At 43.5% G+C, this 101,300-nt stretch overlaps 4 protein-coding genes and 1 pseudogene across 7 annotated transcripts; 4 read left to right on the forward strand and 1 right to left on the reverse strand.

The window, feature by feature from the left end:
* The first annotated feature begins 468 nt into the window (after positions 1-468).
* On the forward strand, positions 469-4,269 carry LOC129825129 (cyclic AMP-dependent transcription factor ATF-3-like). Of its 2 annotated transcripts, none has more exons than XM_055884950.1 (4): positions 469-591; positions 1,304-1,558; positions 1,838-1,945; positions 2,269-4,269. In XM_055884950.1, exons 2-4 carry the CDS (start codon positions 1,313-1,315, stop codon positions 2,539-2,541), a joined length of 627 nt encoding a protein of 208 aa, XP_055740925.1. In that variant the 5' UTR covers positions 469-591; positions 1,304-1,312; the 3' UTR covers positions 2,542-4,269. The 2 variants fall into 2 exon arrangements, with proteins under 2 accessions (XP_055740925.1, XP_055740926.1); XM_055884951.1 differs by having other exon boundaries at positions 474-591; positions 2,293-4,269.
* An 8,643-nt stretch (positions 4,270-12,912) lies between these two features.
* Positions 12,913-14,858, reverse strand: LOC129825130 (basic leucine zipper transcriptional factor ATF-like 3). The gene is made up of 3 exons (XM_055884952.1): positions 14,622-14,858; positions 14,216-14,326; positions 12,913-14,022 (listed from the first exon to the last, which is right to left on the reverse strand). Exons 1-3 carry the CDS (start codon positions 14,694-14,696, stop codon positions 13,837-13,839), a joined length of 372 nt encoding a protein of 123 aa, XP_055740927.1. The 5' UTR covers positions 14,697-14,858; the 3' UTR covers positions 12,913-13,836.
* A 10,021-nt stretch (positions 14,859-24,879) lies between these two features.
* LOC129825644 (putative deoxyribonuclease tatdn3) lies at positions 24,880-31,572 on the forward strand (annotated as a pseudogene).
* Positions 31,573-32,624: 1,052 nt separating this feature from the next.
* Positions 32,625-45,647, forward strand: LOC129825131 (feline leukemia virus subgroup C receptor-related protein 1-like). The gene is made up of 10 exons (XM_055884954.1): positions 32,625-33,548; positions 33,726-33,870; positions 34,261-34,401; positions 34,963-35,030; positions 36,975-37,078; positions 37,822-37,932; positions 41,329-41,434; positions 41,786-41,897; positions 42,123-42,190; positions 42,717-45,647. Exons 1-10 carry the CDS (start codon positions 32,886-32,888, stop codon positions 42,801-42,803), a joined length of 1,605 nt encoding a protein of 534 aa, XP_055740929.1. The 5' UTR covers positions 32,625-32,885; the 3' UTR covers positions 42,804-45,647.
* Positions 45,648-46,444: 797 nt separating this feature from the next.
* Positions 46,445-84,682, forward strand: LOC129825132 (tubulinyl-Tyr carboxypeptidase 2-like). Of its 3 annotated transcripts, XM_055884955.1 has the most exons (7): positions 46,447-47,390; positions 57,185-57,273; positions 57,899-57,955; positions 58,422-58,496; positions 62,618-62,999; positions 65,024-65,142; positions 84,521-84,682. In XM_055884955.1, exons 1-7 carry the CDS (start codon positions 47,073-47,075, stop codon positions 84,588-84,590), a joined length of 1,110 nt encoding a protein of 369 aa, XP_055740930.1. In that variant the 5' UTR covers positions 46,447-47,072; the 3' UTR covers positions 84,591-84,682. The 3 variants fall into 3 exon arrangements, with proteins under 3 accessions (XP_055740932.1, XP_055740931.1, XP_055740930.1); XM_055884956.1 differs by lacking the exon at positions 84,521-84,682 and having other exon boundaries at positions 46,446-47,390; positions 65,024-65,146; XM_055884957.1 differs by lacking the exons at positions 57,899-57,955; positions 58,422-58,496 and having other exon boundaries at positions 46,445-47,390.
* Positions 84,683-101,300: the final 16,618 nt, after the last annotated feature.

The raw sequence follows: 101,300 nt of genomic DNA on the forward strand, positions 1-101,300 counted from the left end.
ACTTTATTCAGAAGCTAAATTCAGAAGCAATATGCTACTTCATGGAAGCTCCCTTATGAACTAGGTTTTATTATTATTATTACTGTTATTATTATTTTTGCTAGTAGCCGAGACATACCCTTGCACTGAATGCTAGAGATGATATGACTGATATGTTAACAGGGAGATAGATGGGCAAGCCCACCTTTAACATCATTTTTTTTTTTTACTCTAGCCAATAAAGTGTATAGACTGGACAAAAAACACCTCGGATCATTCAACTATTATGTCTGTATTTGCTCATTAGTATGAAATGTTACGACTTAAATTCCTTGTGGGTAAAGGGGGTTGAGCCTGCCCTTTTATGGTGTGCTACAAAGGGTTGCTGGATTGCATCATCGCAACTAAGCTTCCACAGTGCTATAAATAGGATGACGTCACCACGACCGGCCCACCAACTAGTAAATGCCGAAGAGTCCACTATAAAAAGGGGTGATGCAACGCTCAGTCGACAACTGTAACTTTCTTAACAGAACAGAAGAGTCTCACACCCAGGAGCCGATAAATGCCTTTCAACGTCTAACACAATTTCTTCACTGAAAATAAAATCAGGTAGGTCTATTTTCTTAATAAGAAGTTTCTTCCGGAATGGGATCGAAATGTTTTCAGAAGATCCGCCACAACAGCCGAAATGTTGCATAGTTTAAGAGGGACCGATGTCCATTCATAAAGAAAACGGGTTTAAATGCACAATTCTTAGGCTACTCGTAACTTTTGTTTTTGCGAATTAAACTAGAGTTTATTTATATTTGTCTTATTAGTTATTTTGAAACTTGAATTATAAATGGACTGTGCTTATCCGACGACTGGGTAGCGTCAGATGTTACATTTACTGTCCCTAAAAGTGACACGCATTGTTACATTGTTTAACAGGGTGATTGATGTATTTGCCGGTATTGTTACATTGTTGGGTTACATTGTTGGCATGTTGGGCTACAATGTAGAAAACTTTAACTGCTGTGTCTGGTGGAATTGTAGCGACGTAGCCTCTAGGTATCACACCCATAACAGAGAACACGCTAGCCGTCTTTTGTAGGCCTATATTATAAAAATATTCCAATGGTATACATTTGCAAGAAACTATTTTGAGCCAAATTGACGTGAATACAGTTTTTCTATAAGCTTTTATTAATAGTCTTGCTCACTTGCCAAGATGTTGCTGCTTATCTGACGTTATATTCAGTCCAGTGTCCAAGGGTTATTGTCTTGCTTTTGTTTCGATTTTAGTACGCGTTATGTGACAGAGCACCACTTTTTGTTTCAGTTTTTCTTAATGATGCTACAGCATCAGGGATTCAGCCTGTCCGAGATCAGCGCGTCAGCCTTTGTACCCTGCCTGTCCCCACCTGGAACACTCACGCTCGAGGACTTCACCAACTTCACTCCCCTGGTAAAGGAGGAGTTGCGCTACGCTATCCAGCACAGGCGGCTGTCCAACGGACTGAGTGCGGATATCATGAGCGACTGTGCAAGCTCAAGTTCAGACAGACCGTCAGAAGCCACAAGTGTCAAGAGACAGGTAAGGATGTCGACATTAGCCGCGTACTGTAATATCTACTCCCTTTCAGTTATTTTTTGGCCCCCATAAAGCCAATAGTAATTCTTAGATAGTAATAAATCTTATAGGGGCCTTTTTTTTGTATAGGCCTACGTTTTCACTGAATCGTGTGAGATGGTGGTAAATTAATTCGTAGCTATACAGAAACCTGTAATTACAGGTTAACCGACACATTTTTAGCACATACTAGTTTGGTGCTGTTATTCGAGGTTGTTCATTTTCCCAATGTGTGTTTATCAGGCGACCCCGGAGGAAAGCGAGAGGAGGAAAAGAAGACGAGAAAGAAACAAAGTAGCTGCTGCCAAATGTAGGAATAATAAGAAGGAAAAAACGGATTGTCTGCTAAAGGTACGTTCAATGTGTATTTTAAAGGGCAGTACAACCTTATTATGATGGAGAGAGATTATACATTTTACCCGGAGGCTGCCAGACAGTAGACATACAGTGTTATATTATGCAATATCTTTATTTATTCAAAAGGTTTTTCAAATAAAGTTAGAATGTGCCTCAGTGATACTTTCTATTTAATCTCCCATTATTTTTTGTATGATTTAAGTGAAGGGTAGAGGTTCCCCTTTTTTATCTAAGAGCTCAATGTAATTATTTGCATACAAACTCAAATACACTAAACATAATTGAGTATTCAAAAGATGTACCAACATGGTTAACAGGATCTGACCAAACTACTATTCCAGGAGTCTGAGAAACTAGAGTTGGTGAACACTGAGTTGAAGGCCCAGATTGAGGAGCTGAAGAGCCAGAAGCAGCAGTTAGTCTACATGTTGAACCTCCACCGGCCCACCTGCATCGTACGGGCCCAGAACGGCCAGACCCCTGAGGACGAGAGAAACCTGTTCATCCAGCAGATCAAGGAGGGAACCCTGCAGATGGGTCAGCTTGATCACCGCCACACCTCAGTGTCGACCGCTTGTGGCCATCTCTGATCCACCAACTCTGGGTAGTAGGGTACTACTTATACACTCAAGCACTCACCTTCCCCTGGCTACTGCACTCTGTACCTGCATCAAGTGAAGGCTCTGTCAGGCCATCAAAGCAAAGGAGCTTTACACGTTCCACTCCTCAACATAGTGACTGCAGCTGGGTTGGTGATAAGAGGAAGGACTGGACAGCACAAGGATGGACACCCCGTGTTCCACCTAGGGTGGCTTGGGCTGTTCCGGCACATAGGGCGAATGTCAAAGCACTAAAACATAGAAATACATCTAATGTATTTATTGTTTCCTTAAATGTTTAACACTTTTATTTGAGGTAAATTACTCATTCTCTATTTTTGTACTAAAGCATGATGTCAAAGTGGTAAAGGCACAGGATTTCACTGGTCAGTTGAGATATATGCTTGTTGAGGAAAAATACTACTTGTATAAGCTATCTTTATGGCACACAATACATGTGGTGAGATAGTAATGGCTGTGTACTGTGTGCTACATTGATAGCTGTGTTATTACTGTCATTTTGAAAGTTTTTCGCATACATAGTATGAAGTGTTTGCTGTTATTGAATATATTCTGTATTAGCTTTGGCTATAGCTCACTTTCTTCCCCCTTGACTTGCCTAACAAAAACCTCTGAAGCTGCTACTACTACTAACTCAGACTATACAGGTATAGTTCATATCACAGGAACCCTCTAATAAGAGGACAATATAGGGAGTGCATGTAATGTTGATTCACTTAGATAGAATTTCATTTAACTTACTGACAGACAATGGCACTGTCAGCCCCGGAACTCCTTTCTTGAAAATCAGTCATTACATTTTTGTAAGCTGGTGTATTCTGATTAGACCCTGATTTCGTAGTGATCTGTAGTATTTTCTCTGAAATGTTGAAGTTATGCTTGTGTGTTTCCTATTACATTTCACATGTATAACAGTGTGTATTTACTGTATAACATATATGTAAACCAACTTACACCTCCCTATTGTCTTCAAAAAGTTGTTTGTTTGTGTTATTGAAGCTGGACTTATAAAATAGAACCACTAGGTATAAGTAGCTAGATATCTAAGTGGAATTATTTAGCACTCTGCTTGTCTGAGGTTTTCACTTTGAAGTCTTGGAAGATTACATGAATTGCCTCAGTGTTTGGCTGCAATTACCAAGTCACTGCCAAACAACCCCCTTCCCTCTCCCCTCAGTCCATTGGTTATGCTGTGACGTCCTCTGGGTAGGCTCATTGCTCAAACAACACATTTTTATGATCAATAGTAGCTTTTGTCTCTATATTCTGTAATGTCTCAAAATATAATGTGTGGTTTATGGTAAGGTACTGTTTATCTGTGTGTGTTTGCGAGTAAACGGTTGAGAGGAAGACGGTGAGAGATGCAGGCGTCCATGTGTTTTATTTGTTTTTGTGTAGTTCAGTGTTTCGTGTTCAAACAGGCATGCTAGTCATGGCTGGGGGCTTACTACTGAAATACTTAATTTGAAGGATGACACACCTCTTTTATGTTCTTCAATACCTGTCTTGTTTTTCTGTTTTACCTTCCAATTTTTCTCACTTAAACATTGTTCACTAAAAGTATTTGAGTGTAATGCGAAATATCACATTGTATCAAGTCCGGCAAAACCACAAGATGAAACCAATTAAGTACTCAATTCTATTCTGTCTTTTGATTTTTCTGTTTTTGATACTTTGTTAATAAATATATAAAATATATATATACTTCAAATGTTTTTGTTTTCTATTGTTTCTGGGGAAGGATTCAGAACATTTATAAAAATATTTTTGGCAAGGTATTCAATGACATTGGTATATTGACATTGCATAGTTGTGATGCAAAACAAATATTCATGAACATGTTTAGCATCTCAGCACATTATTTGTGTTGGTGTTCATCTGAGTACAAGCCAGGACATGTCTCCCTTTCCAGACTGAAAGAGTGTGTTCTCCTGTGCCAGGCCTGCTCAGTATAGTTCAGTGGGTGTTATCTGATGAGATAGGCTGTGAAATAATGTTTCACTCAGAACACAAGTATCCCTCACTCCACCCTACCGTTGTGGTCCATATTCCATAAAAAGTAATATCCCATTTTTCTGATGGTGGTTTTTGATAACTACACAAATGACTGACTCATAACAGCCACAATGCAGCCAGACTGCGGGATTTCTTTATTCTTGTCACAGACTGCTACGGTAGATCAAATTACTGACCGTCCAGCGGTTTTCCTGTAATGTTTCTACAGAATCTTCTTCAGTGCTTCTCTAGAACATGATTGTGAAATATGGATGTACTTAGATAACTGATTACTCTGACACATTTCCCTAAACACAGGAAGTTTAACACACTCTGAGATTAAAATGTCCATCATCTGAACAGTGGATCATGATCTAAACAAATGATTAACCATATTAAAGGCACTGGATCATTATTTGGCACCAGAGGTCGAATTTGGGGAAAGTTGGGAGGTGAAAAGGTCTGTGTGCTGTAATGTTCTCATATGTGTAGCACCACACGGGATGTTTTCATTCTCTCTTGCAGAGGCTGAGGTATGTTATTATCCTGTACAGTGCCTTCAGAAAATATTTTTTTGTGTTATGAAGTGGGATTTAATTGTCATTTTTGTCAACGATCTACACAAAATGCTCTGTAATGTTACATTGTAATTTGTTAAAAAAATAAATGAAAAATAAAACACTAATATATCTCTTACATAAGTATTCAAACCCCTGAGTCAATACATGTTAGAATCACCGGTGGCGGAGATGACAATTGTGAGTTTTTCTGGGTAAGTCTCTAATGTTTGTTGATCATTGAATATACCTAGTGGTTAAGGTCTTGCCATAGATTTTCAAGTAGATTTAAGTCAAAACTGTAACTAGGCCAAACATTCACTGTCGTCTTGGTAAGCAACTCCAGTGTAGATTTGGCCTTTAGGTTATTGTCCTGCTGAAAGGTGAATTAATCTCCCAGTGTCTGGTGGAAAGCAGACTGGATCAGGGTTTCCTCTAGGATTGTGCCTGTGCTTAGCTCCATTCCATTGATTTTTTATCCTGAAAAACTCCCCAGTCCTTAACGATTACAACCATACCCATAACATGAGGCAGCTACCACTATGCTTGAAAATTGTTGCAAACCGAATGCATGTTTTGGAATATTTTTATTCTGTGCAGGCTTCCTTCTTTTCACTCAGTCAATTAGGTTAGTATTGTGGAGTAACTACAATGTTGTTGATCCATCCTCAGTTTTCTTCCTATCCCAGCCATTAAACTCTGTAACTGTTTTAAAGTCGCAATCGGCCTTCTGCTAAAATCCCTGAGTGGTTTCCTCTTCCTCTTCCTCTCCGGCAACTGAGTTGGGAAGGACGCCTGTATCTTTGTAGTGACTGGGTGTATTGGTATACCATCCAAAGTGCAATTATTAACTTCATCATGCTTAAAAGGATATTCAATGTCTGCGTTTTTTTTTTTTTTTTTTACCCATCTACCAATATGCAGGTACCCTTCTTTGCGAGGCTTTGAAAAACCTCCCTGGTCTGTGGTTGAATCGGAGTTTGAAATTCACTGCTCGACTGAAGGACCTTACAGATAATTGTATGTGTGGGGTACAGAGATGAGGTGTTCATCTTTAATATTACACACAGAGTGAGTCCATGCAACTTACTATGTGTACTTCTGAACTTATTTAGGGCTTGCCATAACAAAAGGTTTGAATACTTATTGATTCAAGACATTTCAGCTTTTCCTATTTAATTCATTTGTAAATATTTCTACAAACAATAATTCCACTTTGACATTATGTGGTATTGCGTGTAGCCCAGTGACAAAAAAAAATCTAAAAATGATGCACAACTGTCACGTTCCTGACCTATTTATGTTAGTTGTTATGTGTGTTAGTTGGTCAGGACGTGAGGTTGGGTGGGCATTCTATGTTTTCTGTTTCTGTGTTGGTTTTGGGTTACCTGGTATGGCTCTTAATTAGAGGCAGGTGTTTGGCGTTCCTCTAATTAAGAGTCATATTTAGGTAGGCGTTGTCACAGTGTTAGTTGTGGGTGATTGTCTCCTGTGTCAGTATGTATGTTCGTGCCACACGGGACTGTAGCGTTTGTTTGTTTCGTTTCGTTTCGATGTCGTCGGTTTCCTGTACGTGAGTTTATGTTTAGTTATGTAAGTTTATGTTCAGGTTTCGTCAACGTCGTTTTCTTGTTTTATAGTTTTGAAAGTGTTTTGTTTCGTTTCGTGTTGCCATCGTATTCATAATAAAGATGGCTTATTTCCCAAATGCTGCGTTTTGGTCTGAAGATCCTTCTCTCCTCACCTCATCCGAGGATGAGGAGAGCACCAGCCGTTACAGAATCACCCACCACGCTAAGACCAAGCGGCAAGGGAAAAATAAACGGAGTAAGGGACAGGAGAAGAAGGAGCAATGGACATGGGACGATTTATTGGATGGAAAAGGTGTCTACACATGGGAGGAGATCCTGGCTGGTAGAGATCGCCTCCCATGGGAACAGCTGGAGGCACTGAGGAGAGCAGAGGCTACCGGAGAGAGGAACCGGAGCTATGAGGGAACGCGTCTGGCACGGAAGCCCAAAAAGCCCGTAAGTAATTCCCAAAAAATTCTTGGGGGGAGGCTAGGAGGTAGTGGGCCAAGGGCAGGTAGGAGACCTGCGCCCACTTCCCAGGCTTACCGTGGAGAGCGGGAGTACGGGCAGGCGCCGTGTTACGCAGTAGAGCGCACGGTGTCTCCTGTACGAGTGCATAGCCCAGTGCGGGTTATTCCACCTCCCCGCACTGGTAGGGCTAGATTGAGTATTGAGCCAGGTGTCATGAGGCCGGCTCAACGCGTCTGGTCTCCAGTGCGTCTCCTCGGGCCGGCATACATGGCACCGGCCTTACGCATGGTTTCCCCGGTTCGCCTACATAGGCCGGTGCGGGTTATTCCACCTCCCCGCACTGGTCGGGCGACCGGGAGCATTCAACCAGGTAAGGTTGGGCGGGTTCAATGCTCAAGAGTGCAAGTACGCCTCCATGGTCCGGTATTTCCGGCACCACCTCCCCGCCCCAGCCTAGTACCTACAGTGTCTACACTACGCACTAGGCTACCAGTGCGTATCCTGAGCCCTGTTCCTCCTCCACGCACTCTCCCTGTAGTGCGTGTATCTAGCCCGGTGCCTCCAGTTCCGGCCCCACGCACTAAGCTACCAGTGCGTCTCCAGAGCCCTGTACAAACTGTATCTTCTCCCCCTACTAATCCTGATGTGCTTGTCCTCAGCCCGGCGTCACCAGTGCCGGTACCACGCATCAGTTATAGAGTGGGCTTTGAGAATACAGTGTGCCCTGTTCCTGCTCCCCGCACTAGTAGGAAGGTGCTTATCATTAGCACGGTGCCTCCAGTTCCGGCCCCACGCACTAAGCTACCAGTGCGTCTCCAGAGCCCTGTACAAACTGTATCTTCTCCCCCTACTAATCCTGATGTGCTTGTCCTCAGCCCGGCGTCACCAGTGCCGGTACCACGCATCAGTTATAGAGTGGGCTTTGAGAATACAGTGTGCCCTGTCCCTGCTCCCCGCACTAGTAGGAAGGTGCTTATCTTTAGCCCGGTGCCTCCAGTTCCGGCACCACGCACCAGGTCTACAGTGCACCGTATCCGGCCAGAGCCATCCGTCTCCCCAGCGCCATCTGAGCCATCCGTCTCCCCAGCGCCATCTGATTCATCCGTCTCCCCAGCGCCATCTGAGCCATCCGTCTCCCCAGCGCCATCTGAGCCATCCGTCTCCCCAGCGCCGTCTGAGCCATCCGTCTGCCAGGAGCCTGCAAAGCCACCCGTCTGCCATGAGCCTGCAAAGCCGCCCGTCTGCCATGAGCCTACAGAGTCGTCAGCCAGACAGGAGCCGCTAGAGCCGTCAGCCAGACAGGAGCCGCTAGAGCCGTCAGCCAGACAGGATCTGCCAGAGCCGCCAACCAGACAGGATCTGCCAGAGCCGCCAACCAGACAGGATCTGCCAGAGCCGCCAACCAGACAGGATCTGCCAGAGCCGCCAACCAGACAGGATCTGCCAGAGCCGCCAGCGAGCCATGAGCAGCCAGAGCCGTCAGAGAGCCATGAGCAGCCAGAGCCGTCAGAGAGCCATGAGCAGCCAGAGCCGTCAGAGAGCCATGAGCAGCCAGAGCCGTCAGAGCGCCATGAGCGTCGAGAGCCGTCAGCCTGCCATGAGCGTCGAGAGCCGTCAGCCTGCCATGAGCGTCGAGAGCCGTCAGCCTGCCATGAGCGTCGAGAGCCGTCAGCCTGCCATGAGCGTCGAGAGCCGTCAGACAGCCATGAGCGTCGAGAGCCGTCAGCCAGCCATGAGCGTCGAGATTCGTCAGTCAGCCATGAGCTGCCCTTCAGCCTGAAACGGCTAGATACCCAGAACTGCCCATCAGTCCAGAGCTGTCTCTCTGTCCGGAGCTGCCTTTCAGTACGGAGTTGCCCCTCTATCCTGATCTCCCTCTCTATCTGGATCTACCTCTATATTCTTATCTATCCCTCTGTCTTGATTTATCTCTCTGTCCCGGTGCGTTCCTTATTAGTGATGTTATTAGGAGGATTTTGTGGGAGTAAAAAGAGGGTGGACATTCTTGGAGGGAGGAAGCTAGGATGGATTATGGTGGGGTGGGGACCTCGCCCGGAGCCTGAGCCACCACCGTGGTTAGATGCCCACCCAGACCCTCCCCTAGACTTTGTGCTGGTGCGTCCGGAGTTCGCACCTTGTGGGGGGGGTAATGTCACGTTCCTGACCTATTTATGTTAGTTGTTATGTGTGTTAGTTGGTCAGGACGTGAGGTTGGGTGGGCATTCTATGTTTTCTGTTTCTGTGTTGGTTTTGGGTTACCTGGTATGGCTCTTAATTAGAGGCAGGTGTTTGGCGTTCCTCTAATTAAGAGTCATATTTAGGTAGGCGTTGTCACAGTGTTAGTTGTGGGTGATTGTCTCCTGTGTCAGTATGTATGTTCGTGCCACACAGGACTGTAGCGTTTGTTTGTTTCGTTTCGTTTCGATGTCGTCGGTTTCCTGTACGTGAGTTTATGTTTAGTTATGTAAGTTTATGTTCAGGTTTCGTCAACGTCGTTTTCTTGTTTTATAGTTTTGAAAGTGTTTTGTTTCGTTTCGTGTTGCCATCGTATTCATAATAAAGATGGCTTATTTCCCAAATGCTGCGTTTTGGTCTGAAGATCCTTCTCTCCTCACCTCATCCGAGGATGAGGAGAGCACCAGCCGTTACAACAACAAAATGTGGAAAAGTCAAGGGGTGTGAATACTTTCTGAAGGCAGTGTATCCCATCATGATAACTGTTCCTTCAGCCTTGCAGCACTCAACTCATTCTCATGCCACAGATAATAAATCATGATCCAACATTTACATGAAGTACCATTTGCAATGCCTCTCAGAGAGTTGCTCGACAAAGTATAGAACAGGAATGATTCAACCCTTACAGAAATGTGAATTGTCTCAACATTGCAATTCATGCAATGATAGGGAGCCCTACTTGACATCCTGACCTGCTTCCAAGATTATGAAATGGGCATGGCATTTGAATTCATCTCCAAAGGTTTTTGGGATTTCTTGTGTAATACAGGACAACCACTTATTACAAGCATCCACACATGAACTGATGGATGCTGTAAATCAATATCTATATCATAAATCCCCCATCCAGATATCCATTCTCCTCTGAGCTGTGTCAGTTAGTTCATAAACTGACCTCTCTCTGTCAGGGTCAGATGAGAGTCATCACAGTCTGGTTGACACTGTGTCATGAAGCTCTGGGTGATGCAAGACAAGAAACCATGCTGTGTCCATACAGGAAATGTACTATGAGGCAAGCTTCTCAGACATACAGTATCATGATGTTCAGTTCATGTGGAGAATTGATGCAATAAATTCATATGAGAACAGCATGCACTCAACAGCAATTTTAGGTCCCTTGTGAAATGTTAGTTCCACTGCTGCAGAGTTGTGTCATTGTGTTTAAATTACAGCTTAATGCCAACCACCAGGGCTAGCTCCAGGCATAAGTGGTCGCTCTCATTTAGTTTTAAGAACTCAGTCAACGTCTCAGTTTACTGGTGAACGTTAGAATAGTAGAATACACAAGGTGCAATTTAAAAATGTGGTTGTGCCTCAGCAGTTATCTCATGTTATGTCAGTAACTAACTAAGGTTTCCATTCAACCTTTTTATGCCTGTAAATTGCATGTCGGATAAAAAATGTCTTGACTGGCCTGATGGAAACAGCACATTTTTAAGTAAACTTTCCAAACGTAGACGAAACAAAATACGCTGAAACAAGGTGGGACCTTTTTTTGTCAGTAAAAATAATTATGCGAGAAATGTTGGTGGAAAAGCTTTAATGCGCACATATTGATATAATAACCATCATATCGAACTAAACTTGGAGTCACGAGATGACATGTTGTATGGTACCCCCACTATGACTTGTCAGGAAAGTATGCAGTTTATTAGGCTGCAGATTAATAAATTGTGAACTTCACAAGATGGTGAAAGTTCAAGGTTGATGAGCTTGACACTCTTTTCCAATAAATATTGAAGGTCTTATTCTGGTGACATGATCTTCAATGCTTGGCTAGAGCACACGTGCCAATACCAAAGTGGGAAAACACGCTATATAACACAAACAACTCAGTAGAGTTGAAAATGCGATGGAAACTCATTTAACTTATTCGGTACATGGGAATTTGACCGCATTTAAAAAAAAATTGCACTTTGTCATCACGCACAGCCTTTTACCTGGAACAAGTCAATTTGATGGAAACAGATCTCTGGTGGGAAAATGTGTATAGTGTTTTTATACAGATGTTTGAATATTCGCATTCAAATCTGTCGCCAATTGAATGAAAACCTGACTACTGACAGTCACTCAATTAGCCCATGCCAGCTTCATATTGGTAAATTAGTTTAGTCAGCTATCTAAACTTGTAATCATGGCCGAATTATCGACCATGCATGAAGGGGGCCCCATTGATTTTGTTAGTCACTCTCACTCAGATAACATATTTGCATGGCATAAGTCATGGCAAAATGTGTAGACGCAAAAACAATTCTCTCCACCCTATGGCAAAATGTGTAGAATTGCATGAAATTATCTGTAAAAATGCTAATTTTTATCTCCACCCCATGGCAAAATGAATAAAATTGCAAAACCCACATGGCCAAACGTGTAGAATTGCAACAAACGTGCTATAAATGTGCAACATTTTCTCTGCGCCCCATGGCAAAATGTGTAGAATTAAACTCTAAAATGTAATTTTTTTCTCTCTCCATCATCAAGAGGGGGGCCACTCAAATGTTTTTCCCCTGAGGTGGATGGGCCCCCAAAAGGCTAGGGCCAGCCCTGCCAACCACTGTTTCATGCTTGGTTTTGTATGGATGTTCAGCTTCAGCAAAGTCTGGATATGTGCCTCTGTTCTTCAGAAGCAACAAGGTGTAGAAATTAATGGGTGAGGCACTGCATCGGAGTGCTTGAGGTGTCACTACAGACCCGGGTTCGATCCCACGCTGTGTCGCAGCCGGCCGGGACCGGGAGACCCATTTGCCCAGTGTCATCCGGGTTAGGGGATGGTTTGGCTGGCAAGGATGTCCTTGTCCCATCGTGCTCTAAAAACTGTGGCCTGCTGGGCGTATGCACGCTGACTTGGTCACCAGTTGTACAGTGTTTCCTCCGACACATTGGTGAGGCTAGCTTCCGGGTTAAGTGAGCAGTGTGTCAGTCAAGAAGCAATGCGGCTTGGCAGGGTCGTGTTTCGGAGGACGCATGGCTCTCGACCTTCGTCTCTCCCGAGTCTGTACTCTCCTAAGTTGCAGCGATGGGACAAGACTGGGACAAAGATTGAGGATATGTCTCTCATGGTTCAGTCACTAGAGTGCAGTAAAATGACTAGTTTATGTTTGTTGGCTACCAAATCTGACAGCCATTTTTTTTTAAAGGTATGCTGTTTTTGCGCCGTTAACATGAATATTTTTTCATTTGAATGTAGGGTATCTATTGTATAACTGCCAATGAAGGAGAAGGAAGTGAAGGATATGATTTTCCAGTAAGGCCATACACTGACTTATACTGAAAGTGAAGTCATGTTAACCTGAACGTGTAAACTAATATTCTTATAGAAGAGCATGGCATGTTCTTCAAAAGATGGCATGTGAAATACCACATGATGCCCCAATATCTCCTGGATGGAACTGAAAGTAGTAACCTGTGTTGTTTATGTCCAAGCAATCTGTGCTCATTTGAAAGTTAGAAGAGAAAATGACTAAGAAGTGCATGTTACTTAAATGTGGGAAATAAACAATTTTTGAAAGGAGTGATCCACACAAAAGGCTTTATGATAATCACCAGAATCTCCCTCAAATACAGTACACTGAAGTCAATAGATTCCTCTGGTATGAAAAGCACTGCCTGTGTGGCTGGAGAGTCTTTCACTTCTCTCATTGGTCAGCCTGCATTTCTTAGAAACAGCCTTGCCAAATACTAGACTACTGGGAATGTATACAACCATCCATAATAACGCTTGAGAGAAGCCTGCAGTCATGTCATCAAGATAGACCATAACGTACTGTAGATCATTGATGTTGACCAGAATGCAACATTATTCAACATCACACATTTTTTAGATGTATGAGAAGACATGAGGTTAGTGAGTGTTTACCCACATTATAGGGAAGAGAGAGTGGGTAACCTCAACAATGTAATAACATGAGTTAACCAAAAAATGTAATATTACTCTACATCTGATCTTTGGATTAAGTGATTTGATTATCTAATTTATCAATTAAGTGTTGAAATTCATAAATACATTAGTAATAGCCAGTGTATAACTTGTTTTAGAGTAGGGAATAAGGAAACCCCCCCAAAAAATTGTATGGTTTATTGTTTCTGCTAAAGGAGAAGTTCCCACATGGCTAAACCCAGATACCGGAAAACCAGTTCAAAAACACAAGTGATTAAAAGGTACGGTAACCACATTTATCAGACTCAAAGGGAGAGGGATATGCAATGTATTTGCAATTTCTTATACAAAACATTTTAAACAGGACAAGCAATTTGAACATCTGAAACAAAGCTCATTACTTCATCCTATAATTATTTGATTACAACTTGATTCAAGCTATACAAAACGAATTGACACAGAGAGTACAAAGGACAGAGGACATGCATAATCTGACCTGTTAACTGTTTACAAGTCTCCCATGTTGGTTTGTCTCTGTAGTCTTTGCATGGTATGGTGGCTATCTGGGCAGACTGGAGAGGACCCCTACATCCCAGGGCCCTGACCCCAGGGTGGGAACACAGTGCCTGATTGGACAGAGAGGCTCATGGGCCTTGAGTGCCTCAGTCAGACGCCTTTGCTCCTCAGACAGAAACTGTACCTCCTTCTTCAGCCGCCTGTTCTTCTGATCCAGACACTCATATGCCTGTATGGGACAAACTGGGCTCAGTTACTTTATAATCTTACTAGTAGAGTAGAATAAAAGTTGAATCCACTTGATTCAGAGAATAAGTGTGACATTGATAGCTGCGTTATTCCTGTCATATAATAGAAAAGGTTAGACTATGCCAAGATAGTTGTGTGACGATAAGGAGTCTGTTACGCACGTACAGACCCACCTTATGCAGCTCATCTGCTCTCTGTGTCTGTCTTTTTCGGCTCTTCTGTGCTGCCACCCTGTTATTGTCCCTTCTTTTTAGTCTCCAGTCATCATCTTCATCACCAGAGCTCTGCAGCAAAGGTACAGAATGCCACATGTCAGTCAGAATATCACACAACACTGCTACGCCCTCCCTGATTAAGCTTTGTGTGGTCATCCAACACAATGATGCTGATTACCATTCCATTTGTCAATAGTTTCTAGAAATGTCCGGTTAATCCCCATGACATGATAAATAGGCTAGTTAAAAAATCTAAAAAAGATTCCATTGTGATAAATTGTATAGACTGACAAAAAATAAACAAAGGAATAATTGTATAAACCATTCAACTTTAGCCTACTATTTTTGTGTATTTGACACTTACCTCGCATCTTTGAAGCATAAAACGGCTTTGATCATTGATTTGCAGAAAGCCGCTAGAAATATCGCAGTCAGACATCCCAGTTTAGCCTATATCGATTATTTAAAATATGAAATGTATAAAAAAAACAAGTCGCTTTTGAAGGTAGCAAGTTCCAAGATATATAGTCTACAAAAGTGATACGGATTTGTATGCAAGAGACAAACAGTTTCACTTGTTCAAAGTGCACTTGCCGCTTCATTGAAGACGCCAATATTTATTTTAAATCACGTGCTAAATAGTGTGTGACGACCTTGGGACAAGAGCAAAGCAGCACATACTTTATTTTAAAAGTGCTTGTTAAATTGTTTAAAATAGATTTAGGTTTGCTATTCAAAACAACATGTTTTATACATTTTCTTTACATTTTAGGACCAGATGCTCGTTCCCACAATGTTTCAGAAAGTTTAAGATTTTTTTTTTTTATGCTATGTTCAATCTGGCTGTTACAGCATGTATTCTTATATTCTCATAAGCCTACAACTGAGGATGACCTCAACGCTATGACAAATGTTGTATACAAAATAATAGCAAAAAAAGGGGACTGTTTTAAAGTGATTCTATAGAGGTGTATACATTATACATACAGTATGCAGTTCCCGTTATCCACCATGTGAGGGCGATATTGTATCACAGACTTCTGCGAACATAAACCCCCTCACTGTTGAAATACTACAGTATTGCATCCTTCCAATCACAATAGGAGCATAGTTGTTCCTGCACATATAGGAGCATAGTTGTTCCTGAGCTCTGCCTGCTCTATGGCTCTCTTGATGGGTGGTCTGGTCCTGCTAGATGTCTTGTCCTCTCTGTTGGGCCTGCTGCTGAACACCTCCCCAAACACCTCCAGGGACTTGGCTGTAGGACGCATGTTCAGCACCTGTCTCAGACCATTAGCCCTCTGATGCACCGCCTGGAGAGACTTTACAGCAGACACATCTCTCACCAGTCACTCTTAACCGTGGTCATATATGAAACATACACTTATGTTGGATAGAAGAGGGTGTAATGGGAGCATAGCTGCGGCCTCCGACCGCAAGGCACTACAGAGGGTAGTGCGAACGGCCCAGTACATCCCCGGGGCCAAGCTTCCTGCCATCCAAGACCTCTATACCAGGTGGTGTCAGAGGATGGCCATAAAATTGTTGAAGACTCCAGCCACCATAGTCACAGATTGTTCTCTCTGCTACCACACGGAAAGCGGTAACGGAGCGCCAAGTCTAGGTCCAAGAGGCTCCTAAATAGCTTCTACCCCCAAGCCATAAGACTCCAGAACAGCTAATCAAATGGGTACCCAGACTATTTGCATTGCCCCTCCCCCTGTTGCCAGTTTGTCAAGTCAACCAGCGTTTTTGTCTCAGCTTCTGCTTTTCCCAGTCTCTCTTTTTCTCACCCTTCTGGTTTTGACTCTTGCCTCTCCTGACTCTGAGACCGCCTGCCTGACCACTCTGCCTACCCTGACCCTGAGCCTGCCTGCCATCCGGTACCGTTGCCCCACCTCTGGTTTACTGCCCTGCCTGCCTTGACCTGTCTATTGCATGCCCCTGTTGGATTATTTAACCATTGTTAATTCGACGTTGTCTGCACCTGGGTCTTAACTTCATACCTGATAGTATGAACTGGCCATTACTGACCTAGCAGACCCAGGCCAGTTGCGCAACGTTATCTCCTCCCAAGGAGCCTCAATTGGTAGGCATGAGGAATTGCTTCGTGGTCTTATGGAGGTGGTCCAAACATCGGCTGAGCGCCATGGCCAGGCGTTGGACATGCTGCTGGAGCAGTTCTGCAGGTTGTCTAGGGGCCAGCCTGCCACGGTGGTAACCCCACCACCCCTCAGTAACTCAGGGGTTAGCAGCGCCACCAGACCGGCCATTCCTCCTTCCCGGTAGCCCCGTTTACCTCCCCCGGAACGCTTTAAAGGAGAGCCGAGCAACTGTTGGGCATTTTTAGCTCAGTGTGCCCTCATTTTCGAGTTTCAGACCTCCTCCTTCCCCTCAGATCACTCCAAGATAGCCTACCTCATCACGCTGTTTCCCGAGCCTATGCAACTAGGCAGAGCTGGGCTGCCGCCAGCGGAACGGCGCCACAGGATCAACACAAAGAGCTGTCTGTATTATGGGACTTTTGGTAATTTTGTGTCCTCTTGCCCAGCAAAAGACCAGGCTCACCAGTAGGAGTGAGTACTCTGGTGGGCCATATGGAGAACTTTTCTGCTTCCCTTACTCGCACCCCTTTTCATGTCATTCTGCTGTGGGGAGACCAGTCCAAGTCTCTCCGTGTCCTCATTGACTCTGGGACCGATGAGAGCTTTTTGGATGCCACACTGGCTTCTGAGCTGAACATCCTCACTCAGCCCCTTTCCATTCCCAAGGATGTTAGAGCGCTGGACGGGTGCTCTAGAGGTCGGGTCACCCATAACACCACTCCTGGCTCCAATCCCCTCATCAACTGGTGTACGGGTGCTATCATGGGCTGGAGTCTGTTCTGCCACGCCCATTGTCTGAAGTCGGCGCAACCTGCCCCGGGATGTCTTCCTGGGGGCTTGGAAGTTGCTCCTGACCTCTCCGACATTTCCGCGGAGTACCAGGACCTCTGGGAGGTGTTCAACAAGTCCTGGGTCACTTCCCTTCCACCACACCACCCCTATGACTGTGGAATTGACCTCCCTAGCACCATCACGCCCTGGGGATGTCTGCACTCTCTGTCGGGACCAGAGACCAAGACTATGGATATCTACATTGGGGAATCCCTAGCTACAGGATTTACCCATCCCGCTTCCTCTCCCGCAGGGTTCTTCTTCATGGGAAAAAAGGACAAGACCCTGAACCGGTATCCACTACCACTCATTTCCTCAGCCCTCAACCCGCTCCAGGGGGGTCACTGTTTTCTCCAAGCTGGATCTATAAAACACCTACCACCTGGGGCGGATACGAGAGGGGGACGAGTGGAAGACCACCTTCAACACTGCCAGCGGCCATTACGAATAGCTGGTCATGCCCTTTGGCCTCACCAACACCCCTGCCGTGTCCAGGCTCTGGTGAATGATGTTCTCCGTGACATGTGAACCGGTTCGTCTTCGTTTACATTGATGACATCCTCGTCTTCTCATGCTCTCCCCAAGAACACCTGCTCCACTGACCGGACTGACCGGGCGTTCCGAGCCCTTAACCACCGCTTCAACACTGCTCCTATCCTGGTTCATCCAGACCCTTCCCGTCAGTTCGTGGTGGAGGCCAATGCTTAAGATGTCGGAGTGGGGGCTGTCCAGTCCCAACATTCTGCCCTGGACCTTAAGCTGCATCCCTGCACCTTCTTCTGCCACCGCCTCAATGCCACAGAGAGGAACTACGATGTGGGGAATCGGGAGCTTCTCGCGGTGAAGATGGCATCGGAGGAATGGGGTCACTGGCTAGAAGGGTCAGAATATCCGTTCATTGTGTGGACCGACCACAAAAACCTGGAGTATCTCCGCACCGCCAAGCGCCTCAACTCCAGGCAAGCGAGATGGGCCATGCTTTTTACCCAGTTCAACTTTTCCCTCTCCTACCGGACAGGGTCCAAGAATGTCAAGCCGGATGCCTTGTCTTGCCGCCATAACCCCACGGCTACCACCCCAAAGCCCGAGACCATCCTTCCCACCTCGTGCCTGGCGACGGCACTCAGCTGGGGTATAGGGAAACAGGTCCGGGAGGCGCACCGGTCTCCTGGTGGACATAGTCTCTGACCAGGGTCCGAAATTCTCGTCCTGGTTCTGGAAGGCGTTCTGCACGATCATTGGGTCGTCGGCCAGCCTGTCCTCCGGATTCCACCCCCAGTCCATGGCCAGTCAGAACGAGCCAACCAGGACTTAGAGACAACACTTCGCTGCCTAGTCTCTGCCAACCCTACACCTGGAGTCAGCAACTGGTATGGGTTGAGTACGCCTGCAACACCCTTCCTTGCTCTGCCACTGGTCTCTCGCCCTTCGAGTGTTACTTGGGATATCAGCCTCGGCTCTTCCCCGAGCAAGAGGAGGAAGTCAGCAATCCCTCTGCCCAGATGTTCATCCCCCACTGTCGCCGTACCTGGAAGAGAGCCCGGGCCGATCTGTTGAAGACCACTTCCAGGTATAGACGACAAGCAGATTGCCATCGGACCCCTGCTCCATGCTATCGGCTCAGGCAGAGAGTATGGCTCTCCACCTGGGACCTGCCCCTCAAGGTGGAGTCCCATAAACTTTCCCCCCATTTCATCGGCCCGTTCCCCATCTTTAGAGTCATTAGCCTCACTGCTGTTCGTCTTTTGTTACCCCGTACCCTCCATATTCACCCTGCTATCCATGTGTCTAGGATTAAGCATGCGTCTCCCCCCCTTCTTCTGTTTCCAAGCCCAGTCCTCCTCCCTGTGTCATCGATGGCCATTCAGCATACACAGTGAGACGCCTCCTGAATGTTCGACCACGGGGCAAGGCTTTCCAGTACCTGGTTGACTGGGAGGGTTATGGCCCGGAGGAGAGGTGCTGGGTCCCCGCTAGAGACATCCTGGACCCAGCCCTCATTGCCGACTTCCACCGCCGGCACCCCGGGCAACCAGGTTGGCCCCCAGGTAGGATGCCAGGTGGCGCCCCTAGAGGGGGTGGTATTGTCACACCCTGATCTGTTTCACCTGTCTTTGTGATTATCTCCACCCCCTCCAGGTGTCACCCATTTTCCACATTATCCTCTGTTTATTTATACCTGTGTTCTCTGTTTGTCTGTTGCCAGTTCGTCTTGTTCGTCAAGTCAACCAGCGTTTTTGTCTCAGCTCCTGCTTTTCCCAGTCTCTCTGTTTCTCGCCCTCCTGGGTTTTGACCCTTGCCTGTCCTGACTCTGAGCCCACCTGCCTGACCACTCTGCCTGCACCTGACCCTGCCTGCCGACCTGTACCTTTGCCCCACCTCTGGATTGTTTGACCTCTGCCTACCCTGACCCTGAGCCTGCCTGCCGTCCAGTACAGTTGCCCCACCTCTGGTTTACTGACCGCTGCCTGCCTTGACCTGTCTATTGCCTGCCCTGTTGGAATATTAAACCATTGTTAATTCGACGTTGTCTGCATCTGGGTCTTACCTTGATACCTGATAAAAAATAAAGCATACTTTCAGTTTGTGAACATATGGTGTATGTTATATTTTCAAATGTATGAAAGTCCAAACAGCAACACTGAAGGGGCAATCAGCAGTGTCTCTGCCCATTTTTGGACTTATAAATTAATGATATGTGCCTATTTATTCTTGAAGAACATAACATATAAATGCCTCATGAGTTTAGTTCAACTGTAGTACCCCATCAGAACCCAAAATATAAGCTTGTTTTACTCCAACGTTTGTAAACAAAGAAGCGCAAACACTATATTGCCTCAAAACATGCTTAAAACTATCATTCTGATATAATGGATGGTCAGTCTTTACATCCATAGCTCGGTCTTTGAATTTGAGAGTGGTTACATTTCTCCAGCCCAAACTCGCAACTTTTTACCGAACCGGGGTGGGGAGTACTCTTTGTTATCGTTTCTACTGCTGATTGACGCTTTAAATATGAGAGTGACATATAATCACGCCTATGCAAAAGTAATGCTACCCTTTTCAATATGACCATTATAAAAACGTAATAAAAAATGAAACCAACCATGACTTTACGTTCACCCTTTAATGACTGTACGACATAGGGGAGGATCTCTATAGGATATTTACTTCGTTTCCGAGCAGTTCCCACAATATTCTCATCCAGCAGGTTGTAAAGAGCACTGCGTTCATCTTCTAAGAAGTGATATTTTACTGCTGCTATTTGGAAGTCTTTCTGAATCAACTTATTTGTTTTATAATGGGAACTAAACATCTGCATACCGTACCAAAAATTGTCAATAGACTGAGCAACAAAGTCTCCTATGTGCCTTGAGCTGCTAAGCCAGAATCAAACTATCTGTGCTCACAACTACAGTAGGTTACATTTCTAACACTTTAATATCACATGCAGCCAGCAAGAATGATTTCCCAGAAACAGCGAAGTTATGGGGTACACAGGTGCAGTGAACAGATATTCTAGGTTTAGTGTAAAGCATGTTCACCATCTTCAAAACAACTGATCAAAAGAGGAGAATATCAAACTCATTTCATTGTGGTTGATAGTACACATATATTTCATCTGTTCAATTGAAAGGCAATAGCCATATTTTTTAATAGGCGACACAGTTAGGAAATATGCCAGAGAGATATGCTCCCTCTTCCTTTCGAGCCTCCTCCCATGTCTGATCATTGATCAACACGTTCTTTAACAGCGCTCTCGAAGTTCTAGAAATCAAGAGACCAAGTTAAACTGAGTCTTGCGCTTCGATCACACCGACAGGATCATTGCATTTTGGTACACCAGAATTACATTAAATTCCAAAGTAACGCTGCTTTTGCCTTGCAGCATTGCGTTGCGGTGCGTTCGGTGTGGTGCCTACTGTATGTTGGATTTATCGAATGTATGTGTCAAACTGTATGCGTAGACAGAAATGGTAGCAGAAGGTAAATGTTCAACTTTTGTTGCATACAAATCCAGACTGCCATGTATACTCCCTCTCCGGCCTCGAGGTCATCAGGCTGCTTATTATCCTGCACACATGTCACCATCGTCAAGCGCACCAGCGCCTCATGACACTCCCCTGGACTCCACCACCTCCTTGATTATCTTCCCTATATCTGTCACTCCCCTTGGTTCTTTCCTCAGGTGTTATTGACTCTATTCATGTCGGTGCATTGTTTGTGGTTCGTGTTTATTGTTTTGTTTATTTATTAAAACACTCACTCCCTGTACTTGCTTCCTGAATCTCAGCGCACTCGTTACAGAATAACACCTCAACTAAAGGAAGCATCAGGGAGTGTTTTCAGTTTTTTTTGTGTCAGTGTATATGACGTCGGGTCCGGGAGTCGCTACAGGCTCTCAGGCCTCAGCCGGATCGCCAGGCTCCCATGCTTCCACTGCCTCAGCTGGTCTGTCAGGTTCCCGCGCCCCAGCCGGCACGACAGGTTCCCGCGCCTCATCCGGCATGACAGGTTCCCGCACTTCAGCAGGGCTGACCGGTCCGCTCCTGATCCCCGGGTTCGTCCCCTTTGTCGGAGTCCTGCGCACGTCGGGAAAGGGGTACGGTCACGTATACTCCCTCTCAGGCCTCAAGGGCATCAGGCTGCTTATTATCCTGCACACCTGTCACCATCGTCTTGCGCGCCAGCGCCTCATGACACTCACCTGGACTCCATCACCTCCTTGATTATCTTCCCTATATCTGTCACTCCCCTTGGATATTTCCTCAGGTGTTATTGACTCAGTTTCATGTCGGTGCGTTTGTGTTTCGTGTTTATTGTTTTGTTTATTAAAACACTCACTCCCTGTAATTGCTTCCTGACTCTCAGCGCACTCGTTACAAAGACGATGCTGCATACTATTTTGCGCAACGACGCTTCGAACACACACCTACAGCGTCATTTCGCAAAATGGTATACAGCATCATCTGGATATTTATGCCACAAAAGTTCAACCCTCACCTTCTGCTACCATTTCTGTCAAGCTGTCTATGCATACAGTTTGACCAAACACACGGCAACTGCCTCTGCAATGCTGCAAGGCAAACGCAGTGTTTCACTGGAAATTAATAATTCTGGTGTACCAAAATGCAATGAGCTGTCGATGCACTGCAGATATTTCAGATTAACGCAATGCATTCACACAGCCTGGAGACCCGATGTTGAATTGCATAAGTGAGCGTTTGGGTCAGGAAAGTTTCCTCTCACAACCTATACAAGCCAGAATGTTTAATAAGATTATATTTTAACTTACTTGACCGGTTGTCTGCTATTCGTCCTTTTGCAAGTAGGAATGTGAAACAATATCCATAGGAAAGTATAATTACCTCAACTTTTCAAAGCGCTGGTAGTGCGTCAAGATTTCTTTCACTTGAAGCATGTGCAGAACCATGTAAACACGTGCACAATAAGTATGTATTTGTCTTCTGCATGCATTGTCATTTTATGCACATGCTTCAGGTGATGTACAAGCAACCAAAATAATGCCTCTTTGGTACTTTCAATGTACTGAGCTTTTGTAGACTTCCGATCTGTGCGTGACAGTAATGACTGATTTGATTGGAGGTGCCGAATAGGCAGTTTCAGTCATTTTTTATAAACCTTTTTTGGAAGTACATACCGGCTGTAATGGGAGTAAATTAAGAGAGTTTCTCAGCTAAATTCTATATTTGTGAGTAACGAACATATTTTGACATCACGTTTGCAGAGCTGTCAATGAGAGTTTGAATCAGAGCTTCCTGGGCGTTAGCAAGGAGATCCGTCATACTCATCGCCGACATCTCTAAAACACCTTTATCTCAGCTAGTTAATTCAAGTAATATGTACATATCAAGCTGTATTATTATTTGTCTTTTGCAAGCTAGCTACAGTTGAAGTCGGAAGTTTACATACACCTTAGCCAAATACATTTAAACTCAGTTATTCACAATTCCTGTCATTTAATACAAGTAAAAATGTCCTGTTTTAGGTCAGTTAGGATCACCACTTTATTTTAAGAATGTGACATGTCAGAAAAATAGTAGAGAGAATTATTTATTTCAGCTTTTATTTATTTCATCACATTCCCAGTGGGTCAGAAGTTTACATACACTCAATTAGTATTTGGTAGCATTGCCTTTAAATTGTTTAACTTGGGTCAAACGTTTCGGGTAGCCTTCCACAAGCTTCCCACAATAAGTTGGGTGAATTTTGGCCCATTCCTCCTGACAGAGCTGGTGTAACTGAGTCAGGTTTGTAGGCCTCCTTGCTCTCACACGCTTTTTCAGTTCTGCCCACACATTTTTTCAGTTCTGCCCACACACTATAGGATTGAGGTCAGGGTTTTGTGATGGCCACTCCAATACCTTGACTTTGTTGTCCTTAAGCCATTTTGCCACATCTTTGGAAGTATGCTTGGGGTCATTGTCCATTGGAAGACCCATTTGCTACCAAGCTTTAACTTCCTGACTGATGTCTTGAGATGTTGCTTCAATATATCCACATCATTTTCCTCCCTCATGATGCCATCTATTTTGTGAAGTGCACCAGTCCCTCCTGCAGCAAAGCACCCCCACAACATGATGCTGCCACCCCCTTGCTTCACGGTTGGGGTGGTGTTCTTCGGCTTGCAAGCCTCCCCCTTTTTCCTCCAAACAAAACAATGGTCATTATGGCCAAACAGTTCTATTTTTGTTTCATCAGACCAGAGGACATTTCTCCAAAAAGTACAATCTTTGTCCCCATGTGCAATTGCAAACCGTAGTCTGACTTTTTTACGGCAGTTTTGGAGCAGTGGCTTCTTCCTTGTTGAGCGGCCTTTCAGGTTATGTCGATATAGGACTCGTTTTACTGTGGATATAGATACTTTGTACCTGTTTCCTCCAGCATCTTCACAAGGTGTTTTACTGTTGTTCTGGGATTGATTTGCACTTTTCACACCAAAGTACTAGTAAATCTCTAGGAGATAGAACACTTCTCCTTCCTGAGCAGTATGACGGTGCTGTGGTCCCATGGTGTTTATACTTGTGTACTATTGTTTGTACAGATGAGTGTGGTACCTTCAGGCATTTGGAAATTGCTACCAATAATGAACCAGACTTGTGGAGGTCTACAAAAAAGAATTATGAGGTCTTGGCTGATTTCTTTTGATTTTCCCATGATGTCAAGCAAAGAGGCACTGAGTTTGAAGGTAGGCCTTGAAATACATCCACAGGTACACCTCCAATTGACTCAAATGATGTCAATTAGCCTATCAGAAGCTTCTAAAGCCATGACATCATTTTCTGGAATTTTCCAAGCTTTGTAAAGGCAAAGTCAACTTAGTGTATGTACACTTCTGACCCACTGGAATTGTGACACTGTGAATTATAAGTGAAATAATCTGTCTGTAAACAATTGTTGGAAAAATTACTTTTTTCATGCACAAAGTAGATGTCCTACCGACTTGCCAAAACTATAGTTTGTTAACAAGAAATTTGTGGAGTGGTTGAAAATTAGTTTTAATGACTCCAACCTGAGTGTATGTAAACTTCCAACTTCAACTGTAGCTGTTGACTTCATCACAGACCTTCCTGAATCCTCTGGTAACACCACCATCCTTGCCATAGTAGTTTTTCAAAAATGTGTCTGGTTCCTCTTCCTCATTTGCAATGGAATTGGCGGAGTATGTTCCAGCAGATGTTCTGTCTGTACGGGTTTCCGGAGGACATCGTCTCTGACCGCAGGCCCCAGTTTGTCTCCCTGGTGTGGCGAGCCTTCTGTGACCGACTGGAGGTCTCCTTCAGCCTCTCCTCCGGGTACCACCCCTAGACCAACGGGCAGACGGAACGCCTGAACCAATAAATAGGGAAGTACCTCCGCCAACAATGTTCTGCCTCTCCACACGACTGGAGTTGGTATATGGCCTGGGCCGAATACGCTCAGAACTCACTCATGCACTCATCCCTCCGCCTTACTCCGTTTCAGTGTGTCCTTGGTTACCAACCCCCCATGTTTCCCTGGGAGGTGGAGCCTGGTACTGTCCAAGCTGTCGACGACTGGTTTCAGCGTAGTGAGTGTGTATGGGAGACCGCTCACCGGAATCTGCAGGAAGCCTCTAATACACAGAAATGCTTTGCCGACATACGCCGCCGACCTATGCCACTCTTTCACCCTGGGCGTGTATGGCTCTTTACCATAGACATCCGGCTCCGCCTCCCCTGCATAAAGTTATGTCCTCGCTTCATTGGTCCCTTCAAGATAACCCATCGCATCAACCTTGTCACGTACCGCCTCCAGTTACCCCGTCAGTATAAAATCTCCTTGTCCTTCCATGTGTCTCGTTTAAAACCGGTCACCTACGGTCCTCTTCATCCTCTAGTCTCTACCTGCACTGTACCCCCCCCCCCCCCCCCCCCCCGTTGGATGTCAGAGGGGAACCTGCCTACGCCATTCATGCCATCGTTGATTCCAAATGCCTGAGAGGTCCCCTCCACTACCTAGTGGACTGGGAAGGTTATGGGCCTGAAGGCCGGTCTTGGGTCCCCGACCAGGACATCCTCGACCCAGAGATGATTCAGGCATTTCACCATAACCGTCTGGATCATCCCGCTCCCCGACCTCGGGGTTGACCCCCGAACAGACCCACTGGACATTAGCCTCGACGCAAGTGATGTAGAGATGGTTGTTCTTCTGGAAGGTTCGCCCATTACCACAGAGGAACTCTGAAGCTCTGTCAGAGTGACCATCAGGTTCTTGGTCACCTCCCTGACCAAGGCCCTTCTCCCCCGATTGCTCAGTTTGGCCTGGCGGCCAGCTCTAGGAAGAGTCTTGGTGGTTCCAAACTTCTTCCATTTAAGAATGGAGGAGGTCACTTTGTTCTTGGGGACCTTCAATGCTGCAGAAATGTTTTGGTACCCTTCCCCAGATCTTTGCCTCAACTCGAATTCCTTCGACCTCATGGCTTGGTTTTTGCTCCGACATGCACTGTCAACTGTGAGACCTTACATAGACAGGTGTGTGGCTTTCCAAATAATTTCCAACCAATTGAATTTACCACAGGTGGACTCCAATCAAGTTGTAGAAACATCTCAAGGATGATCAATGGAAACAGGATGCACCTGAGCTCAATTTTGAGTCTGAATACTTATTTGCATAAGGTATTTCTGTTTTGATTTGTAATACATTTGCAAAAATGTCTAAACCTGTTTTCGCTTTGTCATTATGGGGTATTGTGTGTAGATTGATGAGGACATGTTTTTTATTTAATCCATTTTAGAATAAGGCTGTAATGTAACAAAATATGGGAAAAGTCAATGGGTCTGAATACTTTCCGAATGTACTGTACTGTAGGCCTACTCATAGAATTCCATGGAAAAGGCACTTATCAGATCACCAGTCCAATGCAGCAGGTCTGTCTGGCCCTGCACCATGCTGAAATGTACATGTCATATTCTGATGTAAAAACTGTAAGATGATGTGACTTCTGTAAAGCCAACGGATTACACTTATTAAGCCTGTGCTCCCGCTTGCTAAGCTGCATGTGAACTCTGACAGAACAACTTCTTAAGTCACTAACAATTCACCCTGCCTGCTGATACCCAATTATCTATCCTTTGCATGAGCTTTGGAAGGAATGCATGTCTGTCATAAACCATTCTTTCACAGTGTTAATTTGGTGGAGCCCAGAGAGGCAAGTATTTGGACAAAGTCAACAATGTCTCAATAACAACGCAGAGTAAGCTGGTGGGGACAGGGCGCTCTAGCTGGACATTCCCGGCATGTGTTTTTGTGTGGGACTGACTGACTGTTGGCACGGGCTGGGAAACCTTTGGCTAACCACCCACTGTTCAACTGGTTTACAATAAGCGGGGTCCTACTTTGCACTGCCCAGTGCCCATTTCAGATTTGTGCTGAGGTTATGTTTTTCCAATAGACTGAATCATTGACAGTTCGGATATTTTTCTGTCGACCCTCATCTGTTAAACTGTCTCTTTTTATTATTTTGATTACAGATTGGTCTTGACTTCACACCTTGGTATGCCCCCACTTTTCAGGACAGATAAGAACAGTTGACTGTTTTCAACAAGCAATTACAAATGTACAAGGAGCTGGATTTGCCAGTGTCAGTTCATCGTGGATAGTGCCTTGATCCATATTGCTATGTGTACTAGACACACCATTACATGAATGTTATCAGACTGTGGGCAAGTGCAATGAGCAGTGTCCTTGGCAGGGATAAGAACAGGCTTTGCATGGAATGTCTCACTGTAACTGGATATTACGGAGCGTTATTATTTGTCACCAGTATATTTCTACTGACCGTTTATTGTTGTGTAACCAAAGTTGAGGGCATTTCCTCTGTGACGCAGGAACATCCATTCCCAATCAGCTGCAAAGGTCACCATAGCTACTCTGAAAGAACAGTGTGGGTGTATTAAAATCAAGATTGCATAAGAGGACTGCCTCACTGCTGAAGTGATGAATGTGTTTTTAGAAGGACTTAACATGTGCTATTTTGGCTATCCTATTAGGTACCACTCTGGCTTTGATGCGCAACTTTGCAGGGAAACCATCAGTGGCCACGGAAGAAGTGCAGGCAGGGTACTTCTTCTCCTTCTCTCCAGCTGTCTCTGCAGGAATGAACAGGTGAGCGATAGTTGTTCATTAACCTGCAGTAATCCAGTGATCTCTCAGTACTGTATGTCCTCATTGTTATAGATATCCCTTACCTTTTCTAACCCCTTGATCTTTGAATATGCATGCAAAGCTCTTGTTTCAAGTTTTAAAGATTGGTTAAAGGCTGCTTTCACTTTGCCAAATGCTGTGTGCGTTTTCTGCAAAACATAAAACTCTGAAACGGCCGTATGGTGTGATACAACCAGACATGATTTTTGATAGTTCCTGTTGAGTCCCCTCATAATGACTGTGTTGTTACTGTGCTGTAACAGAGAGCCAAACTGATTCCATTGGAACACATCTGTCTGGAGACAGACTCTTTTGTCTTGGGAAAAACATGAAAACATAAAACACATAAAAACATGTGGGTTATCATCATTTGGAATGCAACAATATGGAAAGCAGCAACCTGGTTGTTTTGAATCGTTAAACGTATTATATATCTCCCCTCTCCAGTAAAGGAATGAACCTAAGAACACACTGCTTGTCTGTGAGTACATTGCTCAAGTCAAAGGAATCACACCTCAAATGGTTATTCATGCCACCACAGAGAATGCCCTCCGATTGGTAACAGACCCAATAACATTATATAGCATCCCCTCCTCATGAAGAAAATCACATGAGCTAATTATAATACACAAAGTAAGCAAAACAATTAAATCCTTCCAATATTGCCTAAATCTATCAATAAGACACAGTACTAATGGGATAGACCTATATAAGCAATAGGCCTATAACAATTGAGATGTACAAACTATGCCATGAGGGAACAATGAGCGGATTAGAGGCAAGCCGTAATTTCAAGGAGCAAGTTAAGACGGACGTAGTCAATATAACTATTTGTTCAGGACTTTTGAAATGTACCGCGACAGAATTCAGAACATGGCCCGCTCTTACAGTTTTATCCCTGTGCACCAAGTCAGAACAGAAGAATAAATAACGGGGGCAAATGAGCAGACAACGAAAGCTTTTACAATATTAGATGATGACATTTCTCTAAAATAGGCTATAGGCTACATGTGCACCACTAATTCAGAACAGTAGGCAAAGTTCTGAGGGGGAGAGGGACCAAATTATTAGGGTGAGACACATGGGCTACTAACAGCTTACTACACAACATACACTTAGTATTAATTTCTTAGCTACAGTATACATAGTTCCCTGGTGTATTAAATCATGTATGTAGCAGCATACAATACATTTTTGGATTGTGCTATGCTCACTTGAACAGGAAGGTGGCACGGCGGTCCTTCTTGTGGGCAAATGTTGTCATCAAAGTCTAGCATTCTCTGGATTCATAGTGACATCTGGGAAATATGGAAAAAAACAAAGTAAAATCTTGATGTCAGTGATCTTCAGGCTGGAGCTCTAGAAAGAGGCGTGATTTCCCGACTTGGAATTCTGAGTTGGATGACCATTCAAAACCCTATTTTCCCAGTCGGAGCTCGTTTTTTTCTAAGTTCCCAGTTGTTTTGAACTCACTGAAGTCTGAGATTTCCCAATTCCGAGTTTCCAGTTGTTTTGAAAGTGGCAGAAGTCATGCTGGATTGACAGAATAGCCAATGTATTCAGCCTTTTCTGGCCCATGGTGTTGTGTGTGAATGTTTATCCTCTTAAGCGATAGATGTTTTAAATCCTTAAATCCAGACTTGGACCACACACACTCTCCACCGAATAGCAGGCAGAGGACGCAAAATAGTGATTGCTTTGCAACGCTTGCAGTTAGCCACTGATTCCTTCCAAACCACTCATTGTTGAAGTTGCGATTTCTGACTTGCTGTGTAATGTTTATGTTCAATGGCCGATGAGCACCGATACGTTTTATCTATAATTTCTCTTCAAATATAAAGGTTTGAAAATTATTTTCCAGTAGATTGTTTTCATGATGATGACTGCTTGTCAAGCTTGCTAGCTAAGATTTTGAAAGTATGATGTTGGCATGATCAGTCCAATCAACGCTATGGTAGATATAACGTGATTTGACACCATTTTCTCTGTTGGCCAATGATCTTGAGCCTTCTTGGATGGGAACTTTGAATGTAAATCTATGGCAGCACCTAAGGGGGCTTGAATTGCCTAGCTCGCCCTGTAGATTCTGTGGTGACGTAGTGTCCCCATGAGTGATAGAACACTCAACCAATCACTGCGCAATTAGAGAAGATTACAAACGCACATGCGTTGTATTTTCTGATGGCTGCCCCTCAACCACAGAAAGCACTGAGCTAGGCTGAAACACCTGCATTTTGGACCTGCCTTATTCAAGAAAGCAAAAAAGAGACCACGTTTGTATGCAGCTTTATTAACTCAATATACAGTGCGTTCTGAAAGTATTCATACCCCTTGTCTTTTTCCAAATGTTGTTACATTACAGCCTTATTCTGAAATGGATTACATTTTTTTTGGTTAATCAATCTACACACAATACCCCATAATTACAAAGCAAAAACCGTAAAAAAAAATATGTATAAAAACAGAAATACCTTATTTACATAATTATTCAGACCCTTTGCTATGAGACTCGAAATTGAGCTCAGATGCATCCTGTTTCCATTGATCATCCTTGAGATGTTTTTACAACTTGATTGGCGTCTACCTTGGGTAAATTCAATTGATTGAACATGATTTGGAAAGGCACACACCTGTCTATGTAAGGTCCCACAGTTGACAGTGCATGTCAGAGCAAAAACCATGCCATGAGGTTGAAGGAATTGTCCGTAGAGCTCCGAGACAGGAGTGTCGAGGCAAAGATCTGGGGAATGGTACCAAATAATTTCTGCTGCATTGAAGGTTCCAAAGAACACAGAGGCCTCCATCCTTCTTAAATGGAAGAAGAGATGACCAAGAACCTGGTGTTCAGTCTGACAGAGCTTCAGAGTTCCTCTGTGGAAATGGGAGAACCTTCCAGAAGGACAACCATCTCTGCAGCACTCCACCAATCAAGCCTTTATGGTAGTGGCAGACGGAAGCCACTCCCCAGTAAAAGGCACATGGCAGCCCGCTTGGAGTTTGCCAAAAGGCACCTAAAGAACTCTCAGACAATGATAAACAAGATTCTCTGGTCTGACGAAACCAAGATTGAAAGCTTTGGCCTGAATGCCAAGCGTCGCGTCTGGAGGAAACCTGGCACCATCCCTATGGTGAAGCATGGTGGTGGCAGCATCATGTTGTGGGGATGTTTTTAACGGCAGGGACTGGGAGACTAGTCAGGATCGAAGGAAAGATGAATGTAGCAAAGTACAGAGAGATCCTTGATGAAACCTGCTCCAGAGCACCAGGACCTCAGACTGGGGCAAAGGTTCACCTTCCAGCATGACAACGACCCTAAGCACACAGCCAAGACAGCGCAGGAGTGGCTTCGGGACAAGCCTCTGAATGTCCTTGAGTGGCCCAGCCAGAGCCCGGACTTGAACCTGATCAAACATCTCTGGAGAGACTTGAAAATAGCTGTGCAGCGACGTTCCCCAATCAACCTGACAAAGCTTGAGAGGATCTGCAGAAAATAATGGTAGAAACTCCCCAAATACAGGTGTGCCAAACTTGTAAGGTCAAACCCAAGAAGATTTGAGGCTGTAATCACTGCTTCAACAAAGTACTGCGCAAAGGGTCAGAATAATTATGTGAATGTGATATTTCATTTTTTATTTTTAACACATTTCCACAAATTACTTTGTCATTAAGGGGTATTGTGTGCAGATTGATGAGAAAAAAAACGATTGAAACCCTTTTAGAATAAGGCTGCAAAGTAACAAAATGTGGAAAGAGTCAAGGGGTCTGAATACTTTCCCAATGCACTGTATTTTGTTTTTACATTGTTAGCAAACTGATATGTGACACAAATGAATGCCAAAATAACATGCAAAACAAGCCAAATATATATATATATATTTTTTTTTAGCTACACAGGTGGGGCTGAAACAGCTTGGGTTCTGTCCCACCTGACCTGAATGATGGGTCGCCACTGCGCTATAGCAAATAGCTGCCAAATGATGTGGTGTATAATGAGGTGTTGTAATGAGCGCTTTTTGGGTGCCTTCTAGCCCCGCTGCGGCTTCCATGGATTTGGAAACCTGAGAATTTCGCGCAACAAAGCTAACTGTGACATCATACAGATCCGATTAAATTACTAAATTATTAGAATTCATAATGATATGGTGGAAGTGAGTTACGTGTGCCAGTGGTTCTTGAAAAGTAACCTTTTGAAAATGGGTAAATCTGAGGATGAGTTGAAGACCCACGTTTTCAAATGCATCAATACACCCTGGCCTAATAAAAGTGTAACATCCCATCTATAAATCTATTGTAGCTATTAAGGCCTACAATTAACTGAGCAATTATATTTTTAGGCCTATGTCATTGAAGTGGATGATTTCATTACACATTGTCTAAACATTGGTTTTCTAGTGCGAGTGTCCAATAGGCTAGACAGGCCTACTGGATTTAACTAAGATTAGGATTAGGGAGAGATAATTGAGGAGACCATGTGTCACTAACGAACGATACCACCTTTGAACCTCAATACTATTTAGGAAATGATGCAGTTTATTTGAATAACAGCAAATTACTATCACAATATTTTTTCTTCATCTACTATGCATAGCGGCCGGTGCGCACTTGTTTCGTTCACATATTTGGGACTGGTTGGGGATCATAACCGTACTGTAGAGTTAGTGCTACTATAACACAGTCCCTTCGGAGAGCCCTCCAAATCCTGCATTTTGATTGGTCGGAGTCATCATCGGAAGGCCTCCATGTGTGAGTTGTGTGATGTAAATGCACCCTGCCCCCATCCCATGCGCATCCACTAAAGCGCCACCGACATAGGCTACCATGCGAAAGAAGGCGCTTTATATGAGAGCGAATAATACAGATAGCCAACAACATTTTAAAAGGTATTTTTCTAAACGGTATGAATAGTTGTTGTATTACCTACTAACTGAATGTTGGCTCTGCCCTATTTTGTGTAAACGTACTTCCTGACTATAAGGTATAGAGATAGGCAACGTCCGCCCAGCATCATGGTGGCTGGCGAGTTAGTACAGGAGCATTTGCGGCTTGACAACGCATCTGAAATAAACATCAAGACGCCGGTTCATAACAGAGCAGTCCCAACCGGGGATCAGTACTCCGACCTAACGAATGGAGCGGCACATCTGACAGAACTGGACTCGAAGGCGTTGGAACAGGAGATACCGCCAGATGAGAAACAGGCTATGCTTCCTGGAGATGAAAAATGTATCGAAACTAAGCTCTTTTGGAGAAGATTCGCCGTTTTAGCTGTGTTCAGCCTTTACTCCCTCGTCAACGCATTTCAATGGATCCAGTACAGCATCATCACCAACATTTTCGCCCACTTCTACAATGTATCCAGCGACAAGATCGATTGGCTGTCAATTGTATACATGGTTGCGTATGTGCCTTTGATCTTCCCCGCAACATGGTTACTGGATAAAAAAGGACTGAAATTGACAGCCCTTATGGGCGCGGGTTTCAACTGCGTCGGTGCGTGGGTGAAATGCGCCAGCGTCCGGCCCGATCTTTTCGGTGTAACAGTGATTGCACAGGTAATATGTTCCGTAGCCCAAGTCTTCATCCTCGGGCTGCCCTCTAGGATTGCATCAGTGTGGTTTGGCCCGAAGGAGGTGTCTACCGCATGTGCAACAGCCGTGCTAGGTAACCAGGTGTGTAGGCCTATTGAGTCATGTGATTGGGGGCTCCTAATGAATCCCTTAGCCTAATGACATTGTAAACGTTACAGGCTAATGCTGTGTTCATGTTTGACTGCTGTATAATAATGACATTTCTGTATTTTGATGGAGTATGTGTGACATTGATGAATTTGTCTGATCCCTCTTTAGCTGGGCACTGCTATTGGCTTCCTGCTTCCCCCTGTCCTGGTCCCCAACACTGTGGAAGACATAGAGCTGATGGGACACAACATCAGCATTATGTTTTATGGGACGGCTGTAGTCTCCACTGCTCTGTTTATCTTGACTGTAATTGGTAATTAAGTTGAGACAAGCCTTGTCGTGCCATCTGGAATGGTACTCTGCAGAAATGCACCCGGTGGATAGCACATCATAGTCACTGTAGCAACAAACTCCATAGGTCCAGACGACTGCACTTATATTTTCCACAGGTTACGGATACCATACAAACATACCAACCATTCGAACATACCACTGTAAACCAGGTTTGCATAGGAGCCGTTGCAGTCACATGCTACTGAGTGCTTTTGAAGCAAGAAACAGAGAAACACTTGTCCATTATGTTGTAAAGCTGTAAATACAGTGTTAGTGTTGACTATGACACTTCTCTCCTAGACATAAAATACAGACCCCCACTACTTTCCAGCCAAATGTGTTGATGTTGTCTGTGTCTCTTTTCTCATAGTCATGGAAGACAGACCCCCACTACCTCCCAGCCAAGCTCAGGCTGTCCTGCCTGACTGTGCTCCTGAAGACTACTCCTACAGACAGTCCATCATCAACCTGTTCAAGAACAAACCTTTCATCCTACTGCTCATCAGTTATGGTGAGACACCTGACTTATAATCTTCCCTTATCTTACACCTTATCTTGTAACTACACTATAACTATGGTATTACTGCTGAATTACGCAGTAACCTAAAGCTTCTTAAAAGTTATGGTGAGACACCTGACTACTTGCCAGTAGCCTGGACTCAGGTCTATGCTTTAGCTAACTCATCTGTTGTGTTTGTTGTCATTACAAAGTTTATTACATGACAATGAAAGTTTGAGGTGTTGACCAAAGCACACACAGATCTGGGGCCAGGCCAATTATCCTGTGTGCTGTCCTTCAAAGTCTCTTGTTATAGCATTCTGTTCATTCCACTGATTGTTTCCTGGGGATAGTTGTTCATTATGAGATCCTTCTGTCTTTAACCCCATACACCCCAAGGCAGACTGACTGCCCAGTCAGTGCTCAGTCCGGTTATTAGCTAATCCTTTCTTGAATTTGAGTTTCTTTTGTTGGTGTTCAGTTAAACTTCATGGTTTTGTGTGTACTATACAGATTATTGAAGTTTATCATTATGTCGGTATAAAACAGTAAAATAAATACATTTTCTTTTAGGTATCATGACTGGTTCTTTCTACTCTGTGTCAACACTTCTCAATCAGATGATTATGGCATTTTACGAGGTAAGTGGAGTACAAAATGTGTGTTCCAATTACTGAAAATCAAGATTATTTGATGGGTTGATTTACTACATGCATAGCTAGATCAAACACAAGCTCTGGAACGGCACAAAAGTAAAACACTTGAAGGAAAAGGGAGTGAAATGAGAGCTCAAACCATGACAGGGCACGAATCCATTGTCTCCTGTTTGTAGTTCATAACCACTTTTCACGCATGCCTGCTACCCTTGGAAGAGAGAGACAGTCAGGGTTGGTTGAAAGACTGAAAGACAAGCAACATTCCGTGAACTCTAGTAGCAGCCTCCTCTCACTGTAAAATGTCAAATGATGGAAACATCACTTTCCCACCAGACCTTCCATAAATCCCTGAACTGTACCCCCTAAACCGACAGACCATGTGACCAGCTTTAAGGTTATACATGCATCCAGCTTGGCTGTCGAAACGTTGGTTATTAAAGTATTGCATCTGAGCTCCTAGAGCGTGCGGCTCTCCTTTTCTTTCTAAAGTATACATGCATCCAGGCCATATTTTGTCTGGTGTCCTCTTGAGCCTCAAATTTTCGCTTATGGCCTAAACTCACCAAAGGCGAGCATGCGAGGGGTGTATGTGATTTATTTTTGAATGCATTGTTTTGAATTATAATGACCTAACTGAAGCCGGGCGGGTGGGTTGTCTGCTTTGACGCCTCGCTCAGTGAGAAAGTGTCTCTATTTTTGCGTTTTATCGCAGGCGCTGTAGTCACACAAAAAAACAATACAAATGTTGTCATTATTAAAGTTTTTTTAGAGCTCATTTGAACTGGAAGAGGTAGCTATGGGTTGAGGCTTTTCCGTACATGCTAAATTAGACCAATTCATCCATGTATGGAAACCAAAACTTCCCCATCAACAAAGATGATTGGAGTTATGGAGTTATGGACTATCCTGCTAGCGTATAGTCACTGTTCTGCCTGTCCTGTCCTTTCCATTCGCCTATCTCTGCTTGCTCTGCCTGCCCGCTTCTGGTGAGTTTTTCCGCTTTAGCCATGTTACTCCAAGAGCCACCCATCAAACATATAGATAATGTTATGAACAGGAACACTGTCTCATTCAGAACGTGTAAAACTGCAATCTTTAATCAAAGTTACTAGATTTAGCATCGAAATCACAGCACATCTTGGGTAATTTCCTTAGCAACGTTCTGACGTTGCCATTTTTCACCTTGGTTGCTTTTGTTGCACACTGGCACACAGAACAGAGAACTATTTGTCCGTTCAGTGTTCACCCTTGCATAAGGTCAAGCAACACGTTATCCGTCCTTCACTGATCCAGATGAACTCTGAAATAAGGAAATATATTTCAACCATGTGCATTGGTTTTCGCAGTTAATAGAAGTCGCTTTGGCAGATGGATTTAGCCTACAAGGCCATCATTGCTTTGTTTTTCCTGCTAGCCAAACTAAAGAAAGCACAACATTTTCTAGCTAATACAGCTCACAAAACATTCAAGGTGCCGACAGCTACATAAAGCGCTGGTTTGGCATCTGAGAAAAATGTATTTAGCACGTTTCAACAACTTCTAATCTTTTATTATTTTTGGATTCCTCTCGTCCGATAAATATGTTGCTTTCTGTAAGTATGAACAGCGTAACGTGTGACATGTCAACCTCATAATGTTGCTGGGAGGAATTACCCAAAATGCGCTATGATTTCGAAATTGTACCTTTGATTCATAATATTGAACGTGTTTAACTTTTACAAGTCTTGAACCACAGTGTTCATATTCAAAAAGCTATCTATGTAATGATGTTGAAACCTTGCAGTTTTGTTTCCTGGGTCACGGAATGGCTTTTCTGATGGGTGGTGGCCCTTTTTTGGTGGGTGGCCCTTCATGCGAATATGATAGTGTGACACATGTCCCTGGAAAAGCCTGCTGTACCTTCCACTAACATCAACCTCTTCACCCCAGAACCAGGAGCTGAATGCAGGCAGGATTGGCCTGACACTGGTGGTGGCTGGAATGGTGGGCTCCATCATCTGTGGACTGTGGCTGGACCACACCAAAACCTACAAGTAGGTACCATCCCCAAGCCCAACTGCCAGTGACATAAATCACTACATTCTTCGGTGACAAAGTTATTAAACTATGTTGCACATGATGCAATTGTGAGTCGCAGAAGGCAGTTACAGTATGTCTATCCAAAGCGTTACGGTTATTTCTGGAGACTTTGTGCGCTAAGGTGGCTTTTTTTCTGGACATACAGTACTCTGTGGTTACTAGAAAGGGAAGTGTTGTAAAGACAAACTGAAGTGTATGAGTTTTAACTCATCCTTTAGATAAGCAGCCTGCTGTACATTCCAAAAATGATGTCCTGCCAGTTCAGATCCAATTAACACAGGTTTGAAGTAACATGCTCTTAATGCAAGTCATTTTGACTAATCAGATTTAGGGAGATTTCTCACATGACTAAGCATTCTCATTTGCTCTGAAAGTCACCCTCTGCTTAACTTATTATCCTCTGGAGAACTGTGATGTGTTCTGATATGCTATTCATACAGGTGCTGGGTTGGGTATGAAACCAATGGTTAGAATCAGGGACATTTTCAGCAAGCTATGAAGTAATTCATAATAAAGTTAACTTATATAGGCTATGTACAGTAAGTCCCTGCGACATAGAGAGAATGATGAAGGTGGGAGTGACGTTGTACATTTTCCCTGCCCATGATACCGACCTATTCCCTCTTCAATAGTGAGCCTCTGTATAGAACATCCACTTTTATTCCCAACGATGTTCTGTCCTGTGCTTGTTCCTCAGAATGACCACTCTGATAGTGTACATCCTGTCTTTCATTGGTATGGTGCTGTTCAGCTTCACTCTGAACCTCAACACTATTTACCTGGTGTTCTTCACTGCTGGGGTGCTGGGGTAAGATAACCCTGCTTTGTATTTTTTATTATTTCACCTTTATTTATACAGGTAAGTCAATTAAGAACACATTCTTATTTACAATGACGACCGGGTGTCACGTTCCTGACCTGTTTTCCTTTGTTTTGTATTCATTTTAGTTGGTCAGGGCGTGAGTTGGGTGGGTTTGTCTATGTTTTGTATTTCTATGTGGGGTTTTGTGTTCGGCCTGGTATGATTCTCAATTAGAGACAGGTGTGTATTGTTTGTCTCTAATTGAGAGTCATACAAAGGCAGCCAGGGTTTCACTGTTGTTTTGTGGGTGTTTGTTCCTGTGTCCTCACAGGACAGTTGAAGGTTAGTCACGTTTGTTGTTTTGTAGTTTGTAGTGTCTTGTTTGCTGTGTGTTCATTAAAAGATGGCTTATTTCCCTCAATCCGCATCTTGGTCCTATCCATGCTCCTCCTCGTTAAAGGGGGAGAACAACATTGACAGCCTTTACAGAAACACCCACCACAACAGGACCAAGCGGATTGAGGAGAGAGAACAAGAACTAAAGCAATGGAGAGAAGAGGAATGGAGTTGGGAGCAAATTTTCAATGGAGAAGGACCCTGGGCTAAGGTTGGTGTGAATCGCCGCTCTCGGGAGGAGAGGAAGGCAGCCACAGCCCAGGAGCGCAGGTATGAGGGTACGCGGCTAGCACGGAAGCCCGAGAGGCTCACCCAAAAATTTCTTGGGGGGGGGCTAAAGGGGAGTGTGGCGAAGCCGGGTTGGATACCTGAGCCAACTCCCCGGGCTTGCCGTGGAGTAAGAGGGCGTCGTACTGGTCAGACACCGTGTTATGCGGTGAAGCGCACGGTGTCCCCAGTACGCGTGCTTAGCCCAGTGCGGGCTATTCCACCTTGCCGCACTGGGAGGGCTAGGTTGGGCATCGAGCCGGATGCCATGAAGCCGGCCCAACGTATCTGGCCTCCAGTACGTCTCCTCGGGCCGGCGTACATGGCACCAGCCTTACAGGTGGTGTCCCCGGTTCGCCTGCATAGCTCAGTGCGGGCTATTCCACCTCGCCGCACTGGCAGGGCTACGGGGTCCATTCAACCTGGTAAGGTTGGGGAGGCTCGGTGCTCAAGAGCACGTGTCCTCCTTCACGGTCCGGTATATCCGGCGCCACCTTCCCACCCCAGCTCAGTACCACCAGTGCCTACACCACGCACCAGGCTTCCAGTGCATCTCCAGAGCCCTGTTCCTCTTCCACGTACTCTCCCTATGGTGCGTGTCTCCAGCCCGGTGCCTCCAGTTCCGGCACCACGCACCAAGCCTCCTGTGCATCTCCAGAGCCCTGGACGCACTGTTCCTTCTCCCCGCACTCGCCCTGAGGTGCGTGCCCTCAGCCCGGTACCTCCAGTTCCGGTACCACGCACCAGGCCTAGAGTGCGCCACGAGAGTCCAGTGTGCCCTGTTCCTGTTCCCCGCACTCGCCCTGAGGTGCGTGCCCTCAGCCCGGTACCTCCAGTTCCGGTACCACGCACCAGGCCTATAGTGCGTCTCAGCCGGCCAGAGTCTGCCGTCTGCCCAGCGGTGCCTGAACGGCCCGTCTGCCCAGCTCCGTCTGAGCCATCTGTCTGCCCAGCGCCGTCTGAGCCATCTGTCTGCCCAGCGCCGTCTGAGCCATCTGTCTGCCCAGCGCCGTCTGAGCCATCTGTCTGCCCAGCGCCGTCTGAGCCATCTGTCTGCCCAGCGCCGTCTGAGCCATCTGTCTGCCCAGCGCCGTCTGAGCCATCTGTCTGCCCAGCGCCATCTGAGTCAGCCGTCTGCCACGAGCCATTAGAGCCGCCCGTCTGTCCCGAGCCAGTAGAGCCGTCCGTCAGTCAGGAGCCGCTAGAGCCGTCCGTCAGTCAGGAGCTGCCAGAGACGCCCGCCAGTCAGGAGCTGCCAGAGACGCCCGCCAGTCAGGAGCTGCCAGAGACGCCCGCCAGTCAGGAGCTGCCAGAGACGCCCGCCAGTCAGGAGCTGCCAGAGACGCCCGCCAGTCAGGAGCTGCCAGAGACGCCCGCCAGTCAGGAGCTGCCAGAGACGCCCGCCAGTCAGGAGCTGCCCGACAGTCCGGAGCTGCCGTACAGTCCGGAGCTGCCCTACAGTCCGGAGCTGCCACTCAGCCCGGACCTGCCGGAGTCCCTCAGCCAGGACCTGCTGGAGTCCCTCAGCCAGGACCTGCTGCCCCTTATCCCGGTGTTGCCCCTTATCCCGGTGTTGCCCCTTGTCCCGGTGCTGCCCCTTGTCCCGGTGCTGCCCCTTGTCCCGGTGCTGCCCCTTGTCCCGGTGCTGCCCCTTGTCCCGGTGCTGCCCCTTGTCCCGGTGCTGCCCCTTGTCCCGGTGCTGCCCCTTGTCCCGGTGCTGCCCCTTGTCCCGGTGCTGCCCCTTGTCCCGGTGCTGCCCCTTGTCCCGGTGCTGCCCCTTGTCCCGGTGCTGCCCCTTATCCCGGTGCTGCCCCTTATCCCGGTGCTGCCCCTTCATTTAGGTGGGGTTAGTGGGAGGGTGGTCATTGGGAGGGGGATAAAGAAGCGGGGATTGATTATGGTGGGGTGGGGACCTCGTCCACCGCCAGAGCCGCCACCGTGGACAGACGCCCACCCAGACCCTCCCCTAGACTTTGTGCTGGTGCGCCCGGAGTTCGCACCTTAAGGGGGGGGTTCTGTCACGTTCCTGACCTGTTTTCCTTTGTTTTGTATTCATTTTAGTTGGTCAGGGCGTGAGTTGGGTGGGTTTGTCTATGTTTTGTATTTCTATGTGGGGTTTTGTGTTCGGCCTGGTATGATTCTCAATTAGAGACAGGTGTGTATTGTTTGTCTCTAATTGAGAGTCATACAAAGGCAGCCAGGGTTTCACTGTTGTTTTGTGGGTGTTTGTTCCTGTGTCCTCACAGGACAGTTGAAGGTTAGTCACGTTTGTTGTTTTGTAGTTTGTAGTGTCTTGTTTGCTGTGTGTTCATTAAAAGATGGCTTATTTCCCTCAATCCGCATCTTGGTCCTATCCATGCTCCTCCTCGTTAAAGGGGGAGAACAACATTGACAGCCTTTACACCGGGTTTGTTCTAAAATTGTAAATAAGTTCTTGAAATGACAATTAAGAAGTGATATAGTTATAATTGCCAATGTTGCACATTGTGTCAACATGAAGATCTAGTGAACAGTATGGCGTTAAAAAACAGGGACCTTCTTTTCTTGTCGTTACTTATTTTGTCATCAGTTCTTCTTGCTCTTGTATGTTTTGAAGGTAAACACTCACACACACAATTCCACTTGATTAGCTATGTAGTGGCCAGAGGCTATGTTCAACCAAAACAACGGCATCGCCATAAAGCAGTCTGTTTTCCCTGAGGGCAGCCATGGTTCACTGATGATTATGTCATTCTGTAGGTTCTTCATGACAGGTTACCTTCCGCTTGGCTTTGAGTTTGGGGTTGAAATTACATATCCTGAATCGGAAGGGACATCCTCTGGTCTCCTTAATGCTTTTGCACAGGTGAGCCCCAAACACGTGCTAACAATCACAAGTCTTTTTCATTGTTTGTGGAACCATGTGTGACTGACTCCAGAGAATTTTTCAGGTAAATACTTTTGTGCATTCTCATACAACACAAAATGTGTCCTCCTCTTAACAGGATATTGTGTAACCTTACCCTAACCACAACCATTTTCAAACAAGTATATATCCACACAGTATATACTTTCTATTCTGATTCTTCATACAGGTTAAGCTTCTTTGCCAAGTGGGAAGGCAATCTGTTTTGTCAGTTAGTATAATGCTTGTATAACCTTGACACAATACAGGTGTCCAATGTTTTTTCACTCTCATATCACCTTCTTCCCTCAGATCTTTGGGATTATTTTTACTTTGATCCAGGGGAAACTGACAACGGACTATAACCCCCTGGTTGGGAACCTGTTCATCTGTGTCTGGATCTTCCTGGGTATCTTTCTCACAGGTTGGTTGGCTCACTGCTCTGATCTGTTCTGCACTCATCTGTTCTGCTCTGTTCTGTGGAGTATGGATGTCTTCCATATGATTCACCTTCTGCTATGAAAACTGAAACAGACTGAGAATACAATATAATACAATACATAACAATACTATGAAGGCTACGCCACAAATGTTTATGTTTATATATTGTTTGAGGCTCTCTTAATCACTTTCTTTTGTTTTGTTTCAGCCTTAATAAAATCAGAACTGAAAAGGAACAATGTCAACATGGGCATTGACAACAAAACTCTTCAAGCAGTAAGTCACGTTCTCTCCTTTTCCCTAAGAGAGATTTTCTCTTATTTTTTCTTTCTACTGAAAGGTCACCCCCTCAATCACTTGTGACCTTTTCCTTGAATGATGTATCACACGCAGAGGTCAGGTCACTAGTCTGCTTGTTCTTTTACATTGACAGCCATTTTGAAGCTGTCTCATATGTCATGAGATTGCCCACATCAAGACCCGGGTAAACATCAAAAGACAGAACAGTCTTTCTGCCGGGCTTGTCTAATGTCAATCTGTATCATGCAGAGAGCAGAGTGAAAGAAAATAAAACCTTTTAATTCATGTATTTTCAATGCATTATTTGAAATAGTCTTCAGGCAGTTGAGATGCCCTATGACGTTAGAATTTGGCTCTGTGATTATGCACCCCACTGTGTTGGTTTAATGAACAGTGATTGGCTTATGCCATTGTTACTAGCCACTTGAGTGATGAGAAGACTCTTCTCATGAAAGGACTATGTAAGACTTTAATTAAATATATCTTCCTCCTCTTGTCTTAGGTCACTACTAAGTGCCTATCAGACAAGCCAACCAATGGCGCCAAGATGGACACATCAGTCAGCTTTTCCCAGGAGACCTCACTGTAACCCAAATAGGTCGCTTAACAATCTACGGAACATTTTGGAGGCCTACAGCGCATTCAACAACGTTTCCTGAGGTTACTTGAAATCTCTCTTTTCTCTGGATTGTATCTTGTAATGTGTTATTATGAGAATGTTTTTACTGTAGTGGTTTTAGCTGAGCCATGATTTGTTTACAGACAGGTAAACTATAAGCACTCAAATACACCTTTCAGACTTCCCATAGTCCCCCTGCTTCTTCTGCTTGATGATCCACTACTGTCTCTACAATCACCATCATCTCTGGTTCATGAAGTGGTGCTTATTTAAACCTATTTAAGGCATAATACAGAACCACACGGGAGCATAGAATGTAGGATCTCTGACCTGCCTTGGCCTGTGAGGATGATCATTGTTACTTCTTGTCTTGAGATTTAAGCCATTCATACAAATATGGACCAAATATGACACACAAGGTGCACAAGGCATATGGCAAATGTGCAATATGCACAGTCTACTTTTCAGTATATTACTAACATGAATGCTTTTGAAAGTGTTAAAACATTGATACGTTTGTTGAATACATGGCACAGATAATTGTTCTGCCGAGATAGGTAGCTAATGGTATAGCAGCGCCACCTAGAGGGATTTCGTGGAAATACTAAGAATGCTGTGTGGATGATGAAGCACAAACAGGAGTCATAATGACTGCAGCATCACAATTCAAACATCGCCAAACCTTCATAGGAGCTTATATAGCTCAGTCTGTGTCTTTAAAGACTAGGGCACAGTAGCCATCTCCCAGAACATTTCTAAACCACTATATTGGCTCTTGTATTTTCTTTGTTTTAACAGGAACAATTCCTCTCATCCAATCAATAATCAGAAGATCCAATCCATAGGCCTTTATTTGTTATCCTGTTTCCTGCAGGATATGTGCTTATAATTATTCATATTTGAGTGTCAGAGCGAATGTTATTATTTAGCTACTTATGACTGTAGAAAACATATTTATTTGGTTGACAGATGTTTTCCTTTCTTTTCTAGCCTTTTACTTAGTTCTGAATAATGAAGAAGTACCATTTCTATATGGACATTCATAACATTTCATTGCTTTTTTCTAATTTTGATAATGAACTTATTACATGTTTTATAGCAATGTAGTTATGTCTAAATTATTTATTTATCTTACTTCAAATTTATTCCATTTACCAAGCTCTTGATATTTCAAAGACCACTGAAATTAATAATTGTATTAAATGTAATCCTTGCATAGACACTCATTCTTATTTGTCCCCAATTAAGAATGAGTACATCCAAACTGAACTAATTATATACAGTATTTACACTGCATCGCCAAAAGTATGTAGACACCTGCTCGTCGAACATCTCATTCCAAAATCATGGGCATTAATATTGAGTTGGTCCCCCCATTGCTGCTATAACATCCTCCACTTTTCTGGGAAGGCTTTTCACTAGATGTTGGAACATTGCTGCCGGGACTTGCTTCCATTCAGCCACAAGGGCATTAGTAAGTTCGCCCAATGATGTTGGGCCTGGCTCACAGTCGACATTCCAATTAATCCCAAAGGTGTCCGATGCGGTTGAGGTCAGGGCTCTGTGCAGGCCAGTAAAGTTCTTTGATACCAATCTCAACAAACCATTTCTGTATGGACCTCACTTTGTGCACGGGGGCATTGTCATCCTGAAACAGAAAAGGGCCTTCCCCAAACTGTTGCCCCAAAGTTGGAAGTACAGAATCGTCTAGAATGTCATTGTATGCTGTAGCGTTAAGATTTCCGTTCACTGGAACTAAGGGGCCTAGTCCCAACCATAAAATGCAGCCCCAGACCATTATTTCTCCTCCACCAAGTGGAAACCCATTTCATGAAGCTCCCGACAGACAGTTCTTGTGCTGACGTTGCTTCCAGAGGTAGTTTGGAACGCTGTAGTAAGTGTTGAGACCGAGGACAGATGATTTTTACGCGCAACGCACTTCAGCACTCGGCGGTCCCATTCTGTGAGCTTCTGTGGCCTACCAATTATGCGGCTAAGCTGTTGTTGCTCCTAGACGTTTCCACTTCACAATAACAGCACTTACAGTTGCCCGGGGAAGCTCTAGCAGGGCAGAAATGTGGACGAACTGACTTGTTGGAAAGGTGGAATCCTATGATAGTGCCACGTTGAAAGTCACTGAGCTCTTCAGTAAGGCCATTCTACTGCCAATGTTTGTCTATGGAGATTGCATGGCTGTGTACTCGATTTTATACACCTTTTCAGCAACGGGTGTCGCTGAAATAGCCAAATCCACTACTTTGAAGCTGGGTCAACATACTTTTGGTTATGTAGTGTATGTGCAATACACCATATGGTAGACTGGCGGTTAGAGCGTTGGGTCAGTAACCGAAAGGTTGCTGGTTCGAATACCCAAGCCGACAAGGTAGAACATACATCAATGTGCCCTTGAGCAATGCACGTAACCCGACTCCAGGGGTGCTGTGCTACTATGGCTATAAAACCACACATTTTACTGCACCTATCTGGTGTATGTGACAATTAACCATCTATTATTATATGGCTTTGACACGCCACTATCTAAAGTCTCTGACAGCCTGATTTATAATTTAGCAATGTAATCCACAGTATAGTCAGTGCCAACACTGTTACACTGCAGCTGCTATATAATGTGTATGATGTTGCACAATCCCTTCAAAGTGCCCCAGAGTGTACTGTAAAACTAAGGTGTTTGTATTGTTTGTGTTTTTTGTCCTTTGAATTTTGTCCGTGGAAAGGGGCCACATGGATACTTGCTTATCTGTAGATAATGTTAATTGAAAGTGAAAACAATACAATAAAAGGATTTTCCGCTCAGTATTGTCAGTGGTTGTTATTATTTTGCATATTTTTTATAACTTGGAGTCAATGAGGTGGTTACAGAAGAGTTGTAGTAATGACTTAGACATTGTAACAACGGTTTCTTCATGTAGTGATCAATATGCAAATCCATTTTAAAAGCATACTGTGTTCTAATAACTTGATGGTTCAACAAATTATGTTTTTTTTGTGACAGTATCATAAGTGATTGAAATGCAAGCTCTAGGTTTTCCCAATACTGGAAAACGTGTAGAGAAAGTTAGAAAACCCAATTAGAATTGGCTGACATTGTCCAGAATATGTGCATATTTGACCAACTAGCCTGTTACTGGAGTGCATATTTTCACATTTCTAAACAAGTAGGCCTAACCTTGATATCCCGCTGGGGTATTCTGATACATAAATAAAATGTCCTCCTATCACTTCACAATACTTATTGGTTATATGCATTAACAATCAAGCCTTTGATCATCTTGGACAATATGTAAGTATGTCCATAAGTTTACTTTCTGAATAGCCACTGACCATTTCACGTCCGACACCAACGGGTTACCTTGAATCAGTGTGAAGTTGTTACATTGTAACAACCTTTATGACAGTACGACTTTAAAAGTGTTGACCAGTGGTGGGAGAAAAAAAATCCCATTTGTTGCAAATTTCACTTGTTGACGCCCTCATCCGCTATCGCCACCAATCACAGCAAGGGACTAGTTCCTTATTTGGTATGAAGTCTACGTAAGTCCGCCTCTCTTTGTTGCTACACCCAATGAAATAATTTAGAACGCGGCTGGCTGCCGGGGTTACTATAGACAGAACCACATAGTGACATCATTTAAGCAAAAAATTAACCATGTGATGGATGACTAAATTATCAAAGAGGAGTTTTCATCATGAGGACAAAGCTTTCGAATAGCCTACTCGATATTGGGGAAATATGTAGACTACGAACGGATCGGAATGCATTGCAGGGGTTGTCTCAAGCTGTGGGGGTCATACGTACCAGCAGTGTTCTGAGCAAAGGATGAAGTTAAAGAGGAGCGAGCCTAACCGTGAATATTCTACTACGGCTAACCAGCAAACTACATTGTTATGAATGGTCCACACATTATGCGGTATTTAAGTGGGTTATGCTTTGCGGTTAGATTACTTGGTGGCATCTTTCAGCCTTTTTAATGAGTAAAGATTATGCTTAGCTGAATATGAAATGTATATTTTTTTCTGGTGCATTTCTACCTAAAAGCTTGACATATGCGATTTCTTTCTTAATTTCGTTTATTTGAGTGATTGCAGTATCCGTTATTTGGATGTACGGTAGTGGATATTGGTACAGCAACATGTTATAGGAAGCCTGGGTTATTGACAAAAGCAAGTGGAATCATCACGGGCTGCCAACTGCAGGGACCTCCACTTTTGAATTGAACGATGACTGGACCCAACGCCACTAGCACTTGTTCATCTGCAGCTAAGATGGGGAGGCACCGATCCAAAAGTACCAGTGGCAGTACGTATTGCAACTCGAGCCCGGGTGCTGAATCTGCCACCCTTAGCACCCCCAACAACGCTGGACGTTCATCGGGAGAAGAAGATGAGAAAGATGGGGGTGTGCTCTTTTACGTGAACAGAACTGGTTTTCCCATTGAGGGTGTCACTTGGGAGAGGATGTGGACTCATGTAGCCAAAGTACACCCCGATGGACAAGACATGGTCAGCAAGATAAGGAATTCTGCATACCTTCCCAAAGTAAGTATAGCCTCAAAGCTAGACAGATAAGCAGTGATATTGTCCTAAAAATCCTGTGCAATTACCATGAAATAACCAACACTGACATATGCTTCAAATTGCAATTCAACAAATATCATTTGCAATTCCATCCATGCAAAGAATCCATCAAATCACATGCACCGAATACAACAGGTGTAGTAGACCGTACAGTGAATACTTACTCACAAGCCCTTAACCAACAATGCAGTTTTAAGAAAATACCTACAAAAAGTTAGAAATAAAAGTAACAAATAATTCAAGAGCAGCAGTAAAATGACAGTAGCGAGGCTATATACAGTGGGTACCAGTACAGAGTCAATGTGCTGGGGCACCGGTTAGTCGAGGTAATTGAAGTAATATGTACATGTAGGTAGAGTTATTAAAGTGACTATGCATAGATAATAACAGAGAGTAGTCTTCACAGGAACATAACATGATGAGTTGAAGATTTCCTCCTGAAAGTCTTTCCTGATTATCCTGTTGAGGAATGAAGCATTAAGGCATGCAGACTATTTCAGCCTGCCCTGGCATCCAATAGGACACTAATAATTTCATCAGACATAACTGGGACTGAGTGTCACCAAGCAGGGATCAGTGTTGAGAGCCTCTTTCTCTGTCACTGGTGGGAGTGGAACTGTGCTGAGAAAGGAGACTCTGGAGCATTACTAATTTGTACGCCGGCAATTAGTGCATGTGATGGCAAATCCCAAGCTCATAGTACACTGTCAGCTATATAAAGCATATGACAACAATGCACACAGGAATCTTTGTAATTGACACGGTCTGTGTCCATTCTTGGTGCTGCTTCTGCACTAGTTGTTGGAGCTATGACCAGGGGCTGCTTTGGTGCTGCATCATCAAGGGACAGTGTGAAACTTGCTTTTATGTTCAGTGTCTTATGAACTACCCTTTGGCAGTCCACAATAACAGTAACCTGTAGGCCTGGTCAGTCCTGTGGGATTTCACTCATGTCATTATATACCATTGTCCATCATCTAACCCTCTCCACTCAATAATAAACCAACACAAACACTATCTATAGTCTATGCCTTTGTGAATAGGTGAATGGTAGTTGTGTTCTGCATTCTTACGCAATACTAGGCGGTAACTTAACACTGCTTTGAAAAACACAAATGGCCCAATAAGTGTGAAAGGAGAGTGGAGTCCTGAATATCCCAGAGGTAACAGTGACCTATATTGAGGCCTGCTTGACCAGCCTGTGATTTCCAGGTGCAGCCGTTGGGCTAGCTAACTCATTAAAGAGACTGGGCAGTGTTACAGGCAGCTCAGGGATAACCTCAGGGCCAGTGTCTGGGTAACTGTGTGGAGGAACGAATGAGCATTGCACTGCTGTCTGTGGAACTCACATGTATTCATACAGAGCTATAGGCTACAGAGAGAAACCTGTGAAGTGTCAGACAGCATCAACCTGCAGCACACTCTGAGGACTGGAGGTGTGATTAAAGCGTGCCTCATGATCCATTCATTCCTTGCAATTTTTGCAAGGGTTTTCTGTATTTACCTGTAGTCATTCATTGTTTTGGAAACTTGATACATGGTTCCACTGTCCCACCCATATGGCATGTTGGTAAGACCTTAGCAGATTTGACTCTCGGTCTCCTGAAATACTGTATTTCTCTATGTTCTGCTCTATTGATATTATGGTAACATTACTATGCCATGTCAGGAATGGTAACACCACTGCGTGAGCTCTGTGCCCTTACTTTGCCCTGATTATTTGAAGGGGTTGGTTGTGAGCGAACTAATCCACCATCTCGGATTTGTATCTAGGATAATCTGTTATGGCATAATTCTTTTCAAAAAGCTTTTTACAGGAAACAAAACAGGCTTTCAGACCAAAGCCTCCCATTCTGTTTCAAACTTACCTCATGTGCACCTCATTGCATCACAATAGGATTTGGTTAGTCTGAACTGCATACCTGCATACCACTGCTGGCTTTCTTCTGAAGCTAAGCAGGGTTGGTCCTGGTCAGTCTCTGGATGGGAGACCAGATGCTGCTGGAAGTGGTGTTGGAGGGCCAGTAGGAGGCACTCTTTCCTCTGGTTTAAAAAATATCCCAATGCCCCAGGGCAGTGATTGGGGACATTGCCCTATGTAGGGTGCTGTCTTTCGGATGGGACGTTAAACAGGTGTCCTGACTCTCTGAGGTCATTAAAGATCCCATGGCACTTATTGTAAGAGTAGGGGTGTTAACCCTGGTGTTCTGGCTAAATTCCCAATCTGGCCCTCAAACCATCATGGCTACCTAATCATCCTCAGCTTACAATTGGCTCATTCATCTCTCCTGTAACTATTCCCCAGGTTGTTGCTGTAAATAAGAATGTGTTCTCAGTCAACTTACCTGGTAAAATAACGGATAAAAAAATAAATAAACTGATCTCCAAATGTGGTGCTACTGAATGAAGAATCATTTATGTATTTGTTTTTATTTCACATGCAGTCCAATGGGAGAAGGTTCAATCTAATGTTTTATGGTACCTTTATGGTAATCACATGAAAACCGTAAGCAATCATGCTCTGAACAGGCCTAGTCTCTGACCAATGCCCAACTATCTTCTTGAGAGAGACAGATGCCCAGGGTCTTTGGTGCTGCAGTCACATCTTGGCTGTCGCTATCAGGTTTTAGTGATGTCCCCTGGGGAAGTAAAGTGAGATTAGAGTCACCACACAGGGGACGGCCTGTTCGACCCCCACACGACCTCTCTAAAGCTGGGGAACAGACAGACAGGGGACGGCTGGACGGAAAGGGAGAAAGTCCCTCTTTGAACTACCTTTTAATTCCCGCTTGTCCACCTGTGAGGAACGTATGGTACGTCTACAGACAGACAGACCATGCATTGCCAGCCTCAGCCTTGCTCAGTAAGGTCACCAGGTGTTAATACTATCCCACTTACTGCAGTGCTGAAATATACATTTCAAAGCTTGTCTCCATTTCCCTGTGCGTAATTGTCCTCTTTTTTTTAATAAGAAGTCTTTCACACCTTTATAATAAGGAATTAAGTTGAGTCACACACTCTTACGTTCAGCTCCGGTAGTTCTCTGAGCTCCGCAGGGCACCCTCCTCTTCTCCAGATTGGAGAAAAGGAAAGGAAGAAAGAGGAGCAGGCAGACAGCTAATTACACAGGGTGAATTGGGAACATTGTGTGTTGCGCTTCTGTAAACTCTCTCAACACTAACACTGCATCTAAATGAGAATAGAAGTAAAATAAGACACACTTTATAACTCCATGCTTTTATCTTATACAGTACCAGTCAAAGGTTTGGACACACCTACTCATTCCAGGGCTTGTCTTTATTTTTACTATTTTCAACATTGTAGAATAATAGTGAAGACATCAACACTATGAAATAACACATATGGAATCATGTAGTAACCAAAAAAGTCTTAAACAAATAAAAATATATTTTATATTTAAGATTCTGCAAAGTAGCCACCCTTTGCCTTGATGACAGCTTTGCACACTCTTGGCATTCTCTCAACCAGCTTCATGAGGTAGTCACCTGGAAAGCATTTCAATTAACAGGTGTGCCTTGTTAAAAGTTAATTTGTGGAATTTCTTTCCTTAATGCTTTCGAGCCAATCAGTTGTGTTGTGACAAGGTAAGGGTGGTATACAGAAGATAGCCATATTTGGTAAAATACCAAGTCCATATTATGGCAAGAACAGCTCAAATAAGCAAAGAGAAACGACAGTCCATCATTACTTTAAGACATGAAGGTCAGTCATTACAGAAAATGTCAAGAACTTTGAAAGTTTCTTCAAGTGCAGTCGCAAAAACCATCAAGAGCTATGATGAAACTGGCTCTCATGAGGACCACCACAGGAAAGGAAGACCCAGAGTTACCTCTGCTGCAGAGGATAAGTTCATTAGAGTTACTAGCCTCAGAAATTGCAGTCTAAATACATGCATCACAGAGTTCAAATAACAAACACATCTCAACATCTACTGTTCAGAGGAGACTGCTTGAATCAGGCCTTCATGGTCAAATTGCTGCAAATAAATCACTACTAATGTCACACCCTGGCCATAGAGAGGTTTTTATTCTCTATTTTGGCTAGGCCAGGGTGTGACTAGTGTGGTTCCCAATCAGAGGCAGCTGTCTATCGTTGTCTATCGTTGAATCATACTTAGGCAGTCCTTTTTCCCTCTTTCATTTGTGGGTTCTTAATTGTGCATTGGTTGTTATTTTGCCCTGCAGAACGTCACGTTCGTATTTGTTTTGTTGTTGTCGGTGTTCATTAAAGAAATAAATAGAATGAACCCGTACCACGCTGCGCTTTGGTCCACTTCTTCCCATGACGATCGTGACAACTAAAGGACACCAATAAGAAGAAGAGACTTGCTTGTCCTTTAGTCTGACGAGTTCAAATTTGAGAGACGCAGAGTACTGTAGGTGAACAGATTATCTCCGTATGTGTGGTTCCCACCGTGAAGCATGGAGGAGGAGGAGTGATGGTGTGGGGGTGCTTTGCTGGTGACACTGTCGTGGCTACCACAGTATTCTGCAGCGATTCGCCCTCCCATCTGGTTTGCGCTTAGTGGGACTATAATTTTGTTTTTCAACAGGACAATGACCCTACACACCTCCAGGCTGTGTAAGGGCTATTTGACCAAGAAGGAGAGTGATGGAGTGCTGCATCAGATGATCTGGCCTTGATAGAATGCCAAGAGCGTGCAAAGCTGTCATCAAGGCAAAGGGTGGCTAATTTGAAGAATCTAAAATCTCAAATACATTTTGATTTGTTTAACACTTTTTTGGTTACTACATGATTCCATATATGTTATTTCATAGTTTTGATGTCTTCACTATTATTCTACATTGTAGATTTTTTTTTGTTTACAAATAAAGAAAAACCCTTAAATGAGTAGGTGTGTCCAAACTTAGCCTTCGAAAGTATTCAGACCCCTTGACATTTTGTTACGTTACATACTTAAATTACTCATGGGGTATTGTGTTTAGATTGATGAGGGGGGGAAAACTATTTACTACATTTTAGAATAAGGCTGTAACAACAAAATGTGGGAAAAGTCAATGGGTCTGAATACCTTCGAATCTACACACAATACCCCATAATGACAAAGCAAAACCCTTTTTCCCCAAAAATTTATAAAAAATACAAAACTGAAATATCACATTTACATAAATAATCAGACCCCTTAGTACTTTGTTGAAGCACCTTTGGCAGCGATTACAGCCTCGGGTCTTCTTGGGTATGACGCTACAAGCTTGGCACACCTCAAGCTCTGTCAGGTTGGATGGGGAATGTCGCTACACAGCTATTTTCAGGGCTCCTCAGAGATGTTCGATCTGGTTCAAGTTCGGGCTCTGGCTGGGCCACTCAAGGACATCCAGAGACTTATCCCGAAGCCACTCCTGCTCTGTCTTGGCTGTGTGTTTAGGGTTGTTGTCCTGTTGGAAGGTGAACCTTTGCCCCAGTCTGAGGTCCTGGGCGCTCTGGAGCAGGTTTTCAACAAGGATCTCTCTGTACTTTGCTCCGTTTATCTTTCCCTCGATCCTGACTATTCTCCCAGTCCCTGTCGCTGAAAAACATCCCCACAGCATGATGTTCCCACCACCATGCTTTACCTTAGGGATGGTGCCAGGTTTCCTCCAGATGTGATGTTTGGCATTTAGGCCAAAGATTTCAATCTTGGTTTCATCAGACCTTTTGACAAACTCTAAGCGGGCTGTCTAAGCGAGGGTACAGCTGCCGCTACTCAAGTTTACATTGTACTATTTAAGATGGAATCCGCAGAAGAGGAAACAGCGCCACTGTCCACCCCACGGCCGTTCACTGATTGTTGAGTGTCATGCGCCGTGGTCATTTTTTTTGCAGTACATGTTCATATTCTGCTGTTCTATCACACGTGCAATGATGTCCCCCCCAAAATACTGTGTTCATTCTTTGCAGTAACTTCTTTGTTGTTGTAATATTGCAAATGGACTTGGCAGTTTCACCATTAAGGATTCCAGCTTTGAGTGTCAATTAAGTTCTTCTTAGACAGTTGTGTTATTACATTTCTATATGTGATGTGGTTGGCTACACTTTGAGAAGATGTCTGATACCAAGCACTTGGAAATCCTTTCCTCAGTCAGCACTTATCCTCATCCTCCCATCCCTCCGTTTGCTGTGGAGAGAGACGTAAAGAGAGGGAGAGAAGAAAGAACTACCCCTGTACTCCTTCCCTGACCCAGCAGAATTATGTTCCATTCCAGGCTCTCCACAGTGGAGATAGGGCTGGCAGGGGGATTGTGTGAGGGATTATTCAGAAATAAGACCCAGCGCAACTTAACTGCTGAATATTACACATTTTGTTTGCTTGTTCATTTGCACAGCTTTGATATAAAGCTTTTGAAATGAGCCAGTGTGATGAGTGAGAGCTTAGAACACCATCTGTAGGGGGTAGAGGGCTGATGAGACCTATCTGTAGGGGGTAGAGGGCTGATGAGACCTATCTGTAGGGGGTAGAGGGCTGATGAGACCTATCTGTAGGGGGTAGAGGGCTGATGAGACCTATCTGTAGGGGGTAGAGGGCTGATGAGACCTATCTGTAGGGGGTGGAGGGCTGATGAGACCTATCTGTAGGGGGTGGAGGGCTAATGAGACCTATCTGTAGGGGGTAAAGGGCTGATGAGACCTATCTGTAGGGGGTAGAGGGCTGATGATACCTATATGTAGGAGGTAAAGGGCTGATGAGACCTATCTGTAGGAGGTAAAGGGCTGATGAGACCTATCTGTAGGGGGTAGAGGGCTGATGACACCTATCTGTAGGGGGTAGAGGGCTGATGAGACCTATCTGTAGGGGGTAGAGGGCTGATGAGACCTATCTGTAGGGGGTGGAGGGCTGATGAGACCTATCTGTAGGGGGTGGAGGGCTGATGAGACCTATCTGTAGGGGGTAGAGGGCTGATGAGACCTATCTGTAGGGGGTAGAGGAATGATGAGACCTATCTGTAGGGGGTGGAGGGCTGATGAGACCTATCTGTAGGGGTAGAGGGCTGATGAGACCTATCTGTAGGGGTAGAGGGCTGATGAGACCTATCTGTAGGGGGTAGAGGGATGATGAGACCTATCTGTAGGGGGTAGAGGGCTGATGAGACCTATCTGTAGGGGTAGAGGGCTGATGAGACCTATCTGTAGGGGGTAGAGGGCTGATGAGACCTATCTGTAGGGGGTGGAGGGCTGATGAGACCTATCTGTAGGGGGTAGAGGGCTGATGAGACCTATCTGTAGGGGGTGGAGGGCTGATGAGACCTATCTGTAGGGGGTAAAGGGCTGATGAAACCTATCTGTAGGGGGTAGAGGGCTGATGAGACCTATCTGTAGGGGGTGGAGGGCTGATGAGACCTATCTGTAGGAGGTAGAGGGCTGATGATCCCTATCTGTAGGGGCTAGAGGGCTGATGATCCCCATCTCACCTTGATTGGTTTGGGTTTCCCTTCTCCTCTCCACACAAAATATACACATTTGCTGTCTCTCTCACACCCTCTTTCTCTGTACCTGTCAGGCCTTTGATCCAGTGGCTGTACTGGTCTCTGTTGAATCAGATACTACACAACCCCGGTTGAAAGGATCAGTGTGCGTGTGTGTGTGTGTGTGTGTGTGTGTGTGTGTGTGTGTGTGTGTGTGTGTGTGTGTGTGTGTGTGTGTGTGTGTGTGTGTGTGTGTGCGTGCGTGCGTGCGTGCGTGCGTGCGTGCGTGCGTGCGTGCGTGCGTGCGTGTGTGTGTGTGCACCATTGATTGATCAGAGAAACAGACCTAACAATGACTAACTAGAATTACTAATATCCTGGAAAGGAAATGTCTTCCCTCTGGATTTAGGGCATGGTACTCTGTCATTAGTTTGATCCATCACCTCAGGCTTTTCAAATAGAGCATAGTAGGGTTTGTGTGACTGAGACAGAGGGCTAAACTGTTTGTCTTCAGCATGACACCAGACTCCTCAGATAAGCTCTGTTTTACAGCTCTGTTGAGAAGAGAAACAACCCTGAGGAAATTACATGGCGTTTAGTCTACTGGGTCACCTTCACACACACACACACACACACACACACACACACACACACACACACACACACACACACACACACACACACACACACACACACACACACACACACACACACACACACACACACACACACACACACACACAAAAACATATATTTGTTTTTCTGGTTCTGGCTGACTCAATGACTGTACAGTAGAAGAGCTTCAATATCAAATCAAATCAAATGTATTTATATAGCCCTTCTTACATCAGCTGATATCTCAAAGTGCTGTACAGAAACCCAGCCTAAAACACCAAACAGCAAGCAATGCAGGTGTAGAAGCACGGTGGCTAGGAAAAACTCCCTAGAAAGGCCAAAACCTAGGAAGAAACCTAGAGAGGAACCAGGCTATGAGGGGTGGCCAGTCCTCTTCTGGCTGTGCCGGGTGGAGATTATAACAGAACATGGCCAAGATGTTCAAATGTTCATAAATGACCAGCATGGTCAAATAATAATAATCACAGTAGTTGTCGAGGATGCAACAAGTCAGCACCTCAGGAGTAAATGTCCTCATTAATCTCTATCTCTACCGCTCCTGCTGTCTCTAGAGAGTTGACAACAGCAGGTCTGGGACAGGTAGCACGTCCGGTGAACAGGTCAGGGTTCCATAGGCAGAACAGTTGAAACTGGAGCAGCAGCATGGCCAGGTGGACTGGGGACAGCAAGGAGTCATCATGCCAGGTAGTCCTGAGGCATTGTCCTAGGGCTCAGGTCCTCCGAGAGAGAGAAAGAAAGAAAGAGAGAAAGAGAGAATTAGAGAGAGCATACTTAAATTCACACAGGACACCGGATAAGACAAGAGAAGTACTCCAGATATAACAGACTGACCCTAGTCCCCCGACACATAAACTACTGCAGCATAAATAATCGAGGCTGAGACAGGAGGGGTCAGGAGACACTGTGGCCCCATCCGATGATACCCCCGGACAGGGCCAAACAGGCAGGATATAACCCCACCCACTTTGCCAAAGCACAGCCCCAACACCACTAGAGGGATAACTTCAACCACCAACTTACCATCCTGAGACAAGGCCGAGTATAGCTCACAAAGATCTCCCCCACAGCACAACCCAAGGGGGGGCGCCAACCCAGACAGGAATATCACGTCAGTGACTCAGCCCACTCAAGTGACGCACCCCTCCTACGGACGGCATGGAAGAGCACCAGTAAGCCAGTGACTCAGCTCCTGTAATAGGGTTAGAGGCAGAGAATCCCAGTGGAGAGAGGGGAACCGGCCAGGCAGAGACAGCAGGGGCGGTTTGTTGCTCCAGAGCCTTTCCGTTCACCTTCACACTCCTGGACCAGACTACACTCAATCATATGACCTACTGAAGAGATGAGTCTTCAGTAAAGACTTAAAGGTTGAGACCAAGTCTGCGTCTCTCACATGGGTAGGCAGACCATTCCATAAAAATGGAGCTCTATAGGAGAAAGCCCTGCCTCCAGCTGTTTGCTTAGAAATTCTAGGGACAATTAGGAGGCCTGCGTCTTGTGACCGTAGCGTACGTGTAGGTATGTACGGCAGGACCAAATCGGAAAGATAGGTAGGAGCAAGCCCATTTAATGCTTTGTAGGTTTGCAGGTTAAGACCTTGAAATCAGCCCTTGCCTTAACAGGAAGCCAATATTGCCACATGTTTATGTTTCCACCACCACCAAGATCAATCTAACATAGTCTTTCTTTGTCATTCCACAGCACCCTGTGCCATCGGTCCCCAACTTCAAGCCCTCCATGTCTGTCCCTGCCTGGCTGCTGGCCATCCAGAACTACATGAAGACACTGCAGTATCCTTTCCCTGCCGAGCCCGCAACCTGCCACCTCCCTTCCCTTATCTTCCTCTCATCCCCCGTTCACAGAACACGCTGAGAAGAGAGAAACCACAGCTCCTTTTAGGGCACAGTGTCCTCCTATAGCTCATTGCAGATCCGTGACACATTTCACACTGTTTAATTCACTCTGGAGCCCTGGGGGTTGAACAGTATGTATGCAGTGTGTTAGCTAACTAACACTGTGTCAACGTTTTCAGGTGGGTTTAATTTGTTGTGATTGTAGCCAGGGGAGTGCAGGTGCACCAACTGTCATACTGTAGCTACAGGTGCTCCGTGGGTCTGTAAATAATGTCACAGTACTTTAAAGTCTTCACTCTGTTAACTGCAGGAGACACATTCAGATGAAGAATAGCCATAGTTTTCAAATTAGTTTCAGTTAGACTTCACACATGACAGTGAGGGGGACAAAATGTAATAAATGAGGTCTTTGAGGTACAGTTGAATTTCTCTCAGGTATTCATAAACCTCTAGCCTACAATACATTACATCAACCTGATATCAGAAACATCACCATTCCCCGCTCGCCCAACCGTTGTAAATAATTACAGACTCCTTTGAATGCCCCTTAACTGTCTGTCAGATACAATCACACAGGAACTCAGTTCTTTGAGATAAGGAAAACCAGACCATTGTGTGGGTAAGTGTGGCTGTGAGGCCGTTTCTGTGGTATCTCAATTGGTTTTTGTTTGTGTCTTTACTGTGTCTGCCACTGTACCGAGCCAGAAGAGAGGTCCCACTACTCTGTGAGACAACATCATTTGTCTGTAGAAGAATATAGGCCAGTTCATATGTGGAAAATAGCTGTCCTCTGCCTCTTGCTGTGTCCTTAACCCAGAGTACATATGCAATGTGCATGTACTCTGCAAAGACAGCCAGGACATTTAACGTGTTATCGAAAATATGTAAAAGGGGTCATCGTATTTAGAAGATGGTGCTTTCATTAGTGTACTTGGCTTGTACTTGACACATTTGAAGTCAATCAAACAGGGTTTGTTGTAAATCCTGTTTGAATAACACCATTGTGTCATTGCTTGTATAAGGCACAAAAGGGGACTTTGTATGAAACAAGAATATTCACTACAATCATCTTTGTTCTCTTTCAGGTTGATGGAGACTGCGAGAGAAATGATCAGGGAATCTCTTCCAATCAAATGCCTTGAAGCTGTCATCCTTGGAATGTATCATTTCTTTGTCTGTAGGCACAGTCAGAGATACACATTAACCGATGGGAGTTAGAGCTGATCTGTTTCAGGTCCTGAGGTGCCCGATGAAACCCCTGAAATCAATTAGATGCATTCAGTTGTGCGACTGACTAGGTATACCCTTTCCCTTTAATATTCCCCCTTAGGCCAATAAAACTCACAGATGCCCCTGTTGCTAGGAAACAAGAGTCTGAAAGTTCAAAATGTAACTTCCCTCCTAGCATATAGGCAGGCAGAGCAAAGTTTCTGCAGCGTCTCGCACATTGCCATTTAGAGCTGCTTGGCTGCTGGGCCTTTTCACAAACGATTACTGTCACGTCCAAGCCTGATCTTTCTCATGGGCACAGGTTTATCCTCAGTCAAAACCGCAGGCTGGTATCATGAAGAAAAAGGCCGTGTCTGTTGTGTCTGTTGACTTGACAGGCTTTTCTCTCGGTTTATCTCACTGGGCACAGACGTCAGTTCAACATCTAGTTTTCATTTACATTTGGTTAAGTTGTCAACTAACTTGAATTCAATATGAAAGAATTAATTAAATGTCATCATGTCATTGGATTTAGGTTAAAAATAAATAACAAATTCTCTTACGTTAATTACTTTTTTTCAAATCCAATCAGTTTTACACGTTGATTCAACGTCATCACATTGAATTCTTTGGTTGAAATGACGTGGAAACAACGTTGATTCGGCCAGTTTTTGCCCAGTGAGATGTCATAGGCTCAAGTCCAAGTCTGTCAGGTGAGACCGAACCTGTTAACCCTCATTGACAAAGATGATAAGCTCAATGATGCTTGGAATTGCAACAGACGTTCTCTGGTCTCCTAGATGAAAGAGCCAGCCAAGCTGTATGCTAAGATACAAAACCAGTTGATATGTTCAGATACTCACCGACAACACTCAGTTCATGCATTATTAACACTGAGAAAAATGAGAGACTCAGTTGTTACAGCATGGCTCTTAGTTTTGTTCTGTGAATGGTTTAGTCGATGGAGTGTTGTATACTCGTGTTTTCTTATGGTACAACCTATGTTTCCCTCCAGATCAACTACTTCAGCCTTGTCTTTGTGTTGAGCTGAGGCCACCAGTAACGTGGTGCATTAGTAGGTCCACCCAAGGCAGATTCCTCTACTACAGATAAGAGGTTCTGAGTACAGTAGCCTAAGATGCTTTTCGCAGAGAGGAGAAACAGAGTTTATGAGTAATTATGAGTAACTCTGTTTCATCAGGTCTTGGACATATTTGTAATGGAACTATGTATGCTCTTATTATTGTCACACATTTAAACCGATTTTTTTGTCGTTGCCTGTTACGAGGATTGATAGAACATCAAAGAATTAGGGTAAGTGAGGGCATATCATTTTAGTACTTTAGAAAACAGTGAATGTGCTGGATCAGGGGTCAATGGCAGTCTTGTCCTAACAGAATTTTTAGATGTTTATTGTGAGTTGGTTTTGCCTTTCACTTAATGATTGATATTTGGTTTTAAAAAACATTTTTAAGAGGGGCAGCAGATGGTTTTACTAAAGTGCTGACCCTCCTCTTGACCACACAGTGGTGCATCGTGGATCATATTTACTCTGGGCCATCTTCCACACACAGCATCATGGCGACCGAGCAAGCATGTATCTTAATCTACCAAACACTGACAGAGTGTTTGCCATATACCTAGAGATATGCTGTTCTGTTGGAGAAGGGCTTAGGGGGCAGTTAACAGGCGTGTCATTAATATTTGCAACGCTTCCCTGGAGTTTGCCCAGCTCAGGTGTCAAAGCAGCATGAGCTAGTACTGCTGGAGCTAGTAAACACGTCGCTTTGCTTGGTTTCTATGGCAACAATAATCCTCCCCAGGTGATGGAAAGAGCTCTTGCCTGGTGGCAGATAAGAGGAAATATGCTACTATTGGGGTTGGGGTGGATCACATGCCTTGCATCATTGGTAATATGTGATATTTTTGTAGTTAGTTAATGGGGCATTCATTAAGGAGAAGCAATGGGGGGGACTGTGTGTGTGTACAGTATGTGTGTGTGTGAGTGAGTCAGTGTAGACAGACCCAGCCACCACAGGGGAGGACAGAGGGGCTTTCGTTTTTTTCTGTTGCTCTAACTGCCGCCTCAATGAATAATCACACCAACTATCTGCACCCGACGCCACACTGCGCTCCCTACTCTGTGAAAAAACAAGGTGTCAGAAAAAAGTATTCTTTCTGAGGGTGATTATTTCTGCTGTATGTCTGTATTCTACCCACGTTGGGTTTGTTTATCATAGGAAAACAGAGTGTAACTGACCAAAGTGTTGATGTCAACTACCATCACCTCCTTTCATGATGCTTCCTGTCCTGTGGTGATCTTAAATAATACCTGTCACTCTTCTCTCAAACCTCAAGAGCTCTCTTCTTCAAATGGGATAAGCCCACTTTATTTAGTTGAGGCTTCCTCTGTGAATATCGCTCTACAGGCCTCTTGCTTGTGAAACATGACTCGTGACCGTACACGGACGCTACAAAGATGCCTTTTAACTATGTATGTTGTGGAAGGGAATCCCTATTGCAGCTGTTAAACTGGTCGGCTGGCCCCTATGATTATTTAATGAAAGTACAGTGCTGTGATGTTAGGGGTGGGCGGGCGGGCGGGATGTGAAGATGACGGACAGGTACTCTGGCCATTGAGAGGGCTTGACGTGGAGAGATAAAAAAATTAAAAAAAGATGGTTGCTGGTAGCTGGTAGCTGAGAGGAAACAGAGCCAAGCCACAAACCAGTCAGTTGATGCTGAAATGTGCTCCCTCTCTCAGATCCAATGTATTATCTCAACCACAGTAGCAGCCAGCTTGTGTTATTGTTACTGCACAACACTGCAGTGTGAGGGCGCAGCGAAAACAGCCTGCTTATTGAAAACATGAGACGACAACATTGCTGATGATGATACGGATGAGTGGATCATTGATCATAGATGCATAATATATGTCTGGATGATGATGAGGTCATTATCACAGAGTACTGCTGAGGCTAATGGTTGGTAGTGGGTCAAACTCTGATCTGATTGACCCTTTCTCAGGCCAGTCAGTTGCTTTTTACTGGTCATTAGGTCACTGACACACACAGTGGAGTTTCATATTCTTGTGTGTGTCACTATAGTGCCTCTACTGCCTCGGGACCTGGACAGTCCCAGATAACCCATCTCCAAGCTTGCCGTGTCCCCCTCCGCCCCCCTCTCTCCTGGGCAGGCCAGATTTGTCAAATCTGCCGCATCGTGTGCCGCGCAGACACGCTGCAGTGGATCCGCAGGCCAGTTACATAAGAGTTCTGGGGAGCCACATACAGAGTATAAGCCCCAGGGACAGGCTAGCCTGGTGTGCCTTGTGTGAGACACTAGATGCCACGTTGGGACACCACAGCTATTTATTCCTGGGACTTTTAGGAATAACAGTCTTTGAGTGTCTGGCTACCTTCGAATGAAATATGCATATACTGTATCCTCAAATTTCGTTTGAAAGAAATGTATCTGTTTTGTGATAGTATCCCATCCTATGATGTGCAGAGATGTACTACAGTCTGTCTGCTGTAATGAAACTGAAGCAATGCCTGTTACACCTCTCAGCTCCAAGCCCTCTCATTCACTCCCTCCATTAGCTGATTTGATTTAGAGATATCGTGAGTGTGGCTGTGTTTGGGTTCAAAGACAAGCCATTCTTACTAAATCTGCTACTCCATTAATCAAACAGCCAATGCCAGTTAGCTAATGAGTTAATGGAAAATAATATAATGAATTTGTGAGTGGGCTTAACACTGGCTTGGATACGCCCTTCTCTCTCTCTCTCTCCCTCTCTCGTAAACATCAAGTGATCACCATTCAGGAGACTATTAGGGAGTATTAAATCTCTGAAAAGTTGTTGTTGGTTATGCTACTGATGCTAGCCCCTTCAACCATGATGCTTTTTGCTTTGACCTTCTTATAAATGTCTTTCTTTCTTTTTTCTCTCTCGCTCGCTCTCTCTTTCTGTGTATATAATTACAACCATTTAGTAGACAGCATTAAATTCCCTGAAACTGTTGTTGTTGCTAATGATGCCAGTTAACGTCCTTGACCATGGTCACCCCAGATACCTGACCAACGGGCTGACGTCGGTGGAGCGGTTCCCCATCAGCTTCAAGACCCAGTTCTCAGGGAACCACTTCCACCACGTGGTGCTGGGCGTCTACTGCAACGGACGCTATGGTACGCTGGGCATGAGCCGCCGCCAAGACCTCATGGACAAGGCCCTGACCTTCCGCACCCTCAGCGAGCTGGTGATGGAGTTCGAGGACTCGTACCGCCGCTACCAGCACACGCTGAAGAAGGTGAAGATCGGCCTGTACGTGCCCCACGACCCGCACGTCTTCCAGCCCATCGAGTGGAAGTACCTGGTGCTCAACGCCGCCCGCCTAGGGAGAGAGGACATGAGGAAGGAGCTGGAGAAACATGGCCGAGACATGAGGATGAAGGTGACATGTTGTTGTCCTACTTTCTCACATTTTTCTCCTCTAGGCAGACATGAGAGGTCATATGTGTCAAACTTGATTACTTGACGCCTCACTGCCCTCCTTTCATACATTTCCCCCGTTTAGTATCTACAACACTGTATGTAACCCTGTGGATGCCCAAATACTATATTTCACCTTTGAAAAATACTCTGACTTTTAGGGTACAGTATACTGTACACTTGAACTCTGTTAGGTTGAAAATGTTCAACACAATAGATAAGCTCTCTAGTCGACTGACCCGAGGTCATCCCTGAAGGAGCGTTCAACTCGTTTGTGTTGCTTTGGCTTGGCCTCCGTCTGGAACGGCATCATGTCATGGAATTCCCCCTTTGTTCCCCGTCTGAAACCAGGGCGGCTACCACGGAGGGGCGATGGGTGTAATATGAACCGTCAGGGATAATTAAGGCCAGAGTTTCCCTTAGTGGAAGAGAGAGAGAGAGAGAGAGAGAGAGAGAGAGAGAGAGAGAGAGAGAGAGAGAGAGAGAGAGAGAGAGAGAGAGAGAGAGAGAGAGAGAGAGAGAGAGAGAGAGAGAGAGAGAGAGAGAGAGAGAGAGAGAGAGAGAGAGAGAGAGAGAGAGAGAGAGAGAGGACAGAGAAGACAGAGAAGACAGAGAAGACAGAGAAGCTGGCTGGTTGGACCACATCTCCCAGATTTATCTGACTCAGCTGTAGCGTGGTGGTTGGTGGGGGATGGTAGTAAGACGGTGCGTCTGACTATCACAGCAACAGTAAATGTAGGTCATGTGTTCCCAGCTGCCCAGCGCTGGAGAAACAGCCTTAACCTCTGTATTTGACCTCTCGTCAGCTGTGCATAGTTCACGTACATACCGAAAATGTGTCAGTGTATATATAGATATTTCTGGATGCTGAAGAACTCACCTACGACCCTTTTCTTTTTTAGAACTAGTAATAGGGACATTAGTGTAAAAACACTTTTCTCATTTGAAGGAATCAATCTAGGAATAATTTTACAGTGAAAATCCTCAAAGGCTATTCGGGAAATTCATCTAGTGTGTCTTCTATGCACAACACAGACAGAAAGCTTGCATTTTATACAGTATAGCAGAGCACTGTCTGTCCTTTAACCCTCCCCCACTACAACACACATCCTTATGTCTATCACCAATCGTATGACTAACATCCTGCCTATGCTCTCAGCTGCATGTGGTTTCTAGAGCACGGAATATGAGCTGCTTCCTGTTTGTTCATTCCAGGAAATCCTTTTCATAATTCTTCTCCAGTCTCCTCCGGACTGTCCGTCAGCAGTGAGCTCTCATTAGGTTTCTAACAGGACAGGGTGACCCTGAAACTCGAATTCTGCTAACCAAACAGTGGATGTTAGTAATATGTTAGTCTCTCTTTCAGTGCCTGTAGTGTGTGTGTGTGTGTGTGTGTGTGCTTGCATGCATGTGTGCATGTGTGCCTGTGTGTTTTTGCCTGTGTGTGTGCCTAAAAACTGCCTATATGTGCCGGTGTGAGCCCCGTGGGTAATTGAGTTTGCAGAGGGAGTTGACTAGTGGGCTGATTGGGTTAATGGGGTATCATCACGTTAATGAGGGCACTGCCTGGGAGGCTGTCTTCATTACTGTCTGTTAGTGTTTTTACTAATGAAGAGAGACACTCTCGGCTCTCCTCTCCAAAGTCTCTCCACTCCCCACAGTGTCGTCATCCCCTCTCCTCTTCTCCCTACATTGATTCATAGATGGCGCCTTTACTCACTATGTCCCTGAGATCCCACTGTGTCATTAAAAGTTAACTTCTTCAACTGCTCTCTTTATTGAAGTGGAACTTTTCATTTCCCCAGCCCCATGGCACTGAATGGTGAACATGTCTGCTAATTGATGTTTTTTAAAGCAACTCCTCCTGTAGCTTGCAGCTTTAAACAAAACCAACAACACTTACATATTAGTGCAGTAAAGAAACTGCAGCTCAAACCGGATCTTATACATTAGATTCCTAAGTCTTATTCTGTTGTTTTATCTCAGATCCTGAAGTCATCGAGTGCCCAGTCTCCCATCAAAGAACGGACCAGAGGCAAGTCTCTCTCCCCCCACCGCCGACAGAGCAGCCCCCAAAGACGCCACATCCACCGGAGAGACAAGTCGTAAGTATCCTTGGGATCAATCTTAGGTTATTAGCATCACTGAGACAAAAGGTGGAAGGGGGAATGGCGTTTCTTAGATTGTTTTACATGAACATCTCAACACTCCCTAACAACTAGGAAGAGTTCACATCAGGTTACTTTTGAAGAAAGTTTCCTGGATATCATTAGTTTCATGTTTTATGGTCAAGCATCCTGAGATTAGAGTTCATTTAAATCTTTTCTTAGAGATTTAATTGAAAGTTGGGCAGGTTTTAATTAAAAGTAAATGAATCTAAAGCAAATCAGATTGGATATGTATGAGTGAGATTAATAATTCATATCAACTGTTGATCATCACAACTATAAAACGTCTCAATATCCCATCTTGATTTCTTGGCTAGACGCTATGATGTTAGAGACAGATGAATTGGCTGTGTGTCTATGCCATGTTTTTCATCCTCTTTTTATATCAATGAGGGCACCCAGCTAGCACATTTGGTTCCTTGGAAGTTGTGGGAACGTATGTTTTTGCTTTTCCATTGGTTCTGGGAATGAAGCCATATGTTTCCTGACCAGTAAATCAGAATGCTTTTGAGAATGGTCTGAGAATGGAAGTGAAATGTAGCCTTTTCTGGGAATGTTCATTTTAAGGTTGCAGGGAGGTTCTGAAAACTTTGTACTATGGTTCCCTGAACATTTTCCTGGGAGGTTTTTATTAACGTTGTGAGAACGGAAATAATAGGTTATTTTGAGGTTTTTGAATAACTTCCTTAAAACATTCACTGAATGTTTCAATTGAGACTTTTAATAACTGCCAGCTTAATTTGGGTTAACTGTTTTGAACTCCAAGCGCATATAGGACTAATGAAAATGAATTTGCTTAGGCATTATAATAATAATGCAAACACATTTCTTCTTTATTGTGGCACGGCGTCAGTGAGATTCCAACCTGTGATCTACTGTTCTCTCTCCATGGAATTAGTCCACTGCGCCACCAGGATGGAGCTAGCATGCCATTTTTTTTACACATACAAAGCTGTTAATTTTAGTCTATTCAACAGACCCCATTTCAAAGGAAGCAAGCACTCATTAAGATCAGGTGTGGCCAATTAGTGGGAGCAGCCAACGTTCCTGAACACACTTAATTAACAAGATAGAGGACAGAGAGAGTTTTGTTTATGCTGAGAATAGAAAGTATATATATTTTTTAAACATACTTTGAACGTTACTGATGTTTTCTTGTGGTTTTTATGGAAAGTTTTGTTAATGTTCTGAGAGCATGACTTTAAGTATAACCATGCTGAAACCTGCAGAAAACATTATGCTGAAGTACTGAAATTCCCGCAGAATAATGTTGTTTCTTAATATTCTCTCAACGTTCTGAGATCATTACTTTAATGAATTAATTAGAATCATGAGGAAACCTGTGGAAAACATTATGCTGAAGAACTGAAATTCCCACAGAAGAACATTGTTTCTTTACCTTCTCTGAATTATTTGAGAACATTCCCAATGTCAAACCAGTTGGAGAACGTCCCTAGAACATTACCAAAAATGTAATTAAATTTAACCATGTTTCACATTTTATGAAACGTTCTGTTAAAGTAATGAAATACCAAGAAAATTGTTATTTTGTCAAGTTCCTTAAATGTGCTGAATGTTCCAAAGCCAAGCAACTATCTTGCACCATTCCCAGAACTTTGTAGGAAGTTTGTATGCAAATAATCATTGGACAACTAGGCTTTCACCAAGCTATAAGAAAAATATGGTTCTCAAAACGTTATTTGCTAGCTGGGCATGGAACCCTGACACACTTACTGAAGTTGCTGACTGTAGCCCTTTACACTCGTACCCATATACGGGTTGAAAATGGCAGATTTTGTCAGGAGTAAGAATACTTACTGCACATTTTCCAGGAATAGTCTAATCATGTTGCTGGATGTATCTAGAGTATTATCAACAAATGCGGCGAAAAGTACAGTAAATTTAAAATGCACATCAAATCAACCGTGTAATGTTTGGATTCAGTGTTGTGTCAGGTGAACTGATGTGCACTCACCTTTGGTCTAATAATTTTCACATTATCTTCAAACTGTTCACGTTCAATTGCTACCATTGTTATGCATATGAATTTAATATTTAGTCTTTAAGAAACATTTCAATCTACCCCCATCCATATAGGCCAATTCCCACAATTGTAAGGGCTTAAGGAGTTACGAAAGTTAGATGTTTACTGTAGCCGATTGCTCTTCTCTTATCCTTAAACCCCCTTTTCCTGCCTTGCTTCCTGGCTAAAGGTCCCAGTTCAGGAAGAGTTCAGTCTGTCATATTCTTATCAGCTGCAGCAGCCAGTTAGAGGAAACAGGGGGCTGAGCAGCAGCACTAGAGTAGATACGGACATTGGCTGATCTGGGTGAACAGCTCATGGTTAAGTTGGAGTTAACGTGGAAGCACACTAGCTTCAGTATGTGTGTGGGGGGGAGGGAGTGAATGTGTGCAATGTGCATTCCAGTGGTATGTAGCCTACGCGTGAGTGTACACCACAGTATGTGTCATGATGGAGGACCTAACTCAGCGGCTTGGCTGGGCTGACGGTCCATTCTGACAGCACAGCAGTATTATGACAGCCTGCCGAGCAGAGGGAGGGAGGAAGGAAGAAGTTCTGCTGACAACATCTGAAAGCCCCAGTCAGCCCAGAGGAGTGTGTCTTATAGAAGGGAAGTGTCCTCTCCTATTATCAATCACCAGAACTGTTGGAGGATTCAGGATGGAGGATCCTGCCCTGACAGAGAGGCTGCTGGGATACTTGCACTGTGGAGTGTAGAAGATGTTGCCCATCCCCCCCAAATCAGATCTTGTCTCATCCTCGATTGGTTAAGGTTAGGAAGGGGGCTAGTGTAATCTGATCGTAGATCTTTGGTGAAGGACAACTTCTACCTCAAGCCTGTGCAGAAGGCATCCTGGGATTTATGCATGGACTCTCATAATTCCTCTTGGCTATATTTAAGTTTGCTTTTGACTGAGTGTGTCACACAGAGACACAGACAGAGGAACAGGACTGGAAGTGTTGTCAAGCTAGTGGTTCTGACGAGACAGAGGCTGGAAGAGAGACTCATCCACTCTCACTGATACTTTATTTAAAACCAAACTAGATGTTGAAGTTGTTGATACAAAGAAACACACATAGGTGCGTGGTTCAGCTGTTTGTTCACCCGCACCCTTCCGCAATTGCTAATAACCCATCACACAAATAACGACTATATGTGCACCCGACCCTAACACGCAAATATTGAACATGTGCTGTAGGCAACAGTCAGAGAGAGCGGAATGATTTTGTTTATAAGGGGTGCAGGATTTTTTGCCTAATTTATATATGTTCCTGCTTATAATTTCCGACATTTTGGTAGGCTGTTTGTTAGTTAACTTGTCTATAATTAGATACATGTAGCTTCTCTTCTGTCAGTATATGTTGCCATAGAAGACTAAATAAACACTTGCTCAGCAGAATAATGTCGGTAAAGTTCTTTCTTTCATCTTTGCATCATTCACGTAGCAAAGACATTAGGGACCGGGGAGAAAATGCAAAAAAAATAAATATGGGAAATGTTTTCTGTGCAAAGTTTCCTAATTATATCCGTTTGACCAGTTGTAAGGAAATAGAATGCTGTGAAAATGACCCAATACGTTTCTGATAAGATTTAAGTTCAGCTTGGATGCATATTTTATGTGGTTGAAATACTATCAGCTTTTATGATGCAGATTTTTTTTTACATGTATCCTTTATTTAACCAGGCAAGTTAGTTAAGAACAAATTCTTATTTACAATGATGGACTATACCGGCCAAACTGTTATAGGCCTACTCAGGCTGGTTATAGGCAAACTATCACATTTGACCTATACCGCAGCCTATAGGCCATCTATCCTATTTAAAAAGGACTGAAGACAGAAACAGATCATTTGGTTCCATTTCAACATATGTATTAGTGAAACCAAAGTGCTGTAACATATATACATTACATCAAATAGCCTAGTAAACACACCAAAACTTTTCAAATGTTCAAATTAAAAGGCTATTGCACATGAAAACGTGGACAGTCGGGCATCACAAATTCAGAACCGCTTGACAGCAACATAATAAACTAAAGCACTGATCATTGGGAACGAGATCAGAATAACTGCTAAGGCTTGATCATTAAATGAAATAATGAAATATGTAGCCTAGCCAACAAAACTAAAACAATCCATATGTTCAAATCAAAAGGCCTGATTAACATGACATCAATAACGAGCCACATCCCGAGTCCCCAGTGCAGACACATTCAGATGTAAAAATATGGTTTAATATTTAGTTTAAAAGCTATGACGAAGGCCAAGAGAACAAGAAACACTTTTCAATGAGAAAGCAGAAATACACTTTGGGTAAAAAATAATAAAAAATCTGTTTTCTAAGATGTAACCTACGATGCAATACTCGTGATCATTTTAAGGAGAACAAAAACTACTTAGCCTACATTTGAACACCACCGCAGAAGCTTCGCTATTCGGCATCTTCACAATTAAGTAACCTAGTTTTGTTGTTTTTCTACTTGAAGAGAACTAGGGCCTATCACTCGCAGCCACCTCTTCCAATGCATTGTGGAAAAGTGTGCATCGAATTCTAAGTATAAAATCCTGGCATTTAAACCATATTAGAGTTTCGAAAATTCACATACTATAAAACATAATATTTTTGCATAATGATAATGTGTCATGCATGATTGCGTTGTTTCCTACTATTCATTGATTTCAGTAGCACATCCCCATATTAAATTGAGCAGCTGTTGTCAAAGCCGCAATTAGTATGGCATCTGGGCATTGAAATGTCACATGCTATTAAACTTTTATTTTTTTCATACTCAAACAGCCTGTATGGGACGTGGCCACTGTTCCTAAATGCGCATTAGCATTCTCTCCACTCCTGTTCCTGAGTCAAAATGTACATTTGGTGTATAATTTTACTGCAAGAATTGCTTAATTCTGCAGGAGTTAATATTTAGACCGTGTGAGAGGTTATAGACCTACAGTCAGTGTTCAGATTTCAGTTTCCATTTAACCCCTCTATACTATGAAACAAAGTTAAATGATATAAAGACTGATAGTAATAAGCTTTGAAGCACCTTCAATTCAATTTTGGGCAAAAAGGCAAACTCGTTCATTGAATCAGATGGGTCATTTATCACCAACCCACTGATATTGCCAACTACTTCAATGATTTTTTCATTGACAAGATTAGCAAATTTAGGCATGACATGCCAGCAACAAATGCCGACTATACACAAAAGTATAACTTACCAAATTATGAACAACAGGCATTGTAATTTTGAAAAGTGAGTGTGGAAGAGGTGAAAAAATGATTGTTATCTATAAACAATGACGAGACTCCTGGGTCTGACAGCTTGGATGGATATTTATTGAGGATAATAGCGGATGATATTGCCTCTCCTATTTGCCACATCTTCAATCTAAGCCAACAAGAATGTTTGTCCCCTCAGGCATGGAGTGAAGCAAAAGTCATTCCACTACCCAAGAATAGTAAAGCCCGCTTTACTGGCTCAACTAGCCGACCAATCATTATTGAAATTGATTGTTCGGTGCAAACAGTCAATACTTTTTCTAAAATCAAATACTTTCAGCACGCTTATGGGGAAGGGCATTCAACATGCATGGCACTTCAAATTACTGATGATTGGCCGAGAGAAATTGATGATTAAAAGATTGTCGGAGCAATTTTGTTTGACTTCAATGGGGATTTTGATATTATCAATCATAGTCTGCTGCTGGAAAAACATATGTGTTATGGCTTTACACCCCCTGCTATATTATGGATAAGTTACCTGTCTAACAGAACACAGAGGGTGTTCTATAATGGAAGCCTCTCCAACATAATCCAGGTAGAATCAGGCATTCCCCAGGGCAGCTGTCTAGGCCCCTTCATTTTTTCAACCTTTACTAATGGCCTGCCACTGGCTTTGAGTAAAGCCAGTGTGTATATGTATGCAGATGACTCAACACTATACACGTCAGCTACTACAGCGAGTGAAATCACTGCAACACAAACAAAGAGCTATAGTCAGTTTCAGAATGGGTGGCAAGAAATAAGTTAGTACTAAATATTTCAAAAAGTAAAAGCATTGTTTTTGGGACAAATCATTCACTAAACCCTAAACCTCATCTAAATCTTGCAATGAATTGAGCAAATGGAAATTGAGCAAGTTGAGTTGACTAAACTGCTTGGAGTAAGCCTGGATTGTAAACGACTATGTTCAAAACATGTTGATGCAACAGTAGCTAAGATCAGGAGAAGTCTGTCCATAATAAAGTGCTGCTCTGCCTTCTTAACAACACTATCAACAAGGCAGGTCCTACAGGCCCAAGTTTTGTCGCACCTGGACTACTGTCTGGCCGTGTGGTCAGGTGCCACAAAGAGGGACTTAGGAAAATTACAATTGGCTCAGAACATGTACACGGAGAGCTAACATTAATAATATGAAAGTAGAGGAGAGATTGACTTCATCACTACTTGATTTTGTAAAAGTATTGACTGTTTAATGCACCGAGCAATCAATTTCAACTACTAGCACACAGCTCGGACACCCATGCATACTCCACAAGACATGCCACCAGAGGTCTCTTCACAATCCCCAAGTCCAGAACAGACTATGGGAAGCGCACAGTACTACATAGAGCCATGGCTACATGGAACTATATTCCACATCAGGTAACTGATGCAAGCAGTAGAATCAGATTTAGAAAACAGATACAAATGCTCCTTATGGAACAGCGGGGACTGTGAAGAGACACACACCCATACACATGCTAACACACACACTCTATACACACATACACATAGATTTTGTATTGTAGATTTTGTATTGTAGATACTGTATGTGGTAGAAGAGTAGTGGCCTGAGGGCACATACAGTTGGAAGTTTACATACATCTTATTCAACTACATTTAAATTCAATTTTTCACAATTCTTGACATTTAATCCTAGTAAGAATTCCCTGCCTTAAGTCAGTTAGGATCACCACTTTATTTTAAGAATGCGAAATGTCAGAATAATAGCGGAGAGAATGATTTATTTCAGCTTTTATTTATTTCATCACATTCCCAGTGGGTCAGAAGTTTATATACACTCAATTAGTATTTGGTGGCATTGCCTTTAAATTGTTTAACTTGGGTCAAACGTTTCAGGTATCCTTCCACAAGCTTCCCACAATAAGTTGGGTGAATTTTGGCCCATTCCTCCTGACAGAGCTGGTGTAACTGAGTCGGGTTTGTAGGCCTCCTTGCTCGCACACGCTTTTTCAGTTCTGCCCACACATTTTCTATGGGATTGAGGTCATGACTTTGTGATGGCTACTCCAATACCTTGACTTTGTTGTCCTTAAGCCATTTTGCCACAACTTTGGAAGTATGCTTGGGTTCATTGTCCATTTGGAAGACCCATTTGAGACCAAGCTTTAACTTCCTGACTGATGTCTTGAGATGTTGCTTCAATATATCCACATCATTTTCCTCCCTCATGATGCCATCTATTTTGTGAAGTGCACCAGTCCCTCCTGCAGCAAAGCACCCCCACAACATGATGCTGCCACCCCCGTGCTTCACATTTTCGGCTTGCAAGCCTCCCCCTTTTTCCTCCAAACAAAACGATGGTCATTATGGTCAAACAGTTCTATTTTTGTTTCATCAGACCAGAGGATATTTCTCAAAAAAGTACAATCTTTGTCCCCATGTGCAGTTGCAAACCACAGTCTGGCTTTTTTATGGCGGTTTTGGAGCAGTGGCTTCTTCCTTGCTGAGCGGCCTTTCAGGTTATGTCGATATAGAACTCGTTTTACTGTGGATATAGATACCTGTCTGTACCTGTTTCCTCCAGCATCTTCAGGAGGTCCTTTTCTGTTGTTCTGGGATTAATTTGCACTTTTCACACCAAAGTACGTTCATTTCTAGGAGACAGAACGCGCCTCCTTCCTGAGCGGTATGACGGCTGTGTGGTCCTATGGTGTTTATACTTGCGTACTATTGTTTGTACAGATGAACGTGGTACCTTCAGACATTTGGAAATTGCTCCCAAGGATGAACCCGACTTGTGGAGGTCTTGGCTGATTTCTTTTGATTTTACCATGATGTCAAGCAAATAGGCACTGAGTTTGAAGGTAGGCCTTGAAATATATCCTCAGGTACACCTCCAATTGACCCAAATGATGTCAATTAGCCTACCAGAAGCTTCTAAAACCATGACATAATTTTGGGGGATTTTCCAAGCTGTTTAAAGGCACAGTCAACTTAGTGTATGTAAACTTCTGACCCACTGGAATTGTGATACAGTGAATTATAAGTGAAATAATCTGTCTGTAAACAATTGTTGGAAAAATTACTTGTTTCATGCACAAAGTAGATGTCCTAACCGACTTGCCAAAACGACAGTTTGTTAACAAGAAATTTGTGGAGTGGTTGAAAAATGAGTTTTAATGACTCCAACCTAAGTTTATGTAAACTTCCGATTTCAACTGTACTTAATGTGTTGTGAAAAGTGTTATGAAATGTAATGTCATGTAATACTTTGAATTCTATATTACTGCCTTAATGTTGATGGACCCCAAGAAGAGTAACTGGCAGCAGCTAATGGGGATCCTTAATAAATACAAATACAAACAGTAGACTACAGTTCCATTGACGTGCCATAGACCTATTTGCCATTGGCCGATCACAAGGACTGGGATATGTTCTGGATTGCCTCTGAGAATAGTATTGACGTATACACTGACTCGGTGACTGAGCTCATCAGCAAGTGCATTGAGGATGTGGTTCCCACTGTGACTATTAGAACTTATCCAAACTGTGGATAGATGGTAGCATTTGTGCAAACCTGAAAGAGCGAACCACAGCAAGGTGACTGGGAACATGGACGTATACAGACAGACCACCTATGCCCTCCATAATGCAATCAAAAAAAGCAAAACGACAGTACAGAGGCAACGTGGAATCGCAAGTCAACGGCTCAGACAAGAGACGTATGTGGCAGGGACTCCAAACAGTCACAGATTATAAAGGGAAAACCAGCCACGTTGCGGACACAGACGCCTTGCTCCCAGACAAGCTAAACACCTTCTATTTCTTAATTCCTTTCTTTTAATTTTGGGCGATTTGCGTGTATTGTTTTATATTGTTATTACTGCACTGTTGGAGCTAGGAACATAGGCATTTCACTACATCCGCGATAACAGCTGCACAATATGTGTACGCGACCAATACAATTTTAGATTATTTATTTTAAGTCCCTGTCTTGTGACAGTCAAATTTGTAAAGCGCCTCACAATCATCATGCATAACATAGGCACTGCTATCATCCTCCACCACTTCAACAAATCTTTCCCAAACATTACTTTTCTAGCCATCCCTTCTCTTTATTTTCAACTCTCCATTTCGCAGCTTTTCTCTTATTGAATTAAACTCCAACATTGCCCTTTTTGCCTCAGTGGATCGACGTGAACTTTTTCTTCCCATTCCCAAAAGCATTTGGCGAGTAGGCTATTTGGCAATGAGGCTATTTGGCTCGCGTAAAGTTAGGCCCTAAAGCTGCTTACACACTAATGACAGAAAAATCTCATTGTTGCCTATAGATATAAATTGCACAAGAATGATACACTTACGGATTTTGTATGTATTATTTTCTCTTTATTCAACCCACCCTTCATCCATACAATGTTTCATGATCCTAAACCCGCCCGCCCCCTGGATATAGCCACAGGGCCTGCGGGTTATGAGTCAACCCACGCATCTCTAACGCACACACACACACACACACACACACACACACACACACACACACACACACACACACACACACACACACACACACACACACACACACACACACACACACACACACACACACACACACACACACACACACACACACACACACACACACGCAGTGCCCTGTTGCGATCTGGTAAGATGAGAGCCTTCTTACCCATCCTCCTGGCCTGGTTTGGTGTCCTCTCAGCTGGCAGAGGGCAGGCTGAGGCTGTAATAGGATCTGGGGCTGGCTCAGGGTGCATCAGCTACAACATTATTCAGGGAACACAGACATAGAGAGGAGTATCTACATACATGAGAGATGCCTTCTAGTAATCACCCTTGTACAGCCCGGCTCAGACTGACTAGATATGTTTTTTTAAGTCATAGTTCAGCTCAGCAATCCAAAGTCTATTGTGGGATTTTTGTCATGCATGGGTTACAGTATGTTTGTGTGTGTTGTAATTTGACATTGAGGGTGAAACCTCTTTGACATCTGGTATGTGTGTGTCTGTGTGCGTGTGGGTACGCGCGTGTGTGTGCATTTATACACTACGTATTTATTTCAATTTTAAAAAATTATGTAATTTTTATTATTTACCCCTTTTTCTACCCAATGTTGTGGTATTCAATTGGTAGTTACAGTCTTGTCTCATCGCTGCAACTCCTTATCTGTATTGAACACGAGGGGAGACAGAGGGGAGACAGAGAGCTGGTTTCAAGGACAGGGCACAGCAGGTGTTTATTGCAAGGGACCACAGGAGGAGGCAGAAGGTCATACACAGGGGATCCAAAAAGGGAACAGTACAGGCAGTACAGGCAGGGAAAAGGCTAGTAGCGTAGTCCGGGAGATCAGGAGATCAGGCAATAGGTAGATAACAGGAAATTCGATAGGCTAAAGTACAGGCAGGGAATAGGCAAAAGGAGTCGTTAGTGAGGCAAAGAAAAACTATCATACACAGGAGGGTTAAATTACGGGAAACCCAGCGCTCCGAATAGAAGTGTCACAAAACAAACCTCACAGTGATGGAGTGCAAAGAACTGAACTAATGTGCGATAATGACATACAGGTGATTGGGATCTGGAGAGAGCTGTGTTCAGGGTATCTATGTGTTTGAGAGTGTGAGCTGCATTGAGGGGATTTACGTGTTTGAGGATGTGCGTTGGAAGCAGACGTTACACGTACAGACTCAAGAGAGGCAAAGGTCGAGAGCCATGCATCCCCCGAAACACAACCCAACCAAGCCACACTGCCCACTTAACCCAGAAGCACCGATGTGTCAGATGAAACACTGTACACCTGGCGACCATGTCAGCATGCACTGTGCCCAGTCCACCAAACCCTCCCCTAACCCGGACGACACTGGGCCAATTGTGCGCCGCCCCATGGGTCTCCTGGTCGCGGCTAGCTGCGACAGAGCCTGGACTCAAACCCAGAATCTCTAGTGGCACAGCTATTACTGCGATGCAGTGCCTTAGACCACTGCGCCATTCGGGTAGCCACACTACGTATTTATTTGGACAGTGATGGTAAAACTTTTCAATTGGCTCTAATCTCCAGCATTTTGGATTTGAGATTAAATGTTTCATATGAGGCAACAGTACAGAATGTCACCTTTTGCTTGAGGGTATTTTAATTATCTGTTTTGTCCTTTAGAAATGAAAGAACTTAATGTGTCTAGTCCCCACATTTGAAGGTATCATAAGTATTTGGACAAATTCACTTGTGTATTAAAGTAGTCAAATGTTTAGTATTTGGTCCCATGTTCTTAGTACGCAATGATTACATGAAGTTTGTGACTCTACAAACTCGTTGTATGCATTTGCAGTTTATTTCGGTTGTGTTTTGGATTATGTTGTGCCGAATTAAAAAAAATTAAATGGTAAATAATGCATTGTGTCATTTTGGAATAAATTTGATTGTAAATAAGAATAGAATATGTTTCTGAACTCTTCTACATTAATGTGGATGCTAACATGATTACGGATAATCATTAACGAATTGTGTCTAATGATGAATGAGAAAGTTACATAGCCATAACTATCATACCCCCCCAAAATGCTAACCTCTTCTGTTATTCATAATGGTGAGAGGGTAGCATGTTTTAGGGGTATGATCTTTGTGCATCTGTAAGTTTCTCACTCATAATCATTATTCACGATTCGTTCATGATTATCTGTAATCATGGTAGCATCCACATTCATATAGAAGTGTTCAGAAACATATTCTATTCTTATTTATATTTACAGTAAAGTACATTCTGTACTGTCGTCTCATATGAACATTTGATCTCAAATCCAAAATGCTGGAGTATAGAGCCAAATTAATAGTTTTAGCTTCGCTTTCCAAATATATACGCAGGGGAGTGTGTGGGTATGCAATTCTGAATGTGAGTTTCTTCATGTGCGTAATCCCCACTTGAAGTGGCTTGACAATAGCCTCTTACACCATAGTAATTGAGACTAATGATGCACATTATCTTTCCTGACAGACCAAAGGAGTGGGAAGAGGCTCTTCTAAGTGAACAACAGTGACATTTAAAAAGAGGGCCTGCAGGCTGAGATCTACAGTGTTGTGAAAAAGTATTTTCCCCCTTTCTGATTTTCTCGATTTGTGCATATTTTTTATACTGAATGTTATCAGATCTTCAACCAAAACCTAATATTAGATAAAGAATACCTGAGTTTACAAAAAAAAGTGATACTACTTTAATTTAATTAAACCCAACACTCAGTAACTAGATGTGCCACCTTTAGCTGCAATGACTGCAACCAAATGCTTCCTGTAGTTGTTAGTCAGTCTCTCACATCGCTGTGAAGGAATTTTGTCCCACTCTTGCCTTAATAGAAGGAACCATGAATTATTCTCTGTATCAGAGAATTCTACAGGAGAATGTCAGGCCATGCGTCTATGAGCTGAAGCTGAAGAGCAGCTGGGTCATGCAGCAAGGCAAGGATGCAAAACACACAATCAAGTCTACATGAAAATGGCTAAAAAGCAACAAATTTGAAGTTTTGGAATGGCCTAGCTAAAGCCCAGACCTAATCCCAATTGAGATGTTGTGGCAGGACTTGAAACGAGCAGTTCATGCTTGAAAACCCACAAATGTCACTTAGTTAAAGCAGTTCTGCTTGCAAGAGTGGGCCAAAATTCTCCCACAGCGACGTGAGAAACTGATCAACAACTGCAGGAAGCGTTTGGTTGGAGTCATTGCAGCCAAAGGCGGCACAACCACACATCGACTGTAAGGGGGTAATTACTTTTTCACACAGGGGCATTGGGTGTTGTCACTTTGTTTATGAAATAAATTAAATTGTTGTTTTATTTGTTCACTCAGGTTCCCTTGATTAAATATTAGGTTTTGTTTGAAGATGTGATAAGTCAGTATAAAATTCGAAAGGGGGCAAATACTTTTTCACAGCACTGTATGTGTTCAGTACCTCCTTTCAATCTGATGGGATTTATTGTGAGCCTGTTCTTAGACACCCACCTCTCTGCCTGTCACCTCCTGTAAGATATTAATTATTGAGGAAGAGAGTCTTGTCCAACCCCTGATACGTCCTCAATGTACGTGTCACATTTTTTTACTGAAAAAAAAACACGACTTCACATGTTGAAATTCACACGATTTCACCTGAAATTTCATGTGAAATCATGTGTTTTTGGAACACTTCACGTGTTCACGTGTGAAATTCATGTGTTTTTTCCCGTAATGGCCTACAGGGAGACGTCATTGTCCTCTGTCACCAACACCTTCAATTATTCACCACAAACCCAGAGCCAACCAACATAGTCTATCCGAGTCCCTGGCTATGGTATACACATTTTTTGTGTATACCATAGCCAGGTATACACAGAAAATGTCATCAGCAGTCAGAGTTTGTGTACAAAGATTGGAGAGTAACATGCTGACCACACCGCTCGCGTGCATGTTGATTTTGTCCATCTACACCAGACGTGATCAGGACACGCAGGTTGAAAAATCTGAACCAACTATATTAATTTGGGGACAGGTTGAAAAGCATTAAACATTTATAGCAATTTAGCTAGCTAGCTTGCTGTTGCTAGCTAATTTGTCCTGGGATATAAACATTGGTTTGTTATTTTACCTGAAATGCACAAGGTCCTCTACTCCGACAATTAATCCACAGATAAACCAAGTTTGTTTCTAGTAATCTCTCCTCCTTCAGACTTCTTCTTCTTTGGACTTGGACCAACTTTAAGGTGTATTACCACCACCAACTGGACTGGAGTGTGGACCTCTGTTCATCTTTCAATCACCCACGTGGGTATATGCTCCTAAAAACCAATGAGGAGATGGGAGAGGCGGGTTCTATTTTAGCGCCTGGCCTCGCAGATGCTCGTTGACATGCGCAAGCATTGTGAGTGCAATGAGTGCAATGATTGAATAACATGTATGTTTAAACGTATTTTTCAAAGCTAGCGAGCGAGACGCGGGCAATGTGGTCAGCATGTTATTCTAGCCGATCTGTGGAAGCCTGCTAATGCTCTTTTCTCTCCATCCATTGCCTGCTCATCGAGCAAAGCCGCCTCAGAGATTTGTAGATGTTGGGTTTGTTTAATGGCACGAATGCTGCCAAATAACATTGATTGGCGAAGACAGGAGTTTTATCCCCACAGTGATTTATGAACGTATTAAATCTAATTGGTTAAATGCAGAATGATAGCTAGACTTGAGAGCTTAATGTATCCCCGAATAGCTTGAAAAATCTCCTCTGTTGTGGATGAATGGTTCAGTAGATGTACCCATAGACATGTTAGCAGTGCCATTAAAAACACTGAATATAGAGGTAATGCACTTAAGGGAGTTATCTAGAGCTCTGCTCAGCAGTTGGCTTCAGCACAGCATTATCGTTCTCATTAACACTCACATGTGAAGCTGAGATAAAGTCTGACATTAACTTCACTTTGTAGACAAAGTCTTTGCAGCAGATGGACTTTAGAGACAGAGATGAAATAGTCATAACCCACTGGGCACATACTGGTTGAATCAACGTTGTTTCCACTTCATTTCAATGAAATTACGTTGAACCAACGTGGATAAGATGTTGAATTGACGTCTGTGCCCAGTGGGAAGTGTCACACTGGAGACAAAGGTGTATGAATATTATAAATATTGATTTCCTCCCTAGGATCTTCCTCTCAGACAGGCTGACAGACCCCAAGGCAAACGCTCTGCTTTACCACTCTTCTGGCTGTGTCACTTTCATCTGGCTTCATCGTAGGAGACAGTCATATCGCTACTAAACAATTATAGATTTGCTCTCCAAGAAACATTCTAGACCCGCCCAGTTTCCCGATATCAAATGCAAGGTTATATTTAAGCAAAAATGCCTGAGGAGGTGTGGTTTTATGGGAAATATACCATAGCTAAGGTCTGTTGCTAGGCATGACACAACCCGTCAAATACCACAAACCCCCCCCAAGATGCCTTACTGCTATTATAAACTGGTTACCAACGTACTGCAATTAGAGCAGTAAATATGCATGTTTTGTCATAGCCGTGGTATATGGTCTGATATGCCATGGCTGTTAGCCAATCAGCATTCAGGGCTCGAACCACCAGGTTTATAATACTGGAATATGTTAATGCTTGGAAGGAAACCACCTGTTTTACGGAAAAATGAAATATTCAATGATGTTGTTTAGACAAGGAAAGTCAGAGAGGGTCAGACCCGTTGCTTTAGACAAAATTGTCATTGTCATTCCTGTTCGTATCTTCACTGTCTTTCCTTTTTAGCTGTACATTGTAGAGGCAGACTGTACTGCAGCTGGGCTGGCTGTTGTCTATTCTGTAATGGGCTGGGAATGGCTGGCTGCTGAATGTTAACTGCTGTGTTTGTCCTTTTCCTGCTCTGAGCTTCTGGCCTGTCAGAATACATTCTCTTCCTCAGAGCTTGGAGTCTAGGTCTGCAGCCTCTCCTCTCCTCTGCCTGCCAGCCTAGGGCCCATACATGGAGCCTCAGACACCACAGAGCTCTCTGGCTCACTGACCCCCCACGTCCTGTGAGTCCCCTAACCACCACAGACCACCTCCTCTGCCCTCTGTACCTTCAGTTCTGGGCAGTCATCCACGTTCAGACATGTGGCATAGTCTGCTAACAGTCCTCTGCCTACTAGGACCTCTGTCCTTGTGTTTCCCCTCCACACCCCCTGCCTACTCTCCTCAATACTGGTCAGCCCATACAAGTAACCTCAACCAGAGTGTCCCATAGCCAGTGTGGCCCCATGTGGCCACTGACTCAACTAACCAGAAAAGGTCACTGCCATCACCTCTGCTGCTTTCTGTTTTGGCATCAGTGAGCATAGACTTGCCTCTCCTCACTTTGCCCCAAACCAGTTATCATTGTTCAACAGAGCTCTTTCTTCTATGTTGTGTAATCAGCTTTGAAACCCATGCAGTGGCATGTTGGACTGTGATCCCTACAGGGGATCATCACAGTTGTAATTGTTTTGATCAGGCCTAAAACAGAAAGCAAACCCTCAAGTAATTTGTCCTCTCTCTAAGGGCTTTATTCTGATGACTGGTCAGCAGTGGTGTTTCTTTGTGTTGAGGAATGATGATAATTCCGAGGCTTGTGGTGAAAGTTGGGCTTTTAACAAGGGCTGCTGGGAAGCCTTAATACGAGAATGGTGTGGCTCAGAGAGAGTTGACGCCTGTCTTACTAACTGATCGACTGACTAGGTGCTTTGAGTGTTGAAGCCTGGCCTCTAAGTGTACCCCCTCTCCCTGGAAGACAGATTGCTATTGATCGGAGCAGCAGGAGAGGGAGTTGGAGCGCTGTCCAGGGTACTGAAGAAGTATTATCCGATACTCTCACACATACACGCACACACGCTGGATTGATGGAGTGGTTTGATGTTGAGATGAGTGCTTATTCTCACTATTTCTGGCGGAGGGAGCTGGGGAGATGGGGATCGATGGATGGGAGAGACTGAGCAGCAGGGTTATGGTCAATTCCAATTTAATTTGAAATTCCAATTAAATTATTGAATTCACTCAAGTGGAGAATTTATGTTGAATTCAATTTCGAATTTCAACAATCATTCAAGTTATGTAATTGTAATTGAATTGAAATAAGACTGTTTGGACTTTTTGAATTGGAATTTAATTGGAATTTCATATGTGGAATGTAATATAATTGAATTGAATTAGAATTCAGTATTTTACATTTCCTAGTTAATGGAATTAATGCACATAGTATCAAATGTTGAATGCAGAATTTGTTTTAAAATATTTCTATATTTGCAGTATAGCTAGGCTGTTTAAACAGTGACATGATCAGCCTGAAAGCCTGAGGGAATTGAAATCTAATTGGAAGTTGTGGAATTGTTGGAGATAAAATTGAATTGGGAATTGAATTATTGGAATTGACCTAACATTGGAATTTAGAAGAATTTAATTATCTCTGAATTCAAAGACTGATCTGGAATTTGCATTGAAATAAATGGAATTTACAGCAAGAGAGAATTGAAGTATAATTGAATTTGTGGAATTAACCCCAACCCTGCTGAGCAGGAAATATACTCTGAGGGAGGGAATGGAGCATGAGAAACACTGACAGCAGGAGTGCCTTCAGGTCTTCGAGCCAAACAGAATATTGAAAACAGACAACATTAGAGGAGACATATGAAACCTTGGTTACTAAGCCTCTTTTTAGAAATACTTACTCTCTTTGAAATGTATTTTTGTCATTGTCAGAGAGAAGGTGCTGTGTGTGTGTGTGTGTGTGTGTGTGTGTGTGTGTGTGTGTGTGTGTGTGTGTGTGTGTGTGTGTGTGTGTGTGTGTGTGTGTGTGTGTGTGTGTGTGTGTGTGTGTGTGTGTGTGTGTGTGTGTGTGTGTGTGTGTGTGTGAGTGTGTGTGTGTGTGCTAGAACTCTGCAGGGTTGAGCTGACAGGACAGCACCACCACAGCGCAGGATTATAAAGTGATGTCTGACTGACTGTCCTGCTGCTACTTCATACTTCACTCTCTATCTCTCTCTTTCTCTCACTCACTACTCCCTTTCTGTCTGCCCCGTACCTCTCTCTCTTTCTCTAACTCTTCCTCTATTTCCCTCTGAGTTCCCTGACAAACTAAATGTGTGTGTTTGTTTTACAGCTGTCGTGGTAATTTCCTGTATTACTAAATGATGAGAGTTTACAAACCACACACAAGTCAGAGTTATATTTTGAAGTCCATCTTTAATTATATGAGCTTCACCATAGCCCTTTGACTCTCAGATCAATTCAGTGTCTATAAATGAATTCTCTGAGAGTCCTTACAAAACAATTCCTTGTATCTTTTATAGCCAAGATACACCCCTCTCAACTCACATGACGAACCACGGATCTTAGGAACTTCACAAAGAAAGACTTTTACTTGAGAGAGCAGTATCCCATAGCCAGATAGCATTAGCTATAAATTATTGTTCAGTTTGGTCTCTTAGACGAGGTACTACTTCTCGTTCTTGGTTCTTCATATTACCAAAACAAATTACCTCATCCAATGGCATATATCAATTGTTAATTCTAGATACTCCCATCTCAAATACACCCCCTCTTCTCCCCACTCCTGGAGAAGCTCACTAAGGGGAGTGAACCTCTAGGTCATTTACTATGAAAGATAAGTTCAACATCAGAGGGGTGGTATAATGGTTCCAGACACTGCCATACTCCTCCCCGCAATGGGAAAAGGAGGGGATGACTGGCATACAGGCATAGTGGAGCCCTTCACATGGTTTCACAGATATATTCACATATGCAAGACAATGTTCAAACCTGACTTCTCCCTTTCTGATATTCTGCATATTACCAGACATGTAAAAGACAAGCCTGACCTCTCCCCTCTCTGGGCCCCAAGTGACATTTTCCCTAGAGAAGATAGGAAAATGCAACTGCCAACAGTATAGTCTAAAAGAAGACATTCTAATGACAAGTATAAAATAAATAAAACAACTTATTTATCTATGTTACCTAACTAATTCTGATTCAGCTACGACACAGCACAAACCCAATACCTATTCTGGTATCACTCACTCTTACTCTCTGAGCTCAACAATAGGTATCAGATGCTTCTGACGGTGATACTGTGTTTGTGTGTGTGTGTGTGTGTGTGTGTGTGCGTGCGTGCGTGTGTGTGTGTGTTTGTCAGAAAATGCTGCGCCTCTGCTCTCCTCAGCCCAAGGACAACTGCACTATGCTGATGAGAACCTATGGGGAGCCAGTCTACGTGACCACACTTCATAAAACAGTATTATACCCAGGCCGTGACACTAAAGGATGTCCCAGGCTTTACTGACACTGGGGAACTGACTTACTGGCTCTCTACATGAGCAAATGGTTTAGTCAATTATTCCCCATCTTACCTTTGCTCTGTGTGCGAGAGAGGATCATCACTTCAATAGGAAGTTATTGAGTGTGTCTGAGGTGTTCAACACAGTTCATCAGCTAACGTGATAGGGCCTTAGTTTGATTGGCTATTTGTCTTTTACTGCTCTAAACTATATGATGCTAACGCTAATTGGTCCGATCTCTCTCCTTTTGCAGACCTGCAGCTCTGGATCGAAAGCCTGCAGAACTCAGCACCTTGAATGACGGCTACCAGATCCGCATCTGAGACTCATTCTCCTGGTGCCCGCGACTCCCTACCCCCATCCCACCCTCTCCTGTCCATGGTGCTTCTTTCATGCACTCTGACCCCCCCCCCCCCCCCCCAGTCCGCCTCACAAACCCTCAAATGGGATATCTATTTAACAGACATTGTGTATATCATATTCATAAAGTATTTATAGGGTTTTACCAGCCTCTTTTAAAAGGGTGAATATGATGACATTATGCTCAGTGCTAAACTGGAGGTTGAAATCCAGTACGAACACATACATCATAAGTATTTCAACATTGCTCTACTCCTGAAGGACAGTATGCCTTCTGTATACACATCTATTATGTTTTGAATAAAGGACTTATGTCTAAATAGCGGACATCATATCAAGATCTCTCATGCCTTTAGGGAAGTACATACTGTATGTGTGGGTGCTCTACATTGTTTTATGTAAAAAGGAGATCAACAGTTACACTTCAGTCACATTTACAATGTGAAGCGAGCTTTAAAAGCTGTGAATTTGATGCTGACATCATGTAAAAAAGATCAAATAGTGTGACATATCTATTTTTTCAAGCCCTTCATAAAATGTAAAGATTCTTTAGATTGAATAGTTGTTGTTTTGCCTAAGCCTGTAAAGAATGTTGAGTAGTTATCCGCTGGGCTGAGCTGCAGCTCAGTGTGATGATTAGAAGTGAATGAGAGAGAGAGAGGTACTGTAGGCCTGAGGTGAGGGGAACCCAGAGGGGCCAAAGACCAAAGCAGTCAAGCAGAGAGCCTGCTGAGTACTGCGGCAAACCCCAGCCTTGACTGACTCCCTGTTAGCTCTGGGTTAGATTACCCCCTCTGTCTCTGTCGGCCCGCCCTCCTCTCTCACAGATACAGCATAAACCAGGGCTCTCCAACCCTGTTCCTGGAAAGCTACCCTCCTGTAGGTTTTCGCTCCAACGCCAGTTGTAACTAACCTGATTCAACTTATCAACCAGCTAATTATTAGAATCAGGTGTGCTAGATTAGGGTTGGAGAGAAAACCTACAGGACGGTAGCTCTCCCGGAACAGGGTTGGGGATCCCTGGTATAGATCAATTCATGTTTTAAGCAATTTTTCTCGTAAAGAAATCAAAGCTGGTGACAATGATGCTTTGGAGCTTAGCCAGAACATGACCTTTTATTCCAAAAATGATTTGACAGTTGGTTTGAATCTAGCCTCTGCGGAGTCACCCTAAAACGCTAACATCCAGTTAACGCTAACGCCTGTTACGTTAAGTTAGGTCAACTCTTTTATGCCTCACTATACAGTTGTATGCAAAAACACATGTTTGATAATGTTATGTAGTTCCTAACTAGAGGCCTTTCTTGAAGTTAAGAATGCAATCACTGAACTGAACACCGCAAGATGGATATATCAATCAAATCAAAGCTCCTCATTTGCCTTCTTAACTGCCTGGATGCATTGTCAAAATTGTTTAGAACGTTTTTTTATTGTATTCAAAAATCATCATCATCAGATATGCAGGAGGGTGCCAACTGAACAATATCAGATTTTGTAGCATTTGGTTAAAGAAGCTATGCACATCAAACAGATAATGATAGATTACCATATGTCTTCCTCAATCCAAATGAGTTCTAGATTGCAGCAGAATTGAAATGCAGTCTTGTTATATTGAATTTTGAACAATATCAGTGCAGTTATGTTTCATATGATCCTTTTTGATTAGTGTGAATTGGTGCTGCTAGTCTGACAGTATACCATTAAGGCCAACATCATTGGTACCAGCCGTCTGAAAGACAACTCTAAGCACAAAACAGCCAGCTTAATATTTTACTTTGGTTTTACAATCATACAGAAGCACAATGCGCTTCTTTTTTACACAATACAATCCTTTGTCTAATCTATATAGGCTAGGTTTAACACTCTTATTGTTAAAAACTGCCGTAATAAAGACTTACCGGGAGAAAAGACTGCTTTCACTGCTGCAAATCTGAGAACTGAAAGATTGTACTTGAAAGGGATGTGGCTTAAATAGATTTTTTACTCATAACTGTTTAGTTCTGAGCTAAATCATGTTATGGATGAGTTCCATTGGTGATTCTTTGCTGTTTCTTGAACAAATATATTACTCAGTACAGTGTTTAATCATGCAGTTTGTTGTTTTTATGATGTGGTGGAAACACATCATAAAACACATTGTTTTGATGATGATGATGATGATGATGATGTAGTATTCTTTGGACGATGCAGGATTTTAAAGAAGGACACTCCACATTGTAGCAGTATCAATTTTCAAAGGCCTTGCTTTGTTAACAGGTTGGACACTAAATAGGCTTGAAACGTTACGTACCATCCAACGGGATACGGTTGAAGAAAAACGGTACCACTCCTCATGATGACTGTAGATGGGTTTTTTAGCGATTTTGTATTTACCAAATGGTGGTTTAAAAATATCTATATAAGAATCAAGTTATCCGAATAACTGCCTAATATGAGTAACCTGAAAATAGCTGCCGCCACTATAATGCACCACCACCAACTGCATTCATTGGTTGATAACTTGAAAGGCAATGTTGTTGGGGCTAAGCGCTACTGAATATTTAGCTGTTTTCTAAGCATGATGTGGAACTTTACTTAACCTGTGTTTACAACTGTAACTCAGCTTTTAGATGAGACTACTTTGCCTGTATTAAAGTGCATTTCATGAGGGGTGTTCTCTTGGACTCTTCTCATAAATGGCAATGTAAGTGACTAGAACTCTGGGTGTTAGTGTTCTCTCTATACTAATGCCGCTAGAGCTACCAGTTGGCTAGTAATGTTGTCATATCTTCCTTGAAAGGGCTGATTTTTGTTCCATTGGCTGAAGTGGAAGAGGATAAGTATTGATGGTAGATCAACAGCAGAACTAATGGAAGCATTTCTTAAGCCCCGTTTATACCTGGTTCTAGCATGCGTCCTTTGACCTGATTGTGTCCATTTGCTTTTAGCCAAATCCTTTTAGAGCAATAATTTCATGTTTTAAAAGTTATCCTAGATCAGGATTCATTGTTTGAATGGTAAGATGCCAATCATTTGAGTATGTTGTTTTTTGTAGACCGGTGTATACAATCAAAAGACACATTATGATCTGATTGTGTGGGCACAATTAGAATGTGGGCAAGATCAGGACCAAGGATGCATGTTTAGCGCCAGGTATGAACGAGGCTTCAAAAGCCCTGATGTGGCTAACAGAACTCACTATTCTCTTGAAATGAGCCTTCAGAATCTGTCCCTGTTGTTTTTACATGTATGATGATGACAAAGCGTTATTTTTGCATTATTACCACTGGTGGAAGATGATGTCCTCCCAACTCCTACTGTCACAATGATCAGTTGACAATGTTTTTTATCAACTGTAGCATGTTATAATAAAAAATGATTTATCTTTTTGTAATTCTGTCTTTGTTGTTATTACTTTACACAAAAGGAAGGACTAGACCGGGCCGATTTGACCCCATCGGAGTAAATATAAATGCTGAACTTCCAGAATATTCCCCAGTAGGCTATGGTTTCATACTGCACTGATATCTCTCTGTATATAGTCAGGCACAGGATGCCAGGTCTCTATTAATATGTTTACACCAGCTGTGTGTGACATCCAACGACACAGAGAGACGATTTATAAAATTAATCCCTAATTTCTCATCTCTGAAGCAGCTCATGGAATGCCGGGGAACGTTATACCTCTTTCGCTCTTTTTCTCTGTAGTGTATACTCAGTGGTGTAAAGTACTTAAGTAAAAATACTTTAAAGTACTACTTAAGTAGTTTTTTGGGGTATCTGTACTTTACTATTTATGTTTTGGATAACTTTAACTTTTATTTCACTACATTCCTAAAGAAAATAATGTACTTTCTACTCCATACATTTTCCCTGACACCCAAATGTACTCGTTACATTTTGAATGCTTAACAGGACAGGGAAATTGTCTAATTCCCACACTTATCAAGAGAACATCTCTGGTCATCCCTACTGCCTCTGATCTGGCAGACTCACTAAACACATGCTTCGTTTGTAAATTAAGTGTTGGAGTGTGCCGCTGGCTATCTGTAAAAAATATATATATGCAAATGGTGCCATCTGGTTTGCTTAAGGATTTTGGACTGATTTATACTTTTCCTTTTGATACTTAACTATATTTTAGCAATAACATTGACTTTGATACTTCTGTATATTTGGAACCAAATACTTGGACTTTTACTCAAATAGTATTTTACTGGGTGACTTTTCCATTTACTTGAGTCATTTTCTATTAAGGTATCTTTACTATTAATCAATTGCGACAGTTGGGTACATTCCCACCATTGTGTATAGTTAGAAAATAAATGTGATAAACCCCAATACTTTCTGACCTTTTTTTCTATCCCTCGTTCCCACTCTAAATTACACATTAGGAAATCGTCAATGAGGGTAAAGGACAAGAGCTAAGGAAAGGAATCATCTTCAAAGTATTAGGATTCATCCCATGTCTAAGCAAGAAGATGAGTCATCATCAATGAGGCTGGATCTCACCAACCGTCAAACGATCAGCCTGTGAATGCTTTCATCCCAGAAATCCCACAAAGCAGAAGCAGCAGCTTTGCAATATCAGCAGAACATCACTGAACTCTAAAACCAGAGACGTGAGTCCTAATGGCCTTAATTCACAGTTCACACCACCATGTATTGGTTAGGTGGGGAGGAATTCAGATGGAGAAAAATACAGAAAGACAAAGAACAGCACATTACAAGAACATTTGAGTGATGTGGACTTGAGATAAAACAAGTCAAAGATGATCAACCAAAGCAAGTCGAGTTTATTTGAATGGGACATGGGTGTGAAGTGCCTACTTTTGTTTAACAACCTTGGCATGTCCCTGGCAAGGAAACACACACTAATTCAATTTGGCCACAGACTTGATCATATTTTGACTAGAATGTCAGCAGTGTCAAAACAGAATTAAGGCCACATAGTGATACACGTTTACAAGCAGCGGTTTGTGTGCTAGAGCAGGGCGGTTGAAAGCACTAATGTGGCCATTATATAAGGCAACCAAATACAATAGATTTTGGAGAGTTGCTTCTTTCACGACAAGAAATTCCAAATTCAATGTCCTCAAACTCTGACTTAGTTTCGGTCTAAAGAAAAAGAGTGATGTGCAATATTAGGAACAAATGTAAGGATTCTGCAGTGTGTAGAATATTGAAAACACTCCTAACGTTTTGAGAGAAATTGCCTGTCAGGAGGCTGACTCCAGTGATTCTTCATCTAAAGGCAGAGATGACTGTTCTGTTCCTATAAATTAGCTTTTCACCTAACGCACAAGCAGGTTCGTCTCTCAAGGTTATGTACCCTGGGTTGATTTCCATTCCTCTCCGGGTGAGAAAACTCTCACTTTTCTCTGATCAGCTCGTGGGAGCTTCTCTGTCCACCTGTGTGCCTTTGGTTATCAAACAATCCCTGGAACTCATTCAATGTAATGTGACATAATTACAGAGCGGAACTATATGCATGTACAGGGTGTCTTTAATTGCAGGTATTTTATTGTGCTAAATAAGGTACAATAGCTGTAACATAATAGCCTTCATTTTCAATACCAATATTATCAAACCAAATAGTATGTGCTCATGTGCATAATGACATAATGAATAAAACATGTAGATTTCTCAGTGCTATTCCTTATCAGCAGCACATTTTCAAATGAATTCATGTCAACATTTATTAAAACCATTCAAATATAAAAATGTCTCTTTTCATAATATCTTCAACCAATGTAAAATAAGATAAAAAGTATTTGGAAAAGTGTAAACATCTCAACGCAGTAGCCTATATCTATCCACTAGAGATAGGCCACTGCCAAGTTGCAAGATCATCAATAAATGTCATTCAAATGACAGCCTTTCTCTGTGGTGATATGAAAATATGAGAGACAGAAGCTATTGGTTGCTGGTTAAAGGTATGGGTGAATTCCCTGGTCTCTCCAGTTCTTTGACCTCCAGGTCTGTTTGAGGCTCTGACCCTTAACCCTTGACATCCAGTCTCAGGGGCAGAGGCGGAAGCGGGCCAGTATGAGCAGATGGTCAGAGGAGTTGTGCTCGAGGTCTGTCCCACCAGGACCAGTCTGGCCAGCAGCTGCAGCCTTCGCCTGGGCAATGGGCCCTCTGGGAGTAACATACAACAGGCATGGTTAAAGCCCTGACGTTTCCCTAATGATGTGATCTTAGTGAAGAAAAACGCAGGGTCCTAGTCATGGTTACATAATTGCAGCCTGGGAGACTAATCACCTCCACAGCTCACTGCACTGCAGCAAAGCAGACTGCAGCATCTGTAGAGTTCACATTACAAGAACCACCTTATCATAAATAATATTTTGGATTGTCAGATCCCACTCTGCTTTAAAGTATAAAAATCTACCAACAAATCCTGTGTTGTATGTAGTGTACAGTACCAGTCAAGTTTGGACACACCTACTCATTCAATGGCCTTTCTTTATTTTGACTATTTTCTACATTGTAGAAGAGTAGTGAAGACATCAACACAATTAAATAACACAAATGGAATCATGTAGTAAAAAGTGTTTGAGATTCTTCAAAGTAGCCACCCTTTGCATTGATGACAGCTTTGCACACTCTTGGCATTCTCTCAACCAGTTTCACCTGCAAAGCTTTTCCAACAGTCTTGAAGGAGTTCCCACATATGCTGAGCACTTGTTGGCTGCTTTTCCTTCATTCTGTGGTCCAACTCATCCCAAACCATCTCAATTGGGTTGAGGCCGGGTGATTGTGGAGGCCAGGTAATCTGATGCAGCACTCCATCACTCTCCTTCTTGGTCAAACAGCCCTTACACAGCCTGGAGGTGTATTGGGTCATTGTCCTGTTGAAAAAGCAAATATAGTCCCACTAAGCGCAAACCAGATGTGATGGCGTATTGCTGCAGAATACTGTGGTAGCCATGCTGGTTAAGTGTGCCTTGAATTCTAAATAAATCACAGTGTCACCAGCAGAGCACCCCCACATCATTACACCTTCTCCTCCATGCTTCACAGTGGGAACTACACATGCAGAGATCATCCATTCAAATAAAATAAAATTTTATTGGTCACATACACATGGTTAGCAGATGTTAATGCGAGAGTAGCAAAATGCTTGTGCTTCTAGTTCCGGCAGTGCAGTAATATCTAACAAGTAATCAAACAATTTCACAACAACTACCTTATACACACAAGTGTAAAGGAATGAATAAGAATATGTACATATAAATATATGGATGAACGATGGCCGAACGGCATAGGCAAGATGCAGTAGATGGTATAGAGTACAGTATATACATATGAGATGAGTAATGTAGGGTATGTAAACATTATTCAATTTTTCTGTCTCACAAAGACACGGCGGTTGGAACCAAAAATCTCAAATTTGGACTCATCAGACCAAAGGACAGATTTCCACCGGTCTAATGTCCATTGCTCGTGTTTCTTGGCCCAAGCAAGTCTCTTCTTCTTATTGGTTTCCTTTAGTAGTGGTTTCTTTGCAGCAATTCGACAATGAAGGCCTGATTCATGCAGTCTCCAGGTGGTGATCTCAGGCCTGCCGTCCTCTGTCAGGTAGTGGGAGTAGGTTGACGTCAGCCTCAGACTGTGCTCTATACTGGGTCTGGACTCACTGGTGGGACATGGGGAGGGGGAGAGACACACTGTCACACAGGGCACAGGCTTAACTTCAACTGTTAATTAACGCAGACAGATGCTCCTTGAAGTTGGAGCACTGCAATGACTGCACTGGACAAACAATGATGATTATCCAGGGACTTGTCACTTCTCCCTATGAGCAGTTCCACTCGCTTCACGTTAATATTGTATGGGAGGGATTTGTCAACTCTTGTCTCCTCTTCTCTCTAATGCATACAAACAGAGACGGCGAGAGAGTGATGAGTGGATGCATCCGATGTGCAGACGCTGATCAAAACAAATTAGAGCTGCGTCGGGCGGCACAGACACTCAACTGAGAATTCGTAGACGATCGGGGGGAAAAATCACTTCCCTACATTCTGCAAGCAAACGTGCTATCCTTGGAGAATAAAATCAACGAGTTACGTGGAAGATTAAACTACTAACGGGACATTAAAAACTGTAACATCTTATGCTTCACAGAGTCAAGGCTGAACAACGACAATATCAACATTCAGATGGCTGGTTATACGATGTACCGACAGGATAGATCAGTGGTGTCTGGTAAGACAAGGGGCGGCGGACTATGTATTTTTGTAAATAACAGTTGGTGCACGATATCTAAGGAAGTCTCGAGCTATTGCTCGTCTGAGGTACAATATCTCATGATAAGCTGTAGACCACACTACCTACCGAGAGAGTATTCATCTGTATTCTTTGTAGCTGTTTACATACCACCACAGTCAGAGGCAGGCACTAAGACAGCATTGAATGAGCTGTATTCCACCATAAGCAAACAAGGAATCGCTCACCCAGAGGCGGCGCTCCTAGTAGCCGGGGACTTTAATGCAGGGAAACTTAAATTAGTTTTAACAAATTTCTATCAGCATGTTAAATATGCAATAATTATATCCTCCTGATTCCTGCTTACAAGCAAAAATTCAAGCAGGAAGCACCAGTGACTAGATCAATAAAAAAGTGGTCAGGTGAAGCAGATGCTAAGCTACAGGACTGTTTTGCTAGCACAGACTGGAATACGTTCCGTGATTCCTCCGATGGCATTGACGAGTACACCACATCAGTCATTGGCTTCATCAATAAGTGCATCGAGGACGTCGTCCCCACAGTGACCGTACGTACATACCCCAACTAGAAGCCATGGATTACAGGCAACATCCATACTGAGCTAAAGGCTAGAGCTGCCACTTTCAAGGAGCGGGATTCTAACCCGGAAGCTTATAAGAAATCCCGCTATGCCCGCCGACAAACCTTCAAACAGGCAAAGCGTCAACATAGAACTAAGATCGAATCATACTACACCGGCTCTGACGCTCGCGGATGTGGCAGGGCTTGCAAAACATTACAGACTACAAAGGGAAGCACAGGCGAGAGCTGCCCAGTGAAACGAGCCTATCAGACAAGCTAAAGTACTTCTATGCTCGCTTCGAGGCAAATAACACTGAAACATGCATGAGAGCACCAGCTGTTCCGGAAGACTGTGTGTTCACGCTCCCCGCAGAAGATGTGAGTAAGACCTTTAAACAGGTCAACATTCACAAGGCTGCAGGGCCAGACAGATTACCAGGACGTGCACTGTGAGCATGCGCTGACCAACTGGCAAGTGTCTTCACTGACATTTTCAACCTCACCCTGTTCGAGTCTGTAATACCAACATGTTTTAAGCAGACCACCATAGTGCCTGTGTCCAAAAACACTAAGGTAACCTGCCTAAATGACTACCGACCCGTAGCACTCACGTCTGTAGCCATGAAGTGCTTTGAAAGGCTGGTCAACACCATCATCCCAGAAACCCTAAACCCACTCCAATTTGCATACCGCCCCAACAGATCCACACATGATGCAATCTCTATTGCACACCACACTGCCCTTTCACACCTGAACAAAAGGAACACCTATGTGAGAATGCTATTCATTGACTACAGCTCAGTGTTCATCACCATAGAGCCCTCAAAGCTCATCAATAAGCTAAGGACCCCGGTACTAAACAACTCCTTCTGCAACTGGATCCTGGACTTCCTGACGGGCTGCCCCCCAGGTGGTAAGGATAGGTAACAACACATCCACAATGCTGATCCTCAACACAGGGGCCCCTCAGGGGTGTGTGCTCAGTCCCCTCCTATACTCCCTGTTCACTCATGACTGCACGGCCAGGCATGACTCCAACACCATCATTAAATTTGCCGATGACACAACAGTGGTAGCCCTGATCACCGACAACAATGAGACAGCCTATAGGGAGGAGGTCAGAGACCTGGCCGTGTGATGCCAGGACAACAACCTCTCCCTCAACGTGATCAAGATAAAGGAGATGATTGTGGACTACAGGAAAAAGAGGACCAAGCATGGCCCCATTTTTATTGACGGGGCTGCAGTGGAGCAGGTTGAGAGCTTCAAGTTCCTTGGTGTCCAAAAAAAACTAACATGGTCCAAGCACACCAAGACAGTCGTGAAAAGGCACGACAAACCCTATTCCCCCTCAGGAGACTGAAAAGATTTGGCATGGGTCCTCAGATCCTCAAACGGTTCTACAGCTGCACCTTCGAAAGTATCCTGACTGGTTGCGTCACTGCCTGGTATGGCAACTGCTCGGCCTCCGACAGCAATGCACTACAGAGGGTAGTGCGAACGGCCCAGTACATCCCTGGGGCCAAGCTTCCTGCCATCCAGGACCTCTATACCAGGCGGTGACAGAGGAAGGCCCTAAAAATTGTCAAAGACTCCAGCCACCCTAGTCATAGACTGTTCTCTCTGCTACCGCACGGCAAGCGTTACCGGAGCGCCAAGTCTAGGTCCAAGAGGCTTCTTTACAGCTTCTACCCCCAAGCCATAAGACTCCTGAACATATTGTTGAATGGCTACCCAGACTATTTGCATTGTCCCCCCCCCCCCCCCCTCTTTACACCACTGCTACTCTCTGTTGTCATCTATGCATAGTCACTTTAATAACTCTACCTACGTGTACATACTACCTCAACTAACCGGTGCCCCCGCACATTGACTCTGTATCGGTACCCCCCTGTATATAGTCTCGTTATTGTTATTTTACTGCTGCTCTTTAATTACCTGTTACTTTTATCACTTATTATTATCTTATTTTTTTGCATTGTTGGTTAGGGGCTTGTAATTAAGCATTTCACTGTAAGGTCTACACCTGTTGTATTTGGCGCATGTGACTAATACAATTTGATTTGAAAAGCATTAATATTGAAGGTCTGCTGTGAGTCAGAGGAGCTACAGCTGGTGCAGTACCTGACAGGACCAGATCTCCTACAGTTACCTGACAGAACTAACTGACTGTAGGGATCACAGGCACTGTCTGTCTCAACTAAATGATTATTTAACCCTGAAATGCAACCGGGGCTAACTGACCTGTTCATAGTTGCCATAGCTTGTGCTTCAAAGTCCTGTACAGACAGGTTGGAGATACACCCATCAACATCTGGGAGGAGAGAAGAGTATTAACATCACATACAGATCAGAGGAAAAACGGGTGTATTTCCTCAGTGTTGGTAATAGCCTAAAGCTGTTCACTGAGAGAGTGTGGGATAAAAGAGAGAGGGTTGGATGATGGGTTACCTGTAGGCGGTAACAGTGCGGGAAACATTCTGTTGCTTCACACAGTTTTGTCTAGCATTGTAAAGCAGCTTGCTGTACACTGTTAATTTCACTATCTATTCTTTACTACCTATTGCATCTTAGCCGCTCTGTCACTGTTCATCCATATATTTGATACTTATATATTCTAATCCCATTCCTTTATTAGATTGTGTGTATTAGGTTTTGTTGTGGAATTTGTTAGATATTAGGTTTAGTTGTGGAATTTGTTAGATATTAGGTTTAGTTGTGGAATTTGTTAGATATTAGGTTTTGTTGTGGAATTTGTTAGATATTAGGTTTAGTTGTGGAATTGTTAGATATTACCTGTTAGATACTGCTGCACTGTCGGATCTAGATGCATAAGCATTTCACTACACTCGCAATAACATCTGCTAACCATGTGTATGTGACCAATAAAAGTTTATTTGATGGAAAAGACAGGGCATTCAACCCAGATTGAAAATGAACTACAAATACTGCAGAAAGATGACGATTGACAGAGAGGAGCTCAACGAACATTCTATAACAGCCCAATTTTTATATCAGGACTCCCGAAATATAATGTTCCTTCTGTAGTAATCAGCTTCAGCCACATAGCTTATTATCCCACTGCAGATTAAGGCTGGGCATGTCGATGATGAAGCCCTCACCTTGCGTATGGGAATGCTGTCGTACTCCAGGCTGCTCTCCCTAACAAAGTTGTACAGAGGGGACCAGGGCACAGAGTTAAAGTCCCCATAGAGGACGATGGGACAAGAGCTGCCGTCATAGAGGCGGGACACTGTTCTGATTTCTGCAAGCAGCATAGCCAGCTGGGCCAGCTTAATGTCCCCATGCCCGGGGTTTTAAAGGAGGTGTGTGTTGGCCACACACACACAGGCCTCTGGGCTGAAGGGTCCCGTGGGACGCAGTAACAGCACCAAGCCCAGGTTGTCCCGGTCTAGCAGGGGGATGCCCAGGCGGAAGTACTTCACTGGATGACTGGACAGCAGGGAGAAGCAGTCCTTCTTATAGACCCCCGCACAGCCACCAGGCTTGCCTGTCCTCTACTTGTACTCTCACTGGTAACCTGGGGAAGGGAATGGGGGGGGGGGGGGGGGGGGGGGGGACGACAACACAACATCAAAGGAAATGTGACATTTCTCATAAACTGTGGGGGAAAATGTACAAAATTTCAATATTTTTGAAAGTGAAGAAAGTGAAACAGGAAAACCAAGTGGTTTAAGAAATACATTCTATGCCTGTGGCTCCCTCTAGTGGTAATGTTACACGTGCGCGCCAATGGCAATATCTCTTGCTTCTTTACGCAGGCGGATACAAGATTTTCAGTTTAAAACAGGCTGAGTTTACAGCTCAAATTAATAGGCCTGGTCTTAATGAATCTCCCATGGGCAGACTCTGCGTGTAGACCAATAACGAGGAGCATTATTTCCATGTAAGGTGCTTCGTCACTGGTTATTTGGATGTATCAGGATCGGGCTAAAACAGTGCTTTCACTGCTTCACCTCGAGTGCCCACACAGATCGGGGAGGAGGGATTAAGTCTTAACCCTTTACACGCATACCTGTATACACTATAATTGACGTCAGAGCTCAGGCTACGTGCATCACAGTGCTATATTGGTTTTGACTGACAGCAGTTCTGAACTTGATCACCACACGCGACAAGTAGTTGCCCCCATACCTCCCGCTAATTGGGCAACTTTAGCAAATGTGTTGTTGTGCGGGAGATGCTGTAAATTAAGATGACTCAATGTATTTTGAAAGACGAGATTTTTAAAACGATAATAAATATTGCTTTGATGTCATACAAGCAAGTCAAATACCCTTGAGTCCAAATGTGCACTTAACATTTCCATATCATAAAACTCATGGCGTGGCAGGTAGCTTACGGGTTAAGAGAGTTGGGCCAGTGACCGAAAGGTCCCTGGTTCAAATCCCCGAACCGACTAGGTGAAAAACATCTGTCGATTGATCCTGTAAGTTGCTCTGGATAAGAACTTCTGCTAAACAACTAAAAGGTTACGTAAACAACAACTGTAATTGTGTGCCTGCAGGGTTGTGTTCCAAACAACTTGCTCTAGCTCCTCAACGGCACAGCTAAGAGCGCTCAAAGAAGTACCTTATTGCTGAAGACTCTTCTTTGAGTCATAAAAGTGCATTGAAATGACTTAGGAACTGTGTGGAGACACCTGGTCTTTTCACTCAAACCCGTGTCATTGTTTTGTCTTATGTTGCACCTACTCCACATTTTACTGAATGTGTCCAGAGTATTTTCAGATTTCGTTATCAACAAAATGCTGTGAAAAGTACAGTAAACGTGATCAAGACAAAGGAGATGATTGTGGATTACAGGAAAAGTAGGACAGAGCACGCCCCCATTCTCATCGACAGGGCTGCAGGTTGAGAGCTTCAAGTTCCTTGGTGTCCACATAACTAACAAACTATCATGGTCCAAACACACCAAGACAAAGCCTATTCCCCTTCAAGAGACTGAACAGATTTGGCATGGGTCCTCAGATCCTCAAAAAGTTCTACGGCTGCACCAGAGAGTATCCTGACTGGTTGGATTACCGTCTGGTATGGCAACTGCTTGGCCTCCGACCGCAAGGCACTACAGAGAGTAGTGCGAACAGCCCAGCACATCACTGGGGCCAAGCTTCTTGCCATCCAGAACCTCTACACCAGGCGGTATCAGAGAAATGCCAAAAAAATTACCAAAGACTCCAGCCTCCCTTGTCATAGGCTGTTCTCTCTGCTACAGCACAGCAAACGGTACCAGAGCACAAAGTCTAGGTCCAAGAGGCTTCTAAACAGCTTCTACCCCCAAGCCATAAGACTCCTGAACAGCTAATTAAATGCCTACCCTGACTATTTGCATTGCCCACCCCCATTTTTACGCTGCTGCTGCTCTCTGTTAATTATCCATGCATAGTCACTTTATCTACCAAAATGTACATATTACCTCAATTACCTCGACTAACCTGTGCCCCCGCACACTGACTCTGTACCGGTACCCCATGTATATACTGTAGCCTCGCTAGTGTTATTTTATTTTTGCTCCTTAATTATTTTTTTTCTTTCTATTTTTCTCATTTATTTATTTATTTATTACTTTAGTTTATTTTAGTAAATACTTTCTTCACACGTATTTTCTTAAAATGTCATTGTAAGGTCTACACCTGTTGTATTCAGCGCATGTGACAAATAACATTTGATTTGATGGTTACTCCATAGATATGTATCTGAAAGAAGTCGCTATGAAAAAGACGCAACAGTCTCTACAAGGCAGAATGTTGAATAAAATCAGATTTACATTTACTTTACCGGTTGTACATGCTGTTGGTCTTTTTGGCAGTAGGCGATGGAGATAGGGTAGGTTTTTTACCCAACTTTTGCAGCACTCAAAACTCAAAAGAACAGACAATGACTCTTCTGTTTCACCACTCATGCCTGTGTTGCATCAAATGACGAGCATCACAAACACCGTGAATCTTGCCCTTCAGTTGATCAACTTTTACATTTACTGCTACCCCAGTAATCCCTCCTTTAAAACCCCTTATGTATTGGACACTTTTTTTTCAATTTTCGCCTAAAATGACATACCCAAATCTAACTGCCTGTAGCTCAGGCCCTGAAGCAAGGATATGCATTGGTACCATTTGAAAGGAAACACTTTGAAGTTTGTGGAAATGTGAAAGGAATGTAGGAGAATATAACACATTAGATCTGATAAAAGGTAAAACATAGAAAAAAATAACTGTTCCATTTTTTGTACCATCATCTTTGAAATGCAAGAGAAAGACCATAATGTATTATTCCAGGCCAGCTGCAATTTAGATATTGGCCACTAGATGGCAGCAGTGTATGTGCAACGTTTTAGATTGATCCAATGAACCATTGCATTTATGTTCCAAATTTTGTATCAAGACTGCCTAAATATGCCTAATTTGTTTATTAATAGCTTTCATGTTCAAAACTGCGCACTCTCCTCAAACAATAGCATTATATTATTTCTCTGTAATAGCTACTGTAAATTGGACAGTGCAGTTAGATTAACAAGAATTTAAGAAAATACATTGTGACAAATAACATTTGATTTGATTTTCTTTTCGTTTTATCTTGTTTTTTCTACCTGTCCAGTTGGTGGCTGCAATTCACCTTTTGGGGTTGTAGTCCGCCATAAAACCACAAAAGAAGAAGAATAGAGGCGCCTACTCTTTGTTACATATAAACAAGTTCAATCTTAAATTTTAACATAGCTAATTACATTTTAAATGAACCTTTTGATATTGTGTGGATTGTGACCGTATAACTCTGCCTATAAATTAAAGTGTTCTAACCATAACAGTTGTTAGGCTTTCAGCCCAGGAGACGATAGTGGGAAGATGGTGGAAACTGAAGTTTTGTTTGAAACTGCTAGTGAGTCGGGTAAAGACAATAGCACAGAAAGTGAGAATGAGTGGGTTACCGTGGCAAAGAAAAAGGGAAACGAGAAGTAAAGCTATCATGGAAAAAATACATCTCTATACTAGTTTTTAATCAGAGTGAGGGTTTTGGATCAATACTACTTGGGAAATCTGTTTAACGTCTCGGGGAAATTCTGGAATGTGTCGGAGGAAAGTGTGGAGTCGGTAAGAGTCACAAGAAGTGGTCTTATTTAGATTTTTTTGTGTGTCTGTGGAGCAGAAGAAGCCTCAAAAAGATATCAGAGTGGAATGTTTCCTGCATGGATTTTCGTATCAAGGGGGTTATTTCTGGGGTGGCACAAGAAGTAAAGGCAGGATATAGGATATAAGCATATAACTGAAGACACCGATGGAGTGATTGGTGCACGTCGACTGACCTGTATGGTAGATGGAGAAAATAAATTCACTTCATCCATGCTACTGTTCTTAGATGATGAATCTCTCCCTTCTCATATTAAGTTAGGATTCAAGAGATACCCTATTAGAGCTTTTGCGCACAACCCGTTAGTTTCATAAATGTAAAAGATTTGGTCATGTGTCAGAAGGAAAGAATATCGTATGCCAGATGAAGTGAAATGCTGCAGTTGTGGAGGTGAAAATATGCCTGAATTCCTGGAGTGCCCTGTTCAGGTGAAGGAGACTGAGGTGGCAGGAGTAAGGAGTGTCCAGCGTGTCTCCTATCTGGAGGCGGTGAGAAGATTGGAAGGAACGAGTGGCAGGGAAGAAACAATGGTAGTAGAGCCTCCACGACCAGTGAAGGTTTCTCATCAACCGAGTGAAAGTGAAATGCGTCATGTTAAAAGGTGGACTTTGTTTTATTTATTGCAATGGTCATAAACTGTACAGCGCAAACGGAGAAAAAGTCCAAGAAAATTGGAATCATTGAAGGGAGCTGAACGTTTTTTGTGTCTTCGTGATTTCACAGCCGAGGCCATGCAAGAAATCCTGTTGGTGAATGTTC

This window comes from Salvelinus fontinalis, chromosome 27 (assembly GCF_029448725.1).
Source record: "Salvelinus fontinalis isolate EN_2023a chromosome 27, ASM2944872v1, whole genome shotgun sequence".
NCBI lineage: Eukaryota > Metazoa > Chordata > Actinopteri > Salmoniformes > Salmonidae > Salvelinus > Salvelinus fontinalis.

Coding starts and splice junctions, on each gene's coding strand:
- LOC129825131 (XM_055884954.1), top strand. CDS start 32,886: ATGGTGGCTGGCGAGTTAGTACAGGAGCATTTGCGGCTTGACAACGCA. Junction 35,031..36,974: donor TGATTATGGCATTTTACGAG/GTAAGTGGAGTA, acceptor TCTTCACCCCAG/AACCAGGAGCTGAATGCAGG. Junction 41,898..42,122: donor CCTGGGTATCTTTCTCACAG/GTTGGTTGGCTC, acceptor GTTTTGTTTCAG/CCTTAATAAAATCAGAACTG.
- LOC129825130 (XM_055884952.1), bottom strand. CDS start 14,696: ATGTCTGACTGCGATATTTCTAGCGGCTTTCTGCAAATCAATGATCAA. Junction 14,327..14,621: donor TTATGCTTCAAAGATGCGAG/GTAAGTGTCAAA, acceptor CCTTTGCTGCAG/AGCTCTGGTGATGAAGATGA. Junction 14,023..14,215: donor GAGCAGATGAGCTGCATAAG/GTGGGTCTGTAC, acceptor TGTCCCATACAG/GCATATGAGTGTCTGGATCA.
- LOC129825132 (XM_055884955.1), top strand. CDS start 47,073: ATGACTGGACCCAACGCCACTAGCACTTGTTCATCTGCAGCTAAGATG. Junction 58,497..62,617: donor GAAGCTGTCATCCTTGGAAT/GTATCATTTCTT, acceptor TGGTCACCCCAG/ATACCTGACCAACGGGCTGA. Junction 65,143..84,520: donor ATCCACCGGAGAGACAAGTC/GTAAGTATCCTT, acceptor CTCCTTTTGCAG/ACCTGCAGCTCTGGATCGAA.
- LOC129825129 (XM_055884950.1), top strand. CDS start 1,313: ATGATGCTACAGCATCAGGGATTCAGCCTGTCCGAGATCAGCGCGTCA. Junction 1,559..1,837: donor CCACAAGTGTCAAGAGACAG/GTAAGGATGTCG, acceptor TGTGTTTATCAG/GCGACCCCGGAGGAAAGCGA. Junction 1,946..2,268: donor AAACGGATTGTCTGCTAAAG/GTACGTTCAATG, acceptor CATGGTTAACAG/GATCTGACCAAACTACTATT.